This window comes from Anolis carolinensis, chromosome 2 (assembly GCF_035594765.1).
Source record: "Anolis carolinensis isolate JA03-04 chromosome 2, rAnoCar3.1.pri, whole genome shotgun sequence".
NCBI classification, from domain to species: Eukaryota; Metazoa; Chordata; class Lepidosauria; order Squamata; family Dactyloidae; genus Anolis; species Anolis carolinensis.
In genome coordinates this window covers 209,088,580-209,232,758 of record NC_085842.1, presented here as the reverse complement: position 1 = coordinate 209,232,758, position 144,179 = coordinate 209,088,580, and the positions used below count along the sequence as shown (strand labels likewise).

General features: G+C 41.5%; 2 protein-coding genes across 4 annotated transcripts; one reads left to right on the top strand and one right to left on the bottom strand.

The window, feature by feature from the left end:
- The first annotated feature begins 51,643 nt into the window (after window positions 1-51,643).
- Window positions 51,644-94,987, top strand: smug1 (single-strand-selective monofunctional uracil-DNA glycosylase 1). 3 transcript variants are annotated; one of them, XM_062971632.1, is made up of 4 exons: window positions 51,644-51,704; window positions 54,559-54,734; window positions 88,920-89,182; window positions 91,837-94,987. In XM_062971632.1, the coding sequence occupies exons 3-4, from the start codon at window positions 88,934-88,936 to the stop codon at window positions 92,362-92,364; spliced, it is 777 nt and encodes a 258-aa protein (XP_062827702.1). In that variant the 5' UTR covers window positions 51,644-51,704; window positions 54,559-54,734; window positions 88,920-88,933; the 3' UTR covers window positions 92,365-94,987. The 3 variants fall into 3 exon arrangements, with proteins under 3 accessions (XP_062827702.1, XP_008101834.1, XP_062827701.1); XM_008103627.2 differs by lacking the exon at window positions 54,559-54,734 and having other exon boundaries at window positions 51,673-51,704; XM_062971631.1 differs by lacking the exons at window positions 51,644-51,704; window positions 54,559-54,734 and adding an exon at window positions 78,334-78,612.
- Window positions 94,988-126,753: 31,766 nt separating this feature from the next.
- LOC134296514 (uncharacterized) lies at window positions 126,754-132,028 on the bottom strand. The gene is made up of 2 exons (XM_062971630.1): window positions 130,262-132,028; window positions 126,754-127,033 (listed from the first exon to the last, which is right to left on the bottom strand). Exons 1-2 carry the CDS (start codon window positions 131,807-131,809, stop codon window positions 126,992-126,994), a joined length of 1,590 nt encoding a protein of 529 aa, XP_062827700.1. The 5' UTR covers window positions 131,810-132,028; the 3' UTR covers window positions 126,754-126,991.
- Between the last annotated feature and the right edge of the window lie 12,151 nt (window positions 132,029-144,179).

The following is a 144,179-nucleotide window of genomic DNA, read 5'->3' as shown; positions in this document are numbered from 1 at the left end:
TGGCAGTAAATCCCATTTACCATATATACTCATGTATAAGTCGATCTCATATGTAATTCAAGAGTAGGTGTTTTAGACTTCAACTCCAGCTTGTCCAATGGCTAGGAATTCTGTGAGCTGAAGTCCAAAACACCTGGAGGACCACAAGCTTGACACCACTGTTCTAGGGGGTTTCCTGGTCCTCTGGAAAAGGCATTTGAGGATTTATAGGTACAGTAGAGTCTCACTTATCCAAGCTTCACTTATCCAAGGTTCTGTATTATCCAAGGCAGTCTGCCTTTTAGTAGTCATTGCTTTTGTAGTAAATGTTGTAATGTTTTGGTGCTAAATTTGTAAATACAGTAATTACTACATAACATTACTGTGTATTGAACTGCTTTTTCTGTCAGTTTCTTGTAAAACATGATGTTTTGGTGCTTAATTTGTAAAATCATAATGTAATTTTATGTTTAATAGGCTTTTTTCTGAATCCCTCCTTATTATCCTTATTATTATTATTCGCTTATCCAAGGTTCTGCCGGCCCGTTTATCTTGGATAAGTGAGAATCTACTGTACAATGTGAATTGGAGGTTACCACCTCTTTGTGCGGTGTTCTGCTAATGTGTGATACAGATGGAAAGAATATTTTAAAAGAATGATGAGGCTTTCTGGCCCTTCAACAGCCATGGTTGTGTGGCCGAAAAATACAAGCAGACTTCAGGCTCACAGGCAGGGATAGAGTATGTATGCATGTTTGTTTGTTTATCAGGGACCCCAGATCCCCTGATCAGAACCATTCGAAGCAAAAGACATACACTTAGGATCAAAGATTTGTGATCTCTGGGATTTGTTCTGAGGGGGGAAATGTAATGGAGCATGCAGGCCTTCCATATAAAACCTTACCCCTATGTCTCCCAAGCTTTCTTCATTTCAGCAATACAATGACCAAAGATGGAACAGTCATTGCGTGCCATTTTGTTGCTGCCATTTGTAAACAACTTGGAGCCAGAAATCCTTGTTAATCCTCTGTAAATCAACACCAGTAGTTCCAGATCTCCCTTCTACCCTCCTTGGAGTATCAAATCCTTTTCTGCTATCAGGTGGTTGCACTATAATGGTAAGCAAGTTGTTGTTTTGGGAAGGCTTGCTGTCATTTCTGCTACCTTTGAGGAATCCTCACTAAGCCTCTAAAATATCACAATGGTCCCCCAAGACTAGTCCTCATAAATGCTCTTTTTCCCATTCATACACCATTTGCCATAGAGGTGACTACTGAAACCACTGTGCTGAGATAAGAGGCATGTAGATCACAAGACTGCTGTTTTGCAACTCCCATTTTCCCTCACCATTGCCTACACTGGTTGGGACTAATGGGAACTGGAGTTCAGCAACATTTGAAGGGGGTGCCCGCGGTGGCGCAGTGGATTAAACCACTGAGCTGCTGAACTTGCTGACCGAAAGGTTGGCGGTTCGAATCCGGGGAGCAGAGTGAGCTCCTGCTGTTAGCCCCAGCTTCTGCCAACCTAGCAATTCGAAAACATGCAAATGTGAGTAAATCAATAGGTACTGCTTCTGCGGTAAGGTAACGGCGCTCCATGCAGTCATGTAACGCTGTCATACTTGGAGGTGTCTACGGACAATGCCGGCTCTTCGGCTTAGAAATTGAGATGAGCACCAATCCCTAGAGTCCGATATGATTGGGCTTAACGTCAGGGGAAACCTTTACATTTACCTTTACCTAAAGTTTGAAGAGCCACATTTTTCCATTCCTGACCTATTACTTCACAACAAGCCTTTCTTTGTGCTGGTTTGGGCAGGGTTGTTCATGTGAGAGCGTGAGTGAATCTATACTGCAGAATGAATGCAGTTCAACACCACTTTAATTACCATGGCTCACTGCTACTGCAGCATGAGAATTCTTGTTTTACAACAGTGATTCTCAACCTGTGGGTCCCCAATCCTAACAGCTGGTAAACTTGCTGGGATTTCTGGTAGTTGTAAACCAAAACACCTGGGGACCTACAGGTTGAGAACCACTGTTTTACAAGGTCTTCAGCTTTTTCTGCTAAAGAGTGCAAACTATAACTCCCATGATTCCGTAGCATTCAGCCACAGCAGTTAAAGCGATGTTCAAATGGTATTACTTCTACATGGTAGATGTACCCCTAGCCTCCAAACATTAGGAAGGACTCTTCACTAGACATACAACATCACCTCCAATAACATTAGCTATCAGGGTAATTCTGTTACAACAGCCCACCTTAGCTTTACATATTCTGAACGAACAACAAATTGAAATTAATGTCATTAAGTGAGATAGTGAGGCAAACACAGCACTGGAAAAGAGATCTGAAGTTGGGATACCAACAGCTCTATGAGGCCTTGAATCTCCATGCTCTGCATTTTTAATTCTGCCTATATACATATACACAAACATACAAACATGTTCCAAAAAATTTGGACACCTCTTAACAGCTAAATGTAGCTATCGTGATTACTTGAAGGCCAAGACCAACACATTTACATGGAAGAATAAATGTTATAATAATGATTTAATCAGAGCTACAAATTCCATTTTAAATTACAATTATATTTCAGATACTGAAATGGTCATCCTGCTCGCAATGCACTGCTTGCGCTGTTAAAGTGGACTTGCAAACCTTACTTAACGTTTGTGTGTCATTTTGAGATACTTTTCTCCTATTGGAATCTTTAATCCTGTTAAGGGTTTATATCATTTTTTAGGAGGGAGAAATCCCAGGCCGCTTCTACACTGCCATATAAAATCCAGATTGTCTGCTTTGAACTGGATTATATGGCAATGTAGACTCATATAATCCAATTCAAAGCAAATAATATGGATTTCCTGATTTGATACTCTGGATTATATGGCAGTGTAGAAGGGCCCCCAAACTAATTATTCTGTTAAGGATGCATACATATTGGCAGACAACTTGAATGCATGTGAGAGTGTTTGTGTATTTATATTACTGCATTTCTTTGATTCTAAAACCCCATCTACATTGCCATTTTATTCAGTTTCTGAATTCAGATGATCCGCTTTGAACTGGATTATATGGCAGTGTAGACTCATATAATCTGGTTCAAAGCAGATAATCTGGATTCAGAAACTGGATTATATAGCAGTGTGGACTCATATAATCCAGTTTGAAGTGGATAATCTGGATTCAGAAACTGGGTTATATGGCAGTGTAGATTCAGCCTAAGATCTCATCTATACTGTCATAAAATCCAAATTATCTGCTTTGAACAGGATTATATGGCAGTGCAGACTGAGCCCCCTGCAACACTGCCATATAATCCAGATTTCCAAAGCAGACAATACAGATTATTTGCTTTGAATTGGATTAAATGAGTCTACACTGTCATATAATCCAGTTCAAAGCAGATGATCTGGATTGTATATGGCAGTGCAGAAGGGGCCTTGGAATTGCAGGTGTTTATATACTATTGCTTGTTCTTCTGTTGGTGGTATTGAAATTAGTGCGCATCTTACAACCAAGGGCCCTTCCACACAGCCCTATAACCCAGAATATCAAGGCAGAAAATCCCACAATATCTGCTTTGAACTGAGTCCACACTGCCATACATCCCAGTTCAAAGCAGAAAATGTGGGATTTTATTCAGCTGTGTGGAGAGGGCCCAAGAGTATTTTAAAATAAAAATATAGTATTTATAGTACATAACTATTGTATGGGCCCCTGGTGGCACAGTGTGTTAAAGGGCTGAGCTGCTGAACTTGCAGACCAAAAGGTCCCAGGTTCAAATCCTGGGAGCGGAATGAGTGCCCGCTGTTAGCCCCAGCTCCTGCCAACCTAGTAGTTCGAAATCATGCCAATGTGAGTAGATCAATAGGTACTGCGGCACTCCATGCAGTCATGTTGGCCACATGACCTTGGAGGTGTCTACGGACAATGCCAGCTCTTCGGCTTAGAAATTGAGATGAGCACCAATCCCTAGAGTCCGATATGACTGCACTTAACATCAGGGGAAACCTTTACCTTTACCTATTGCAGGGGTCCTCAAACTTTTGAAGCAGAGGGCTTCAAAAGAGGGCAATCCTTCAGATTGTTGAGGGGCCGAATTATCATTTGGAAAAAAAATGAACAAATTCCTATGCACACTGCACATGTCTTATTTTTTGTAGTGCAAAACAGCAACAACAACAATGAATGAACAATACAATATTTTAAAATGAAAACAATTTTAGCCAACATAAACCTATCAGGATTTCAATGGAAAATGTGGGTCTGCTTCTGGCCAATGAGATAGTCAAGTTAATTAGGATTGTTGTTGTTGTGTGCCTTCAAGTCATTTCAGACTTTGGGCGAGCCTAAGTCCAAAATTATTTATTCATTTGCTACATTTATTTACTACATTTATAGTCCACCCCGAAGGGGACTCAGAGCAGATGTGTGTACATACAATATATTATATTATTAGCATAGCACAATATTAGCATTATATATTACTATATTGAACTATACCACTATACTGTAATATTATATGTAATATATAACATACTAGCTTGGAGACCCGGCGATGCCCGGGTCATTTGAGAAAGGCATTGTTTGCCTGTGTTCCAAGTGTAGCCTATATCCAATGTCAGCTGGGTTCAGTGGGTGCGGGTGAGCTCCAACTCCCATATGCAAGTCCCATCGTCCAGTGTCCATCCCCCTCCAAACAGAGCCAGTATGTAGAATAGGTCATGAGGGCTCCATGTAGCATGTTTGGTCTTGATCAGTCATTTGTGTGGGTCGCGGTGCTCTCAGGAAGTGAGTGAAGGTATTGGAAGTCCCATCGTCCATGGTCCATCATCCTCCAAACTGCACCTGGGTGTAGAGTGAGTCATGGGTGTTCTCTGTTTGAAGTTTGGTCTTGATGAGACATTGATGGGGGTGACAGTGGTCTCAGGAAGTGAATGAATATACTGCAAGTCCCATCATCCAAGGTCCAAGCTCTTTCAAATCTCACCAAGATGTAGAGTGGGCCATGGTGGCTCTATGTGCCAAGTTTGGTCTTGATCAGTCATTGGTGGGGGTCACAGTAGTCCCCAGGAAGTGACTGAAGATATTGTAAGTCCCCTCATCCATGGTCCCTCTTCCCCCAAACTGCACCAGGATGTAAAGTGGGCTACCCTGCACCTGCGTGTCAAGTTTGATACAGTTTTGTCATTCATGGGCATCACAGTGGTTTGTGGGAGGTGAATTGGATGAATGTACTGCAAATCCCATAATCCTTGGTCCACCCTCCGTCAAACTGCTGCAGCATGTGAAGTGTGTCATTTGGGATATGTGTGCCTGGTTTGGTTCAGTTGTGTGATTTGTGGCAGTTGCTGTGGTCTCAAAAAGTGAGGGAAGGTACTGCAAATTCCATCATCCTTGGTCCATCCTGCCCCAATATACATCAGGACGTAAAGGGGTCAACAGGAGTTCTGTGTGCCAAGTTTGGTCCATTTCTATCATTGGTGGGCATTGCAGTAGTCTGTGGGAGTTAAAGTGTTTGAAAGTACTGCAAATCCCATCATCTGTGGTCCATCCTCCCCCAAATGGCAGCAGGTCATAAAGTGCATCGTGGGGATGAAGTGTGCCAAGTTTGGTGCAGATCCGTCATTCCTGTTGGTCTCAGTGGCCTGGGATAGTGGCGGCCAATCAAATCGCGAGCACATATTCCGCCAGGCCAATCAAAACGCTGATACATACTCCGATTTCACTTTTATTATATATATAGATAATTAATATTATTATTAGTATTATATTGTGTAACATAATATTAGTATCAATACTATATGTATATACAATATATTATATTATTAAATCTGATATAAAAATATTATATTATAAAACTGAGGGCGGGGGCCAGGTAAATGACCTTGGAGGGCCGCATCCGGCCCCCGGGCCTTAGTTTGGGGACCCCTGACCTATTGTATAGTATACAGAAGGCTTACTGCAATCAAAGTATAAAAACAAAAGCATTCTGTATGTTTACACACATACATGTGCAATTAAAAATAATGTAAAGATTAGAACTCAGATTTAAGTATCTTCTCCAACCACTGAGATATATACAGTCATGGCAAAGGGACTATCCTTTTCTGTGTTTTCCTGAAATCTTGCCCTCTTTTCTCAAACCTGGTGGCAACACAGACCCCTCTCAATTCTTGTAGGAAAGGTTCCCCATCATCTTTCAACTTCTGTGAGCAAAGTAAGGCAGAATTGGGCTTGACATGACGGACATGCGCGGCTGCGCTTTTCCTTTCCTGATGGAGGGCCAAGAGAAGCTCTAATGGGAGCTGCTTAAATTTTACAGTCCCATAAACCATAATGGAAAGACACTAAACGCCCGTTTATGGCCGGACGGGAGGCTTCCTTGGGCTGGATTCCCTCTCGCTGACGAGCCGGGGAAATCCCTCCAGTCGGCCCAAGTGTGGAGGGCGAAACCTTAGGATCATCTCGATTATTTTTACAGCCCTGATCAGAGCTGGGTTTCTCCTCGGAGTCTTAAACCGCAGCGCATCCGTTTGGCCGTCAACATCTGGACGCCATCGGAGAGGCTTCCCGGGTTTTGGTTTTGCATGATCCAATAAAATGCAGGTCGCGTTTTCCCGCGATGGCCAGCAGGGGGCAGCAAAAGCCTGGCGTGAAAGGCATCAAAGGCACCCATTGCAAAGCCAGGACTGGGGGGGTCTACCTGGCCTGGGTGTGTGTGTGTGTATTTCTCACTGCGCATGCGCTGTGCTTGACTGCATTTGAGTTAAAAACCCATAGGCTAGGCTTTTATTAATATAGCAGGTGGACTTTTCTCCCTCCTCTTTTCTTATTGTACAGGTGGAAATAATACTGCATTGGATGTGTGTACAGCACTCATCTACTGAACACAAGCAGTCCAGTTTAACACAAGGGAAGGGACAAATTAAGCCCTGAACCATGCTTATTTACAAATGTAGAAAGGAAGATGGAGGGTTTGAGCTACTGTTGCGTGTGCTGGGAGCAATCCTGTGAAAAAAATGAATTAACAATATTCTTGGTTGCTGTGAGTTTTCCAGGCTGTATGGCCATGTTCCAGAAGCATTCTCTCCTGATGTTTTGCCCACATCTATGGCAGGCATCTTCAGAGGAGAGGTTGTGAGATTTGTTGGAATCTATCTGCAGGAGTCTACCATATACAGTCTCACTTATCCAATGTAAATGGGCCGGCTAAACATTGGATAAGCGAATATGTTGGATAATAAGGAGAAATTAAGGAAAAGCCTATTAAACATCAAATTAGGTTATGATTTCACAAATTAAGCACCAAAACATCATGTTATACAACAAATTTGACAGAAAAGTAGTTCAATACGCAGTAATGCTATGTAGTAATTACTGTATTTACGAATTTAGCACCAAAATATCACGATGTATTGAAAACATTGACTACAAAAATGTGCTGGATAATCCAGAACGTTGGATAAGCGAGTGTTGGATAAGTGAGACTCTACTGTACCATGCTGTCATTGAAGGCTGTCAGGGCTGGGATCACTGTGTTGCTATGCATTTTCTGGGCAGTATGTCCATGTTCCACAAGCATTCTCTCCTGACATTTTGCCCACACCTATGGCAGGCATCCTCAGAAGTTGTGAGGTATATTGGAAACTAGGCAAGTGGGGTTTATATATCTGCGGCACATCCAACATGGGAGAAAGAACTCTTGTCTGATTCAAATGCAAATGTTGCAATTGCCCACCTTGATTAGCATTGAATGGATTTGCAGCTTCAAAGCTTGACAGCTTTCTGCCTGGGGGAATCCTTTCTTGGGAGGTGTTAGCTGGCCCTGGCTGTTTCTTGTCTGGATTTCCCCTGTTTTCTGATTATTGTTCTTTATTTACTGTCCTGATTTTAGAGTTTTTTTTAAAAAAAAATACTGGTAATCAGATTTTGTTCATTTTCATGGTTTCCTCCTTTCTGTTGAAGTTGTCCACATGCTTGTGGATTTCCATGGTTTCTCTGTGTAGTCTGACATGGTGTTTGTGAGAGTGGTCCAGCATTTCTGTGTTCTCAAATAATATACTGTGTCCAGGTTGGTTCCTCAAATGCTCTGCTATGGCTGACCTCTGTGGTTGAATTAGTCTGCAGTGCCTTTCACGTTCCTTGATTCGTGTTTGGGCAATGCTGAGTTTGGGGTCCCTATATAGACTTGTCCACAGCTGCATGGTATATGGTAGTGTTGAGGCTAGGCCTCAACAGTAGACTCCTGCAAATATATAATATATAAACCCCACTTGCCTAGTTTCCAAAAAATCTCACAACCTCTCCTCTGAGGATGCCTGCCATAGATGTGGGCAAAACATCAGGAGAGAATGCTTCTGGAATATGGCCATACAGCCTGGAAAACTCACAGCAACCCAGAATATTGTTAATTTGAAACTAGTCTTTTCCAAAACAGCTCATTGTTCAAGGCAAGGCAGAGACTTTGGTAGGGCTGGAGATTTACTACCAAAAATGACGAGACGAGAAACAGGGCTTTCTCAGTGGTGGTTCCTTGGCTGTGGAACTCCCTCCCTAATGACATCCGGCATGCTCCATCCCTTTTGAGCTTTAGAAAGAAAGTGAAGACCTGGCTATGCAAGCAAGTGTTCAAAGAATAAGTTTCGTTGGCTTCAACTCGGTCTGGACTAAGGTTTATGTACAAGGTTTTGTGGATGAATGGCTCAAGTATTTTGTATTATTTTAAATCTGTTTTTAATTGCTTATGTTTTATTCTTTTGTATTGTTGTATATTGACATCGAATTCTGCCAGTTTTGTAAGCCGCCCTGAGTCCCTTCGGGTGAGAAGGGCGGGATAGAAATGATGGAAATAAATAAAAATGCCAACCGTAGCATTGGGCTATGATCTTGGAGACCCTTGAGTAAGTCACTCTCTCAGGCCCCATCTACACTGTTATATAATTCATATTATCAAAGCAGTTAATCCACATTATCTGCTTTGAACTGGATTATATGAGTCAACACTGCCGTATAATCCAGTTCAAAGCAGTTTGTATATGGCAGTGTAGAAGGGGCCTCAGATTCAGAGGGAGGCAATGACAAAAATAAACAAATCTCATCAAGAAAACTCAGTGATCAGTTCACATTAGTGCTACTGTTGGTTGTAAATGACTTCAAAGTACACAGTCACAAACAAATACCAACCACTATAGGCTATATTTCAGAGGAAGGTACTAGCAAAACTACCTCTGAGAATTCCTTGCCTAAGAAAATCCTATGAAATACATGGAGTCGCTACAAGTAGGCAGGTGACTTGAAGGCACGTGCACCACCTGGTACCTTCCTGGGCCGAACTGAAACATTTTGACCTTTCAGACCCATTTGATGTAAAGCAGCTGACTGGACTGTAGTGTGATCTTACTTCCAAACTGGGAGATGGACACTATTTTCCACCATCCTTAAGGAAGAGCAGCAGGCTTGTTTCAGGATGCAACAGGACAGGCTGTGGGGTGCATCTACAGTTCTCTCCTCCAGCAGTAGACAACGATGGTGATAGGGAGTCAAGGAGAGTGTCTTAGGTCCCATCTGCACTGCCATATAATCAGACTCGGCCCTAGGTATTTTTCGAGTGTAGGCGAACAGAATTTTGGCGCCCCTCCCCAAACCAATCATTGACAAATAAAAGTGTTGGATAAGCTAAAATGTTTGATAATAAGGAGGCATTAAGGAAAAGCCTATTAAACGTCAAATTACATTAAGATTTTACAAATTAAGCACTAAAACATCATGTTTTACAACAAATCAACAGAAAAAGCAGTTCAATACCTTGCGGAGGCAGGCCGCAGGAGACAGGAGTTGCCTCGATGGTGCCCCCAACAAGATGGCGCCACAGGCAACTGCCTAGTTGTCCTGGTGGTTGAACCGTCTCTGCATATAATCCAGTATCTCATCCCAGATTATCTGCTTTGAATTGGATTACATGAGTCTACACTGCCATATAATCCAGTTCAAAGTAGGTAATCTGGGATCAGAAACTGGATTATATGGTGGTGTAGATCCAGCCTCAGGGTGTGCCCCTGCTGCTCCAAAGCATCTGACACTTGAGATAGTTGCTTCACTTTGCCTAATGGTCGGGTTGGCCCTGAATCAGCAACATTTGGCTTATCATAACAGAAATAATTTTTGGGTGAGAAATCCTCAGTGGACTTGCCCCAAGAATTATCCTCTGTCAGTTTTGTTGGTTATTCATGAGATATTTCCTGGCTATGCCAAAATCTGTCAGAAAGCCATTAAAGATTAATCATCTGCAAGGCATTCCTTCAAAGGGATGGGAAAGGTATAAGTATGTGTATATGCATCTTTTAAGCACTATCTATTTATGCATGCGTGTGGTATTGCTAACAGCTTGTGTTTGGGAAGAAATAATGACATGAAACTAGGTTGCTATGAGTTTTCCGAGCTATATGGCCATGTTCCAGAAGCATTCTCTCCTGACGTTTTGCCCACACCTATGGCAGGCATCCTCAGAGGTTGTGAGCAGGCCTGTAGCAAGGGGGGCGGTTTTAGGGGTTCAAACCCCCCTCCCCAAATTTTTCAGGTTAAAAAAAAACTGGTTTACTCATGAATTTTAACTGGTTAACCAAATCCCCATGCTAGGTCTATGACACGTAAAACATTACGAGTCAAAACACTACGGTTCAACCCCCCCCCCCCCCCCGAAATTTTCAAAACCCCTCCCGGTTTTTTTTTTCTGGCTATGGCCCTGGCAACTTGTGAGGTCTGAGGATGCCTGCCTAGAATGTGGGCAAAACATCAGGAGATAATGCTTCTGGAACATGGCCATATAGCCTGCTAAACTCACAGCAACCCATGAAAGCCTTCGACAACACAATGACATGAAACTTTTCATTTGCCATTCACACTCAGTTAAACCAATTTTGTATGTGAATGAATGTGTGCATGTATGTGATCATATTGGATCCCTGTGGTTTTCATATTTCCCCCCTCTCGGGTCAATATTTCTTGGAATGACTTCCCTGTAAAATTTATTCTTTGCAGCTCACCTTTAAACAGTTTTCATCTTTTACAGAACTTGGAGCATCCAATCCAAGGACAGAAATGTGGCCCCGTGATGATGATGATCAATGGCTCCATTCACCTCTTTCATGAGAAACCCCAAGGCACTGAAACAAGCAATTTTCCTTGTAGAGTCAAGGGGAGAAAGGATACCTCCGGTCACCAGGGGGGCTCAATGAATGGGACTGCAGGCATGGGTGTGTGACTCTGAGAGCTCTCTCTGCTGGGACATGCCAAAAGAGGGGATCGCTCTGGGCTACAGCCTTGTTCTCTGGCTCTGATGAATGACAAGCCACTTGCTGTTGAAGGAGTAGCAACACCTGGTAGCAGACACTGCTGATGCCTGGGAGGAACAGCTAGGCTCTTGGTTTGACTGCTGGTGTTTTGACCAGAGAAAGAATGCTATGTAGGGCAGGCTCCTTCTCACACTGCCTGCTGAACGCCCTCCCAGCTCTTTGGCTCCAGGTGACTCTGTGAACAGCACTGCCCTGGCACATGGAAAATCAACTTTTCAAAGTTCAGTTTTCCAAGGGTGCTTGCGTTTGCTGCAGGAGGCCAGGAAGAGAGAGGACCAGACTAGAGGTTGGAGAGGGTTGTCACAAGAGGGTGGCCTGCTCATTGTTCTTAGGAAACACATATTCAAAGTATTATGCACAGTAAAAATTATATTACAGTTTAAGTATCCTTTACTTGGTATCAGAAGTGTTTTGGATATTTAATTTATTCGGATTTTGGAATACTTGTATCTGTTTGCATGTACATGAAATAGTTTCAAAATGGGACCCACATGAAACTATTTTTGTTTCTTATACAGGCCATCATGGAGCCCCTGATGGCACCGCGGGTTAAACCGCTGAGCTGCTGAACTTGCTGACCGAAAGGTTGGCAGTTCGAATCTGGGGAGCGGGGTGAGCTCCTGCTGTTAGCCCCAGCTTCTACCAACCTAGCAGTTCAAAAACGTGCAAATGTGAGTAGAGAAAATGAAGTTTCTGGAGCATAACAACTACAGTACTTTCAAAGTAAGTACTGCACAGTTAAACAGGAAATAACATTTTCAAACCAGAAACAGTTTTTTCCCCCAAAATTTGTTACATTATGTAATTGTTAGCAAAAGATGTTGCATTAATGAGCAGTGAAATCTGGACACGGGTTACTTAAATTAGAACTGGTGGCAAGTGTTGCTTGCTAAAAGACAGACAGACAGACAGGTGTCAAATGCTTTAATAGGGGCTAGAAATCAACTCTTTGAATCAATCAGCTGAGGAACTGGAAAGGTCTCTTTCTTGCCTTGGGAGGTACCAAAAATGTATTGTTTCTTATGGGAATTTCATGCTGCTCTAAAGACGAACGCTGTGCTCTGAGGGCCTTTCCATACAGCTGAATAAAACCCCACATTTTCTGCTTTGAACTGGAATATATGACTGTGTGAACTCAGATATCCCAATTCAAAGCAGATATTGTGGGATTTTCTGCCTTAATATTCTGAGTGCTTGCTTGTTTTGTTGTGGCTTCCCATTTGTGCAAATGTGTGGTTTCCCAGAAGTTGCTGGATTATAACATCCCATGCCAGTGGAGCCTATGGAGAGAAATGATGGGCGTTTTTGGCAAATCGACTTCCTAGAATTTCATTGTTTTGCTTTGCTTTAAAAGCACTCCATGTTAAGTACAGCAACTTATCAACCTAAAACAGGACATCAGTCGAATCATTGCAGTAAAATTATCCAACTATTGCATGTGTGTGTGTGCGTGTGCGTGTGTATGTTGTAGTCGAGGCATAACCCAATGCACACTTACTTGAGGGCAAACTCCACTGAATGTACATCTGAGTACACATGTTTAGGATTTGGGTGTGATTCAGGCTGCTTTCCCCAACAGCTGGCCAGTAACCCAACAACTTGGATCAAAACTCTAGAGAATGAAAAAGATTTTAAAAGGCTGAAATGTTTATACGGATTTTAAGCCTGGCAGTCTTCTGGACATGTCTTCAAACCGCATAGCTCAGAAAAGTTGCTTCTGGAGCGCTGCAAATCCCAGAATCCCACAGTCTGTGCTAGGAAGTGTTTTTCAGAAATGTAAAGTTTCAAAAGCCCCAATTAATGCTAGGAGGGATAGAACTTTGTATAACCTAAGGCAATTGTCTAAGTGCATAGCCAGAGACTTTCCAGGACATAAATGGACTCACCATAGGTGTGATGGCCTTCTGGCTGCCAAATTCCTCTTTCACTGATTTCTTGCTGGTTAGGATACACATATGCATCCAGTGCGTCCCTCTTCCTGCCTCCTACTTCAGTTACTAATTGATTTTGCTTTCAGGCACTTTGCATGGTTCTTCCACACAACATCTTAGAATCCTAGAGTTGGAAGAGACCTCAAGGGACAACAGGTCCAACCTTCTGCTATGCAAGAACACACACTCAAAGCACCCCCAATAGATGGCCCCCCAGCGTCTGTTTAAAAACCTCCAGAAAATGAGATTTCACACACTCCAAGGCAGCATAGTATTCAGAATGGCTCTTAACTTCAAGACATTCTTCCTAATATTTAGGAAAGGAGATTTCACCTGAACATTAGGAAGAACTTCCTGTGAGAGCTGTTCAGCAGTGGAACTCTGCCCCGGAGTGTGGTGGAGGATCTTTCTTTGGAAGCTTTTAAGCAGAGGCTGGGTGACGATCTGTCAGGGGTATTTTGAATGTTATTTTCCTGCTTCTTGGCAGGGGGTTGGACTGGATGGCCTTCAAGGTCTCTTCCAACTCTAGGACTCTATGATTCTAGGTGGACTCTTGTTTCCTGGAATTTAATTTTATTTGCCTCTGGGTACACTTTAACAACTTCTCCTAAAATATGTGTGCAGGCATAGCTGTGTGGTGTACAGGGCATCAGTCAAACCATTGCAGTAAAATTAGTGGTGCAGAAAAAAATCAGTGCTGCAGAAAAGTGGGATAGGTGGTCAGTGTAAGTGCTGTGAAAATCCATTTTCTCATGAAATTAAGAACAGACTTCCTTTAAACTCAGTATGCGAAGGAATGGAGCCCCTGGTGGCACAGTGGATTAAACCGCTGAGCTGCTGAACTTGCTGACCAAAAGGTCGGTGGTTTGAATCTGGGGAGTGGGGTGAGCTACCACTGTTAGCCCCAGCTTCTGCCAACCTAGCAGTTCGAAACATGCAAATATGAGTAGTTCAATAGGTACCACTCCGGCGGGAAGGTAACGGCGCTCCATGCAGTCATGCCGGCCACATAACCTTGGAGGTGTCTATGGACAACTCTGGCTCTTCGGGTTAGAAATGGTTATAAACACCACCCCCCAGAGCCGGACACGACTAGACTTAATATCAGGGGAAAACCTTTACCTTTACCTATGCGAAGGAATGTTCCCACCAATAGTAAATATGCCTCTACTGTCCACATTCACAAGACTGATTTCTATACTCATTCTATGGCATTTAGCTTTATAACTAGCATCTGTAATCTTGCTGGGAGTAAATTCTGATATCCCTGCTAGGAAGAGGTACCGGTAATAGGTTTTCATGCAGTACTTTTTTAGTTGTGGCTCCTCAGCACTATAACTTGTTTCCTAACTTTGTTTAGGTCTCCCTGATTGATAAAATCAGGGCTGCCCCAGAATTCTTTGCTCCTTGATGAAAAGAACAATTGTCTCTTCTCATCTTGCCAACATTTCACATACTTAATATTGGACCTGTATTTTGGCTAAACTGACTTTTTCTTAGCACTGAAAAATGGACAGCAAAGGGGGACAACATGTTTGCTTGCCTTGTAAGGACCAAGACAGACCATGTAGGCTACATGGCTCAATCTTATCTCACAGCCAAGTCATTCTTGTCTCACTTTGCTTAATGGAAGAGATATTGTATAGTCAGCCCTCCATATCCACAATTTCTGTATTCACAGATTCCATCATCCACAGCTTGAAATATTCACTAAAGAAATCTCAAAAGGCATACAATGGCTTTGTCATTTTATATAAGGGACACCGTTATATTACACCATTTTCTATAATGGAACTTCAGCATCCATGGATCTTGGAACCAAACTCCAGCTGATACCATTGGTCCACTGTATATCCACCTACTATTAAACATATAAAATACTTTCTCCATCCTTGAGTGTCTTGAAAAATCCATCCCATTCTAGTACATGTACAAAACCTGTTTTAAAACTCTCAGAAACAATACTAGAAGATCCAACTTTTAGATAGTATTGAAACATGATGGAGGCAGAACAGGATGGGAATGTGAGCTACTGTTGAGGGGTTATATAAAGCAACAGAAAGAAATACAGAGGCCAGAAATGCATGGGTAAAGTCTGTATAATGTGCTTAACCCTGTCTCCACCAACTTCCCCATGTAACTGCTTTTCTGATTATTTTTCTCATGGTGAAATTTAAGATGAGAGGCAAACCCTAAAGGGAGAAAAAAAAAAACTAAACTAGGAGAGATGATGATGATGGTGGTGGTGGTGATGATGATGATATAGTCATGATGATGATGATGATGATGATGATACTTTTATTTATTACCCACCTCTTTTCAAGGCTCGGCAGGACACAATACATAATTATAAGTAATATAAAATACATATATTAAAATATATTTTTATGAAATACATATATTTAAACACAGAGAATTGCCTTCTCTTTTTTCTGCATTATCATTGGGATTAGCAATTAGGTTTAGTCTTAAATTTTCCCCAGCTTCTGTCTTTAATGGCTTTGATGGCAATCAGTGTTCTAGCACAAAAGACTCCACTGGTGCATCTCATTAGGCCTTCCATGCCTTTTAAAAAATCCCATGCAGTTACAAAGAGAGTGTAATTTCTACGATATGCCATTCCAGCCTTTTCCACTGGATGGCAGCTTGGACCATCCACTAAAACAGCACTGGCAGACAGGTGTTGAAGGCGGGCCAAGGTGGGTGATCAGATCTTCCAGATGATAAAAGAATCCCTTCTGTTTTCTGGTGGCCACCAAGAAATGCCTCAGGGATGAGATGGGTAAAATATTTCCCATTCACCTTGGAAGAATTATGTTCATAATTCACCAATATGTCCTGCAGAAAGGTAGATGCCTGGCTTATAAATCAAGGAAAGTTATGGATGACTATGCTGTCTGTTGTTTTGTATGCCTTTTCTGGCTTTCAAAGCAGAAGCCTAATTTCTTCATGAAGAGAAGCAAAGACTTGACTGTTTAACATATTCTGGAGTCATGACCGGAAAACAAAGTATATGATCCAAACATTGGCAATAATTTTGTGTGTGTACATGGCTTCAAGTTGCTTGTCAACTTATGGCAACCCTGTGCATTTCATAGGATTTTCTTGGGCAAGAAGAAAATGTGCAGCACCTGGGATTCATTTGCGGTCTTCCATCGAAGTCTTCCATCTCATTTAAACAGAGGCAGGAAACTGGTGAGAGTCTTGTTTTTACAGTAGAGTGCAATCAGGACTTACCTTGATCTGTTTTGTGTCCCGGCTTTCGTCAGGGGCCCTAATCCGTTTTCATCTGAGCCTCCCGAAATCGGTAGGTCAGACATTTCCTTTTTGTTTTCTGGGCCAAAAGATCCGTTTTCTTTCGGCCCATTATTGGGAGGGGTTGGGATGACTTCACCTGTGGGCCCAAAGCGCCTGGGCCTATGGCTGCAGGCTTTGGGCCTATGCGCCCGGGCCGCAGGTGCAGGCTTTGGGCTTTGGGCCCATGGGTGCAGGCTTTGGGCCTATGCGCCCGGGCTGCAGGTGGAGGCTTTGGGCTTTGGGCCCATGGGTGCAGGCTTTGGGCCTATGCGCCCAGGCCGCGGTTGCAGGCTTTGGGCTTTGGGCCTACGGGTACAGGTTTTGGGCCTACACACCCAGGCCGCGGGTGCAGTCTTTGGGCCTATGCGCCCGGGCCTCGCAGGGTATGCTAAAGATTCTGCAGCCGAGTACCGGGTAAGGAGCGCTTCATAACGTTACCATGTATTGAACTGCTTTTTCTGTCGATTTGTTGTAAAACATGATGTTTTGTCGCTTAATTTATAAAATCACTAGCTGTGCCTGGCCACGCGTTGCTGTGGCATTGTCTGGTGTTGTTGGTGAGAAATTGTTGAGGTAGTGGTGGTATTGAATGTCTATTGTATGGTTGTCTTTATATTTAGTATGCATTTGGTTGTTTGTGTACTGTGAAAGTGGTGAGGGTAGAGGGGGTCTATGTCCTTGTGTAGTATTGTATAATATTTATACGTTGTCCATGTGTTGTGAATGCTTGGATTGTGTCCTGCTACATAGTAGAAAGGGTTGGGCTGGATGGCCCTTAGAGGTCTCTCCAAACTCTTGGATTCTATGCTTCTATTACTATTATTATTATTATCATCATCATCTTCATCATCATCATCATTATTATGTAGAGGGTGGATGGCCATCTGTCAGGAGTGCTTGGATTGTGTCCTCCTGCATGGTAGAAGGAAGTTGATCTGGATGATCCTTAGGGGTCACTCCAAACCTTAGGATTGTACGATGATGTTGTTATTATTTTTATTATTATTATTATTATTATTAGTAGTAGTAGTAGTAGTAGTAGTATTATTATTGAGAGGCTGGGTGGCCATCTATTGGGAGTGCTTGGCTTGTGTCCTGTATGGCAGAATTGGGTTGGGCTGGATGGCCTTTAGGGGTGTCTCCTAACTGTCTGATGCTATGATTCGATGTGTATTATTATTGTGCAGATATTGGATGGCCATCTGTCAGGAGTGGTTGGATTGTGTCCTCCTGCATGATATAAGGAAGTTGAACTGGATGATCCTTAGGGGTATCTGCTAATCTTAAGATTGTATGATATTCTTCTTCTTCTTCTTCTTCTTCTTCTTCTTCTTCTTCTTCTTCTTCTTCTTCTTCTTCTTCTTCTTCTTCTTCTTCTTCTTCTTCTTCTTCTTCTTCTTGACACAACGACGTTGTATGACACAGCAAACAAGATAGACATGCTGGATTTCGTTTCACAAAACCACAAGTCGAACACTTCCCAAGTGTCTAGGACTGTGTGATGTATTTTCAGATGATGCGTGCAGATCCCAGCAGGGTGGCCTTTTGCAGTTGGCAGATCGTAATTTTGTCAATGTCTATTGTTTCCAAATGCCGGCTGAGATCTTTTGGCACGGCACCCAGTGTGCCCATCACCACCAGGACCACCTGCACTGGTTTCTGCCAGAGTCTTTGAAGTTCAATCTTGAGGTCCTGATAGCGGCTGAGTTTTTCCTGTTGTTTTTCGTCAATGCGACTGTCACCTGGGATGGCAACATCAATTATCCAAACCTTGTTCTTTTCCACAACTGTGATGTCTGGTGTGTTGTGTTCCAGAACTTTGTCAGTCTGGATTCGGAAGTCCCACAGTATCTTTGCATGTTTATTTTCCACGATCTTTGCTGGTTTGTGATCCCACCTGTTCTTTACTGCTGGGAGGTGGTACTTGAGGCATAAGTTCCAATGGATCATTTGGGCCACACAGTTGTGCCTCTGTTTGTAGTCTGTCTGTGCAATTTTCTTACAGCAGCTGAGGATATGATCAATGGTTTCGTCAGCTTCCGTGCAGAGTCTGCATTTTGGGTCATCAGCTGATTTTTCGATCTTGGCCTTAATTGCATTTGTTCTGATGGCTTGTTCCTGGGCTGCAAGGATCAGGCCTTCTGTCTCCTTCTTCAGGGTCCCATTCGTGAGCCAGAGCCAGGTCTTCTTCTTCTTATTATTATTATTATTATTGAGAGGCTGGGTGGCCATCTGTTGGGCATGCTTGGATTGTGTCCTCCATGGCAGAATTCGGTTGGACTGGATTACCACAGTAATTATTTCATATTACAGTGGAATCTCACTTATCCAACATTTGCTTATTCAGTGTTCTGGATTATCCAACGCAGTCTGCCTTTTAGTAGTCAATGTTTTTGTAGTCAATGTTTTAAATTTATTGTGATATTTTGATGCTAAATTTGTAAATACAGTAATTACTACATAGCATTACTGCGTATTGAACTACTTTTTCTGTCAAATTTGTTGTATAACATGATGTTTGGTGCTTAATTTGTATAATCATTACCTAATTTGATGTTTAATAGGCTTTTTCTGAATCCCTTCTTATTATCCAACATATTCACTTATCCAACGTTCTGCCGGCCTGTTTATGTTGGATAAGTGAGACTCTACTGTATATTTATAATCTTATATTATCTGCTAAAATGCACACTGAAGTGGATTATATGGCAGTGTGGAGTCAAGATAATCCAGTTCAAAGCAGATAATATAAGATTATAAATGGGTTATATAGCTGTGTGGAAGGGCCTTGAGTCTACACTGCCATATAATCCAGTGCAAATTAGATAATCTGTGGAGGAGGCCCAACTGTGCCTGTCCCTTGGGCTGAGTGGGTTGCTAGGAGATCAAGTGGGCGGAACTTAGCCTTGTAACTGGCAGCAATTGGATAAAAACAATTATTCTTCTCTCTCTAATTAGGACTTTATTTTTCTTTTCTTTTTGTTGTATCAACCTAGAGCCGTGGATGATGGGTTGTGTTGTCAAATTTCGAGGTTGTGGGGCCTGTAGTTTTGTTGTTTTGTCCGCTGTCTTGATGCCATCACTCTTCATTTGATGTTTAATAGGCTTTTCCTTAATCCCTCCTTATTATCCAACATTTTCGCTTATCCAACATTCTGCTGGCCCGTTTATGATGGATAAGCGAGACTACTGTAATTAGAAATTGATGCAACACTTTGTTGTGCCCTTTATCTATGTAGCTTTCTGCTATAGCTCAACTTCAGGGGATTTGGATGGAAGATACATTGAAGGAAATTCTTATACTTCCCAACTCTTTTCAGTCTTACTAGCATAGACAGTCATGAGTAAGTGTGTAGTCTCTCTATGTGTGAGAAAGAGAGAGAGAGAGATAGAGAGAGAGAGAGAGAACTGCCCTGTTCTCCTTTTCCCCGCTTTCCCTTCCCATGGAATCTAGTGGAAAAGAAAACTATATCCTCTCCAAAGGCTAATCTCCTTTCTAGGGGCTTATTTGCCCCTCGCTGTCAGTTCCTGACACTACCACCCTGGGGCCAGCTCTGCTCTCCTTTTACAAGTGCTGTCACTAGGGTTGATATCACTTGGTGCAATAACTCATGGTGTCACCTTCATGGATCTCCTCCCATATCAGACCGCAATATTGTAGCTAAAATGCCAGAAAATTAGACAAAATCAGTGACTATAAAAACCAGCAGCTGAATGCTTGTAGCGTTACAGATGAAAGCATGTGATTCAAACATCATTGTAAATGGATAATAATGACAGCTCTGACCATATGCATTAGAAGATTCAAAAACATATTAGCATTGAGTTTTAGCTTTATAAGTACAGGCAGTCCCCAAGTTACAAACAAGTAAGTCGGAACAGGTACATTTTTTAAATGTAACTCCAGACAATCAGTGTCTGTCTGTCTGTCTGTCTGTCTGTCTGTCTCTCTCTCTCTCTCTTAGCTATGAATAGCACAGGGGTTAATACCCATGTGGTGATTGTTTTGCTCTCTGTGTCTTTTTTCTAAAGATTTCACCTCATTTTCTGTCCCTGTGAGAATTGGATTTTGAAAAAATTAGTTTGTTGTGAAAACAAGGACTGGTGAGAAAGCTTTAGCAGAGACCCCTTTCCTCCATTATAGCTCAAACAGGAGTGAATTTTCCTCCAGAGGGGTAGATTATCTCACTCCCTGTTCTCTCACCCTAGTTCTTAACAATGAATTGTATGTAAGTTGAATATTTGTAACCCAGGGACTCCCTGTATATTGATACTGTAATGTAAACTTGATTTATGAAAAATGTTTTTGTGATTATATCTATATTTTTTTATTAAAAATAACATTTATCTTGAAACATTGCACATAAATTTTATAGAAGGCAATTTTGGTGTCACTCCCTCCAATGAATATACCCAGAACTTTGTGGATCTTAATTCTTAGAATCCTGGGCTTCTCTTAAAATGCCCTGTCCAATTCATTTCATTTTTGGTAGTTCTTTCTTCCATTCTTCTCTTTGTAACATTTTAAATATTTATTTGTATTCTGCCCTATCTCCCTGAGAAGACTCAGGGTGGATTCCAGCATACACAACACAAAGGCAAACATTTAATGCCTAGAAACAATGAAATACAGATGAAGATAAAGGCTTCCCCTTCTGGCTCTGAGGAGTGGTGCTCATCTCTGGCTCTGGGGTGGTGCTCATCTTCATTTCTAAACCAAAGAGCCTGCGTTGTCCATAGACACCTCCTAGGTTACGTGGCCGGCATGGCTTCATGAAGTACTTTTTACCTTTTCACAAAGGCGGTACCAATAATCTACTCACATTTGCAAGTTTTCAAACTGTTAGGTTGGCAGAAGCTGGAGCTAGCAATGGGAGCTCACCCTGTCACACGGATTCAAACCATCAATCTTCCAGTCAGCAAGTTCAGCAACTCAGCGGTTTAACCCGCTGTGGCACCAATATATCCAGAGACTATTGGCAAAGGAAGAATGGGAACAAACTAACTTTATATTACAACCTCCTCAATCAAAAAGGCAAACATTGGTACACATATTAATTCTTTATCAACAGCACTCTTCTTAAACCTGAGCCCCTCCTGATACTTGGATCCAGCCAGTATGCACAATGGTCAGCAGTTATAATCCACCAATATGCAGAAGAACCCAGATTGTGATAAAATGAAAAACAAAAAAACAAAAAACTAAACCAATAATTACCTTGACAAATATTTGTATTTGTCACAGTTGAAGTCGGCAATAAAGCAGCAACCTGAAAAGTTGTTTGGAATTAAATAACTAATGTTATTTTAGTCTGGATTGAGAAGAGGAAGACGAATAGAGTTATGTAAATAGCCTGGAAAATCACTTTTTACTGAAAACTGCTTTGGGTCCTGAAAATGAGTGGCTTGCTAAGGTTGTTTACTACATTAGATGTTGGGAATCTTAATCCCGCACATCTGGATAATCTCAATAAAGGAAGGCTAACCTCTGATGGCTTGTAACACCTGCTCAAACCCATTTACAACATAACACCCCACCACCATGAATAAACTTCTGTTGCCCCTCTACTTCATACCAAGCAGACTGCCCTAAACCTTCTACCACTGAGGAAAATTCGAAAATAAGGTAATACGTTTTATGTTTCTCCAGGAGTAGGAAGAATTGAGGAGATGGCCTCTGGTAGCTTTAGTTTCCTTGTGATCATGGAGATTTATGGTAGTTTTCTCATGAGTGGCTAAGGCAGAATTTTGGTATGTTGAGAAAAGTGTAAACATCAGAGTGTAAGCAAATGCCTGGGCGGATGAACTTGTCCTTATAATTGCAGCAATTCTTCCCAAAGCCACATGGCACACCCTTGGAATCCTCCAACCATCTGCAAAACAGGCAGACATCTGTCTTTTTCATGGCTGCCTAGACACTGTCATGCTACGGTTGCTCTCCCACCCAAGCAGACAGAATGCGGGTGGTAGTTAGCAGCCACCAGCCATCGATGCTGCCTCCATTAAGCTCCATCCAACCATCAGGGCCAATTCAAGAATCATCCGGATCTCTTTATCACCCCCAAAGTCTACATTTATCTCTTCACCTGGTGCAAACAGAGAAGGGGTGTCAGTAAGTAAAGGAAGGTTTCTATCATGGCGTAATCCATTTGGCATGATTTTTTGGGGACTTGGAAAGACCAATTGTCTTCTGCGAGCTCTCTTGTTGGACTTGGGGCCATGCCGGATTCCTAATTAACAAGCCCGACACCTGCCTGTGATGGCTGCTTCCCCTCCAGCCCAGACGTGGTGTTTTATGACGTTCTCAGCCCGCTTTATGGGTTTTCTGCCTTGCCGTGGTGAGCAAAGGCAGTAAAACACAGGAAGGAACCAGCCTTTGGGGAGGGAGGTTGCCTTACGTGGACTCCCATAACTAAACAAGCACGCAAAGCACAGAAGCACGCAGGCTGCAAGATTAGGGGTGAGAGCAATGGTATGCTTGGCCATAAGGTTGACATGCCAGTTGTTCAGGAGGTGGGAGGGGAAGGAGGAAAAGGAGAACTAGGCCTGTGCGGTGTCTGAGTCTGCCCAGCCTGGTTGCTGAAAGATGTAGGTGGGCAGGAAAGGTTGCCAGGCATCCTGGATTTTAAGAGGCAGTCCTGTATTTTAATAAAATGTCCTGTGTCCCATTACATTCTTCCCTGGGACGTCAATTGTCCCATATTTCTGTTATGCCACAGAAATATATCCAGTATTTGGCGGAAGTGAGTCCAGGCCCAGCTAGCTTCTCCCCCTTCCTCATCCTTCCCAGAATGGAAAACGCATGTCCCAAATGGGGCAAAACGATATCCTTTATTTTCACCTTCAACACCTGGTAACTCTGTGGATGGGGACCCAGGAGATTGCTTTTGCAAGTTCATTTGGGCTGACAAAGTAATAATCCAAGCAGGAGTGAGAAGTAGAGGGGAGAACTCCATGCAGACCTCAACAAATGGTTTAGTTTCCAGAGAAAGTCATTAGGAATGGAGCAATCCCAACTCGATTGTGGGCAGGTGTATAATGCTGGGCCAGTACCACTAATCCCACACTCTACTCCTGAGCCATTCACATTGAATGTAGCAATCTCAAACAATTTACAATGTCTGGATAACAGTCATGTTCTTCCAAGTATTACCTTGGTAGTTACCTCCCTTGTATACATGACTTGGGTTGGGGGAGGTTGATAGATGGAACTTTCCCACCCACCCCCACAAAATATATTATGAAGATTAGATTTTTAAAAATCCAAAATGCATCTCCAAGTTTTGTTGTAGGTTTTGTGCTCACTGAAAAACTTTAGAGATCTAGATTTTTTTTTAAAAAGCATTCATTGTTTTCTACAGAAACCTGGTTTGCACAGACATGATGCTTATGCTTTTCTTCTAAAATTATAAGGTTGGAAGAAGGCCATCCAGTCCAAACTCATTCTGCCACAGAAAAAACGCAATCAAAGCACCCAAACAGATGGACGTCCAATTTGTTTAAAATCTCCAAAGGAGGAAACCCTGCCATACCCTCAGAGATGATAGTCCACTGCAAACAGCTCTTACCGTCAGGAAGTTCTTCCCACTGTTTAGGTAGAATCCCCTTCCCTGCAATTTGAATCCATTGCTCCATGTCCTAGTCTCCAGAGCAGTAGATAACAAGGTTGCATCCTCTTCAATGGGACATTCTTTCAGAAATTTCAACATGACTATCATGTCCTCTCTCAGCCTTCCTTTCTCCAAGTTAAACAGCTCTCTCAGTCCTTCCTGTAGGACTTAGCTTACAAACCTTTGGTCATTTTGGACATAGAATCTTGGTATTTAAGATGTTTCTTAAATACCAAGATTCTATGAGACATATATCTCACCTTCCATAGTGTCATGTGTTCCACCCTAGTTTTCAGCAGCACATAAGTAATGTCCCCCTTGTTGTTGTTGTTGCTTTTTTATTGAATGGTGGTCTCTTATCCATTTTGTAAGTGTACAGACTGAACTAGACAGAGTGGCTCCATATCACTCAGATTTTGCTGAAAAAACAAAAACAGAAACCCTAAAGCCATATATGTGGGAAAAGAGGGATGGGGGATATGCAACAGCCTGCTCTTTTGGCAACTTCCAGCTGCTGTTCATCTCCTGGACACATTATTACTTGCAGTGGCATCAGGGATCAGGGCAGGGAATGTGGGTCTGTCATGTGGGATTGATGTGTTGTTGAAGAGAAAATACCGGTTTCTCTAGGGAGGCAGAGGGAGAACATCTCTTGCTTCTGGAGCCTTGGTGTGGAAGAAGGCAAAATGATTGGGCTCAGTTTGTATTTTAAGAACTCGTCCCATCAGTATGTGAGCCGCAGTGTGGTTGTCCTTTGGAATATTTGTACTTGTCAAAGTTTTGTGAGTTTGTCTTCCAACAATATGTATGAAATGGTATATACAGTAGAGTCTCTCTTATCCAACCTTTGCTTATCCAATGTTCTGTATTATCCAACACAGTCTGCCTCCTGCCCGGATCCACAGCTGTTTCTCTAGGTAGCAACACAAAGTAGTCTAACACACCCAACAACAACACAAGTGCAGCCACGCTCCCAAACAAGTGGCAGACTTGTTGTAAAACATGGTGTTTTTGTGCTTAATTTGTAAAATCATAATGTAATGTGATGTTTAACAGGCTTTTCCATAATCCCTCCTTATTATCTAACATTTCGCTTATCCAACATTCTGCTGGCCCATTTATGTTGGATAAGTGAGACTCTACTGTATGTGAGAAACATGTGCATATATTCCCAGAGAAAGCAAACTAACAGAGCATCATGTAAGAAGAAAGAGCCCATCAAATTAAGCAAAATTAGGTTAAACTGTATATGTTAGGAGCAAGATACACAAAGATTGTTATAAGTTTGCTTGTACAGTAATGATGTGGCAATGGCAGAGAACAAAAAAAGAACAGCAAAACTGAGTTTATGAAAGAAAATGAAACTGATATCTCTACTGAATTTTTCTCAGGGTAGTGAGGAGCAGAATCCATAGTGCTACCCTACCATTATAGCAACCCAGATTAACCTGGAGTAAATTGGGATTTCCCAGTTTAGTCCAGATTAATAAAACACCTCAAGAGGTCTGGACTTTACGGAAAGGTCCTGAACTGTTGAGGTACTGGGTCTGTGGGGATTGACTCCTGGGACCACATTCCATGATCGTAGGGGTCAGTCCCCATTGCCATCCTGGTTCTTTGGGCTGCCCCACTCTTCCCTCCCACCTCCCTGTTTGCCCCCTAAACTTACTGGAGGGTCCTGGCTCAGGTCTTTCAAATAAAGCTTTTGATGCATCAGGAGGTGTGGAGGCTTTGCTTTCTTTTCTCCAAATATGTGGACTTCAGTTCCCAGAAGCATCAGTCAGCCTGGCCAATGGCAAGAAACTCTGAATTGTGGTCAAAAACATGTAAAGGGCAAAAGGTCCTTTGCCCCTGATTGAAAGCTTTATTTTCCAAACTTTTGATACCTGGAGTGCAGCCTATTAATTTAATGTCCGAAGCACATTTTGCTTGACCTTCAACAACTAGGTGAGGAATCAATAGTTACCCCCTGAGGGCATTTTGTAATAGCTACATACGGTATTGTGTTTTATTATGACTTCTCCTCCAGAGCATTCTTCAATCTCTCTTTTTAACATGTAGGTTGTGGAGGCACTGGTTTAACAATTTTAAAAAGAAAGCTTGACAATTTTTAAAAAAAGCAAAATGGGGAAAGGGCCATAGCTCAATGTTAGAGCATATAGGTTCTGTGCAGGATATCCCATGTCTAAGAGATTTTTTTTTATCTCCCTAACAGAATAGGATGAGCTCATGTTGTGAACTCATGACCATAAGGCAGGGGTAGCAACTCTGGAGGCTATGGGAAGAAAGAAAAATGGGAATGCATTATTTCAGAAATCCATTCGTGACCAGAAAGGGATAAAGCAAAAAGATTTTATGTGTTGTTGAAGGCTTTCATGACTGGAATCACTGGGTTGCTGTGAGTTTTCCAGGTTGTATGGCCATGTTCCAGAAACATTCTCTTCTGACATTTCACCCGCATCTATGGCAGGTATCCTCAGAGGTTGTGAGGTCTGTTGGAAACTAAGCAAGTGGGGTTTATATATCTTTGGAATAATGTCCAGGGTGGGAGAAAGAACTCTTGTCTGTTGAAAGAAAGTGTGAATGTTGCAATTGGCCACCTTGGCAATGGTTAGCACTGAATAGCCTTGCAACTTGTCTCCCACTCTGGGCATTCCATAGATATATAAACCCCACTTGCCTAGTTTCCAACAGACCTCACAATCTTTGAGGATGCCTGCCATAGATGTGGGCAAAATGTCAGGAGAGGATGCTTTTGGAATAGGCCATACAGCCTGGAAAACTCACAGCAACCCAAAAAGAATCTATACTTGGTTACAGAAGATCCTACTGATTGCTTTCATGCATAGCAGGTATGCTGGTAGACAAAGCTCCGTGTGTGAGTACTCTGAAAACAAGAAGGAAATATGCTTGAGAGTAGCAATCTACAAAGTCAAGAGGGAAACAGATACCCAAACCTATCTGGCTCTCTGTCTGCCTATTACTCCACAGAGATTACTTGTCATGTGTGTTGATGGACTTTACTGCAAATGCTAGGATTTGGCAGAAGAGGTTGATAAAGACCTCTGCCCAAGACAGAATCCCTGCTAGTCAATGCAGAGTAGACAATGCTGGGCACGAGCAAGGTCAGTGGATTGGGCTGGAGGAAGGCAATGGGGGGACAGAATACTATATTTCATTTTACAACAAATTAAGGGAGTGAGGTGAGAAGTTTTCAGTTCATCTTAGCCACAAGTTTATAAAGTTTTGTTAACAAAAAAAACCTTTTCATGTCCACAGCATACATAATTCCAGTATCTCCATCATGTCCACTCTTTCCTTTTTCCTTAAGCTGAAAAGTCCTGAACGCAGCAACTTTTCATCTTAGCAAAATTGTTCTGGCCCCTTGGCCATTTTGCTTGCTGTTTCCTGCATCCTATGAGGATCTGTGTCATACAGTGTTAACATTTTGAGATGTTTTCCTTTGAAGATGAGAAGTAACCTTCTTCTCATCTTCAAAGAAACCTTAGAACAATGTGGCAAGGAGAGTGGGCACCTGAGGGGGCCAGGCAGGGGGTAGGATTGAAAGAAGGGAACTCGACTCTAAAGAGAGGAAATAAAACCGAGGTTCCCCTACAAACCCTCTGAAATGCTTTCCCAGCAAAACTGGTTATAATACTTTTATTCCTCTGAAATCGCCATCTCCCACGCTCCCCTGGCCCACAGCTGCAGTTGACAAAGGATCTGTCTTCACTTCCCTTCCTAAATTGTGCATGGCTGCTGTTAAGCAGGTGTCAAATTCCACCCCAGAGACAACATCACCGCAGGAATGATGCTCTTTACTGGCCTGCAGTGATTTAAGGACTCCTTACCCTGATCCACAATCCATCTAAAGTGCTTGGATTTTATTCCAGTTTACACCTCTGTGGACCTACAATTTATTAAGCTATGTGTATATGTAACTGTGCAGCAGAAGCTGGGAAAGATGTGGCTCAACATACGTTGCTGAGCTGCAGCCTCCCCATTGACCATGCTGGCTACGGATTATGGGATTCTTAGTCCGAAAAAATCTTCAGGTCCACATGTGAGAGAATTACTGGTCTGCCAGGACATTGCCCAGGGGATGTCCAAATGTTTGATGTTTTTACCATCCTTATGGGAATCTCATGAGCTGACATCAATTGTAGTCAATGATAGCCATGTATAAATATGTGAAGGGAAGTCATAGGGAGGAGGGAGCAAGCTTGTTTTCTGCTGTTCTGGAGACTAGGACATGGAACAATGGCTTCAAACTATGGAAAAGGAGATTCCACCTGAACACTAGAAAGAACTTCCTCACTATGAGAGCTGTTCAGCAGTGGAACTCTCTGCCCCGAACTGTGGTGGAGGCTTCTTCTTTGGAGGCTTTTAAGCAGAGGCTGGATGGCCATCTGTCAGGGGTGCTTTGAATGTGATTTTCCTGCTTCTTGGCAGGGGGTTGGACTGGATGGCCCGTGAGGTCTCTTCCAACTCTACTATTCTATGATTTTTGACAACTTAGCTCTGATAGCTCTGAAATTTGTGATGTCAAGATACAAAGCAACTTCTCCAGAGTTGCTCTCATTTGCTGCGAACGGATCATAGACAACATCCAGACTTTGGGAAATGAGAAGAGGGTATCTCCTGGGCATGCAGGCAAGGGGAAATTATAAAATAAATTTCTAAGGTTGGAGTGAACTTTGTCTAATGAGTTAGAATTCTGCAAGAGAAACACCTCCATCCTATTTTCTTTTCGATCCAGTGTCTGATTCCAGGTGATCTCAGGTATTACTTACCCCTAATCCATAAGAATCACAGTACTTTTTGCCTTTTATTGCTTTTAAATTCTAAAACATTCTCAGAGGCATTCCCAGGAGGAGCACAAGATTTCTGACCCTGCCATACACTCTAATTGCTGTCTGGAAACTGCAACTCCTGTGTAATGGAAATGATACTATAGTTTCTGGCATTTAACTATAGTTTCAGGCATTTTCTAAGAGTTTAGACGCTGCAGATACTCTTGGAGCTGTTTCTCTCCAACTAAAAATTCCAGAATGATTTTCATACTAGCTCATGGATTGTGGGTGTTGTAGTAAAAATAAATGCTCTGGTGATCACACTGTTTCATCCTACACAATTATAGCACTATGGTTTCATTTTAAGTGGCATGGAAATATCCTATGAAATCCTGGTGCTTGAAATTTAGGAAGAGGCATTTAAAATAGCCAGCCAGATTACTTAGATGTCTCACTAAAATACAGATGGGTTCTATAGGATTCCAGTGGATTCACAGTGCTATGATTATATAGTGCGCAAAACACTTCAGTATGAGTAATAAAGAATTTAATAACTTTTACTGATTAGATTTTCCTGTACAGTTAGGAAGAGCAAACCACTTACTTGGGGTTGTAGCTGCTATAGGACCAACTTCCTTTCTGTTACAGGCGATAGGATGAGAAAGTCCAAGCCTCCTACTCAAAACACTATAATAGTTGGCCCATAAAATCCAGATCTTGTGGGCAGATCACCACCAGTTGGCTTGGTCTGGGAAAGAACTCACTCCTACTTGGATGTGTCCCAATATTGCAAAGACACCCCGACATTTATAGTGCAGAGAAAAAGCAAGAGATGAATGTCCTGTCATCACAAAGTGCCCACATATATTTGTGATAAAATGGCAGAAACAGATGGGAGGGAGTTTACCTTACCAAAAACAAAGCGGACAGTTGGGGTGGGCAGTTAATATAGATTTTTTTCTTTAGTTTGAACAAAAAGGAACTGTAGGAAGAAATGTCATGATTGAGGCTAGATCTCTACCCGGCTATACAAAGCTGTTTGAATCGTATTATATTGTTACTGTAGACTGCATTACATGGGTTTACACTGACCATATGTATTATATGGTCAGTGTAAATCCAGTCTGAGAAAGAGGGGATTATTTCAACCACAGATTTTTTTTACAGTTTTTATTGTTTACACGTCATTGTTTCATAGCTATGCCTCACTCTGGAATATACTAAATGCTTATTAATGCTGTTCACATTCTTGCAAAAATGATTCTTGTTGTTTCAGCTGGTCTATAAAGAACATGCAGAAACCCCATAATGAATCCAGTGACCATTTAAGTCGAGTGCCACAATATTTAGAACAATTTTCCCCTCCCGATCTTGGAAATAATTCATTAAAATTAATGCAACACCCTAATTCAATATAATCTTCAAATTTAAAATGTGTTATTTATGTTTAAAAGGCACCGGGCCTGTCTGATCTTAGAAGCTGAGCAGCATATTTTTTTTTCCTATTTGGATAGGAGATCACTATCGGAGGCCAGATATTGTAGGCTAGATTTCAGAGGAAGAAAATGGCAGTACTATCTCTGAATATGCCTTGCCTACAAAAATCCTTTGGACTTTATGCAGTTGCCACAAATCAACATAAAAGCAAATGCACACACACACGACTTATATTTGTCATTTTGAAAAACTAGATTTAAAATATCAGTTTAACCAGTTAATAGATAAATTAGCTAATACATTCATTTTCTTAGCAATTTAAAATCAACAGATGAAATTTCCTTAACAATGTCATATTAATATAGCAGTACTATTACTGCTATTCCAAGGTCTGAGTTTGCTAGAATTTGCCCTTTTTGCTCCTTTTGGGAAGCAATATGTTGCATTTTTAGGTAGCAAAACAGCTCATTGGCATCAATCATATGTGTTTCCAAATGAGTTTTTTTACTGCACAGGCTTAATGGTACTATGGTCCTTTTCAGACAGGCCCTATGTCCCAGGATCTGATCCCAGGTTTTCTGTTTATCCCCGATTACCTGGCAGTGCAGACTCATATAATCCTGTTTAAAGCAGAAAACCTAGTATCAGCTCCGGGGATATAGGGCCTGTTTGGAAGGGTCCTAAATTGTGGAAGTTGCTGTTTCATTTAGCAACTCCTCTGCAGTATCCTATTGTTTCTTCTATAATACTAGATGTGCCTGTGTTTGTGTTTGTGTGTGATCCCCCCGCCCCCCGAGTGAATCTGTTAAGGACAGAGGACATAATAGGGGACTGCAGAGCCAATATGTAATATGTTTTGTCTCTGAGAATAATCTACAGAGACAAAACTCACCTCGTTGGGACTTGCATGGGGAAAAAAAGGAGTACTTTGGGAAGATGGCTCATTTCTTGGGCTTTTTAGCATGGAAAATGCCACTTATCACCACATGATGGCGCATTCATAGGAAATATGGCTGCCTGAAATTGTTAAATTAAAGGCCAATTTAAGCTGTCAGTAGTCCCTGGCATGTCTCCCCTGCCGCCTCAGATTTAACATTTAGTAATGAGGGTTTGAAAGTCCCAGTGCCAAATTGCTCCCCATCTGAAAATGTACGGAAGTCTTTCTTCTTTCTCACCACTGAATCTGTGTGAATGGGTGTGTGTATATATATGTGTGTTTGTGATTGTGTGTGAATGTGTGGGCGGTGGAGGCCTCTGCTTTCAAACTAGCATTCCTTTCATGTGAAAACTGGGATGAGAAAGCAATACCATATGCATTCTGAATTGCTGTTTCAATACTCTTGTGGCTGCGTGGTCAGATAAAACAGAAAGCCTAATATGTGCCCTTTGCATTTACCTCTTCACTCTTCCCATCCCTACACACGATTCTCTGTATCCTATCCTTCTTCAAATGTGGACATGGACAATAATTCTATTGTCATCTTTTCTCAAGTACACAAAAGCATATTTTCTATCCTGCTCCAGTTTCATACTATATTCCTTTACCTGGGCCCCTTCTACACTGCCATATAATCCAGAGTATCAAAGCAGATAATCCACATTATCTTCTTTGAACCGGAATATGAGTCTACATTGCCATATAATCAAATTCAAAGCAGTTGACCTGGACTTTATATGACAGTCTAGAAGGGGCCTTAGGCTCAGAGCCGGCCCTAGGTATTTTTCAAGTAAGCAAACAGAATTTTTGGGCCCCCCTAACCAATCACTGAAAAATAAAAGCATTGGATAAGCGAAAATGTTTGATAATAAGGAGAGATTAAGGAAAGCCCATTAAACATCAAATTACATTAAGATTTTACAAATTAAGTACTAAAGCATCACGTTTTACAACAAATCAACAGAAAAAGCAGTTCAATACTTGAAAAAGGCAGGCCGCAGGAGACAGGAGTTGCCTCGATGGCGCCCCCAACAAGATGGTGCCACAGGCAACTGCCTAGTTGGCCTGGTGGTTGAACCGCCTCTGCTTAGGCTCACCATAAGTTTGCATTTGGGTCACTTTCAAATCATTTGGAAATGACTTGAAAGTAAACAGCAACAACAGCAAGGGAGTTGCTTGAGAAGTATATAGAGACTGCTTGAAAAGGTAGTTGCTTGAAAAATATATGTTACTTGAAAAGGGTATGGAGACTTTATCCATATCCCTAAAGGAAATGTTGGAGACTCTGTCCATAACTTTTAAGGCCCATGAATGAATTGTAATTCTCTTTATCCCTGAGCAGGATTGCATGAGCTCTTATATGTATCTTTTTAGATGGGAAATTTTGTAGTATTTAGCAGACTTCTCCTATGCCAAAGAAGCATGGTTAGTAACTGAATTCAAACTGAATGAAGCATAAGGCCAGAGATCTGTGGTTGCCGGCTGTTGTTCAGCCTCAAAGCACTCTGCATAGATTTAATAAGATGTTACTCTTTATTTATACATAGGTACTCTTTCCAACCCTGACTCTAATCTTGGGAAGTAGACCAGAAGAACTGGGGGTTCTAAGTTTCTTTTGAAACCAGGAAGTCTGTCTTTCTATCACTGCTGTCTTCTCATGTTAAACATAAGCACAATTACATGATTGCTGTGTTTTGAAATAATGTAATAGTTATTTTTACTAGAGGCTATATAAGGATATTTGCAGTGTGAATTGTTCTGTGCTGGAACACAAAATATGTTCAAAAAGGATATTAGGGCACTGCACTGCAGCCGATGCAAGTTGATTCTGTGGCCCGCAGCATGGACTTGTTCATATTCAGAGTGTATTGATCCCATGATATGCCTAAGTGAGCCATGTTAGTCTGTGGCAGCAAATGCAATTAGGACTTCTCCATTACTTTAAAGACAAACACACTTGCTATTTCGTAATCTTTTCTGGTTAGAAAACCTGCCCAGATTATTCCTGTCTTTGTCCATTGAGTTCATTTCTTCCTGATTTTTCTGCTGCTGCTTCAACTATCTTTCTTGAATTTCACATCACTTAGGGCCTCAGCAGGTCTTAATTTGGTGCTGGTTGTAACAGTAATACCATTAACAGTTCTTGGATGAAACAAACAAATAAATAAGGATATACTTGGAATTGGGGACCTCATTGTCTGGGCTGAAGGGCAGATTTAGTTGCTTTTAAAAAGTATTTCCAGAGTACAGCAAGTTAGAAGTGGGCAGTGGCTTCCATGGCTAAGGTGCAATGAATCTGCTCTGTTGCTCCCTCTAAATCCAGACTGAAAGGAGTTGTTCAAGGTGCTGAATTTCAACCTCAGGGATAAGTCTAACACCTTGGAGAGCTCCTTTAGCATTCTTACAAAAAAGCAGTTTGAATTTACCACACCCCTGACATTAAAGGCATCAGCTGTCACTGAATGGCTATTTGAAATAAAAGGGCAGCTAGTGATCTCCGTGTCTGGGGTGTGGTGAATCTGCTCTAAATTTTGGTCTGAATTTTATAGGAGCTATCCAAGGTGTTGGGCTTATTTAGTTAATAATTACGTGAAAACCGATTTATTGCTGGAATTCTATCCTCAGTTACATAGTAAGAAGTCCAACTCACTTCTGAAGTAAATATGTATAGAATGTAGGTTAAGCTAATACCTGCTATTACGTTCACCTTTGTTGGATATCCAAAATAAAATGGGTTGTACAGGACCAAAATAAAATTTGATGGATCATATCTTCCCAAGTTTTAAAATGTGCAGAGAATGCATTGTATCTCACATTGCCTTCACAGATTTGGTTGGTGGGAATGCAAGAGAAAACCTTCTTTGTGGCTGCTCACACTTTGCAAAGGTACAATGGTTCCTCTTCGTTTTCCTTTTGGAGACAGGTTGAGATTTTCCTTGCCTTGCAAATCTTTGAAAACTGGTTTAAACAGGAAAGATCTTTTGTGCTGTTGTCCCATATTCGATCTGGTTCAAAATAAGATTTTAATTGGTTTTAATTCTATTGTTACTTAATATTATATGATCTTAATTTTATATGGCTTTAACTATATGCGTACTATTATGCTCACTGTCTTTTTGTGATCCACCTTGAGTCCCAGCAGAATATAAATAAAATGATGGATGGATGCCTGGAAAACCAGGGACTTTTTAGATATGTTTTTCTTCAACTGGAGGAGCTCTCAGATAAGTCACAGAACATCTATTGTGAGCAGGTATCTTTTGAATATTGAAAACAGTATGCTGCACACAATATTTTCACTATCAGTTTTATTAAAATGTCCTGGAAATCACAGCAATGTATGACTTAAAGGAAACATAACAATTAGCTAAACATTTTTATTAGTACAACCATATACAGGCAGTCCCCAAATTACAAACAATATAAGTTCTGTAAATTTGTTCTTAAGGTGAATTTTTTTGTAAGTCAGAACAGGTACATTTATAAACTGTATCTCCAGCCAAAAATATGCATATTTTAGCTTTTAATAGCATAGAGAAGGATTAACACCCTCATGGTGTTTGTTCTGCTGTCTGTGCTCCTGTTCAGTTGACACAATGACTGGGAATAAAGACTCAGTTGAGACACCTTTTCCCCATGATGGTTCTTCCAGGAGTGAGTCATTTGTAAGTTGGATGTCTATAATTCAGGGACTGCCTGTAATCTCAGAAAACGTTGTTTTGATGGTGATGCAGAAGCATCTCCTTACTCCTACTAGTTCCTTCCCAGGACTAAAACGATTCCCTTCAGAACTGAACCTTAGCACATTCTGCTTAGCATTGAAGCCTTCTGAGATTGACTAAAAAAAGGCAATATACCACACACTTGGTGCTATCTTTCTATCAGTTTTCTCCAATCCCATCCTCTCCCACAACATTCTCTTACTTCTTGTTCCCAAATCCAATAAAGTATTAAAAAAGAAAGACGGCAGACTCACTTCTTTCCTCCACCAGTGAGATGGGCAAATTATGGCTCTTTAAATGTTGTTCCATTACAACTCTCAATAGCCATAGCCAATATAGGTGAGAGTCGCTGGAAATAGAAGTCCAACTACATGTGCAAAGCCAGACTTTCTGAGGTTTGTATGTGCAATTGTGAGTGCAGTCACCTGTATACACACTTCTTTGGAAGGAAATCACCTGCTAAAATCAATGGGTCATGCATCCAAACACAAACCTGTTTACAATGAGGGTGTTCCCCCCCCCCCCATTGTTCTCCCCAGAATCAGCATGAGAAGATCTGCAACTTCAGAGGCTCTGCTCCATTTTTATATAAATTACAAAAGTTTTCACACCATAAAGCGTTCTCGTGGCCTTTTGGAATTTCACTTGCCTTATAGGATTTGATAAAATTAAAATCAACAGAGCAAAGATCTCCTCAGCCAGCTCTTTTTTGAACTCCTGGGTGCAATTTATCCCAGCCTGCTGATTTTAAAATGTTTATTCCTGGTAGATGCTGTTTAACATCCTCCCTAGGTGCCGTTTGCAACGGAAGATGGTTCATCATCATTATAGGATATGGATGTATCACTCTGCTTCTTCCCAAATACAGAACAGAAATATTTATTGAACACTTCTGCCTTCTCTGTGCCATTAATAACAATTTTTTCCCCATCACCATCTAGTAATGCCTTTGCATCATTGTTAGGGTTTCATTTGTTTTTGATAAAACTTTTTAAAGATCCCTTCTTATTGTCCTTAGCTCTGTCAGCTGCGAATCTTTCTCCAATTGTTGCTGCTTTTCTTATTAACTTTTGTACATTTCTTAATTGATAATTTATTTCAATTCCTTGCTCCTTCATTTCTCCATCTGCTACATTGCTTTTTAACTTCCTTTCCGAGGTTTAATATCCAGATGAAATAGTCCGGCTTTTTCTGTAGGGGGAAAATCATTTTGATTACACAGGGCTGATTGCAGTAACAGCCTACCTACCTCTTCACCCCACCATGTGGATTTTTTTTTTCATTTGGTTATAAAGTTCCCCATGAATCTCCTTCAACAAAGAGGGGAAAGCGCAGTGATATTGGTATTTAGTAAAAGCAAGGTATCATCATTCATGCCCACCCCTTTATATATTGTTGTATCTTTCTTTATGTCTGTGAAGACTCGACGTGGCAGAGAATGGAATCCCTTCAGATCTCACCGCTGCCACCAATTATGTGAAGACTCGATGTGATGACAGGGATGGAACCTTTTTGGATCCCACCACTGCCACCAAAATGCGAAGGGTTCACCTTCTACCTCTATGTATTTCACTTTTCTATGTTGTCGCTGCCACCACCTTTGAAAGATGCTTTGCTCAAATAATAAGCAACATTTGAAGAAACAGTAACTTGTTTATTTATAGTACAAAGCTTGATGGTTGCAAGAATGTTATAACTTAAGTTGAACGATGTTACTTCTGTACAGTAAGTGTTGCAAGACTTTTCAATCGTTTCACTGAGCTTAGTATGGTATTAGCTTTATAAGACTTGTTTCTTTCAGTTAGGAATACTGTCCTTCTTGAACTTAATTGATCTGTACCCGATCAAACTTGGACTGGGGAGTTTAACTGGTTAACCCTAGTCCTTCTATGACTTAGGGATGTAACCTCAGCTCTTTAGTTATTCCTACTAAAGGCTCAGCAACTTTAATTTTAGCCCTTCTCCGCTAAAACTCTCTAGCTGCTCAACTTCCTCCCACAATCTCTTTATTTCGATCACACTCCTTTCCCACTGAATAGAACCAACTGCTCTGCTCAACCGACAACCTCCAACTGCCGAATTCCAACTGCTAAATTTTGAATTCTAAGGCTTCCACCAGCAAGGTGAAGCCACGCCCCTTTTCCTGGCCATGCCTTAGAGGCTCCCAGGTTCTGTATAAGAATAGCTGAAATATATAACTTTAAACAGTCAACCTAAACATAACAATCATGAATAAAACACAATGATCATGACATATTTACATACCTTCCAACCCGGAAAGATTATTTTTGCTTTTTCTAGACCCAGAATAAGCAAAAATAATAGAGAGTAACACAAAATACATATCTATACATAAACATAACGTCATACCTTAAACTCTAAATACAAACCTGTAAGTCTTCTGATCAAGGTGCTCTGGATAGAGCATCAGCTACTACATTACATTTGCCCTTTATATGTTTAATATCAAATGTAAAGTCCTGTAGTGATAAACTCCATCTCAATAATTTGTTATTGGTCCCTTTTACATTATCCAACCATCTTAGGGGTGCGTGATCAGTTTGTAACGTAAACTTCCTTCCCCACAAGTATGGTTTCAGTTTCTTTATGGACCAAATTATCGAGTAACATTCCTTCTCGATTGTGGACATGCTATGCTCGTAGAGTCCTCCCTGAGTTCTAAAGGCCGTTTTGGACTGGTCTTCAGGTGCCATAGGCACTTGCCAGAACCCCTTAGTCAAATCAATACTACTTATAAATTTGGCTTTTCCAATTCTTTCTAATAAATCATCCAAATGGGGCATCGGATACATGTCGTTTTGGGTGATTTTATTTAGCCGCCGGTAATCTATGCAAAACCTTACGGTTTTGTCTGGCTTCTTTACTAACACTATGGTTACTTTATCCAAGTTTCTATGTATCTCCCTATTACCTTCCCAAAATGAAAAAGGACCTGTATCTTCCTCTGATACTATACAGTAAACATTTGCTGACCTATTTACATACGGCTTAATCATATTTACATGCACCCGTTTCTCAATCCCCAATCGTTCATCTAGGATGTCACAGTTCACATGGTTCTGCTTCCTGACGATCCTCCACGGTCCAGTCCAGTCTATCTGTAGTTTGTTGTTCTTGTTGGGTGTTAAAAACAGGACCTCATCTCCGACGTTGAAGTCTCGGGGTCTCGACGTTGAGTCGTACCGGGTCTTTTGTTGCTCCTGGGCCGCCATAAGATGTTCCTGGGCGATGTCCCTGGCCATCTTTAATGTTGACTGAAGATCTTTGATGTAGTTGTCGACAGGAACAGGATCTGGTGTAGGGCTTGCTTCCCAGTGCTCTCTGATCAAATCAAGGGGTCCACAAGCCTTCCTTCCGAATAACAATTCAAAAGGCGAGTAACCAGTGCTGTCTTGTGGGACTGATCGATATGCGAACAACAGCTGCTGCAACTTGGTGTCCCAGTCGTGGGGTCTCTGCTGGCTATAGGCCTTGATATGTTGATACATGCCAGGCCAGAAAAAGTTCTTGCTGATCCTTTGGGTGGTTTTTCTAACCCCCAAATGCCCTCCTTGTGGATTGTCATGGGCCACATCTAACAGTTGTTTCCTGTAGTTTACAGGTACCACTATTTGGGTACGTGTTTCTGGCTTATTCAAAGTCTTATGGCTTGTACTTTTCCTGTATAAAACTCCCTCCTTAAGTACGAACTTAGGAGTTTTACTTTCTTCTGTTCCTGTGGCGCTCTGAGCTTGCAAGAACAAAGGTTGTAATGTTTCATCTGCTAGCTGCTCTCGCAGTATCTCTTGTTTTCCCTCTATTCCGTTGACCAACTCAATGATGCTCGAACTAGACTCAGGAAGTTGCTCTGAGCTAGCTTGGATGGTTAAACACTTGGCCTTTGGAGTGTGGACCTCCATGTTGCTTTCATGTTTATCAGCTTCTTTCTGCCAATTCTTAACTTTTCCATTTAAATCATTCCCAATCAAACATTTGTATGGGATATCCGCGCAGACCGCGAAGTCCCATAATCCTTCCCAGCCTTTGTACTTGATGGGTAAGGATACTACAGGGGTTGGTATCGACGGACCTATTCCCTTTAAATTTATCTCTGAAGAGGGATGTTGGTATCTCTGTGGGACCACTTCAGGACGTATAATACAGACATCCGACCCGGTGTCTCTCCATCCCTGCGTGTGTATCTCATCTATGACAATAGATTCTAAATAGTCTTCAGAGATTTCTCTTGAAAGGATAAATAAACATTGTTTTTCTTTTGGCCTCGCATCAGGGCTTCTAGACTTAACTTCAGGTTCCACTTCTTGTTCTATTGGAGCTCTATTTACAAAGAAAGTAGACCTGTCTTTCTTGATTAAGTTACATTGATATCTAAGATGCCCTGGTGTCATGGAACCCAGTTACAGGGCTTTGGTAATTCAGCCCTGTAACTGGGAGTCATAACATAAACAATCCCAGGAGCACCTGGCAGAAGAAGATAGAATATGCCTGGGAACTTGGGGCCGAAAGTATAAACAATTATAATTGGTCTAGTGTGTGAAAATGGTAGTAATGTGATATTGGGGGTGGGACTTGATGATGATATTTACGTGTGGTGTTACGTAGCATCAAAAGTTATAAAATTAGTTGTATGTAAACATTGGGTCATTCCTGACTTTTCCAAAGTCATGTGTTCTTCAATAAAGATTGGATTTGAGAGCAACCATCTCTGATCTGCGTTCAGACTGATCCTTTGAAGTGAGCAGGACACCCTGGCCTTCCACAATGGTAACATTTCATCTTTTCCTCAGGCCTGGCTTGGCCTGCAACTGCCTCACGCTTCCTATAGGCGGTGTTTTCTCCTGAACCTCCCCTTTGCATCTGTGTGCGTGCGCGAGGGTAAAACGTCGGCTTTAGAGGTTTTTTCTCTTTTGGTTCTTCCTCCTTCCTAAAGCCTTCTTTCAAGGTAATTAGCTGGTCAATCATAACTGCAGCTTCGTTGGCTGTCTTTGGGTTTCGGTCTTGAATTAGCCATCTGTATTCTGAGGGAACTAGGTGAAAGAGCTGCTCCAGCTTCAATAGTTCCTTAAGTTGCAGAAAGGAATCTACTTCAGAAGTCCTCACCCAGCTGTCAAAGTATTGAGCTTGCTTTGAAGCAACTTGCGCAAAACTTTGGTGTCTGTCCCTCTTTAAAGTTCTGAACTTTAATCTGTAAAATTCAGGCGTCAACTGAAACTTTTGTTGTACCTGTAGTTTAAACATCTTATAATCTCTGTGAGTGTCTTCAGCCATGTCACTATATATCTCCAGAAGCTTTCCACTAATTTGTGGCCTCAGATATAACATCCATTTGTCTTCACTCACTTCAAAATCTTTACAGCACCTTTCAAAGGATATAAGGAACTTTTCTATATCATCTTCCTTGTTATATCTGGGAAACCTTTTTAAAATTACGTCAGGTGCTTCAGCTCTCAAATCCCCTTCTTGGGTATCAGCATGAGGTTGAGAGTGTGTCAATCTTTGCTTCTCCAAATCTATTTCCATTCTCTTCAACTCTAATTCTCTCTCTCTTTGCTTATCCTCCAATTCAGCCTGCCTGGCTCTCTCCTCAGCTTGTCTCTCTTTCTCTTTTTGCTTATCCTCCCATTCTCTCTGCCTGGCTCTCTCCTCAATCTCTAGTTTCTTCATCTCTAATTGATACTTGAGAGACATTTCAGACAAGGTTACTTGTTCTGAATCTGAGGAGGAAAGCTCTCCTGCCTCCTCTGCCAACTTTTTCTGTTTCCTGGTGGCCATTTCCAGACAAGTTTTACCTCAGCCCTTTTACCTAAAGCTGATCTCCGGCACCAAACTGACTTTTGCCACACGAATTTCAGGCACTGAATCAGTTTTTGTTACACGTATCTCAGGCACTGAATCAGTCTTTGTTACACGTATCCCACCGCTTGGCACCAATTAATGTGAAGACTCGACGTGGCAGAGAATGGAATCCCTTCAGATCTCACCGCTGCCACCAATTATGTGAAGACTCGATGTGATGACAGGGATGGAACCTTTTTGGATCCCACCGCTGCCACCAAAATGCGAAGGGTTCACCTTCTACCTCTATGTATTTCACTTTTCTATGTTGTCGCTGCCACCACCTTTGAAAGATGCTTTGCTCAAATAATAAGCAACATTTGAAGAAACAGTAACTTGTTTATTTATAGTACAAAGCTTGATGGTTGCAAGAATGTTATAACTTAAGTTGAACGATGTTACTTCTGTACAGTAAGTGTTGCAAGACTTTTCAATCGTTTCACTGAGCTTAGTATGGTATTAGCTTTATAAGACTTGTTTCTTTCAGTTAGGAATACTGTCCTTCTTGAACTTAATTGATCTGTACCCGATCAAACTTGGACTGGGGAGTTTAACTGGTTAACCCTAGTCCTTCTATGACTTAGGGATGTAACCTCAGCTCTTTAGTTATTCCTACTAAAGGCTCAGCAACTTTAATTTTAGCCCTTCTCCGCTAAACTCTCTAGCTGCTCAACTTCCTCCCACAATCTCTTTATTTCGATCACACTCCTTTCCCACTGAATAGAACCAACTGCTCTGCTCAACCGACAACCTCCAACTGCCGAATTCCAACTGCTAAATTTTGAATTCTAAGGCTTCCACCAGCAAGGTGAAGCCACGCCCCTTTTCCTGGCCATGCCTTAGAGGCTCCCAGCTTCTGTATAAGAATAGCTGAAATATATAACTTTAAACAGTCAACCTAAACATAACAATCATGAATAAAACACAATGATCATGACATCTTTACAATGTCCATTTCACTCATCTACTCTTTCATGTATTACATCTACCAATTAATTATTGTATTTCCCCAATTAATTAATATGGAAAGCTTCTTCTGTTCCATATTCCATACTTTCCCATTAAGACTGTCTAATTTATCCATAAGCACTGAAGAGGGGAAAATCAGCCCTCATCATCATTTCAAAATTGCTATGAAAGATGTAGGACACCTGGTATGTGTCTGCCAGTGCCATCAGGTCACCTGTCCTCTCCTGATATTTTGCACTGTTCATCCCCACTGTCCTTAGGTAACATGGCTGTTGTTACCTACCCACTCCTCTATATGAAATACTGGCCTTTTAAGGCTCAATTTCTATATTGTCAAGGATTGGCAACATAGGAGCTTCCACCATTGTATATATCATTGTGGATAGAAATTTCACCCTCTTGCATATGTATGTATATAAATGAAATATCCATTCATTTAGGCTAGAGGGGGCAAGTGAACCCACCATGAACATCTTTCACCAGCTGTGATAGCGCAATGGGTTAAACCCCTGTGCCGGCTGAATTGCTGACCTGAAGGTTGGGTTGCTAACCTGAAGGTTGCCAGTTTGAATCCACGAGATGGGATGAGCTCTTGTCTGTCATCTCTACCTTGTGGGGACATGAGAGAAGTCTCTCAGTAACACATCCAGGTATCCCCTGGGCAACTTCTCTGTAGACAGCCAATTCTTCCCCACCAGAAGCGACTTGCAGTATGCTCTCAAGTCACTTCTGACATGATAAAGAAAAAAACAACATCCTGCACCAAGGGTTTAGCCTTTGGAAATCAAGTGTTCTGTCCATGTGCAAGCAACCCTTGGTATTTACTGGGATTTTATTCCAGGACCTTTTGTGGATACCAAAATCCATGAATGCTCAAGCCCCATGATATACAGAGAAGTAATGTCTCTTATATAAAATGGCAGCAGCAATCATTTCTTGGTTTTTAATAATGTTTTCAAGCCGTGGAGAATTGAATCCATAGATGCGGAATCTTGTGGATAAGAAGGGCCGACTGCACTTGTTTCCAGGCGTATTACTCTGAACATTTGGAATGAATATTACGCCAGGAAGTGTAAAACATCCGCATGTCTGGCTCTGATAGTTCTGTGAAAACTATGATGATAGCTTTTTAGGAATTGTAGCAGCACATAATGGAAGGTGTTCTTAGCTGTAAAATAGCTTCACAGTTTTATTTTTAAGGTTCTGTTAAACCATTCTACACGACCAGCGTTGACTTTGTTACTGGTGATAAAGTGATGAACCCCATGTTGCGTTAACAGCCTGGCTCAGAAGCTTGCCCATAAACACAGTCTGCCGCTTGCCAGGTGTTCTGCTTTGACTGAAATTTCTTTTAAAGGCCATCACAATTTCTCTAGCTGTCGAGTTTTTTTTTAAAGAACCCAAGCTTATTTAGCTAGCAGGTTTATCATAGTTATTGTACTCATGCCTCTAGATTATTTATTTTACATAGATATTCTGCATTTCCTCCAAGGCATAAATAGCTCTGCCTGCTCCTTCTCACTTGATCCTCACATCAAGCCTATGAGGTAGGTCAAGCTGAACTGGGCAGGGGGAAAATGAGTGTAAGCAGCTTGTCCACGGTTACTCAATGAGCTTCAAGGCTCTCTGAAAATAGCTGCCTAGGTGTTTGGTTTTTTAAAAAAGAGTTGTAAATGGTCCAATTTAATTAAATTTAATTATGAATGTAAATTGAATGACCTAGCCTGTGTTTTGAGCATCCATTATTTTGCCATTTTTTTATGGTGATTGGAATTATCCTTCATAACTACTTGGAAGTAAGCAAGACTTTGTTGCTTCTGTTGTTGTGTTTTTCTGACTTATGGTGCCCCTTTACCAGGATTTCCTGGTGCTGAGAGTGTGTGACTTGGCTCAGGTCACCCAGTGGGTTTCCATGGCAAAGGGGGAAATTGAAACCTGGTCATCAGAGTTGTAGCCCAATGGTCAAACCACTACACCAGTAGTTCCTAAACTTATTTGGACTACTGCCCCCTTTCCAGAAAAAATATTACTCAGCGCCCCCTGGAAATTAATTTTTTAAAATTTTAATAGCAATTAAACGGAAAGATATATGTATTAATGTTTCTATCGTTTTTGTAAAATATAGTAAAGAAAGATGTAAATTAGAAACATTGAAGTTTGAAATTATGAAACTATTTTTTGAAATCAGAATAGAAAGGTGATACAAAAAAAGTTAAAACATTCAAATGCACCTTTGGCCACCACCGCCCCCTTGGATTGCTGCAGTGCCCACCAGGGGGTGGTAGCGCCCACTTTGGGAATCACTGCACTACACTATAGTCACCTGGAATCTATATCCTCATTGTGAAAAAGACTCTACAGATCCAGAATAGGTCTCCACAGTCACTTACGGACCCATTGCCATACTCTTGGAAGACAATCATACTCAGCTACGAGTGAAAGCCTTTGATGATGCACCACACCTGTCCCCAAAGGGCAGCACTAATCGTTCCAGGAGTAATAGCATGTGAAAAAATGAAGTAGATGGTAAAACAAGCGTACACCAATTGGAAGTGAGGGTCTTCCCTATTCTAGAAATGTTAATCCATTGTTGCCCTCATACCTTTTCCCAAACCAGGGACAGGAATCTCTGAATGGAAGGTTACAGCAACAGAAAACCAGGAGAGTGTAGGAGAAGCGCAAGTGGAAGAAAGGGAAAGAGAAGAAGGGAGGACATGGCCACAAACCCAGCAAGAAAAAAAGGGGAAAAAAGGCAACCTTAAGATCTGTTGAGGAGGGGTTGCTCTTTTGCATATGGGCCCTGCTTCCAACAAGACCGTGGAAATATGCAGTTTAGGACTTTAGCTCCCAGAACCCTCCATCAAGCATGAACACTGGTTGAAAATTATACAAATTATAGTCAAAGAGGTAACAACTTTGCTGGTCCAACTATTCTCTCCCCCAGTCTGGGAAGGGGCTTCAACTCAAAATTGCTCAAACATGACCCTTGCTTAGCCAGCACAAAGGCTGGAGACTGTAAAGGCAGAGATATCTGGAACAGCAGTCTACATGTCAAACCCACCTCCCTTCAACTCTTCAATGCATTCTTAGGACATCAGATACTGTTTGATGTTGGAAATTAAGCAGGGTCAGTCCTGGTTAGTCTTTGGAAGGAAGACCATCACTTCTGAAGTACTCCTTGCCTAAGAAAGTTTTGTAAGATTCATGAGATCACGATGAGTCAACAAACTTGAAGACAAACATACACACTGGACATCATGTTCCATATATCTCACGGGGCTGCTGACAACTCCTGTTCTCACCAAATTTCAGATCCATGCCTATCTATATTTATTTATTATTTATTACATCATTTCTACTCCGCCCTTCTCACCCCTCAGGGGACTCAGGGCGGCTTACAACATGAACATATATATCAAAACAATTTATATCATGTTTAAAAATCCATTTAAATTAAAAACTTACATTAAAATTGAGAGCTTACATTAAATAACCTACATAGTTATACATATAAATATACATTCAGGCGTGTTTCAAGTCCAAGTGGGGCAATCAGTGAGTCGTATAATTATCGTATCTCATTTCTACTGCTACTCTTGTTCAAAGGCCTAACCACTTTTTTGTTCTTTTTCGGAAAGACAAGAGGGAGGGAGCCTGTCTAATTTCATTTGGGAGGGTGTTCCATAGACGGGGGGCCACCACTGAAAAGGCCCTGTCCCTCGTCCCCGCCAGCCGCACCTGTGAGGCTGGCAAGACCGAGAGCAGGGCCTCCCCGGAAGATCTTGGATTCCACGATGGGTCATAGCAGGAGACACGTTCGGACAGGTAAGCTGGGCCAGAACCGTTTAGCGCTTTATAGGCTAAAGCCAGCACTTTGAATTGTGCTCGGTAGCTGATCGGCAGCCAGTGGAGCTGACGTAGCAGAGGAGTGGTATGCTCCGTGTACGTTGCTCCAGTTAACAGCCTGGCTGCCTCCCGTTGGACTAGTTGGAGCTTCCGAACAGTCTTCAAAGGCAGCCCCACGTAGAGTGCATTGCAGTAATCTAATTGGGATGTAACAAGAGCGTGGACCGCCGTGGCCAAGTCAGGCTTCCCAAGGTACGGGTGCAGCTGGCGCACAAGTTTTAACTGTGCGAAGGCTCTCCTAGCCACCACTGAGACCTGGGGTTCCAGGCTCAACAATGAGTCTAGGATCACCCCCAGACTGCGCACCTGCGCCTTCAGGGGGAGTGTGACCCCATCCAGCGCAGGCTGTAATCCAATACCCTGTTCGGCCTTCCGACTGATCACGAAGACCTCTGTCTTGTCTGGATTCAATTTCAATTTGTCCGGCCCTCATCCAGTCTGACACAGCGGTTCAGGACCTGGACAGCCTCCTTAGTGACAGGTGGAAAAGAGTGACAGAGCTGGACATCATCTGCATACAGATGACACCGCACTCCTAAACTCCCAGCGGCTTCATGTAGATGTTAAACAACAAGGGGGACAATACCGACTCCTGCGGGACCCCACAAGTCAATGGTTGTGGGGCCGAGCATGTGTCCCCCAATGACACCATCTGGGACCGACCCTCCAGGAATGAGTGGAGCCACTGCAAAACAGTACCTCCAAGACCCATCCCCGCGAGGCATCCCAGAAGGATACCATGGTCAACGGTATCGAAGGCCACTGTGAGGTCCAGCAGAACCAGCAGGGACACACTCCCCCTATCCAGCTCCCGACGAAGATCATCCACTAAGGCGACCAAGACTGTCTCGGTACCATGCCCCGGCCTGAAGCCAGACTGCGCCGGATCTAGAAAAGCTATATGAATAGCTTCATCAAATTTCAGACCCATGCATATTTATATGAATAGCTTCTTCAAAGTGCAGACTGGTGGGCAGAGCAGGGAGAGAATCTAATCCTTCCTCCAGCTTTTTAAAGGCTGTTTCACCTACAGGCATTACTTCTGGCCACGAAGCCCCACCAGGTAGAAAATGCATTAGAAGAAACTGAGGTGCTGAATCAGCTCATCCAGATCTCCCTGCTCACCATCTTGAACTGAGAATGACTTGTAAACTGGATCTCAAAACACACCCTTCGAGTCTCTTTTTCAGCCTTGAAAGGCACAACAAACCCAAGGGATAAAACCAAACCCTCAAAACCAGCTTGAGAATTTTTGCAGCGGGACTTTAATGTTCCACTTAATTTGAGTTTTACCCACCCCCCAGCACACATTTTTTATTCCTTAGTTGTATTCAATTCTAAAACCTTGACAATAAGAGCCATGCTAGAAACTAAATTAACACTGGAGGGGTAGAGAGCCAGTGTGGATGTAGAAATTTGAGCATTGGACCATGACTCTGGGTTTGAATTCCAACTCAGACATGGAAACACAATGGTTGACCTTGCCCAAGGCATACATTTTCTACGTTCTATATTGAAAACCTTAGAAACCAGGGGCATATTAGAAATTGAAATAATATAGCAGAATTATACAATTTAAGTGAGCCAGTGTGGCAGTTTGAGTGACGGATCACAACTGAAGAACAGGGCTGGAATGCACTCAGTCACCAAAACCTACTGGGTCATACTCACTCAGCCTCAGGCTGGATCTACACTGCCATATAACCCAATTCCTGAATTCAGATTATCTGTTTTGAACTAGATTATATTGAAGATGCCTCTGGCTGAAATATAATTTTTAATAATGTGAGTCTAGGGCTAGATCTACACTGCCCTATATCCCAAGATCTGATCCCAGATTATCTTCTTTGAAACGGATTACATGAGTCTACATTATCATATAATCTGGGAAGTTAAATACACTGAAAGCCAAAACCAAGGTCACAACAACATGTTATGGAACTCCAATGTGCTGATGATAATGTAGTCTGTGCGGATTCAGAAGATCTACAAGCCACTCTAAACACCTTTGCAGAAGCATATGAGAACCTTGGCCTCTCATTAAACATTGAGAAAATCAAAGTGCTCTTCCAGCAGTCACCAGCCAATCCCTCTGCAATGCCAGAAATACAGCTTAATGGTGTAACATTAGAAAATTTTGACCATTTCCGCTACCTTGGCAGCCACCTCTCCACAAAAGTTAACATTGACGCTGAAATACAGCACCGCCTGATGTCTGCGAGTGCAGCATTCTTCTGAATGAAGCAGACAGTGTTTGAGGATTGGGACATCTGTAGAGATACCAAGGTGCTTGGTTATAAAGCTATTGTCCTCCTAGTCCTGTTATAAGCCTGTGAAACGGGGACTGTCTACAGACGTCACACTCAACTCCTGGAACAATTTCATCAGTATTGCCTCCGACAAATTCTGCAAATCTCTTGGGAAGAAAGGCAGACAAATGTCAGCGTGCTGGAAGAAGCAAAGACCACTAGCATTGAAGTGATGCTCCTACGCCGTCAACTCTGCTGGACTGGCCATGTTGTCTGAATGCCTGATCTCCGTCTCTCAAAGCAGTTACTATACTCCCAACTCAAGAACGAAAAATGGAATGTTGATGGGCAGGAAAAGAGATTTAAAGATGGGCTTAAAGCTAACCTCAAAAACTGTGGCATAGACACTGAGAACTGTGAAGCCCTGGCCCTTGAGTAATCTAGCTGGAGGTCTGCTGGAACCAGCAGTGCTGTGGAATTTGCACAAATGGAGGGCGAAAGGGAAAAGGTGTGCCAAGTTGACCCTGACCGGGACCACCTTCCACCTAGAAACCAATGTCCTCACTGTGGAAGAACATGTGGGTCACGAATAGGGCTCCACAGTCACCTACAGACCACCACCAGGACTACATCTGGAAGGCCATCGTACTCTCAACGAGGGATCGCCTAAGTAAGCAAGCATAATCTGGGATAAGCAGATCATCTGTGATCAGATTCTGGGATATAGGGTAGTACAGAAGGGGCATACATGGCTACATAATCCAAATCAGATAATCTGGATTCAGACACTGGATTATAGGGCTGTGTGGATGGGGCCTCTGAGGAAGGCAAAGGCAAAACTTCTTTGAACCAATCCTGCTGATAAAACCCAAGACCCCTCCACACAGCCATAACACCCAGAATATCAAGACAGACAATCCAAAATATCTGCTTTGAGCTGGGTTATCTGAGTCCACACTGCCATATAACCCAGTTCAATGTGGATTTTATACAGCTGTGTGGAAGGGGCCACAGTGATGGGTTTGCCATAGGTTGGAAATAAGGCCTGCAATAGGAGTGGTACAGTGGATTACTGTGAGTATTCCAGGCTGTATGGCCATGTTCCAGAAGCATTATTTCCTTACGTTTCACCTGCATCTATGGCAGGCATTCTCGAAGGTTGTGAGGTATGTTCGAAACTAGACAAGTGGGGTTGAGATATCTGTGGAATGTCTGGGTGGGAGAAAGAACCCTTTGTCTATTTGAGGCAGGTATGAATGTTGCAATTGGCAACCTTGATTAGCATTGAATAGCCTTTCAGCTTCAAGGTCTGCCTACTTACTGCCTGGGTGAATCCTTTGTTGGGAGATGTTAGCTGGCCCTGATGGATTCATGTCTGGAATTCCTCTGTTTTTTGTGTGTTCTTTATTTACTGTACTGATTTTAGAATTTTAAAACACCGGTGGCCTGATTTTGTTGATTTTCATGGTTTCCTCCTTTCTGTTGAAATTGTCCACATGCTTGTGGATTTCAGTGGCTTCTCTGTGTAGTCCACCATGGCAGTTGTTAGTGTGGTCCAGCATTTCTGTGTTCTCAAATAATAGTCTGTGTCCAGGTGGGTTCAACGAGTGCTCTGCTATGGCTGACTTTTCTGGTTGAGTTAGTCTGCAGAGCCTTTCATGTTTCTTGATTTGTGTTTGGACAAATCCACAGCTGCATGGTATACGGTACACTCCTGCAGAGGTCTGCCCCGTGCCCAACAGTCTGAGGGACCCTGAACTGGCCCTCTGCTTAAAAAGTTCAAGGAGCCCTGATTTAGGTGAACATTGGCCCTTGTACAATCCTGATTCCTGCAAATGTAAATAGTGGTATGGACAAAATATTGGATCCAAATGGAAATCATTCTTAGAGCAGGCTGATAGAAATGGAAGAATCACCAGGCCCTACCACCTTCTTAAAATCTCTTTGATTTCACTGCCTGTGGTGGTCCCTATGTAGACTTGTCCTCAGCTGCATGGTGTACAGTAGACTCCTGCATAGGTTTTTTTTTTTTTTTTTTGTCAAGAGCGACTTGAGAAACGGCAAGTCACTTCTGGAGTGAGAGAATTGGCCGTCTGCAAGGACGTTGCCCAGGGGATGCCTGGATGTTTTGATGTTTTTACCATCCTTGTGGGAGGCGTTGCCCAGGGGATGCCTGGATGTTTTGATGTTTTTACCATCATTGTGGGAGGCTTCTCTTGTGTCCCCGCATGGAGCTGGAGCTGATAGAGGGAGCTCATCTGCGCTCTCCCCGGGTGGGATTCGAACCCGGCAGCTTGCAGATCAGCAGCCCAGCCTTCAAGTCACAAGGCTTTAACCCACTTCTCCACCGGGGGCTCCTCCTGCAGAGGTGAGAGGAGCTCTCTTGTCCTTTGCTGAACTTAACATTTGTTGGATTTTCTTGGTAGGTCTGTAGATAGTTTGTAGGTCGTGTTTCTTCATCAGCTTGCCTATGCGGTGAGTGGTTCTCTTGATGCATGGAAAGAACACTTTTCCTTTGAGTGGATCTTTGTTTTTACTCTCATGGCTTGTTCTTGGCCTTCCAGCTCTTCTGATGTCTGTGGTGCAATATCTATCGGCCTGTAGAGCCCAGTTTAGGTGGTTTAGTTCCCCTTGGAGGAGGTGAATGTCTGCTTTGAACTGGGTTATCTGAGTCCAGGCTGCCATATAACCCAGTTCAATGTGGATTTCATACATCTGTGTGGAAGGGGATTCAGTGATGGGTGTGCCATAGGATAGAAACAAGGCCTGCAATGGGAGTGGTAGTGTGTGCATTCAATCCTTCTCCCCAGGTGGACAGGGGAGGAAAGGTGTGGCACTCCCTCCCAATCTGCTCCAGGGCCTTGCACTGCCCCTTTTCCTTCCTCACAGACCTTCTTCTTCTTCCTTCCTCCTTCGGTGAGGAAGAGCCTTTCCCCTTGATTCCCTCCGCCCCTGCCTCTCCCTAACCTAACCCTCCCCTTGGCCCTTCGCTCTTCTTCATCTTCTTCTTCCCCGTCTCCTTTTGTCTCTCTCCAGGACAGACACCACGCCGCCTGCCAGAACAGCAACGCTCTTCCCTCTCCCTCCCTTTCTCCTTCCCTCCCTCCCTCCTCCGCCTGATGTATGAGCCGCGGAGGGAAATGTCAGGGAAGATGCTAAATTGGACACGAGCGAGCGGCTGCGCGAGAGAGAGGGAGGGAGGGCGGGAGTTGGGAGCAGAAAGGGAGGGGCTCCTTTCCTTCTCTGAAAAGGGGGGGGGCACACAAAAGCACCCTTCCATATTTGAGGCGAGAGGGAGAAACCAGCAAAGCCGCGCGACGGAGGCGAGGCAGCGTTGAGGGGAGAGAGAGAGAAATTGGAGCGAGGCGCTCCCTGCCTCTCCCTCCCTCCCTTCCCGCCGCTGATGGATGGCGCTTTCATAACTTCCTCTGTATTAAAGCGCGGGTTCACCGCGAGGGCAGGCCCATCCATCACGGCGCTGAATGGGCCTTTGATTTGCTGAGAGCACCAGGCGCGCGGCGCGGGCTGTCTGCTCTGCCGGCGCGGCTAATATCATCTCGCGCGGCAGCCGGGGAGGGAGGAGGAGGGAGGGAGAGGGGGTGACGTCACAGGGAGGGAAGGCGCCAAAGGAAAAGAGCGACGCAGCGCGCGCCCACAGGTAGAGGCCAACGGTTGCTTATGGTTCAACGGTCGAAGTGCGCGCGCGCCTGCATTCCAGAGGGAGGGGGGAGTGGGGGGAATTCCCCACGCAAAACATGGGTCCTCCTGGTCTCATTGGGAAGAGAAGGCAAAAGGGGGCTAGGCCTAGGACCGTGGTTCTCAACCTGGGGTCCCCAGATGTTTTTGGCCTTCAACTCCCAGAAATCCTAACAGCTGGTAAACTGGATGGGATTTCTGGGAATTGTAGGCCAAAAACATCTGGGGACCCCAGATTGAGAACCACTGTGCTAGGAGGAGCTGAAAGGTGGCCCCAGAGGGCACCCTCTCCTCTCGCACTACATGCCGGTAGGAGAATTTCACGTGAAAGGCGGTTGTTTGCCTTTGGAACTTTCCAGCTTTCAAAACAGATTTTGAAGCTGCAAGGCCATTCAATGCTAATCAAGCTGGCCAATTGCACCACTCAACAGTTGCCTCAATGAGCCCCCCGTGGCGCAATGGGTTAAACCCTTGTGCCGGCAGGAGTGCTGAGGGACAGTCGGGTTTGAATCTGGGGAGAGCGAGTGAGCTCCCTTTGTCAGCTCCAGCTCTCCATGTGGAGCAAACACGGCTGGTGGGGACGAGGGAGAGGGCCTTCTCAGTGGTGGCCCCTCGGCTCTGGAATTCTCTCCCTAGGGAGATTAGATTAGCACCTACCCTGGCCACATTCTGCAAAAATGTGAAGACTTGGATGTTCCAACTTGCATTTGAACTGTAGTTCCGTTTTCATCACCAGCCAGTCTTAACTATTTACTGCCCTAACCCTCAGCACTTTAACCTATTCCTGAATCTCACTGCCTTGTGTTTTTGCACATGCCCGCCTTCCCTGTAATTTCTTAATAGCCCCACCCTTTGATGCTCGCTATGTATTTTATGGGTGTTATTATACTATTATTGTTTTACTTATATATGCTGTTGTATTGTTTTATCTATTGATCGGGCTTGGTCCCCATGTGAACCGCTCCGAGTCCCCTTGGGGAGATTGAAGTGGGTTATAAAAAAGTTTTATTATTATTATTATGAGAGAAGCCTCCCATAAGGAAGGTAAAACATCAAACATCTGGGTGTCCCCTGGGCAACATACTTACAGACGGCCAATTTTCTCACACCAGAAGCAACTTGCAGTTTCTCAAGTCGCTCCTGACACGAAAAAGAACTTTCCTCAAGTAGACAAGAGTTCCTTCTCCCACCCTGGACCTTCCATAGATATATAAATTCCACTTGCATAGTTTTCCAACAGATCTCAACATGCCTGTCATAGATGTGGATGAAATGTCAGGAGAGAATGCTTCTTTAACATGGCCATACAACCCGGAAAACTCAGCAATCCAGTGATTCCGGACAACACATTGCCTTAGAGTCATTTCTAACTTATGGCGAACCTACCACAGGGTTCTCAGGGTCTGAGGGCCCTTCCACACAGCTATATAACCTAGAATATCAAGGCAGATAATCCACAGTGTCTGCTTTGAACTGGGTTATCTGAGTCCACACTGTCATATAACCCAGTTCAAAGCAGACAATGTGAAAGGGGCCTGAGAGTGTGTGACAGTACATTAGCTGCTATGGCTCAATGCTATGGAACCATGGGAGGTATAGTTTTACAAAAATATGGAACCATGGGAGGTGTAATTTTACAAATAAAATTAAAAGATGGGTTTTAAGCCATCCTTAAAAACTGGAATAGACACTGAGAACTAAGAAGCCTTGGCACTTGAGTGCGCTAACAGGAGGTCTGCTGTGACCAACAGTGCTGTGGAATTCGAAGAGGCGGGAATGGAGGGTGAAAGGGACAAATGTGCCAATAGGAAGGGGCGTGAAGCCAACCCTTGTTGGGATCACCTTCCATCTGGAAACCAATATCTTCACTGTGAAAGAGCATGAAGATCAGGAATAGGCCTCTACGACCACCTACAGATCTACCACCAAGACCTTACACCAAGACAATCATACTCGGATTGCTGATGATGAGTTTTACATGGCCTTGAGCCTAAGAATGCTGGAGCTTCACCAAACTCCCAGAATTTCATAGCAGTTAAAGCGGTGTCAAACTACATTAATTCAACAGGAGGTGTACACCAAGGTTGCCGTTTGCCTTTTCATTACAAATAGGTGTCATTTATACCAAAGAGGTGGCCTTCACTTATATTTTCCAACTTCATATTCACACAGGGGAAAGAGCGAGTTCTGTATGAGTGAGTTACATTTCCAGCACACAACTGCACAATGCTTCATGATGGCAGCTGGGGTGGGTTTAGAAGGGTGGGAATGACTTGGAGAATGGGAATCATATTGACAATATCTTAAAAATAAAGCCAGCCCAAAGGTTTAAGTGTTGGCCTATGATCTTGAAGGCCAGGATTCAGATTCTTCTCAGCCATTGAACTTCCTTGTCTGACCATGGCCAAGTCACAACCTCTAAGCCTCAGAGGAAGGCAAAGGCAAACTTCTAATTAAATCTCGCATAGGGTCGCTTAAATCAGAAACAACTTGAAAGTAGACAACAACTTCAGAGTACATCCCATTCTCACATTTGTACTGCTTAAGATATAAAAATAATTCAGGTTATTTTGGAACGGCTTTAGAGAATGCAACAACTCAATCTTTCATCATCATCATTATTATTATTATTATTATTATTATTATTATTATTATTATTATTATTATTATTCAGTTTTAGCTTATGGTATTATCTTTCTGCAAAATGCACAAACCACATATTTCCAGTGAAACACTTTTATGTACATTATCATTTGTTACATGCCTTCCAATCAATACTAATTTAAGGTGACTGTTTTGTTGTATTTTCTTGACAGTTTTCTTTCAGAAGAAGTTTACCATTGCTTTCCTCTTAGGCTGAGAGAGTATGACTTGCCCAAAGTCACCCAATCAGTTTCCATGGCCAAGCAGAGATTTGAAGTCTGACCTCTCAGTATCCTAATTCATCACATTGCCCCTGTCTTGAATTTGCACCTGTGGAATGGATTCAAAAGTGAGTTTGGTGGTACCAATATTACATTGATTTTGTGTCATACCTGCCTCATGCTTGCCTGATAACCATCAAGGGCAATGTGCTCTTAAGTTTCTAGCACTTGTGAAGGTTTGTGAGGTGGTGGTGGTGGTGGGAAGAACAGTGAAAAAATGCTTTCTTTTAACAAGGAATAATGCCACTTAACATTGTAATGTTATTTTTTGCCATAACATTGGTCAGATGCTTTCAGTGTTAGACCATTATGCTGGTCAAGTAAATATATGCATCTGCCCAACCATCATAGGATATGTGTGCGTGAAATGTTTTCTGAGTGTTAACTGTATGTGTCCTTGCAATCAGAAATATATATGGAGGGAAATAAAAGGACTGGGGGAAAACAGAGGGAGTTGCCCTTCCTCATGAATTCATGTGCCTGCATACAGATTCTCCTTAGAAACAGAGAGAATGAGGCAGGGAGAGACAGGAACACTTGTCCATGTGTGCTCTAAATAGGCAGGTCTCTTGCTGCATACAAACATCCCCTGCCTGCACAAACAGTTCACATCATGTATGCAGTTATCCTGCTGAATTTGTGTACTTTCTAAAAGGCTAGCCATAACTGTTACAACATGAAGGAATATAGCAAGTTCAAGGGCAGTCTTAAGATAAAGTAATGAATTATAAAGTGAAATTTTGCTCTTTTGAAATTGGGGTTTTCTGGAATGCAGATTCCCTCCCCTCTCCTTTCAATTTCCCCGTTTTACAGTGTGGATTTGGGTCCTCTTGTGGGCCATGAATTATGATTCCATTGAATTCCATGCTTATAATGACATGGAGCTGAGAAGAAGTAACTGACTTGAATGCTGAGAGAGAGAGAGTGTGTGTGTGTGTCTAAGTCTTGAATGTGTGTGGCACTGTCGGCAAACTAAGAACAGCCTTTCAGATTTCAGTGTGGTTTTCTTTTAAGGAAGTGGGTATGCCTTTCACCAAGATTCAGTAAAAGTTTCAAAGACTGGTTATTGGATATAGCTAATCTTAGACTGCAAATGGCCATTTATTTCAGTAAATGAATAAATGTGTCCGTAAAGCTATAACAGCAATGCGGCACAATTACCCTAGCACCAATTTTTGTTTTTACACAAAAAAAATGTATGCTTCTATCATGGGCATCTAGTTGATAGCTCTCCTTTGCAATGTTTCTAATAATGTGCCTCAGTATACAATTGCAGTGGGTACGTGACTAGAAGGGTGATACCTCTCTTACATCCTGCTTGTAGGTTTTCCAAGAGGAATCGGTTCCTCACTGCAGAACTATAGGTTAAATAGACTTTTGAACATATCTAGCTAGTCTCTTCCTTTGTTCTTAAGCAGTGGCTTCTCAGCATGTCAAACTGATGAGACAGCCAAAAGTTTAGAATTCAATCCTAAACATGACAAGGGAGCTATAGACCCCACTGAATTCAATGGGACTTGCTTCTTGATTGCATAGGGAGCTGATCCCTTAGATATTGTCCAGATACAACAACCTTCAAACACAATAATCCCAGACCCTGAAGTGTTTGATTATGGTCTTGTGATCTCATGATGCTGGTGAACCGATACAGCTAATAGAAGGATCTTACAAGAGCTGTGAACTGGGAGGAACATGTGAAGAGGAAGAAGGGGTAGCCTGAACTATCCTAGAAAGACACATTTTAGGAATGGGGGGAAAAGCAGGAGGCAGTGGTGGATGTGGGGGGTCGACTCTTTTGAAGCTGATGGGAAAACAATGAGCCATAACAGTTTTATGATGGCTCTACACAGCCAATTCCATACCTCAACAAAGGGGTTGGTGCTCCATTGTCAGAGTGTGGTAATGTCACAGTGCCTCTTAGATTTAAGAAATTGGACCGCATTGGCGAATGTGGCCAATAAGGCCTCATGAAGCACGTAGAACGACATTGCATAATGATTCCCAATGTCAAGCTGTCATTGAGAGTCAAAGGCTGTCTGCAGTTCAGACCACTAATAATTTGGGGGGAATCTTTTTATTCAGGGACATTAAATCTGAGCTGAACTAGTCAAGCAGATTTGGAGAAAAGGAAAGTGACACTGAGAATGGGAGAGCTGGTTCAGCCCTATAACACAACACAATGTATATGCTCACTCATATCAAAACCAAAGCTCACTAGGAGGTAGCTATATGTTAGACACCAGTGCACATAACAGACCCCTGATGCTGATTTTTTTTCTTTTCAAAATTCAAGAAGGAATTCAGAGGTTACTTTTTGATGTCAGCTCTCTGCTTTAAAATCCCCACTTTTCATGCAGCTATTCTTTAAAACAACTAGGTAGGAATAGAGACAAGTGTGACTGACTAAAAAGTAAGGTCAATGTGCTTGGTAGAGCTTTTTTTTATAAATAAGTATATATATATATATATATATATATATATATATATATATATATATATATATATTTACTATGCACATTCCACCCATATCCAGTGGTGTTGGGCACACATATTTCTACTGCTCAGGATTCCTTGAGAGGTGGTTAGATTACAACCCCCATCACCAACAGATGCTCTGAGAGCAGAGCCAAGAAGGAGCCAGGAAGACAGTTCCACCTTGTCTGCTGTGCCATCAGTTGGAGGCCCCTCGCCCATCATCAACTGATGGTCTGAGGCCAGAGTGAAGAGGGGGAGCCAGGAAGACAGTTCCACCTTGTCTCCTGTGACATCAGCTGGGCCCTTCTCTCTCTCTTTTTTTAAAATTTTTATTGAAGCTTTTAAGTTACAAAGGTCACCCTAAAGGGAAGTTGGGGAAGGTTTAGTCAAGGTGGGGGGATCTAAACTACGACAAAGGGAAAAATGGGGGGTGGGGGGTGGGTAAGGGGTGTGGGAAGTGGGGGAAGGTAAATTCCCTAAATCTAATCATGTGGGGAGGAGGGAGCGTAGGGGAAGGGAAAGAATACACTAGTGATTGGGGTATAAGGGGGGGGGGGGATGGTTGACTTCCTTTCTTCATTCTTCCAGTTTTCTGGTTTCTCTTATGCGTAGTTTTCCTTTAGGTAGTCCTCTAGATCTTTCCAGTCCGTTTTTTTCGTTCTGGTACCTTTATTTTCTTTAACTAGAAATGTTAATCTATCCATGTCTTTTATCTCAATGATTTTGTCTAACCACAAGTCTTTTGTAGGTGGAGTTTCTGATTTCCAATGTTTGGCAATTATGATTCTCGCTGCCGTTATAAAATAAGTGAAAAGTTTGTCTTTATTTACATCCAATTTTTCTTTTGAATCTACGAGGCCTAATAAGAAGGTTTCTGGTTTCAACTCAAGGTTTATTTTTAAAATTTTGTTGCATTCTTTTTGTATTGCTTTCCAGTAACTAGTTAACTTTTTACAATTCCACCACATATGAAAGTAGGAACCAACTTGATCCCTACATCTCCAACAGTGGTTGTTAACATTTTTCCACATTAGTCCTATTTTTTTGGGTGTCAAGTACCATCTGTAGATTACTTTTAACCAGTTTTCTTTGAGTTCTGTTGCATAAGTGTATTTCATTTTCCTCATCCAAATTTCATCCCATTCGTTTAATTTTATTGGTCTACCTATATTTTGTGCCCATTTTGTCATTGAATTGGTGATCTCGGCATCAGCCGTTTCCCATTCTAACAATTTTTTATATATGACTGATACTACTTTATTCTTTCTTTGAATCAAAATGTCCCAGAAGCCATTTTCCATTGTAAAGCCTGTCTTTATGTCATTTTTAAAGGTTTCTTTAATTTGCATGTATTGGAACCAAGAGACATTTTTAAAGGTTTTTTGTATTTCATTCAAGTCCTTAATTTGAGGTGATTTTTGAATTAGACTTTCTTTCTTTAAAATATCCTTGTAGGTCGGCCATTCTATCCACCCCAGAAGCCTTCTCTGGTTGGCTTCTAAGGGGGATAGCCACAATGGTGTTTTTGTATATAGGTAATTCTTATATTTTTCCCAAACTTTTATCAGGGAAGACCTGATAAAGTGGTTTCGGAAATTCTTTTCCACACTCACTTTATTGTACCACAAATAACCGTGCCACCCTCTACGTAGATCATGGCCTTCCAAGGTTAAGATTTTTATTTTTTGGAGATTTGTCCAGTCTTTTAACCAGTCCATGGCACAGGCCTCATGGTACATTCTTAGATCCGGGAGTCCCACTCCTCCTTTATTTTTGGGGGTGATCATAGTACTATGTTTGATCCTGGGTTTTTTATTATTCCAGATGAATCTAGATATGTCCCGTTGCCATTCTTTAAATAAATTATTATTCCTTATTATAGGTATATTTTGAAAAAGATAAAGAATCTTTGGCAAGATAGTCATCTTGATTGTGGCTACTCTTCCTAGTAAAGACAGGTTTAAATTTTTCCATGCGTCTAAATCTTTTCTTATTTCCTTCCATTTTGTGATGTAGTTTAGTTCTAGTAATTGGTTATTTTTGGCTGAAATCCAAATTCCTAGATATTTTATTTTCGAAGGAGTATCTAATCCTGATTCTTCTCTTAATTCATCCTTACTGCTTTTTGACATGTTTTTTGTTAAGATCTTTGTCTTATTTTTATTAATTTTAAGTCCCGCTAATTTTCCAAATTTTGTCCAACCAGTTCTGAATATTATGTTTAGGGTTTTCTATAATGCAAATTATATCGTCTGCAAAAGCCCGGACCTTGTATTCTCGGACATGCTATGCTAATTTATATATATATATATATATATATATATATATATATATATATATACACACACACACACACACTTATAATATAATATTATATACAATTATATAATATTATAATATATTGTAATATACAATTATATAATATTATAATATATTGTATATACATATAATATTGATAATAATGTATTAATGTAATACAGTATACTAATAGTACAATATAGTAATATTAATTATATATATATTACATGTAATATTACTAATATTACAGTATAGTGGTATAGTACAATATAATAATATGCAATGCTAATATTGTGCTATGCTAATAATATAATATATTGTATGTACATATAACTTGTAAGCTGCTCTGAGTCCCTTTCAGGATGAGAAGAGCAGGATATAAATGCAGTAAATAAATAAATAAACTCCCAACATTCATGTGCATTAGTTATGCTGGAAAAGATGATTGCAGTTGCAATCCAAATACATCTGTAGGCTGGAGGATTTCTTGCCTTATTTGTCTTCAGCCAATGAAGGAAGAGGGAAGAATGAATGCTCCATGAATGCTCATACCTCCTTGTCTGTTGGCATGAGAAGGGGCTGGAGATGGTGAAAGCAGCTCATGACTATAGATATCTGATATCTGGCTGGTACTTTCACATTTATTTCATAGGGGAAGAAAGTCTTCATTGCTCCTCTTGTGTGGGGCAATGTTATTTTGCTTATATCTTTGGATAATGAGTTTGTCATTTGTCACATCATTAGAAAATTACTTTTAAAAGAATCCTCCCAGCCAGCATAGGTTTTGAATGGTCTCGTAATATGTTGTACCTTTGTTGAATAGCTTGTAACTGAGAAAAATGTACAGGATTGCAAAAACAAAATGTGGATCGGGTATGCTTTTCTTTTATAAATGCTGTTTACAATGCCATTCATTATGGTTTCAAAATTAATCCTATGGATTTTTAATTTTTATTCTCTCTGTGAACATTTCTTTTTAATGTTTATTATAAAGGCCATTTGGACAAACAGCTTTATGAAGAATTGTTATGTGAAAGCCTCAACATCTGCTGTATTGGCTTGGCCCCACTATATTGGTCAATCCAGCAGCTGTCTGTGGCCTTATTTATGAATAAAAATATTGCATGTAACAAACTCTATATTAAACAGTTTGTTTAATTAGCATTTACAATTGCATATAGTGCAACTGTCGTACTTCTCTGTATGAAATATTATTTTTTCAATTTTGTGTGTGTGGCTTATTTTGAATATTGTCTTTGGCTATGTAAGATTCTCCTGTGTAACACAGTGCAGCAGTTTGGGGAGTATTTGTGTGTGTTTTAAATAACCCAAAGATACCTGTTTTAATTGACTTTGTATAGTGAAAAAGTAAAGACTTAGCAGCATTCCTTTAAAAGCTTTTATATTATAACCTTCATGGTAACTTATTCATCAGGGTGCCTCTTGTAACATTAACTATAACAAACTACCTTTATAAATAAACTTGAGAGCTCTAGGATGGATAACAACAACTAGCATATTAATTTATTCTTCTGCTCTCTGGTTTGCAGTGAATGAGCGGGACAAAGCAAAATGTCCAGGCAGTGCCCTTCTTCACAAAAGTGCAGTCTAAAAAGTTACTGTCAGAAATAATTAGTTGCAAGCATATTCCCAAGATCCTCAAAGTAGTTGGTTGCTTGCTGTTACAGTAGCAATTTCTTAAAGGTTATTCTTTATGTTCCCCAATTCTAAAAATGGTCTAAACCATATACTCTTTTCATTGTATTTAAGAAGGCACCTGAGTCTTTCAAACAGCTGGTCTGGTACAACAGTAAAACACCCTCTCTTTCTGACTACCTTGTTGTTTCCTCCGCATCCACGAGAGAGCACAAGGCACAGCTTGAATATTCTCCTCTAGCATTTAACTAGCCTACATTCTTGTAGCTAAACAACTGACAAAAAAGTCATGTTATACTATTAAGAAGTGAAATAATCATAATTTAACTTATATCTTTGTTATTGGGGAAGAGGGACTAACTACAAGTAATTAGTTACTTCCAGGCTATACATAAAAGTCCAAGGAAACATACCAGACTGACAGAGACCATTATACCATATTTAGTAGGACTTTCAAATATTCAAAGTGCTTTTGCATAACAACAACAACAACAACAACAGCAACAACACCATCAACAATTGGGTAATCATACTGTAAGACAAGTAGCGTTAGCCTTCTTGTAGACTATGACAGTATCTCAGGACTGGGTAATATTTAGTTGAAAATTTTATGTATTTATTATGTGTCATATATTTTGAATTTGATATCGTTTTATGTTGAATGGCATTGAATTGTTGCCGACTGTTAGCTGCTCTGAGTCTCTCAATGAGGGAGAGAGGGTGGGATATAAAACGAAGTAAACAACATCTCATAAGGATCTTGTAGTTTAGGAGAATCAAACCAAGACTCCCTCCTGATTCACAGCTTAAGTTTCTAGCCCTGCCAAATCTGAGGACCAGGATTCAAATCTCTGATCAACCATAGAAGCCCATTGGGTCACCTTGAGCTAGTCACACTTCTTGGAGGAAAGCAACAGCAAGCCTCCTATGAAGAAATCTTGTACATTTAAAAAAAAAAAAACCTGTTATTGGTTCATCTTAGGGTTGCCATAAGTCAGAAATGACTTCCAGGCACAAAGTGATAATAAACACATCACATAAAGGAGAGAGAAAGAGAGAGAGAGAGAGAATGAGAGAGAGAGAGAATGAGAATGTGAATGTAAGGGGAAGAATTGTTTTTTTTTTTTTTTAAAAAACCACCTAGGATATCCATACCTACTTTTGACTTAGCTCCATAAGTACGTTTCAGTTTTACCCACTACAAACATGCTGCCCTGAAAAAAAGTCATCTTAGTTGTTTTAAATACTTGACATACTATACTATGCTTGTATAATCATGTTCCTCACCCCAGATTCCCCAATGTCATGCCCTCCAACATTTCACAGTTGAAAACTGAGACACAGGGCAAAGCCACATTCAAGTAAGTTCAAGATGCTAAAGACAAGGGAAGGGCATGATTCAGTCCCTTTCCATTAGTTGCTTTTATATTTTGAATTCAATTTACAGCAATTGAAGGAAGCTGAGGACAAAGGGGGAAAGTGGAAGGAGCAGAGAGAGCAACTGAAAAGGTTAGGTAAAGTAACATGGTTAACTGGGACTGCCTCTGCTGATTTGGGACATTTGGAAAGTATGCAGCCTGAATTTTCAGTTTCAGGAGGCTATCCAGCACTTAGGATTCTTAAACTCTCAATTCATTAATTCTTCCACATCTTTGGTAGTGATAAATTACCAGTTAGAATTGTATGTAGTGGCGGCAATCAGATCTCATAATAGTTTGAACAAAAAACAGAGCAAAGTTATGTGAACGCAAAAAAGAAAGCAATGAGGATTTCAACATACTGTCAAAAGGCTAAAAGTCAAGTTGCATGTACTAGGAACCATTTACTGCACCAGTCCTTGCTATGGATCTTGAAGGAAAGATTTTACAACATTTTTGAATAGCATTTGGCAACTAACCATACACTTAAAATGTATCCTGAGTTAATTATTCATGTTGAAGGTGTAATCTTCCTGGGGCAGACATATCCCATATTTTGGAATTGTGCTCTTAGAGGATATTGGAATGTTATTATAAAGGAACTTGAAAATGTAACAAGATATATGTAGCCAGAGTGATCTTGTTTTGTTCTGTTGAAAATATAGTCCTATTAAAAAATACTGAAATGATGGTCCACTTACTGAGAGCTCATTTAGCCATAGTTCAAAGCCAGGCGGCGGGGTGGGAGTGGGAAATTAATCCTCCTCTTCTGAACAAGTGGCCCTTGTGCGTTTGGGATATAGTTTACATGGCCAAATTAATTAATATTATTACTGCAAGAGAAGGGAGATCACGGAACAATCATTTCATTGAAAGACGATGTTTATGTTTCCATGTCATGTACTGAAATAATAAAGTACAAGCTACTAAGCCATATACAGTAGCAGAAATGTTATAAAGAGACACGATGTTAAGTATAGAGTAGTTAGAGAATATATGATTTTATGTTGACAAGAGGAAATTGAGAAACGTGTTGGATATAATTCTTGATACAAGTAACCTGTGTTCACTTAATTTTTTCAACGTCTTTGTAGTTTTTAAAAAGATGATATGAGTACCTCTGTTAGAAATACTTGCATAATAAAATAAATGAACACCACAAATCGTATTTAACAGAGGGCATGGGGATCAAAGTAGACTTCCTTAAAAAACAGACTCTTCCAAATACAAGACTTCATTGCACTCCCCAGAATCCTGTTGGCATTTTCATCCCAATTAAGTATCATGTGGCAAGACTTATGGGCCAGAATCCATGGTACCTTTATGTATGCTTTATGTAGCAAAGGCAGTAAGAGCTCCTTTTCACAAATTGTAAAAAAAAACATAATGACACCAGCAAGAGTAGAGACATGGCTTATTTCTTAAAAATAAATGCATTTTTACTAATGCATTTTCCCATCAACTAAAATACACGTGTGTGCTTTTGCCCTGAAATTTTTTAAAAAGGTAGAAAGTCCCCCATTACAGTTCATCACACCACTCTCTAAAAAAGATCTTAGGTACTTGAGCTGGACATTCTTACTTATGAGATTATGAAGAGTTGCTCCCAGCTAGTATAGATTAAGGGTGAGGAAATTGCAGCTCATATGCTGCATTCAGTCTACAAATCCCATATGTGTAGCCTCCAAACTCTCCTGACAGTTCTCCAAAGCCTCAAACTCCCCAATTAAAAACCTTTTTAAAAGATACTCTTCCAAATACAGTTCTTAATTTAATTCTTCAGAATGCTGCTAGCGTTTTTAGCCGTAAAACAAGTCTTATTTGCATTCCCTAAAATGCTGCTGACATTTTCAGGAGAATTTTCATGTAAAAGCCACCTTGAATGTATGAAAAAAGCTTATGATCTAGCTTTCCCACCCACCTTAGAACCCCCAACCCCTTAAATATCTTTATTTAGCCAAAACCTGGATGAAAAGTTCAACTGGAAGTCGTGTAATGTGCTGATGATGTTCCAGTTCAGACAAGAGTTGTGGTGATTATGGGATGAAAACTGGCACTTGTCCCCATGCATTTGGCCTCCTAGTGCAGTTGGAATGGAGTGTAGGGTGCAAAGATCCAAGGTTTTACACAGCAGGATTAAGGGACAGCAGCATTCCTGTATTTCAAGATCTGGTCCCAATTCTGTGGTCCTTATTCATAAGAGGAGAAATTTCAGGGTGAGAGAGTTGCTTTAAAAAGTATGCATGTGTACTTTCCTTATTTTTTTAGACTTATTTTTTTATTTGAAAGGCTTACTCTACACAGCTGTGGTTGATGCCTAAAACATTATCATTATAATGTCACATTTATAACATCAGCAGGGCTCTGTGTCCAGTGACATCATTGAGGTCATCTTGGGACCTGAGAAAATGCTGTCCCGACAACCCTACCTCCAGACATAGCAGAGTGGGGCTGACTGATCAAATTTTGAAATGAATATATGCTGCCAGTTATACCACCCCATTCTGTGAAATGGCTGAGTCCAGAAGATAAAATTACCAAACTACATCACTAGAATATCCAGTGACCTAAATGGAGGACACACTAAGCGTAATGATAAATTAGGAAATACCATATGTCAGGCGCCTCCATACATAGTGATGATTTTCATAAAGACTGCAGTGCACACATGGAAGTATAATATACTCCCAAACTCTCCTGATTTGATAGTGACAGCTCCAGCTAATTCCTTGCCAGCCTACTTTTTTGTTCCCATTTATCTCTCCTTTTACTATCCCTATTTGTCTGCAGTGTACTTTAATGACTGTAAATTGAGTTTAAAGTTGCCCTTCCCAGTAAACCCAGCAAAAGCAAATTGCTGAATCCTCTTATAGCTTATGTGTCCTTTTTCATTAATAACTTTTGCCTGCTTGATCAAACTCTGGTGTTGTTTAGTCACATATGTCCCAGTTTTCATCTGAGAAATGTTGAACAGTGTGTCTTAACTATTCACTTCCCAAAAGCAGTCCTGAAAAATTTCAATCCACCCAACTTGCTGTTAGCTAGGATGGAGGGTGCTTCTGTCCACTAGCTAGTCTACCACCGTAGGTGAATTGTGAGTGCTGACTCATTACCAGTGTTGAAATAAGATTCAACAGTTAGTCTGGTCAGTGTTTGTACATTGACTGTAAGGAGCTTTATGGCCCTTCTTTCCTTCAAGCAACACAAAGCCTGGCTATGTCACCAGTGCTGAGATTCAGCAGCTAGTCTGATTGGCTTTAATAGGTGGAATGGATGAAGGAGACATCTTTTCGTTTTCTCCAGACAAGAATGTTGACTTGGTGCAACCTTGGCACTGGAGATTGCACCTATTCTTTTAATGGATGTGTTGACGAGAGAATTTCTGAAAATATACTGGTCACATAACCAGGTAACAAGAAACACTGGCAGAAATTCCCTTTTCTATTAAACTGTTAGAGGTCCTGGAGCCACCTCCATTTTCACTCTGGCAACCCAAGCTGGCACCTTATTGAGAGGGCCACCACCATAGGGAAACCTTGAACAGAAGAAAGATAGTTTAGTCTGAAGAGAACAAGAAGTGACAATAAGAATGAAAGCAATGTGGCAGTATTTTTAAGATTAACTGGAATTTATTTTCACACTAGCCTAGGTACCTGTTGATGCCTAGGTTAGGTCTTTTGCAATATTTATAAGAAACAGTTATTGTTTGATTTGTCCCATTAGAAAATACATAAGGATGTGGGTGAACTACAACTTGTAAGATTGTAGGTCAATTCCCCCCAAACCCCACCAGAATTTAAAACTGGTCATGGGTGTGTGCGTGTCTGTGTATCAAGTTTGGTCCAGATCTCTTGTTGGTGGGGGTCACTGGGCTCTCTGGAAGAGGGTGCCATCTTGCAAATACAGTAGAGTCTCACTTATCCAACATAAACGGGCCAGCAGAATGTTGGATAAGCGAATATGTTGGATAATAAGGAGGGATTAAGGAAAAACCTATTAAACATCAAATTAGGTTATGATTTTACAAATTAAGCACCAAAACATCATGTTATACAACAAATTTGACAGGAAAAGTAGTTCAATATGCAGTAATGCTATGTAGTAATTACTGTATTTACGAATTTAGCACCAAAATATTACGATGTATTGAAAACATTGACTACAAAAATGCGTTGGATAATCCAGAACATTGGATAAGCAAATGTTGGATAAGTGAGACTCTACTGTATACACATAGAGATACGCATACATATTTTCACTTTTATATAGCTAGACAGATATAGAGTATAGGCTTTTGAAGTGCTGACTGGTATGGAATTGAAAATAGAAAATAGAAAGCAATTAGCTTTAAAGGTGTTGCCACATTTATTCTTTTTTTCTTTTAATTCCCCTTCCTTTGTTTATGCTGAAAGAGACTAACATGGCTATTTCTTTGAAAACTATGAGAATGAAATGTTAGCAAGGAGCATTCACATACTGGCTGCAATCGAATTGCTGGCCTGATTCAGCAGTGTTAAGTTGGAGCCAAATAGAAACAGCAGAACAGTAATGATGTGAATAAAACATGCAGGTGAGAAAGCACGGAGTCTTCTTACTTGGGCCTCTCATTCTGCTGAGCACGGATGTATTGGGGATGGGGTGGCCCAGAAGTGACTTCAACATTCAAAATGTCCCCACAAGGAGGAGATTCATGGCAGCAGGGGTTTCCATAATTCAACACAGATAGGATTCAGCTGGTAAGAAACAGATGCTGAGTTCATTCCGGTTAGAAATAAGGTTGTAAATGTTAGCACTGAGGCCAATTAACCAGCACAGCAACCCATCTAATGCGAGGTTAGAGGCTTGGTTTGGGGCAGTGGGACATTCAACTGTGCACAACCTAATGAAATGAGTGGTAGCTTTACAAGGGCACAAATACACAGAGATGCATGCACACATAAACACATACACAAAAATTGCAGAGTTAAGGATAGCAGTCCTTTGGATTGTCTCCACCCAAAAGAAGGTCTGAGAAATGAAGCAACACAAGAAATTACTTCTACTGCTGCCATTGTTGTTACCACTAGAACAATGCCATTGTTGTTACCACTACCAATACAATCCGCACAAAGATGGTAGGGTAACCCCCCCCCCCCCATGTAAAGAAAAAGGGCAGTCCAGGGAAATGGCAGGAGAAGCAAAGGCAGACTTGAGAGCATAAATTCAGCTTCAGGACTGCATTTATCTAATCCCTTTTGTGTATCTTTCTAAGAAAGTAAAAATGGAATCTACCTTCTGAAAAGGAATCCCTTGAATGTATTGGCATTTAGAAAGTCTAAAATATTAGTGTGTCTGTGAGACAGCTTCTGGCAACGGAGAGATGCTTTCAATGGTTTTGCTTTCTAGTTCTTGGAATGGCCTTGATCTAAACATCATCTCAGAGCCAAAATAGATGAGAGCCATCCTTTGGCAAGTCAGCACCACTATTCTCACCTTCCTGTATTGTCTGTGTAATCCAGCTGCATTGCTTTGCCTCATGGTAGGGCTGATTATGATAGTCAAGATTATCTTTGACTGCTAGATTTTGTAGCAAATCTGATATTTAAATTTGTTTTAAATCTTTTAAAATAATCTTTTTAATTTTTTTAAAATAATCATTTTGTAAATTCAAAATGAATGAATGAATGAATAAACCAGAAGGCCATAAGAAAAGTGAATATGTTTTTTTAAGATGAGATTAGAAATTAGTTTAGCCCCTTCCTTGGTCACATTCCAGAAAGACCTGAAAACCTGGTTATTTCAATGTGCTTTTGACTAATTTGGCACAATTTGATTGAGTCCTTTTACCTCCACCTATACCCAGCCACTGCACTTTATTACTGGCCCATCTTATTAGTGACCTTGCAATTTATTGCACATGTATAATTTCCAATTTTTGAACACGCCCATTGCACTTGGCTATTGATTGTTGGTTATTGGTTGTTGTTGAGTTTATGCTTTTATGATTTTTATATGTATTTATGTATTCATTGTAATTGAATGTATCCTATGTTGTATTTTATTATTGCATTGCTGGGCTTGGTCCCCATGTAAGCTGCCCCGAGTCCCTTCGGGGAGATGGGGTGGGATATAAGAATAAAGTTGTTGTTGTTGTTGTTGTTGTTGTTGTTGTTGTTGTTGTTATTATTATTATTTTAAAGGCACAGACCACCGCAAACCTTTGTGTGAACTCTGATGATTAACTGAAGAGAGGAAAAACCAAAATGGATTGAAGAGGGAACAAGATCATCGCTAAGATAACTTTAAAATATTTAAAACACAAATACAAAATCTTTAGGGGCCAAGATATTAAACATTTTACCATCAACTCTAAAAAGACAGTGTTTGCTCAGTAGCTACTGAACACTGAAGGTCATTTGGAAAAGAAACTTGGAAAACTTGGGGCAGGGCTTGGGAGGAATGGAATGGAGTATTATGAATATCTAGCTGAGACCCCTGACCAAGAACACAGAAGATGATTTAAAAAACCGAAACATTCCTGGTACTCTAGAGAATTGATGTGATGCTATCCTCTTTTCTACCTTCAAAGACCTCTCCTTGAATGTAACTTACTTTATTAATGATGCCTATACTTTAATGAAATCCAAGTGCTTGTCTCAGTGTTTGTGCAAACTATGCTTCTTAATTTTTATGCCTTTTCTATTCCATCCTTCCTTTTGCTGTTTGTTACCTTGACGTCCCTAGTCCTCTCTGTGAACTCTGTCCAGTGAGCAATTTTACACTGCCATCTTCAATGTATTATTCTTTAGGCTGGAGCTACACTGCCACATAATGCAGTTTAAATCTGCATTATATTGTCTCTGGAGACTCATATAATTCAAATTCAAACTGCATACTTGGCAGCATAGATCCATCCTCCGAGTACTTTTTTAGCAGTAACAATTACCTTGTAATTCACAAACTGTTTGAGGCAGTTAAAGAAGAAGGTTTTTAAGATCAAGTCAGGGGGTGCTGTGGTTTTTAGCTTTTAATATGTTTTTATGGATTGTAACTGATTTTTTAAAAAATATATCATTATATTCAATTCTGTTTTAGTGTTTGTAGATTTTAAATTGTGTTGAAATGTTTTAATGTAAGCTGCTTTGAGTCTCCTTGTGGAGAGAAAAAGCAGGTAATAATAATAATAATAATAATAATAATAATAATAATAATAATAATAATATAAAAAACAAAACATTGCATGGAATGTTCCTTGACAAAATTGAAGGAAAAGCTGATAAGGAGAAGACCTGGCTATGGCTCACAATGGGACACTGAAGAAGGAGACAGAAGGCCTGATCCTTGCAACCCAGGAGCAAGCCATCAGAACAAATGCAATTAAGGCCAAGACTGAAAAATCAGCTGATGACCCAAAATGCAGACTGCAAGGAAGCTGACGAAACCATTGATCATATCCTCAGCTGCTGTAAGAAAATTGCACAGACAGACTACAAACAGAGGCACAACTATGTGGCCCAAATGATTCATTGGAACTTATGCCTCAAGTACCACCTCCCAGCAGTAAAGAACTGGTGGGATCACAAACCTGCAAAAGTATTGGAAAATGAGCACGCAAAGATACTGTGGGACTTCCGAATCCAGACTGACAAAGTTCTGGAACACAACACACCAGATATCACAGTTGTGGAAAAGAAAAAGGTTTGGATCATTGATGTCGCCATCCCAGGTGACAGTTGCATTGACGAAAAACAACAGGAAAAACTCAGCCGCTATCAGGACCTCAAGATTGAACTTCAAAGACTCTGACAGAAACCAGTACAGGTGGTCCCGGTGGTGATGAGCACACGGGGTGCCGTGCCAAAAGATCTCAGCTGGCATTTGGAAACAATAGACATTGACAAAATTACGATCTGCCAACTGCAAAAGGCCACCCGACTGGGATCTGCACGCATCATCCGAAAATACATCACACAGTCCTAGACACTTGGGAAGTGTTCGACTTGTGATTTTGTGTTACGAAATCCAGCATATCTATCTTGTTTGCTGTGTTATAATAAAATAATAATAATAATAATAAAACAACGCTTGGGAAGTGTTCAACTTGTGATTTTGTGATACGAAATACAGCATATATATCTCGTTTGCTGTGTTATACTCTGTCTTTGTGTCGGTAATAATAATAATAATTATTATTATTATTATTTTATTATGACACAGCAAACAAGATAGACATGCTGGATTTCGTATCACAAAATCACAAGTCGAACACTTCCCAAGTGTCTAGGACTGTGTGATGTATTTTCGGATTATGCGTGCAGATCCCGTTATTATTATTATTATTATTATTATTATTATTATTATTATTATTATTATTATTATTCTAAAGGCCTAGCAAGGCCATCCCATCTCACTAATGCATTTTAAAAAGAAAACGTTAAAAAATCATGGTGGGGGAAATGTTCTGTTCTACCTAACACACGTTTTTAACCTCTTCTATCTACACTGCTTCATGCACTGGATACATAGCTGTGAATGCAATATGCATATACCCATGCATCAAACCTGTATCTGCCATCTCTTGCACATTTGCAGAGAGCCAGGCCGCAGGAATCTGTGGCTGGGTTGCATTATGCTGCGTAGATACTCCAAGTCCTTTGTCTCTTTCCTTCTTTGGGCCAATAGATGGCGCCCTCTACACAAGACAGCCTTTTGAAGCCAGGGAAGGTGGGGGAAGTGACTGTCAGCACAGCAGCTGGAGGAAAAAACCTTAACCCTTCCTGTCTTTCAGCTACTGGGAAAATCTATGCTGGGAACTCCATGACTTTTTAGGGCTGGGAGAATGGATTCCAGTTAGAAGTACTGGGTGCAAATGTGAGGTAGCCCATATAGCTTGATATCTATTGAGTGATTGCAGTTATAAATAAATAAATACATTTATCACAATCATCATCATCATTATAGCCTACTTATCTTTCATGGAGATGAATGTAGGTTGTATATGTTTCCTGGTCCCTCTGTTATCCTCAAAACGATTGGCAGACAGTGGTTCCCATGTTAGTGAGGCAGTGCATCCACTCTGTATTTTACTCTGAGCTTTAAGGGATTTATCCAAGGTGCTGAATTCTATCTCCCCCAAATAGTTCAGCAGCTTGGGGTGTATCAGCACAGTAGAATTAATATAGTTTGACACTATTTTAATTGTTATGGCTCAATTCTAAGGAATCCGGAGAGTTGTACTGTAGTTAGCACTTTTTGGCAGCTGAACTATTTGGGGGAGATAGAATTCAGCACCTTGGATAAACCCTTTAAAGCTCAGAGTAAAACACAGAGTGGATGCAACCTCACTAATATGGGAACCATTTCTTTTAAAACTACAGTTGCCACGATCACATAGCACTGAGCCATGGCAGTTAAAGTGATGTCAAACTGCATTGATTCTTTAGTGTAGTTTCAAAATTGGATAGTTCCCAGTGTGGATTCACTGACCTGTTTGCCTGGGAGTCTCCAATTGCTAATGCTGACCCAATATGTTTGGTGGAGAGAAAGTCACTGCCAACTTTTATGGCCCCTATATTTTAGTTCCATCCTCTTAACAATGACACCGCACTAATAATTGTGTAGAAAAGGCAATTGTCTTGGTGCAACTTTTCTTCCCCCTACATGCCTGCATCACAGGGATGAAGCAAATTGAACCAATGCTTCTTCAAATAAGAAATTTACTCCTCCATTGAATGCTTCAAATTTCCATCACTGCAGGAGTGTGAGATATAAAAAAATATTCACCCCTAGAACTCTTTCCCAGTTACCATTCTCTTGGTAACTGCTTTTTCTTGTATTTCTAAATGCTGAAGTGATATTTTAAGCAACTGCTTAAAGTTGTGTTGTTGTTGTATGTCTTCATGTTGTTTCTGACATATGGTGATCCCAAGGTGAACTGATCATTGAGTTATCTTGGCCACATTTCCATGGCTGAGTGGGCATTTGCACATTGGTCCCCAGAGTTGAAGCCAATACTCAAACTATGGCCCCTTCCACACAGCTCAAATTGAATTGGATTATATGGCAGTGTGGACTCAGATAATCCAGTTCAAAGCAGATATTGTGGATCATCTTCCTTGATATTCTGGGTTATATGGCTTTACTGCTTCTGTACACTCAGAGAGACATCCATACCTTCAATATTTCAGAGATAAAAACTGGGACTTCTGTGGCCAAGCGACATTTGAAAGTGGTCAGGATGACTAACATTATCAATGGGGAAGAACACATGAGTAAGGAGAGACCTGGTTTGCTTTTGCCTTAGCTGACTGGGAAGGGCAAGATCCTATCCATTCCTCTCATTTCTCTTGTTCTGAGTTAAATGAGTCAAACTACTTTTGCACTTTGAACTTGGTTTACAGCAGTTGAAATCAGCTGAGAACTGAGACATTTTAAAAAGTATGGTGGGTCTATGTATTGCACAAGGGGTCTGTTTCATGATTCTTCACAGAATACAGTGGTAATGCAATTTGGAATCCTATTTTTCTTTCATGAAATGAAATGAATAAATAAATAAATAATATAGCAAAGCATTTGTTTCCCTATGTATCTTTCTTCTCTCCGGCAGAAGCATATATTAGAATCACGCTGGAGGACCTAGAAAATGCATAGAGACTGACACAATTCTATGATCAACTTCCAGCATAATCACTGGCAAAAGTTTTCTATAGAATTGCACTGGAGGCCTAGAGAGAAGATTTCTCTAGGCATCATTAGATCATCCAGAGCCATTATATGACATTCTCTTCAGACATAACTGAAACCACATTCAATTAGCTCATGTAATAGATAGGCCTACTGTAGCTGAAAAAAGGGGATGGCAGAGAATTAATTGACAATCCCCTGCCAAATTGGGATAGTTGAGGGACATGCACTTTGACAAACCATTTAAGTCCTCTTTGGCTTGGAGCCCAGGTGGCGAAGTGTGTTAAAGCACTGAGCTGCTGAACTTGCAGACCGAAAGGTCACAGGTTCAATCCTGGGAGCGGCGTGAGCAGCCGCTGTTAGCTTCAGCTTCTGCCAACCTAGTAGTTTGAAAACATGCCAATGTGAGTAGATCAATAGGTACCGCTCCGGCGGGAAGGTAACGGTGCTCCATGCAGTCATGCTGGCCACATGACCTTGGAGGTGTCTACGGACAACGCCAGCTCTTTGGCTTAGAAATGGAGATGAGCACCAACCCCCAGAGTCAGACATGACTGGACCTAATGTCAGGGGAAACCTTTATTTTTACCTTTTGGCTTGGAACTCAAGGCAAGTCCTTGAAATGTTCACTGTGTGTGCTTCTCTGCTCCTCCACATTCATTGTATGGAAAAGGCAAAAGGACAGCAAAGCCAAGTCCTTGAATAAAGAGTAGAGAAAATTGATTTGGTGCTTGCTTTGGATGGAGACCACAGGATATTGGTGGGCAAGGCTCCATCCCTGTGCTGCCTCATTCAGTTCATTAGGAATCTGGGATGGAGAATCTGACTTCCGACTAGCCCACCACTAAGATTACCTATTGATACTCCTGCTATTTGGTGTTGAACTAGCTCTTCAAAACTCTCTCCAGCCATATGCTAGTTCAGTGTGCCTTTTTTAACAGCCCTGCAGGGTAGGTCAGTATTACATTGTTTCCCCATTTTGCAAACGCAGGAAGAGGGTAGCATAAATCCTCAAGGCAACACTATGTATCATTCAGGGACCCTGTCCTTTCCCTATATCTGTGCAGAGCTGGACTGGCGTCAGCTGCTCTCGGGATACTGTATTGATTTTTGGAAGCAGTTCATTTATAACCATTGGGTAGTTGAACTTTCACCTTGTCGTTTCCTCCTGACATTTCTGGGAATTGCTAGAGAGAGAGCTTTGGGGCTTATTTTAAAGGAGTTTACAGGAGGAAAGTGATAACAGACAAGGCACGCGGGTGGTTTAACACACACTTGACTTCCTGCAGAGCACTTGGTGAGGGCAGCCTGCTCCAGAAGAAAGTGGCATCAGCCCTGGGTAACTTCTTTGAGTGGGTGAAGCTGGACTAGGAGGCAATTTAGTTTTAGTGTCTTTGGCCAGATTACAAAGAGATCTTGCAACATCTCTTAGACTGAGAGAAAAAAGTTAGTAACAAAAGCATTCCTAAACCTAGTCTTTTATAATCTGATATAGTAGAAAAGAAACCTTGCTCTGGAGAGCTGAAGGTTCTACATCTCTGTTCTGGAAAATATAGCCAAACCACTGTCCCAAACTAGGATGCACACAGGGCCACAACTTCATCATCCCCAGCCACCTATGTCCAGTGGAGCCAGTTGGGGATTGCTATGGCTGAATACACATTGCAAGCTAAAAGGTAAAGGGTACATTTCCATTAGCTCTGTTCAGATTCCACACTAACTTTTAACATAAAGAGCTACCTTGCACCCAGTGCAGCCTACAGAGCATCTGTTCCTCAATCCCTGAGCTGCCTTTCAGCTAAACAGCTGCTCTTTTGCTCTCCAGGCCTGCCTATCATTTACCTTTGGACAAGCACCAGCCATGAGGAGCTGCTTTTGAGAGGCCAGGAGGGTATCTGCACCTTCAAAATATTTGTATGTGAAAGTGAGCCTTTCTTCTGATCCTGCTAAATGCCTACTTACAGCTAGCAGAACCCCCACACACGAGGGGCTGTGTCTGGGGAAGAGGGAGGGGAGACTGAGTCTGTTATGACAGCCCCGATAAGGCACGAGTGTTGACAGAAGCAATAATGAGATCCATTCACTTCTGCTCACTATCAGGTAGCAGCAGGGATGATTCTGGAATGCAAGGGCCAGGAAAACTGTGCTGATCCACACGCTCCCAGTTTCTGGATTTTCTCCATTACCCTTCATTTATCAGTGAAAGTTTGAATTTTTCACATGGGAATAACTTGAGTCTTAAAATTATGCACCCCCTCTGCCTTTCCTAATAATTCCCTATTTTGTTAGTTTTGATAATCTGTAACCCATAATACAAACTGACCACAGAATATCTGCAGCCTTTTGGAAGCCTTATATTAATATGTTTTATTTATGTTTTACACTTAGACCCTTCATTTCCTCCAGTGAACGAATGAGTAGTGTGCGTCTTTTTCCTCTTCCCCTATTTATTCTCACAACAACTTAGTGGAGTGAGTTATTTTAAGAGGCAGAGAGTGTGAGACTAATCCACACTTGTACAGTGTGTTTTGTAATGTGTGTGCAAATAGTTGAATCTGGGTCTTGGCATTTTAACTTAAACATCAAGGTTTTTAACTTACACACTGCACCATCAATATGATGATTTGCTTTATTCTTGCTGATGTGAGGGCCAGGTAAATGGCCTTGGAGAGCCGCATCTGTCTCACAGACCTTAGTTTGGGGAACCCTGACCTAAATGGAAGGCACATGCCCTCTCATTCAACTAGGTTACCTGGCACTCTAGGTTTTTTTTAAAGAGAGAGAGAGATTGAGAAACAAAGCAATAACATTTTTGAGCTGTAGATATAATACTTTATAATTCAGGGATTTCCTGAAACTTGGACATTGTTTTAAGGTTCCTTCAGGATAAAAAGACTTGAGAAAGACAAAAGAGGAAACAGACTAGTCTAATCTAGTGGTTCTCAACCTGTGGGTCCCCAGATGTTTTGGCCTTAAACTCCCTGAAATCCTAACAGCTGGTGAACTGGCTGAGATTTCTGGGAGTTGTAGGCCAAAACAACTGGGGACCCATAGGATGAGAACCACTGGAATCCAAAGGGCATTGTCTGGCTACGATTTCCCATATTTACTTGATTATAACATTCACCTTTTTTGACTAAATTACCTTCCCAAAATCAGGGTGTGCTTTAGATTTGCATATGATAAATAGTGTCTTGGGTTTCAGGGTTTTGAAAATTGAGGTGCGCATTAGATTCAATGGTGCATTAGACTTGAGTTAATATGGGCATATTAATTACACTGGTTTGATAGTGTCATTTCCTATTTAATTGTGTGGTACAGTAGAGTCTCACTTATCCAACACTCGCTTATCCAACATTCTGGATTATCCACGCATTTTTGTAGTCAATGTTTTCAATACATTGTGATATTTTGGTTTTAAATCCGTAAATGCAGTAATTATTACGTAGCATTACTGCCTATTGAACTACTTTTTCCATCAAATTTGTTGTATAACATGATGTTTTGGTGCTTAATTTGTAAAATCATAACCTAATTTGATGTTTAATAGGCTTTTCCTTAATCCCTCTTTATTATCCAACATATTCACAGCACACAGCACCAGGTATTCCATAGTCCCATCCAAGTACTAAACAGGGCTGGGCCCAGCTTAGATTCCAAGAACAGACTGGATCTGGTGTCTTTAGGGCAGTAGTTCTCAACCTTCCTAATTTATTTATTTATCATGTCAGAAGCGAACCAAGGGTACAAGTTGTAATGTATCTGAAAATACAAAGTTTTAAAACAACAATAACAGCAACGTGGCATTATACTAAATGTCCTTTGACCAGTTGCTGGCCACTTGGAGTGCCTCTGGTGTTGCTGTCAGAATGTCCTCCATTGTGAATATAGCAGGGCTCAGACTGCACTGTAGTAGGTGGTCTGTGGTTTGCTCTTCTCCACACTTGCATGATGTGAACTCCACTTTGTAGCCCCATTTTTTAAGGTTGACTCTGCATCTCGTGGTGCCAGAGCGCAGCCTGTTTAGCGCCTTCCAAATCGCCCAGTCTTCTGTCTGCCCAGGAGGGAGTCTCTCATCTAGTGTCAGCCACTGATTGAGGTTCCGGGTTATAGCCTGCCACTTTTGGACTCTCATTTGCTGAGGTGTTCCTGCAAGTATCTCTGTAGATCTTAGAAAACCTTCCTAATGCCACGACTCCTTAATACTGTTCCTCATGTTGTGGTGACCCCCAACTATAAAAATATTTTTGTTGCTACTTCATAACTGTACTTTTGCTACTGTTATGAATCGTAATGTAAATATCTGATATGCAGGATGCATTTTCATTCACTGGTCCAAATTTGGCACAAATACCCGACATGCTGAAATTTGAATACTGGTGGGGTTGGGATTGATTTTTGTCATTTAGAAGTTGTAGTTGCTGGGATTTATAGTTCACCTACAATCAAAGAGCATTCTGAATTCCACCAACGATGGAATTGAACCACACTTGGCACACAGAACTCCCACAACCAAAAGAAAATACTGGAAGGGTTTGTTGGCCATCGACCTTGAGTTTTGGAGTTGTAGTTCACCTACATCCAGCCTTCTCTGCCAAAGGGGTTCCTAAGACCATTAGAAATATGTGTTTTCTGATGGTCTTTGGCAACTCTTCTGACACCCCCAGGTTGAGAAATGCTACTTTAAGGTATCCAGGCCTCACAAGCTGTGAATTAAGAAGTAGATCAACCCGAGATAAATAGAGGAGAAATGCAGTTCCAAAAGCATGTTGGAAAGACTGGCTTCCACTTAGCTGCAAGTTTTTCTCCAAGGGAAAAATAATCAATGATATAAGAAAGGAGTCTGAAAGCAAAGGAGGGAAAAAAGTTTTCCTAACATAATTTGGAGTGTATTTACCCTGCAGAATGAATGCAGTTTGATCCTATTTGAACTGCCATGGCTCAATGCTCTGCATCCTGGGGGCTGCAATTTCACAAGGTCTCCAGCCTTCTCTGCCTCCCCATGGCAGTTCAATAGGGTCAAACTGCATACATTCTACAGTGTCGATACACTTGGGAGGAACGAGCCCTTTGCCCATGCTCAGAGGAACTCTACTCTTTGTTTGCAAAGCCCCGCCCAGTCCAACCCGATCTCGCCCCGCCTTCATCTGCAGGAAGGAGAGCCACGCGAATCCGCCCAAACACATTTCGAGCCTCGTATCCCTTTAAGAAGACTCGGTGTGATCCTAATAGAAGCTCCTTAATAGAGCCCTTTTGGCAGGGAAACCCAAAGCATTACACTCTCAAGTTCTTCCCAGGGGGAAACTGGGAATAGCAGGGAAAGAAACCCTTCGGAGGAATGTGTAGGGTTAAAAAATACTAAAACACCAAACTACAGTTCCCAGAAACCCATGCACAGGAAATGATGGAAGAATATGGTGTGAATCCGGGTTTGCTGGTAAGTGTGGGTTGGAAGCGGAGGGCTTACGGGGTATTAGGTGTCCTGGAAAGAGGTCTCCCCTATCTTTTAAAAGGGAAGCTCTCTGACAAGGAAATCAACTCTCTCTTTTGATTCACTTTTCCCCCCTTTGCAGCTAGCGCTAGAGGTGGAACGAAGCCACGGGCGCATCTACACTGCAGAATTAATGCAGTTTGGCATCACTTTAAGTGCCGTGGCTAAGTGGTATGACAGTCTGGGATTTGTAGGTTGGTGAGGACACCAGCAGTGTGTTGTCGAACGCTTTCATGGCCGGAATCACTGGGTTGCTGTGAGTTCAGGCAAGTGGGGTTTATATATCTGTGGAATGTCCCGGGTGGGAGAAAGAACTCTTGTCTGTTGGAAGCAAGTGGGAATGTTGCAATTGGTCCCCTTGATTGGCAGTGAATAGCTTTGCAGCTTCAAAGCCTGGCTGCTTCCTGCCTGGAGGCATCCTTTGTCGGGAGGTGTTAGCTGGCCCTGGCAGCATGATTAGCCTTAAATAGCCCTGCAGCTTCAAAGCCTGGCTGCTTTGAAGCTGCAGAGGAATCCATTATTGGGAGGCGTTAGGATACCCCCAGGCAGGAAGCAGCCAGACTCTGAAACTGCAAAGCTATTCAATGCTAATCAGGGTGTCCAATTGAAACATTCCCCCTTGCCTCCAACAGACAAGAGTTCTTTCTTCCACCCTGGATATTCCACAGATATATAAACCTCACATGCCTAGTTTCGAACAGGCCTCACAACCTCTGAGGATGCCTGCTAGATGTGGGTGAAACATCAGGAGAGAATGCTTCTGGAACATGGCCATACAGTCTGGAAATCTCACAGCAACCCAGACACCAGCAGTCTTCTGCAAAGAAGGCTAAGGGCCTTATAAAACTAGAACTTCCATGATTCCATGGTATTGAACATTTAAAGTGGTGTCACACTGCATTAACTCTATAGTGTAGAGTAGACACATTCTTGGAATCCACTGGAGAGGAAAATCCCATGGTACTGAGCATTTAAAGTGGGTTCAAACTGCATTAACTCTATAGTGTAGTTGCACCTTTGGCTGGGGCATTTCACCAACAGGGAACAAGGTATACCAGTTGAATATTTTGTTCTAGACAACTATTATAAGGTTGTCTTGATCTGACATTACACATAGTCACCCTCTAAAGCAGACATAGGCAAATTTCAGCTCGCCAGGTGTTTTGGATTTCAACTCCCACAATTCCTAACAGCCGATTGGCTGTTAGGAATTGTGGGAGTTGAAGTCCAAAACATCTGGTGGGGCTGAAGTTTGTCCATGCCTGCTCTAAAGCCACTTGACCTATACAGTCCACGCATTCTGTCAAAAAAAAAAAAAAGTTCCAACTGGAAAACAAATTATTTTGTTTTTCAAATGCTTGTCAGAAAAGGGAATCATAGGGCCCATCCAGACAGGTCCTATATTCCAGGTTTTCTGCTCTGACCTGGATTATATGAGTCCCCACTGCCAGATAATCTGGGATAAACAGAAAACTAGGGATCAGATCCTGGGATATAGGAAGGGATATTTGGAAGGGCTCTAAATACTTTAAGAAGAAAACTTTGTATCCCAGGCGTTGATTATGGAAATAGGAAATTTGTTTGGTTGATCTTGTTTTTCTAAGAAAAGAAATATTGCTCTGTTTGAACATTTTTGCATATTTGTGCCACTCATTTGCATAGGCAAAGACATAATGTCACGAAGTCCTGCCCCCTAGCAAATCTCACTTGGCCTCTGTTACAGCTCTAGTGATTCCACCAAATTGTGTACATTTTAATGTTTGTTTTTGCAGCCAGGAGTATTAGGCTCCTACACTGCCAAATAATCCAAATCATCAAAGCAGATAATCCACATTGTCTGTTTTGAACTGTATTACATGAGTCTACACTGCCATATAATCCAGTTCAAAGCAGATAATCTGGATTTTATATGGCAGTGTAGAAGGGGCCTTGAATCCTTTTTTTTATATAAAGAAAGGTTATGATTCTTAACAGACTATTTTGTCCAATAGGTTAGTAGCAGCTGCTGTATTAATGCCAGTAAATAAAATAAATAAGCTTATGTATGTGGAATGGGGCAAGCTTGATTTCTGTTACCCTGGAATCTAGGGCACAAAGCAATGGATTCAAATTGCAGGAAAAGAAATTCCACCTAAACATTAGGAAGGACTTCTTTACGAAACAAGCTGTTTGGCAGTGGGATATGCTGTTCTCTGGGAGCGTGGCTGGATGGCTATCTGTCAGGGTACTTTGATTGTGTATTTCTGCATGGCAGAAAGTGGTTGAACTGTATGGCCCTTGGGGTCTCTTCCTACTCGATTGCCTCCGCCACCAATATCAGAGATAATTCCCTATTCTCTGCACAAATCTGGAAGTTCTGTTTCAATAATGGTCCATTTTCAGACTCCAAAAATATATCCACAACTAGCCAAGAAACGAAGTACGGAAAGGCCAGTGTAGTTGGGCTTCTAGATAGATATATATTACCTATTGGCTGCCCATGAGCACAGAAGTGACCACTGATGGCATACCACTGGAGATTTATCAGTCCTGGCTTCATCACCAGCTCTCTGACATACACTCCCACATTTATCAGCTGATGGCAGTTGTTTTAAATCATATGAGAGCATTTCAGCAAAAAGCAAGTGTGGACACGCCAGTCCTAGGACAAACCTTACAAAGGAATTTTGGAACACCTTACTTTTTATATTTCTTTCCCCTGTGAACTACTGGAAAAAACATGTTCTTCTGTTTACAGAGATTTCCCAGCCTTTTCATAATTTTTGGACATGTTACCCAACTTCAGTTGATGTGCCTTCCCTTTTTGCTGCCACTTTTTTTGCTTTTAAATGGCCATCACACCCTGTTCAGCCTGTGCAGAAGTCACTTGCCCAGCTTGCTTACTCAGATGGCGCAATGTGACTAGATGTGGGGGCAGTAGGACAAAGTTGATGATAATCTTGCAGTATGAAATCCTAATTTTGCATTACTTGGTTCTTCCTCGCATGGTTTTGGATGAACAGGAAAAAGAAAAGGGGAAAGCAGAGCTTTATCACAATCCACTTGCAATTTTTTTCTACCCATGTCTGTTTCAGAGGCCAGTATGGAAGGCAGAATAACAGATCCATCAGTCACTTAAAAAGACATGCACCAATGCCCCATTTTTATTTACATTGAGATCTTTTAAAGTGCCTAATATTTGTATTAGGACACCAGTAGAGGGAGAGATTTTTCATAGTGCTTTGTGACTTGTGTGAAATTGTACACGGATATGTGTGCATTTTTGGTTTTTTCTTAAATCTAAATCTCTAATATTACAGTTCTTTAATTTCGGTGGGTGATCTAGCTAGGATAATGTTTTAGCCAATAGCAAAGGGACAAAATTGGTGTCCCACCAGCCCTATCAATGTTTGTATTTCACATAAGCACACCAGTAGAGGGAGAGATTCTTCATAGTGCTTTGTGACATGTGTGAAATTGTACATGGATATTTGTACATTTTTGGTTTTTTTCCTTAAATCTAAATCTCTAATATTACATTTTTTTGAATTTCGGTGGGTGATCTAGCTAGGATAATGTTTAGGCCAATTGCGAAGGGACAAAATTGGCAGAACTGCTTCAAGCTATTCTAGTACTAACTAGAATCTGTAAACAAATAGAGAAAACAAAAGAATATTCTACAGATTGTATTTCTTACCTGCCTCTACTTGAGGCGGGACACAATGCAGTTAAAAACACATGGTTATATTATGTGAAATACATATATTAAAACGTATTTCTATGAAATATATATATTAAAATACACAGGACAGTTGAACATTAAGAAGATAAAAATAATGACCACAGATGATTTAAGGTAAAGGCAAAGGTATCCCCTGATGCTTAGTTCAGCCGTGTCCAACTCTGGTGGTTGGTGCTCATCTCCATTTCTATGCCGAATAGCTGACATTGTCCATATTCACCTCCAAGGTCATGTGGCCGGCATAACTGTATGGAGCTTTGTTACCTTCCCGCCGGAGTGGTACCTATTAATCTGCTCACATTTGAATGTTTTCGAACTGCTATGTTGGCAGAAACTGGAGCTAACAGCGGGCGGTCTGCTCCCCAGATTTGAATCTGCGACCTTTCGGTCTGCAAGTTCAGCAGCTCAGTGCTTTAACACACTGCGCCACTGCAATGAAAATCAAACAAAGGCATTGAATATTCAAGATTTCCCATATCTTGGCTTTTAATAAGAATGGAGACGTTAGTCAGGAAATCTGAAGAAAACTAGAACTTGAAAGGACAGCCATGGAAGGAATTAGACAAGATCCTGAAGTTTCAAGATGTATCATTGCAAGCTAAAGTTCAGATTGTCCATGCCATTGTATTTCCCATTTCTATACGTGGTCGTGAAATTTGGCCAGTTAAGAGAGCTGATAGGAAGAAAAATAATTTCATCTGAAACGTGGTGCTGAAGGAGAATTCTATGGGTACTGTGGAGTGCAAAAAAGACAAATAAATGGGTCTTAAAGCAAGTCAAGCCTAGAAGCTAAGATGGCTAAGCTGAGACTTTAACCATATTATGAGAAGACCTGACAGAAGAAAAAGACAATAATGCTTGGCAAGGTAGAAGTCAGGAGGAGAAGATTAATACATTTCAGATGGATAGATTCGGTTGAAGTCAGCTTGATGGCAGTTAACAACTAGACTAGATGTAACTGAATGGCACTCTGATGCTGGGTGTGGATTACAACTGCTACTTTCTTTATTGATAAAACAGCCTGTGCTTGTAACAATGGCATTGCTCTACAGAAATTTGTCAGGTGCAACTTCACATGCCCCAGTCCTTTGGAAATTTTAAATCCTGTTAGATCCAATGGCATTTGAAGGACAGCCTCTGTATCATAGTGACTTCAAATTCTCCATTTGAATAAATGACCAAAGCGCTTCTTCATAATTTAGAGGAAATGCCTTTCCTCGATGCCCATCTTGCGGATTGAGTATTGCTCTGAGATGAGTAGAGAAGGATGGAGGAGGCTTGGCTGTGGAAACTCAAGGCCAGGACACGTTTGCTCACCTGCTGAGGAAATGTAACTCCCTGAATGATGCTTTGTGGGGAAATACCTTCCTTCCCCCCTTCCTTTCTCCCCAGCCGCTTGTTAAATGCTCAGGCATGCTGGGATTCCTCTGCCAATGAATGGGATGTTGTTAATTTGTGCTCTGAGAGCATGGAGTTCCCAGGCTGTTAATGTCCAGGGCTTCATAGATTTACACCCTCTGCAGTTGGCAAGGCCATTAAATCTCCCAAGCAGCCATGGCCTTTTATGAGATGAAGTTCCTTCAGAAGGTTTTGAAATAGACCCGTAGAGTGGGAGGCCCCATTTGTCACACACTGTCCTCTGGGGAAAAGGTGGCTTGAGTGAGCCTGGACTTTCCCCTTTCATTCAATTTTCCCCCCAGATCATTTTGGAACCACTCCCCGATAAACATTTTCTATGTGCTTTTTTTCCTCAGTCTGAAAAATGTATTTATGGTATTCATTTGTTGTTCTTTAACTTCAAATTATATTCAACTTACGGTGAGTGTGACTTACTATCACCGAGTAAGTGTCCATGGTTGAATGGGAATATGAATGCTGGTCTCCAAAATTGTAGTTCAATGTTCAAACCACTGCACCTCACTGGTTCTCAGAAGCACTCTAAGACCTGTCTGGCTTGGGGCATTATAGCAACACTTTGGAGCCATAGAAGATGGTTGATGTGACTTCCATTACTGCAGCTGGAAGGGAAAGCTTAACCTCCCTTGTGCCTTTCACTCAGATAAATTGCACTAGAAATTCCACAACCTTACAGGGCTTAGAGAATGAAATCCAGTTCAGAATTCTCATGATGTAAGTGAAATGTCCTTATTGACATTTATATCCCACATTTCCTTCAGTGAGCTGAGTGTAGTTTACCTTCAGTTTTCTCCCTCATGAAGATTGAATGGACCTTGAGGTAAAAATATTATTCTCAAGATCCCTTAAACACATCCCATTTTATCTTCAGAAAAACCCTGTAAGGTGGGTCAAGATGAAAAAGGATGACTGGCCCAAGGTTGTGTATGAGTTTCATGGCTCAGGAGTGACTTGAACTTGGATCCCCAAGTTGCAGCCCAATATTTTAGTCTTGTATCTGTATGAGGAAGTATGAAGGCTATCAGAGCATTTTCAGAATAGTGAGCGTTCAGTCATTAAGTGTTTTGTGCTCTCATGATTGCTCTAGGAGTTGTAATAATGCAGTAATCACTACCAGAAATGCTGGTGTGTGCTGATGGCAACACAAGTGAAACATAGAAGGTGCTCAGTAGCATGGCTCAGAATTGTCTCTGTATTGTAAGAGATGATGATATTGGTTCAGGAATGGTTCTTGGCACGTCATGGAGCTGACAACGGGAAAACCATGTTGAGGACTTGAAGAGACTGAAGTAGGACTTCTGTGCTTTACTGCATCTCCATGGGAGCCGTTTTCATGTATCCTTTCTCTGTACTGCTTCATTAAAAGATAGGGGACAAGTTGCTCTTCAGATAGTTGGGGCTTCATTTTGCGGCAGTTTCAGTCTTATCTGCCAACTGTTTTCAGAATATAGTGTAGGAAGATTATTATTCAGTTGCCTATTACACTGACTGAACATTTTTTCAGAGTTCTTTTTTGTTCCTTGTGCTTTTGTCATGCTTTTCAGTGTCTATATTAATTCATTGGAAAAGCTAATCCAAAGAGTTGGTGTTGCGGGTCATTGCATGCAACTTAGTTATAGCACTATGATTCCAATTGATAACCATGGCAATGCCAGGTATTTGCAGAGTAGAGAGGGGCTTTTAGATTTCTCAACCAGAGACCTATATTGCCTCACCTAGGATTTTATAAGAAGTTACCATGAGGGTTAAAGTGAAACCAAATGTCTAATGAGTGTGGAAGAAGCCTAAGCTTCATTCAGTGGCAGCTGGTGAATCCTATGTCAGAGCGGTGGTGAATCTGCTGCAGATTTTAGTCCAGTTCTGACAAGTGCTATACAAAGTGATGAATGTGAGCTGGTAAAGAAGTCCAGCACCTTGGATAGCACTTTTACATTTTACAATAAACCTATACTGGATTCACCACTCATCACTGACCCTGGAACCACAAACAGTGACTGGCTTTGAAGCTTAGCATTCTCTCTTTTTCAACTGCAGCCAAGGATACTGTGGAGATCCTGAACAGTTGTTGTGGGACAGCGTTGCACTGAATATGGACTAGAGCTTAGGCTGAGTCCAGATAACATAGAAATTCTGTTGTTCAGTCAACTTGCTGGTCCTAGCTTAGTTTTGATGGGATTGCACTCCCTCTGAAGGATGAGGTCCACAGCCTGAGGAGACTCAAAAACTGCAGAAATTCCTCTTTTGGATTACAGTATTGAGAATTATTCAGCCAGCCAATGGAGCCTAAGTATTCGTAGGAGAGGTGTAGACCAGACAATATTTTGTTCAAATTCTTGGGAATACTGCTGGACCTGACATTGCTTTTGGGTTGTTAGGGGTCTGCAGGGCTGCTAAGAACATGTTAGGGCACCAGTGAAAAAACTGGAATGCTCGACTTACCTTGTTTTATGAAAGTCCTTAAATATTCATGGTGGAAAGGAGAATGTGCAGTCTGAGGGACAAAGTTGTTGGCAAAGAACTGGCTGGTGGAAATAGACTGCTGCTGCTGCTGCTATTGTTGCTATTCCAGGGAACTGAGATCACTGTGGGTTGATCCATTCTGGTTCTTTGCCTCCAGCTGCTACCACCATCATTGTGCCTTTTGATTCCCCTCACTCTTGTTCCGCTCCCTTCACTTGTTACCTTCCTCCTACTTGCTGGATTATCCCTTTGCTCATCCATGGCCTCTTTTTCCTGACTTGTACCTCAGTCTTGTTCTCTGCTGCAGTAAGGACAGATGGGCTGAAATCCTTGTACTGTGTAATTTATTGGCCCAATTTGCTTCAACAATAAGTCACTTCTTGTAGTTGTGATTTTTGTGCTTATTTTACATAATAATTGGTCCTGTTGTGCTTTTTTGTACATAATATTTATGCTTGTTGGTCTGCTGGCTTTTAAGAGTCTTTTATCCTATCTTTTAAAAGCAGTCATTTCTATGGTTTTAAAAACTGAGTTTCCTGAAGACATCAGAACCCATTTGATCTTGGAAACTAGGCAGGGTCAACCTTGGTTAGTACTTGGATGGGATCTCCAAAGAATATCAGCCATTTCAGGCTATGTTTAAGAAGAAGCTTTTGAAAATACATCTTCCAAAACCAACCAATTAGCTTGCTGACCCAGCCTGGCCAACTCCTCTACAAGCCCATACCGCCTTGTTACATCATTGTAGAACAGATTCTTGGGTTTAATGTATAATCCAGTGTTGTGGGCAATTACTAAGTAATTATGGGTGAGTTGCTGTCCTTTGGCTGTATGTCAAATTGGGTGCCTGCCAGGTTCAATTTTGGAATGATTTGGGAGAGAAGGAGATAGCATAATTGAGGGGTCAAATTATTCCCCCCCCCCAATATTCCTAAATCTATAGACACTCCAAACAGTCACTTTCCAATATGCCTTTTGTGAGCTAATAATCTCTTCACCGAGTGTGGCTCTCAAGTTTTATTCTTTTCTCCTCTCTGAGATTGCAAGTGAGCACACGTGTGGAGGTGGTTGTCTTTCTTTAATCACAGCACAGAGCATTTATAGGTTATTTACAGTAATGTTTTGTATCTTGAGTGAATGCTTTACTAATTATGGTAATAAAAATGGCAATAAAAGGAACATTCCCTGTGGAGGAATATATTTGGAGGCCATGCCTGGTTCACTTGTAAGCTGAGCTATGATAGAAATCTCTCATCCGTTCAGTGGTGTAAGGAATAAGGTAGTTACGAAATGGGCTGCCATGGATCAGAGCGTTGACATATATAGGGCTCCTCACCTGTTTGGGAGGGGTGTGGTGGTGGGAAGGCACTCTTGCTGAAAGAATAGAGGAAGACAGAGGTTTAGTCCATTCACTATGGATTTTGGGGTGCATGTCATAGGGACTTAACTTAGCATTTGGGGAAAGAGTCACTTTTTGCATTTCTCTCTGTCATGAAAAATTTAAACTGCTAGCATCAAACTGAAAATCCCTTGGCAATTTATTTGGTAGCCTTACCACATTTCAGTTGTCAGGACACATTGAAATTTATGTGCGTGTGGTAGCCGCTCTGCATTGTGCATTGACATTCCATAGCAAAGTTTGTAATTTCTCTTTTTTATGGGGGGGATGTTTTCAATTTTTTAAACAAGAGCCGCTAAAATTGCCAGTCATTTTTGCAAGGCACTGCTGTATTTCATACTTTCTGTTTTGTTACACTGGGAAATAACAGAATATGTCCGGTTAACAGTAACATGCCAGACTCAAAATATAGCTTGCAGAAATAAAATCAATGTGTTTCTTTATTGATTTCAGCTGAGCCTTTCAGTGAGTTCCGCTTCTTGCAGAGGCTCACTTTGTGAAATGTTTGTTGCAGTGAAGTGTCATGATACAATTCTTGCAGTGTACTTGTTTGCTTCTCAGGAAAAGATTCAGCCAGGTAAAAAGAATGAGGACAGAGTTTGTTATAAAATGTATGCATATGTTTGAACTGCTTCTCATGACAGCCCCAGTACTGTGATCTTTGCTTAAGGTGGTGCTGTGGCCTCTTGGGGCTTTTTAGGTTGACCTTCAGTAGACATTCATTCTCTCTGGTCCCTGTCTGAACTGGGAGGAGTCATGAAGTCCAGTTGATGTTTGGAAGAGGCTTGTTCAACTGAGAAGGTAGATCCCAACCATTGCATTGAAACATGGGTGAAGGGGATTATTCTGAAGAAGAGGCACTCTATCATGTTCTCATGTGCTTTAGCTTAGCTCTTGAGGTGAAGAAGCCTGGAAGCCTCCCAGCCATGCTCTCAAAGACAGAGGAGCAGAAGCTTGACATTGAGGTGATAAGAAGGAAGGTTTCCTGGATATTTTGTCAAAGGACCCCCGATAGGTACACAGTATTTTGTCTTATGTAGAATTTTTGTGCTGGGGACTGTATCAATGGCTATCATCCATCAAGTCAAAATTGAGGTCTTTGTACAGCTAGAAGAAGTTCCTAAAGATTCCAGAATCTCTAGGCAATACCCACTGCCCATGCTGGCTGGGGGATTCTGGAAGATATATCCACAAAGGAAAACTTAAATGCTCTTGTTCTCTGAGATAATCTGTTTTGTTGCTGTTCTTACTTGCCAGGTGGAAGAGCTCTGATGAACTCCTCAGAGGCCATGAACTTCTTGGAGGGGGGCAGCTTGGCTGAAGAGTTTCTGCGCATTGAACGAGAGCAAATGGTCCGCCTGGGGGACCTCACCTTCCCAGAGTCAGTTCGATATGTTTACAAGCCTCTGGATTATGCCTGGGAGCCACACCAAGATTATGTGCATCGATACTGCCGGTCTCCTAAGGAGGTGCTCTTTCTTGGCATGAACCCTGGACCTTTTGGTATGGCACAGACTGGGGTAAGTAGCCATAGGCTAAGGTATGGAGAGTAAGTTAAACTTTGTAGGTCTAGAATGTAATCTACAGTAAAGCTTTATCTCACAGACTTTTCTTTTGACAAGCTAAGTAGGGGGCACGGTGGTGCAGCGGGTTAAATTGCTAAGCCGCAGAACTTGCTGATCGGAAGGTCGGTGGTTCGAATCTGCAGAGCTCCTGTAGTTAGCCCCAGCTTCTGCCAACCTAACAGTTCGAAAACATGCAAATGTGAGTAGATCGCTAGGTACCGCTCCGGTGGGAAGGTAACGCCGCTCCATGCAGTCATGCCAGTCACATGATCTTGGAGATGTCTATGGACAATGCCGACTCTTCAGCTTAGAAATGGAGATGAGCACCAATTCCCAGAGTCAGACTCGACTAGACTTAATGTCAAGAGGAAACTTTTACCTTTACTAAGTAACTTTTGGGAGAATATTGGGATGTTGGAGTGGAATGCTGCTCCATCATCTGCTTCTTTGTTCCTAGAGCATCAGAAAACAAAATTTCCCCCGCATCTGTCTGTTACAGCATTGTATATTTTAAATTAGAGAACGAGTGCATTTTACTCATCAAAGATTGGGGAAACACTTCTATTTTACAAAGATTGGGAAAAACACTGCTAGTGAACTTGTGGCCCTCCAGATGTTGTTGAGCTACAGCTCCTGTCACCCATAACCATTGACCAAGCTGGCTGGGATAAATGAGAGCTGGAATCTAACAGCACTTGGAGAGCCACATGGCCACCAGCTGTGCTATATGCTATATTATATGTCCACTGATAATAACACACTTTTGTTGTTATGAGGTTTAAAAATGTACTTAGCCTATCAGCTACATTTTGCAAAAATATATAAAGGACAGCCATTCTTTTAATTTGTTTCTGATGTGACCTGCTCAAAAAGTCATTCTGGCAACATGATTATGATAGTTTAAAAAAACATCCAAGGAAGAGCAAAGTTGTTTGGCTAATTTTTATTATATGTGAACTTTATAATCCTAATTTATGAGCTCTTCTGGACAGGAGGATGCATCTAGTTATCTGTCTGGCTTCCTGCATGTGGCATGTACCATGTGGGCGGAAATGGTGCTCCTTGTCTGCTCCTATTGTAGCCGACTCAACACTTTGAGAGATAGCTCAGCTTCTCCTTTGATGCTGTGCCAAGAAAGGAAAGGATTAGGGAACTGATAGTGCAGCAAAGTGCTTGCTGAAATATTGTGAAGAGGAAAGTTAAACTTGTGTGGGTGTGTAAAATGACTGCTTTTGCTCTAGATGCCAAAGGTACTTAGCCCTTCAATGGATGTATTACTGAAGGACCCTGGACAATCTTCATTTACTTAAACTGCAGTGACTTTAGGAATTAGGTATCAGTGAGCAAGAAAGTAACAGCTCCTGTTTCCTACTGTTTGCCTGCACTTCAGACAAGCTGGTTTAATAGCCATTTCTTCTTCCAAGGGGATTCCTAAAAATTATAATTCTGTGAGGGGATCATAGGAGTCTAACAAAATTCTCAGTATTCCTCATGTGCATTAAGTTCAAAACAATTGGTCTTGTCGATTTTGATTTCTTATTTTCTGTGCTGCCTTTCTCCCAAAATGGAACCCAAGCTACTCACAGATAACATCCATTAAAAGTACAATTAAAATCAAAACAAGATAAAACAAATAAACAACAAAACAACAGCTCAAAAGTATCAGATTTTGTCTGATTTTGGAAACTAAGTAAGGTCAGCCCTGGTTAATAGTTGTATGGGAGACCGCCAATAAATACCAGGCACTGTGGGCCTTCAAAGGAAGGAACTGGTATAGCTACCTCCAATTATTTCTTGTAAAAAAATACCTTGTGAAATTCATGGGATTGCCATAAATCAATAGGAAATTTGATGGCACATAAACTCACACAGTGGTAGTTTCTCCTTCAGATTGCTGCCTAGAAATTTATTCACATTCTCCCAAAATTATCCATTTGAATGTGTGTTTGAGAACATTTATCTTTCTTTTTTGCAATTGGTTTCCTGCAATTAAGGTTTCTTCCTATATTTTTTTCACGAATGTATGCATTTTTGTATATGCTTTATAAAGCAGGAAACATGCTGTTTCATGTACATTTTGGCTAGCTAGTTTTATAGGCAGCTTTTAAAAGCATATAATATAGTTCTCTTCTGAGATTTTTTTTCCATGTCAGGAGCGACTTGAGAAACTGCAAGTCGCTTCTGGTGTGAGAGAATTGGCCGCCTGCATGGATGTTGCCCAGAGGATGCCTGGATGTTTGATGTTTTATGATCCTTGTGGGAGGCTTCTCTCATGTTCCCTCTTCTTAAAAGATGTTGAGAGATGGGTGCACTCATGGGAGCTGGCACTTTTAGTGGAGAATTGACTTCAGAAGTCTCTCCTTTCTTGGTACAGTCATGATACATTCTGCACTCTTTAGCTGGATGGATGTGGTTGATTTGTCTCCTTCCTTCCCACTTGATTCTGATTTCCTTGTGAGGTTCTTCACAAAATGGCTTATATTCACTTCAGATAGTGATAATGACTAGAAATACCTCTCTTTTTCCTCACTGGTCTCCATAATAAAACTATTTCCCTATCTGACTGTGGTTTCTAAGTCATGATTATTGGTTTCCCCAACCCCTTTCAGGTGCCATTTGGAGCAGTGCAGCCTGTCCGAGACTGGCTCCAGGTACGTGGAGAGGTTTCTAGGCCGGCATGTGAGCACCCCAAGAGACCCATCCGGGGCCTGGAGTGCCCCCAGACCGAGGTTAGTGGAGCCCGCTTTTGGGGTTTCTTCCGCTCCCTGTGTGCCAGTCCTGATGTCTTCTTCCGCCGCTGTTTTGTTCACAACCACTGCCCATTGCTTTTCGTCAGCGAGAGTGGGCGCAACCTGACTCCGGCAGACCTGCCAGCAGCCCAGCGGGAACAGCTCTTGCAGGTCTGCGATGATGCGCTGTGCAAAACGGTGAAGCTATTGGGCATTGTGATGGTCATTGGTGTGGGACGGTTTGCGGAACAGCGGGCCCGCAAGGCCCTGGCGGCCTCTGGTATCACCGTGCGGGTTGAGGGAGTGATGCACCCATCACCTCGCAATCCACAGGCTAATAAGGGCTGGGATGCTATCATGAGAGCAAAACTGGAGGAGCTTGGTGTGATGCCTCTCATCACAGGCTGATCTGCTGATGGGACCAAGACGCAGTAAAGAATCCTGTGCTATTTCTTCCTCGTCCTTTGGGTGTCATGGCTTCTGGATATGCCAGTAACAGAGAAGCTGCTAGCCTTGGGTTAAGACATTACAAGCAGAGCTGGACAAAGTTATGATCTTTAGGCTATGAGGGCCTGAAGGATTCCAGGGTCAACAGACCAAAGAAGGAACTTTTTGAAGCTCTGCATACAGACGATTCTACTATGGACACTATACCCGTCTTCTGCATACACTACTCTTGTTTGCAGTCCTAGACTGACTTATAATTCACTTTTTAAGATTCTTCTGGAGCCCAGTGGTGAGACATTTTCTGGACTTGGTCTCTGTCTATTTTCATGTGTTTTGGTGCTAAAACTTCTTCAAGGTGATGCATAACAGCTCATGCACTTGCTCTTTTCAATTGAATTATTTTGTCTATTGTTGAATTCTTCATGGTCAATGCATAGTCATGTTGAATTGTGAATGTTTCAACAATATGTTGGCTAACATATGTGGACTTGGTCTCTGTCTATTTTCATGTGTTTTGGTGCTAAAACTTCTTCAAGGTGATGCATAAGAGCTCATGCAGTTGCTCTTTTCAATTGAATTATTTTGTCTATTGTTGAATTCCTCATGGTCAATGCATAGTCATGTTGAATTGTGAATGTTTCAACAATATGTTGGCTAACGTATTTGGGGAGGGGGGCTTTTCAATGTGTGAAGCAGCCTATATAGTCAAACCTTTGATTCTTTTGGCCCAGTATTGTCTGCTCTAACTGCCAATAGCTCTCTAAGGCCCATCCAAGGGCACATCTACACCGACTTGTTATCCTGAAAGCAGAGTGTAATCACTTCCATAGCAACTGCATGTTGCTATTGCTGCAGTTCCAGCTGTCTGTAACTAGGAATGACCAACCTGTTTGAAGATGGCTATAAGATAATCTGAAGCAACACTGTTGGTTCATGTCATTGTTTCTTCATCTAGGAACTGGGCTTCCCCTAAAATCCAGTGGTTCTCATTTTGATCATGTACATGTGTTGGACTTCAGCTCCTAGAGCCCTAACAAGCATTTCTAATGGTAGACAATGTTGGGAATTGAAGTTCTATATATCACCATCTGGAGAGCCAAAGGTTGAGATCCCCTGTCACAACTGATTGAGAAGTGGAGCATTAGACCAAAACTGAATTGAGGATTCCTGTCTATATCCAAGGGGAAAAGCTGGTATCAGTGCACTGTTCTACTAACAGTATTTGAACAATGATGGACTAAATGCTGGATCTCATTATAATGACCACTTTGTTCCTTAACAGGGCCACTGAACCAACTTGTGCAAGTTGGGAACATTGAGAGTATGGATCACATTAATCTATATTCCAGACTTTGACATGTTCAGAAAAAGTTCTGTCCGCCTATCTAATCTCCATTTACCACACAACCTCAGACTTTTAAGTGGCAGCTGGGAGCTTGTGATACTCCAGATGTTTTGGATTTCAACTCCCAGAAAGTCAATGTAGGGGATTTATTTTTAACACTGGTTATGTTGGCTGGAGCTTTATTATTGGTGGTTTAAAGACATTGCCTGATGCCATTATTTTATTTGTTCCTCACAACATAGACGGGAGTGACTTTGTGTGACAAGAGAGCTGCTCTCAAGTAGAATGGAGAAGAATGGATTAGTTGACCAAATCAGTGGTCTTATCTGGAATAAAACAGCTTAATCTATTGAAAGATGTAGCTCGCTAGCTACTGTTCAAATGTAGTTCAGCTGATGTTACTATGATCTGTTTTTTTTAATGGGGCATTCATTTTGGCTCCCTCACATCACTGTGCCTACTTTAATTATGAAAAACAAGTGTGAGACTTGAAAAGTTGGGGCCTTTTCTAACAGCATTTGTAAAATTTGTCACAATTGAAACTGAAACTGAGGTTGGGGGATTTCTTTATGGGAATAAAGATCCGGCCAGCCTGCAGTTTAATGACAGAATACTATCATGAGATCAGCATTCTGATTTGCAAAAATGGGGCAATTTCCTTACTTTTCTTCAGGATTATGTGTCTAGTGTGTCCTTGTGATGCAGAATATTAGTGTTCTGTGATAAGAAAATTATCCCCTTCCCCCACCATGATGGCAAAAAGAAAAAGATGAAATATAACTGTTGTGAACAATGGGTATTCTAGATTGGGTTATTAAATTGTATGCTATTACACACTCAAGAAAAGTAAAACTGTGCCTATTCTTTCATGTTCTCAAAAATGTGTTAATAAATAATTTTTATTATTTTGTTAAAATTTCATGTGCAAAAAGAAAGTATGTTATGTAAACATTTTTGTGTACAAAAGTATTCTTCTTTGCAGAAGACAATGTTTATGTGCAAATGAAAATTCTGCAAAAAAAACCATCTGAGAAATGTACAAAAACCTTTATGAAGTGTCAAGATGTGTAAAGGTCCTCTTTCTTGTCAAGGACTGACATCCGTTGTTGATAACACTATGTAACACATTTTTTTGTTCCTGTGTTATAAATGTCGTTTCCTAATTGGTTCTATCATAAAAACATGGAAAAAGTTTATTAAACTGCAAAGCTTTGTTTTTGCAGGACATCCTGCAGCATATTTTGCTATAGTTTTTCAATGAATATCTCGAGCCTCAACCAAATCAACATAGTTTGTGGCAGCCCCAAAAATGAAGTTTCTGGAGTATAATGACTATTTTCAAAGTAAGTACCGCACAGTTAAATAGGAAATAACACTTTCAAAACAGGAACAGATATTTTTTCAAATGTTAGTGTAACATTTTATTTAGATAGCATTGTATTTTTGAGGTATCTTTTGATCCAGGTTCCAAAAAAGAAAAGTTGTAGTCTGAGAGGCGTAGCCACCTTAATATCATGAAACAACCAACGGGATTAAGGATGGAATTGATGTTACTATGGCTATGAGAAGTGTCCTGACAAGGAGCGGAGTTGAATTTCCAGAACTTGTGATACATGAAAAGAATATCAACATTTCTAGGAGTTAAGGCATAAAAGAATAATCACTTAGTTGCATATTTCTGTATATGTGGAGCAAGGCCTTTTTCCATTCTAAACAAACTAAGATTATTCTCGCATTGATCCATCTATGTGAGAATTGATATAGTGGAGCAGTTTGGGAATAATCTTGAATCCCAAAGTGTCAGAAGCAATATATAAGTTAAAATGCATACACCATTGCAGGGGGGAAGCACCAAAATAATGTGGATCCTATGCCTCTGTCTTTCAGCCAATGCTATTGTAGCACTATGATTCCGCTTGAATTGTCCTGGCTGCCTCCTATAGAATTAAGGGATTTGAAATTTGGTCAGAGGTACCACAGAAGAAACTCCCTGCCTGCCTGCCGATTTTAAAACCTCTTTCTGAATCACAGAATTCAATAGGGTAGAGCTGCAACTTTAATAATAATAACTTTATTTTTGTACCCCGCCTCCATCTCCCCGCAGGGACTCTCGACTGCTAACATGGGGCCAAGCCCAAATTCCACATTAAACAAGATAAAATACAATTTACAATAAAAACAAAGACCATAGCATTGCAACTGTATAATGTGAAAGAGACCCTGATGTGGTGGAAAAGGGGATAGGTGCTGGAATCCAATGTAGATTCGCTAAAAGCACATCTTCTTTCTTGGCTCTATGAAAATGGACACGTTTGATCAGTTATTATTATTATTATTATTATTATTATTATTATTATTATTATCTGTGGAGGACCACCACACCGAGGAAAGGAGCCCCCAGTGGCGCAGTGGGTTAAACCCTTGCACCAGCCGTTCTGCTGACTGAAAGGTTGGTGGTTCAAATCCGGGGAGCAGGGTGATCTCCCATCTGTCAGCTCCAGCTTATCATGCGGGGACACGAGAGAAGCCTCCCACAGGATGGCAAAATATCAAAACATCTAAGCATCCCCTGGGCAATGTCCTTGCAGACAGCCGATTGTCTCACACCAGAAGCAACTTGCAGTTTCTCAAGTTGCTCCTGACACACACAAAAGCCCCACACTGAGGACAGAAAGTGCTACTAAGCTTTCAACCTAATGAAGCTGGGGGTAGTGTCAAAGCAGTGGCCAGTTGGAAGTGGATGCTATAGACCAGTGATTCTCAACCTGTGGGTCCCCAGGTGTTTTGGCCTCCAACTCCCAGAAATCATAACACCTGGTAAACTGGCTGGGATTTCTGGGAGTTGTAGGCCAAAACACCTAGGGACCCACACATTGAGAACTGCTGCTGTAGACACTACATTTTGGAGCTAGGTTTTTAAAACAGTGGTTCCCAACCTTTGGGCCTCCAGGTGTTTTGGACTTCAACTCCCAGAAATCCCAGACAGCTTATCAGCTGTTAGGAACTGTGGTAGCTGAAGTCCCAAACACCTGGAGGCCCAAAGGTTGGGAACCACTGTTTTCAAAGGAAGCTGAGGGTCTTGGCACAATGGGCCTATTTGACTACATAGCGGTTCCCAAACTGTGTTCTCTGGAATACTAGGGTTCCACAAAAACAACATAGAAGTTCAATGAAATGGAATGAGAAATGGATTTTAAAATAAAATCCCACAAAGCCAACATCCAGAAGGTTCTTTGTCTTATAAATGAGAGCATATCACTACTCCCTTTGTTCAGTTCAGGGCAATCTGACATTTGTGGTTATATTTAAACCATTTTCTCTTTATGTCCAAACTTACTATGTAAAACAAAACAGGCAACAGGAATAAATGAAAGAAGGAAGAATTTTGTGGGTTCACAATGCTTAGTAAAAATCACAAAAAGAGTTAGCATTCTTGTGGGGAGGAGGGGGGGAGTCTTCTGAATGGAAAAGTTTGGGAACTGCTGGGCTAGCAGGTCCCAAAACCAATTCAAATTTCATCTTGCTGTTGCTTAAGGACTATTGTCCCATATGCCAAACTCATGGATCAGTAACGCCATGTATGAAATTAATTCTTAATTTATTGGCAAAATGCTTCATTTTTTTCTTTGAAGGAAGTTGCTTTCAACTTTTCTCTCTCCCTTCCCCTTAATGTAATACACAGTCAGGAATCGAGGCTTGAAAGATTTGTAACTTGCCTCCTCGATGCTCCTGTATCTTGTTGGTAGGGGGAGGTGTCAGGGATGCCCGCCTGGTTCCTTTCCGCCTTTGAAATCTTTTGCCTCAAGACATGCGCCAGATATAATGTGCCCTTTCCCAATTTAGGGGTATAAACACCTCTCTGCCTTAATCCTCTATCTTGAAAGGTACTGTCACTGATAACCCAGTGCTGAGAGCTGCGGTGCTTGTATTCCTGCCCTACTAAGTGCTGTCAAGCAGGTGATGGATGGCACAGAGTGGACTGGACAAAGGCAATCTCCACTCCCTTGTAACTCAATCCACAGCTCCGAGCGCAGCTGTTGCTGTAACCGCTTATCGGCCTGCTCCACATTGAGATGCCCAGAGAGACCAAATCGCAATGAGCCTTTGTGCTTGTAGGAAAAACCCTCCCTCACTGCCCATTCTTGCAAATGACCATTGCAGAGTTTCTCAACACGCTCCTAACACACACAAAAAAAAACACAAAAAAAAAACCCATAGTGGAGTGCATACTGTTATTAGGATCATTCCATGCCAAGTGGTCTAAACCTTCCCACCATTATGTCTCCAATGTTATTCAAATTTTAGCTGTAGCGCCAGTCAAATGTTAAACTAAGTTTCCCAAAATTTGCAATAATTGCTGATCTAGATCCCCTTTTCTGAAGGATAGTCAGTCTGTGTGCGCACAACATTTAACAAAATGCCATTTTTGGGATCTAATAAAATTATAACGAAATGTATAAGAATGGCTAGTAAATTGAAATCCTATACAGTTTTTTCTTCTAATCCCAATGAAATTAATTTTAACATTATGGGTGCAAAATCCAGTCAAACAAGCTGACTCAAAATGTGTTGCGGCCATTTTGACCAATATTCAGATTGCAACAATTTCCATGCAAAGGAAGATGCGGACTTTTGACCAAGCATTATGCTTGTGCTGGACATAATACTGCCAAATTTGCAACTACTCAGCATCTATAACCGCCCATCAGGATCTCTTCAAATTTGGCACTTTTGGCAAAAATGGTAAAATCTACCAAAGTTCAAAGACCATTATTTAAAAAGAGTCTACCTGAATATGCTTGTCAATAGTATCATCTGAAAGAGAAAATTTTGCTCTACAAAACTGGTATGGTTTTGTTTTGCAGTGCAACCATTAAGTATCCATTTACTTAGGTCAAAGTATGTTATATATCACATTGAAACCAGCATCTGATAGTCATCACCATAGGGGCCACATCCGATAGCCATGCAGTAACTAGCAGGACCATGAAGATACATAAAGCATAATGCATAAATGCACAAAATATAATATATTTTGACCTGAGTAAATGGATGCTTAATGGTTGCATTGCAAAACATACATAGCCGCCAACGTTTTGTAGACAGCCCCCAACAATCTCCTACTTATAGAAATCCTGAAACTTGTCTGTATTATGCTGCTCCTCTGTGTCCCAGATGAGATCTCTCCTCAGAATGTGAGGCCATTACATCATCCTTCCTACTCCCTGCACCCCCACCTGCCCCACATAGTTTTTGATCTCCTGTAGACATTAACCTGAAATTTGAGAGTTCACTCTGGAATGAACAGATGGGGCTGAGGGCTAGAGGGGAAACCACAAGATTATGAGTGGTGGGTGGGGTGGGAGGAAATCAAAGGGCTCTGCTACGTCTAGTGAGAGCCTGTATCAAAAGATCAGTTGTATCGGATTGTCTCTCTTCCCCAACATCTGGGGAGACTCACTTTGTGTTCCACATGAAAAAAACAAAAGCAGAGTTCTTGGCATTGAGGTGATGAAGACATCATATTTTCTGAGAAATTAATTTGTAATACAATGATCTGAGCTGATGCAGTGGATGAACCTTTCCTTTGATGGCTAAGATACTGCTAATAGCATGTATTTTAAAAAGGGTTATTTTGAGTGTGGTTTGGGGGCAGTAAAGGTAAAATAGAGTGAACGTCTGTGCTGTTAGCTGCATGTGTACCATTGGAACTTCTACCAAACCTCCAGAAGCCTTCTTATTATGTGCCATTTATACAAATTATAGTGACCCTATGAATGAGAAATCTCCAAGTCACTTTGTTCTCATCAGCCCTGCTCAGGACTTGCAGACTTTGGCTTCCTTGATCAAGTCTATCCACCTTTAATATGATCTTCCTTTTTTTCTCCTGGTTTAACTTTCCTTTTCCAATGAGTCTCATCATTATATGGTATCACCAATGTTTGAATAACAACCCTTTACATAGCTTTGAGATATTTAAATAAATACACTTGGACTGTTCAAAAGTTGCAATTGTGGCACCTCTCCGTCTTTTCTTTACCAATTCAAACAAACCTTGCGGCTTTAACCTTTGCTCACATGTTTTGAAGGAGTTGGGTTTGGTTGGTTTTGTGGAGAGAAGTCTGAGAAATGACATGATTGCACTGAAATGCCTCTCTCATAGAGAGGAAGGTGCACACTTGTTCTGTGTTGGTCCAGAAGGTAGGAGCAAGTCTAATGGTTTTAAGTTACAGAGGGATAGATTTCAATTGGAAATTAAAAGGAGCTTCTGGGCAGTACAAGAAACTTAGCACTACCTGGATGTTGAATGTTTTCAGCTACTGCAAGAACTCTGGGTTCAGAAGCTCAGCGTGTCTGTCTATTTCAGAAGGCCAAAGCAGACACAGACAGGTAGAAGGCAAAAGCAGAGGTTTTATTCACAATGGTCAGAGAGGATGTCAGCGGAGAGAGCACTCCAAAGTACTGACATACCACAATTGTGAACGCAGAGCATTTTTATTTCATTTGACAACTATTCAAAAAACCTATGTTTGCTCTTGATTGGTTGAAAAACCTTCCGGCTAGAATCCACATCCTGAGTGTCTGAGGACTTCATTGGATGTCATTGCTGATTGGCTCTTTGTGGTGGCAAGAATTTCAATTATCTGTCATTGAAGCATTTGAAGTGTCAGTCAATTTAATGGTCCACTTCTGAGAAGAGCATGATTCCAAAGGAATGTGGTGTGATATCAGATAATGAATCCATGATGAGCTTAATGGTCTGGCTCCAGTGAACACAATAGGGTTAGTCCAATGTACACAGTGGATACTTGGGGATGACAAACTACTCAATAGGTGAAGTTGGCTTGAAGCATGGGTGCCAAATCTTTTTCTGATCTTATCCATGGGAGCAGGAAACAAACCCGGGGAGTTCTGATGTACATTCATTGAGTAATTCCCCCTCATCTCCCAGTACATTGTGAGGGCATTATGGAAATTAAAGGAAGGGGTCTTGGGTGCGACCAGACAACATACCAAAGTTTTTAGGTGAGGCACAAGCATATGCTCACTGGGTCTGACACAGCAGTGGCTTCGCTTTCATACTTTGATACATTTCATTTATTTGTCTTTTTAGTAGTTTTCCCGAAAACTTCCACTTTTAAAGAACAAAATAAAATAAGCAAACAGTTCATATGTTCATTACGTATTGTTTCAGGGGGTTCCCAAATCTGATGCAGCCAATATTTTCCTGGTGGCCCAAGAAGTGATACTTCTAGTCATTTAAAATGGTGGTTGTGAACTGCCCTTTGGTCCTCTGAAAGAGTTGAAGATTGGGCAGTGTATTCCTCCAGGCACAGAAGTGTGCTACCCCTGTTTTAGTACAAAGATGCTTTGTTTTAGGAGTAGGCATCACAGGACCCTTTAGATCAGTGGTTCTTAACCTGTGGGTCCCCAGATGTTTTGGCCTTCAACTTCCTGAAATCCTAACAGCTGGTAAACTGGCTGGGATTTCTGGCAGTTATAGGCCAAAACACCTGGGGACTTACAGGTTGAGAACCAATGCTCTAGATGCAATTGAACTTCATCTTCCATCAGGCGTAGCCTGCACTGCCAATGAGAGGAAATGGTAGGAGTTGCAATTCAGCAACATCTTGAGGGCTACGTAACTCCCACTTTAGTTTTTGAACAGATTTTGATCTTTCGTTGCACAAAAAATGCTGCTAACCTCAACCATTTCTGGTATTCCTTCCCCCTTTTGATTGTTATATTACATCTCTTTTTCTTTATTTCTTTCCCTTTCTGGATGTTGTCTAGTCTTTCATTTTCTTATTCTTTTGGAAATTAAGAGAAGAAAGGAAGCGGCTTTGTAGCAATTTGCTGATAAAAGAGATGTGCTTTGAATATGTGGATGGCTAACTTCAAGCAACACCGTGTCATTCCTTGCCTGTTTAATTCCAAGCCTACCAGTATTCAGAAAGTGCTTTAAACCATTACTTTTTATGCAGGCTTTCGGAGGTGTGTAGTTGTAAATGGTAATTGTTACAGATAGTTTAGTTGGCTTTACTGGTTTAAGGTTTTATTGATTTATACTGTTCGGATTTTATTTAAGAGTTTGTTTTAACTGTTGAGTTTTTTTATTATGGATATTGTAAGTTGCTCAGAACTGAATGGAATTAATAATCATAACAAGGAGTCTTGTGGCACATTAAAACCGGATGCCTATATTATTATTATTAGTTGTCAAGGTGCCACAACATTCTCTGCTATTGCTATTGCAATCGACCGAACATAACTACTCTTCTGTAGCAGCAGCATTGACAACTGAGCAGAAATAGGGAAATTTTGTGTGAATGCTTTGAAGCCCATTTAATGATTATTCACTGCTCTGCAAACAGTGATTAGGACTTCACTCATTCAGCGTGCAGGAAGCTTTGCCTCTACCCTGAGCTGACTTTGTGATATTGAGAACCATACATGGTAGTAGTTAGAAACTTGATAAAGGACTTGAGAGATTCAGGTTCTAGTACTACCTGAGCTGTGAAATTCACTGAGTGAATTTAGGACTGTTATACTCAGGCCCCTTCTACACTATCCTTATATCCCAGGATCTTGATCCCAGGTTATCTGCTTTGAACTGGATTATATGAGTCTTCACTGCCATATAATCTGGGATAAGCAGAGATCAGATTCTGGGATATAGAGCAATGTAGAAGGGGCCTCTGTCAGCCTGATTTACATCATAGGGATTGCTATAGAAGTAAAGTGGGGAGAGTAAGAGCTAGGTGTATCACTGTGAGGTCACTAGAGGCAACTTGGGTCTGAATGAGAACACTGAGGCCACATTTACACTGCCATGTAATGCAGTTTCAGAATGCAGTTTAAATGCATTGAACTGGAGTATATTAGTACACTGCCATATAATGCAGTTCAATGCAGTTAAACTGCATTCTAAAACTGCATTATATGGCAATGTAGTTGGTCCTGAATAGAATTTTTTTTTTTAAAAAAAAGATAAACACTAGGGAAATTTATTAGTGAACTGTTAAGGCTCACCAAACCCACCCATCATCTTGCATATAATGAATCTCCAAAAGTTACAATTGTTTTAAACTCTTGAGTGAGCTAATTATTTCCATTGTACACATGAGTGTGATAATTGCTTTAATAAGACCAACCGAAGAGTTTTTGATGGGTCTTAGAGTTGTACTTTGGCTTTCCAGAAAGAGAACCAACACTTACCGTTCTGGGATGAAGAAAAACAGAACTGCTGTTCCTTTTTCTTACAGTTTGGTGGCTTCTATTTCCCAAATTTAACAAGAACTATAAAAAGGAAAAACTCAAGTTTTGTCAGAAAAGGGGGGATTCATTGTAATGGTCTTTTCTGAGGGTTTATAAGCATGCAGTGAAACAACATTTAGTAGCTTTTATACAGTGCAGAATTTATAATTTATATTTTATCCAAACCCTCCTCCAGGTAAAGATGGCAAGTATAATTCCTTGTTTTATTTTGACCACAACCTTGTCTAAATTCAACTGCTAGTTCCAACCACCATAGACTTATTTAATCAATAGAGGCTTGGTAAGTCAACTCTTGCATATGTTCTATTGATTCAATGCATTTAACCTAGTTGGAGACTAGTGGTGGAATAATTTCAATTTGTAACCATTCATTTGCCTTAGTCTTCTGTATTTTAGGATGTTGTCTCAGAAAGCTGTTAGAATATCAAGTACAAAGTTCTTCATTCTAGGGACATCAGATGGAATGGCTATCACCATTGGGTCAGGACACAAATGTGCCAACCTGTCCAACATTGGGTACATTATGTTGGACTAATGCAATTTGGATCTGATGCACAAAAAAGCCTTTTTGAGATAACATATATGAAGTCCTTTATGGTCAATTCAAATAGCCATACATCTTGTATAGCTATACTTTCTTTCTCCATCTCCTTATTCTTTTGGATATACCACAGCTGAATACTTTCTGGGATATAACTAATCTTTTTTCATCTGAGCTTGTAAACTTTGATTACAGAACTGAACAGAGTGGAGTCAACCCATGATTTCAAATTCTGGTTTATTGTAAGTCTGGTGGCCCATAATTTCAGTGAAATACAATAGTCATTTCATAACGTGTTTAATTACGAGACATTATGAAGTGGAGAGGGGAAGGGTAGCAGGAGTACAATGTCCAGACACAAGATTTGGTTTGATTTAATAATTTCAGATAGCTATATTCACACCAATCTTACATAAGCATTCTTCCAAGTACAGAGGCCAAGAGTGGACAAAGTCTGCTTTTGTACTACAACTCTCATCAAGCCTTTACTATTGGCTATGCTGGCCAAGGATGAGGGGAGCTGCAATCCAGCAACATATGGAGGGCACATCACACAGGTTTGAAAACCTCAGGCTTAGCACTGTGTATCTGAAAGGAAGCATGGTTTCTTCCTCAACAAAAGGTTGCCTTCCTGTTGGAAAACACATAGGTCAGTGGTTCTCAACCTGTAGGTCCCCAGGTGTTTTAGCCCACAACTCCCAGGAATCCCAGCCAGTTTACCAGCTGTTAGGACTTCTGGGAGTTGAAGGCCAAAACATCTGGGGACTCCAGGTTGAGAACCACTGACATAGGTGCTTACAAATAAGGCTTACACTGAAGTGATTATGGTTTATTTGTATCTTTTATCAATAGTGCATTGGCATCCTATGCTTATGTATCACTGGGATGTGTGTGGTGTGCGTGTGTGAAGGTTCTTGTTATTTTTGTGACTGCTGAGGTAACGCTCAAGTTTGCTATTACTTTTCTCTTGTGTTACCACGGCTGCAAATTGATAATTGAAGGAATGGGTTTCCCATTAGTATATAGGATGCAACCCCATTTTTCATTTTAAGTCCACCTAGTGATGGTAGACAATGATTCATTGCTTGGAAGAGACAGATAAGTACACACTGGAAGAGGGTTGCTGGCAAATAATCCTTTTTAATCAGTTTTATGAAAGTGTGTGTGCGCACACACACACACACACAATTAATTAGGGTGACAATTTGATTGCTTCCTCTTTTGCAATTATTATTATTGTTTATTTTAAAAAATACTTCCTAGATATGTGTTTGTGTACTTATAAAGTTCTCAACCTTTAAAATGTGATGAGAAATCAGCTGATTTAAATGTATGTGTGAATGCACCTTAAGTGAAATATTCCGACCTGGGATTTTGCAATAATAGTTATTCCACTGGGGTAGAAGAAACTCCATAGTTTTACAGTGTTAACCACCAGGTGGTTTGTGGCTTATTTATTCTTTTAATTGCAGGGGAGACATTGGCAGTGAAAGATTTTCCACTTAGCTGCACCGTGAAAATTGCATATCCATTCTTTGAAAACAGCTTGTAGAGCCTCATTAGCTGGCAGTGGTCCCCACAGGCTCTGACTGGGGCAAACATCTCCTGCTCCAGGATGCTACTAGACTTACGGGGTGAATTTGCTAAACCAACTGGGAGTTTGTGCCCATAAATAACATTTTAAATAGGTTGTTTTACCACAGCATAATTACCACTGATCTCCTTGTTACACTCAACTAGAGGTGGGTCACACTCAGACCATGTGTGGCTCTCCAAATTTGCTGTTGCAGAACCCCTCTACACTCACATTTCTCTTTAAAATAAAGTATGTGTGCACTTTATTTTCAAGCCATGGCACTCAGATGCCTCCTGGAAGTGCATTTTGGCTTAAAAACAAGGCATATGTCCTCCTTACCATTATCTTTAAAGATAATAATGTGCATTTAGGGGAGGCAGCGTTGTTGCTCCTGCCATGTCACTGAAACGTGGTGGTATGGTGAAAGCAGGCACAGTCCCTGGTGATTTTGGCCACCTGATTCCTTGAAGTCTTTCTATCTCACAAGGCTTAATTTCTGGTGCTGAAATGTCTATGGCAGTGGTTTTTCAATGTGTGGGTCCTCAGGTGTTTTGGCCTACAACTTCCAGAAATCTCAGCCAGTTTACTAGCTGTTAGGATTTCTGGGAGCTGAAGGCCAAAACAACTGAGGACTCACAGATTGAGAACCACTGGTCTATGGCATTCTCCAGCACAAAGGATTCCCAAGTTTGGGCTCTTAACTGGTAGACTATGCAACTCTTTATCATCCCAACCAGCATTCGCATTGGGGAAAATGATGATGGAGACTGTATTCTTCACAAGATCTGGAAGTCCAAGTTTGGAAACCACTTTCCTATAAGCAAGTGTTGCAATGAAATGATCATTGTGTGTGGTTTTAGGCAGAAGTAAGTCCGCTTTCAAAGTAAATGCTGAAAAAATGGGTTTTAAGTTATGAAACATTTTTTTCAATGAGACTAAATGAACTGAAACATTCAGATGATTTTCTGTCATGTGAGACGAAGTTATTCTGACACTGAAACATAATGAGTGATTTAAGCCGATCAAGAAAACAATTATAAATGTTTGAGAAACACAAATAAAAAATGTTAAATGTATTTACATTCAGTATAATGTTTCCAATTATTGGTTAAAAGGGGAAAAAACAAGAATATAATCGTCATTACATTTTGTTTCTTCCAGGTTTGCCTGTTAGACTATAGGTCTGAAATACCAAGAGTTCAACAAGAAAACTTGCAAGAATTTTGCAAGGTTTCATAGATAAAACCCAGGCACATATAGTCAACTAACATCAGAATGAGGTTGAATGACGAAGGTTATCAATGAAGAAGAATAGGTAAACTGGGAGAGGCTGCAGCATAATGCTTTCGCATGAGCCCACTAAATTTATTATATACAAACTACTTTTGCACTTGTAATAAGATGAGGAAAGTGAAAGAAGGAGAGAGGAATTAAGACATCATAAAAGCAGGTGAAAAGTGATCTGATGGGATTAATCAGGACAGTACCCGCCAAATTGGGACAATTGGTGGATAGGGATACTTTGGACCTGCAATTTAGGGGGCTGTACAGTATGGACTACAGTATTCACAAAACCCGTACCAGCAGTTGCATTTGTTCATGGTCAAATGTTTAATCTCTAGGCATTTTATGGGTCCTAAGGCATAACCATGGTATTCTTGGACAGGGAGTCCTTCATTTCAATAGAATTGGCTATAATTCATGGTTTCACATATTCACACAAAGTCTGGGGCATATTCTCCATGGACATCCCCCATATTTAGAGCTGTCAGCCAGAGAGCTGTGGTGTTTCACTGAACTGGTAGAAACCTTAGGATTCCATATTTTTATTCTAATGCCATGTTCATGGAGATATCTCTGCTGGATTCTTCCCTACAGTCCCTTCCTAGACCCAAAGCATTTCCTGAGTGTCACTTGAGTTATAGGAGTTCACAGCTTTTTCATGGCTCTAGGGAACAGCAGTGGACAAGGAAAAGAGTAGGGAATTATTTTGAGGCAAGCAGAGTATTAGATACAAACTGCTGTTTACAAACCAGTATTCAAAACTGAAATTGACCAGAAAGAGATCAGGTTTCAAAGTGATCACTCCTGAAGTCACAAGTCTCTGTATGGAGTAGGGCCGTTGGCCAGGTCTGAGGTGTCCTAATTTTGGCAAATGATGTATCCTGCTTGCGTCATGTTCCAAGTGCTGGCAAGCTACTGGAATGGACAGCTTGACATTAGCATGCTTGGAAGGCACACATTCAGTTGGCTTGTTTATGGCCACCAATGCTACAAATCACTTTTTGACTGAAGAGTGTTTCCAGATAGAGGTCTCCCCTCACTAAGAACAGCAGGACTATGTTCAGGTCATTTGTCTTTTTCTGGAATCAGATGGAAGAAGTGGTGGAAAAAGTGAAAGGTTTTTATTACTATTTTATTTATTTATATCCTACCTTTCCCCAGTTTGGGATTCAAGGCAGGCTGACAACAGTTACAGCAATCCTAGTTAAAATTCACAGCATACCAACGTTAAAAAGCAATGAAGCTGTTATAAAATTAAAACCAGGCACATTGTATAAAACTTGTTTCCCTTAAAAAACAGAACTAAATAAAAAAATTCTCAAAGGGGTGTGCTAGAATAACAAGGTCTTTATCTGCCTGCAGAAATATAGTGAAGAAGGAACTAATATAACGTATTTGGGAAGAGATTTTGAGAACTTGGGAGCAATCGCTAGGAAAGCCCTTTCCTTGGGTCCTACCAGATACACCTGTGAAGGTAGAGGTATATGCCTTCCAAGAAGATCTCAAAATATGAGCAGGTTCACATGGGAAAATACAGTATAATCCTTCAACACTCTGTTCCTGGTTTGAAAATGTTATTCCTGTTCAATTGTGTAGTACTTACTTTGAAGGAGTTGTTATACTCCAGAAACTTCACTTTTGTGGCTACCACAAGCTGTGTTGTATTGGTTGAGACTCGATGAGATATTCACTGAAAAACTATAGCAAAATGTGTTGCAGGATGTCCTGTAAATACAAAGTTTTTATTGTTTAATAAACGTTTTCAATGTTTTTATGATACAACCAATTAGGAAATGACATGTCCTCAGAGTGGGTTTTTTTTCATGTCAGGAGTGACTTAGAAACTGCAAGTCGCTTCTGGTGTGAGAGAATTGGCCGTCTGCAAGGATGTTGCCCAGGGCCACCCCAGTTGTTTGATGTTTTACCATCCTCGTGGGGGGCTTCTCTCATGTCCCCACATATAGGGAGCTCACCCGTTCTTCCCAGATTCGAACTGCTGACCTGTTGGTCAACAGTCCTGCTGGCACAAGTGTTTAACCCATTGCGCCACCGGGGGCTCTATAGAACCAATTAGGAAATGACATTTATAACCCAGGAACAAAAAATGTGTTACATAGTGTAGTCTGTACTGGAGCTATATAGACTCCAGCTGCCAATCATGTGAAGTCTCATAAAAGTCATTGTCTGAAGTACAGAGATAGCATGAGAAAACCCATCTGGCATCACTCTTATAGTCAATTCTTATGTCTTCTGTAGGATATATGTCAGGGACTCCAGATTCTTGAACCAGAACTGTCCTGACCTAATACTTTTAGTTGGGTGAAGAACCTTCACTTCCTCTTTGGAGCCTTTTCACACTATCTAATTATAGTGTTATGATTCCACTTCAACCACCATGGTGCCAATTCGAAGCACAGTTGAGAAGGGACATTTAGTGCTCTAGTGACTGAACTACAAAGCCCAGGATTCTATGAGAGGCAGCCATAACAGTTGAAGTGGAATCGTAGCTCTATAACAGTGGTTCTCAACTTGGGGTCCCCAGATGTTTTTGGCCTACAACTCCCAGAAATCTCAGCCAGTTTACCAGCTGTTAGGATTTCTGGGAGCTGAAGGCCAAAACATCTGGGGACCCCAGGTTGAGAACCACTGCTCTATAACTATGTGGAGTGAAAGAGATTGCAAAAAAGAATAAGGGAATAGAATACAGTATGATGCCTGTATTCACAGGTGATGTGACATCACATGGATATGGGAAACAGACCCTATTGAGATGAAGCAAATCCTGCTTCCCAATCACAGAAGCTTGGTAAAGGATATAGGGATCCATCCTTTTGTCTGCCTGCTCTGCCAGCCTGCTACACTCCAGCCTTAGTCGCTAAGCTCACTGTTTCCCATGTGGCCTGGCATGGATTGCAGCAAGCCCGTCTCACAGTCTCCCTAGTCCTCCCTGCACTTTTCCTGAACTTCCCAATCCTAGATGGGGAGAGGGAAGCCTTTCCCCTCCTCTTCTTCCTCCCTTTCCCTGAGGGGTGGATGTTTAAGCCAACTGACAACCTCACCTGCAAAATGTACAAACTAGATAAATGATTGTTCTTAAGCGTTGCCTCCCATCTTTGGAAGATAATTAGAGCTTCCTGCAAAATAGAACAGTGAGGCCCGCTCACCGCAAGCTATGTTCTGTCCAGGGAAATTGCTTTCATGCAGGAGTAATTTTGCTCCAAGCTATGGGAGCCCGACAGTGATTAATTCCCGCACAGCTGGGATGCTCAGGAAGGGCCCATGTTGCTTTCAATGCATGGAGAAGGGTGTAGTACGGGATGACAAGAGGGTTCCCATTAGCACCCATGAGAGCTGCTGGCATGTTCTTATTGGTAATGATGCGAATTGGTTTTCTTCGTATTCCGCACTGAAGTTGACCAATGGAAGAAGTGTTCTGTGTGCGCTGCTTGGGCTTTGGTTTTCATAAGTCTTGCAGAACGGGATAATTAAAACACACACACACACACACACACGCATACCATTTTGCACAAAAGCTTGATGTCATTCGTAGGAATTCTCCCCAGAGCACAGGTAATCTGCATCAGGTAGAATGCTTGAAAGCGATTTACCTGTGAAACACATTTGTTCAAATGTATCCAGGTGTCTCAAAGGGGATATATGAAAGTGCTAGAAAAGGTGCAGGGAAAGGGCAACCAAAGTGATCAAGGTGTAAATAACTCGCCTATGAGGAAAGGTATGACTTCTGAAGCATTTTTTAACTAAATAAAAGATGAAGAAGTGAGCAGGAGGGACATGATGGCGCATGTACAATTATGCACGTGATAGCAGAATGCAGATTCAGAGTGGTTTTTCTTTTTGTTTCATAACACTGGGGTCCCTTTCACACTACACTATGATTCCACTTTAACTGCCATAGCAATATCCTATGAAAACTTGGGATTGGCACTTGTGGGAAATGGGAATCCTCAGCCAGGGAGTTCCTCTGGTTCCTAACCAAACTGCCAATCCAGGATTCCTTGGTGGGCAGGCAGCTATGGCAGCTAAAGTGGGATAAAAGTACTGTATGAATGTACAATACAACCTCTGTATCCATGGGGGTATGTTCTTTGACTTCACAAGGATACATAGAACTGCTGATAATAGCAAACCTTATTGAATGAAGGTCTCTGGCTCAAGAATACCACTGAGGGCCCTTCCAGACAGGCCCTATATCCCAGGATCTGATCCCAGGTTTTCTGTTTATCCCAAACTATCTGACAGTGTGGAGTCATATGATCCATTTTAAAACATAAAACCTGGGAATATTTCCTGGGATATAGGATCTGTCTGGAAGGGCCCAAAGTCATTAAGAAAGACCTAGAAAATACCTATAGAGGACATGGATAAATGACACGGATAAATGCAGATACTAGTCGTATGGATATAAGAGTTTTACTGTACTGAGAAATGGCCCTGAATCAATCATTAGAGCTGGAAGCGGGGGGAGGGGGATATTTAAGATGGATAAAAGGAGGGAGCAATCCTGGCCTTCCTAGAGAAGAAACTCCAAAAACTGGGAGCAGCCACTGAAAAGGCCTTCTGTGAAGGTGGCCGGGTAGAGAGAAAAGCCTCTCTAGAAGATCTTAGCTCTCTGTTTGGCTCATAAATGAACACCTGGCTCTTAACAGAGCCTGAACTCAAGCCATACAGTGCTTTATAGATCATCATCAGGACTTTGAAATGTGCCTGGACTGGCAGGCAATGGAGCTGGTTCAACAAGGGAGTTGTGTCTTCCCTATCGCCAGCCTCAGTTAACAATCTGGCTTCAATGTCTTGGATCAATTGAAGTTCTTAAGCACTTTCAAAGGCAGCCATATGTGAAGTGCATTATAATAATTCAAACAGGATGAAATCCCTATTCCCTTTTGACTGATGGAGCAGAGTATCATCAGCATACTGCTAACATCTGATCCTAAATCTCTGGATGACCTCTCCCTGTGGTTTCGTGTAGATATTAAATAGCACAGAAGACAGGACAGAACCTGAGAGCACTTATCCAGGAAAGAACTGAGACACATAGAATGGTGCCTCCAAGCTGCATCCCAGTGACACACTCCAGTAGGAATACTATGGTCAGTGGCACTGAAAGTTGATGAGAGGTCCAGCAGAACCAACAGGGACATGCCTCCCTGTTCAGTTCCCAGCATACATCATCTACCGGGTAACCAAATCTGTCGCCTTTCCATAACTAGTCCTGAAACCAGGCTGAAATGGGTCTGGATAGTCTGCGTCATGTGTGTGGGAGATTTATCTCCACTCCATCAAAAGGGATGGTTAGGACTTATCATGCTCACTGCCATGGCCATTCTCCATTTCAGATATCATCCAGGACTTTGACAGAATTGCCTGCTAAGGCAGCAGAAAACTCCCAAAGAACCATCAGAAATCCATCCCGATCCATAAGCCTCCAGGGGCAGCAGACCTTCTTAATGGGTATTTCATCCCTATAGAGCAGTGGTTCTCAATCTGTGGGTCCCCAGATGTTTTGGCCTTCAACTCTCAGAAATCCTAACAGCTATATGGAATTTCTGGAAGTTATAGGCCAAAATGCCTGGGGACCCACAGGTTGAGAACCACTGGTTTAGAGGTTCTGAGTCCCAAATTTTTTTCCCTTATGCACACAGCACATATCTTATTTATAGTGCAAAAATAATAATGAAAGAACAATACAATATTTAAAATGAACAATCTAATCCATATAAACTTACCAGTATTTCAATGGGAAGTGTTGGTCTGCTTTTAGCGGATGAGATAGTCAAGTTAATTAGGATGGCTGTTGTGTTGCCTTCAAGTTATTTCAGACTTAGAGCAATCCTAAGTCTAAAGTTTAGGGTGGCTGGGTAAATTACCTTGGAGGGCTGTATTTGACCCACAGTCCTTAGTTTGGGGACTCCTGATTTAGGGCAAGACAGATATGAAGTTCTGAACCACTCCTGAAAGGTGGCGTCTGCATGTATGCATGACAAGCTACGGGGACTCCAATGCCACCATGACTTGTTTGTGAGTTTCCCATTGTGACATCTTGTTGACCACAATGGACTAGAAAATCTCATGGGTCTGATTCAGCAGGCTGGTCTCTCAACCTCATCCTATCTAGTTCCATTTGCCATCAGCAGGATAGGGGTGAGGATGATGATGAATAACAGCAACAAACATGTTTTGCAGCATCACTATACCAATTATTTGAGAGAATGGCTATGAAGCATTTGGAAGCTCTGCAGCAGACTTTTGAATGGTGCTTCACTCACCTGTGGTGAATATCATTACCTTTAGGTGACCAAGGAGTAAATTTATGTAAAAATGGAGCAGGCAGGGTTAGGAAATACGGTTGTTAGCTAGTAGCTTCTGTCTACTGCTCTTAAGCACTATATAAATGCTTATGATTATTTCTTCTTTGTGTGAATGATGCAGGCACAATGCTTATTCATCTAACAGATGAATGAGTGTTTTGTCTACATCATTTGCACAAACATATTGTGGGTCTCTGAGTAAATGCTTCCATCAGGCGGGGGAGAAAGCATCATAAGGGGGGAAGGGAATTAACTCATAAGGCCTTGTGTGTCTCAATAAATTCACTTCCTAGGAGCAAGGAGAAAGGATGGCTGCCTGCCGCCGCCAGCTCTGGGAGAATTTTGATTACCCGAACGCGGCTCCCAGCGTTCCGGCTGGTGCGCTGGCCTGCAGCTACTCGTCAACCCAATTAAATAACATTTAAATGCATAACAATCCCACCAACATCCAACGATGATGGAAATTGTCAGCTCGAAAAGTGGAATCTGCCACCGTCCCTGGTTTTGTGCACTCAGCAATTCTGGCAGCAATTTTGCAGCGAGCAAACGCGTCGCTTTATTGTTGCACTTTTGTTCTTTGGAAAACTTTTGAAGATCATTCTGCCACGCTGCTAATTAATTTGCAAAGCGCTGGCACACCAGACGATCTCAGTCTGTGCATACATTCTCTTTCCTCTCACCCAGTCCACATCCTCCCTCCCTCCATTCTTCCCTCCCTCCCTCTGTTAAATTTGCCAACTCTTTTAACGCCTCTTGTAATTGCAGGCGAGCATCCAGAGGGTACCTAAGTCCTCTTACTGGTTTTGGATCATATGTACCACCTAGCAGTTTCCTTTCATTATGTTCAGATTGGTATGAAAATGACTGATATTGTTTGTCTTTCTATCACAATTTTCTAGGCTGCCTTACTGAGGATTTAAAATGACTGCTTTGTCAAAGCAGAGCTGTGTAAACAATCATGTCTCTTTGCAAGCTGGTTTATTTAATGCTGGGTTGCAATTTTCTGTAGCAATTCCTGGATTTAAGCCCCACCAAATATCACTGCTCTACAGTTTTTAATAAACTTGAGCTTAGATTGCCCTGTCGTATATATTTTTCTGGTATACAAAATAAAACAAATCAAATGAAAGTTTCAATTTATGCAGAACCACTTTTCCATTTATTCATGCAAACAAACACACATATGATCTAACTCATTGGAAAACAAAGGGACTGGCCGTTTTGGTTAAGATGTGGAGTGGGTGTCTGAGCTGTAAGCTCGGGATGTGGGTGTGTGTGCCTTCCCAAGGATGACTTTGTGGACTTTGACACTCTCAGAATGCTTGGACCAATTTTTTTCTAGCCAAAATCAAAACAAAACAAAAAATCTCCAGGCACAAGTGGAATATGCTGCCTTAGAGTATAAAGTCCTTTTTTTCTAAAGGCTTTTAAGCAGTGGTTGTATGGCCATCAGTCAGGAGTGCTTTGATTGTATTTTCCTGCATGGCAGAGGGTTGGGCTTGATGTCCCTTGTGACCTCTTTCAACTCCATGATTTTGTGATTCTATAGCAACGATTTGCTTTTTCAATAAGTTGCATGTCTTTCCCTTACTGTCCCGTACATCAACAATACCAGCTGGAATTCTACATGGGCTACTTTCTATCTAAGTGTAACTAAGGCCCCTTCCACACAGCTGAATAAAACCCCACATTTTCTGCTTTGAACTGTTATATATGGCAGTGTGGACTCAGATAACCCAGTTCAAAGCAGATATTGTGGGATTTTCTGCCTTGATATTCTGGCTTATATGGCTATGTGGAATGATCCTACCACTTCTGCTCACCCAGAAAGACATCCATGCCTTTCAATATTTCAGAGATGAAAACTGGGACCCATGATATTGATGCCTGGGACCCGTGCCTTGTTACTCTGGGTTATATGGCTGTGTGGAAGGGCCCTAAGTAAAATTTCTTGGCCCAGCCCCTAAAAAGCTACATTACTGGTCATCTGTCCATAATCTTGTCACAGATGGATGATACAGCAGAGTCTCACTTATCCAACGTAAACGGGCCGGCAAATGTTGGATAAGCGAATATGTTGGATAATAAAGAGAGATTAAGGAAAAGCCTATGAAACATCAAATTAGGTTATGATTTTACAAATTAAGCACCAAAACATCATGTTAGACAACAAATTTGACAGAAAAAGTAGTTCAATACGCAGTAATGATATGTGGTAATTACTGTATTTACGAATTTAGCACCAAAATATCATGATGTATTGAAAACATTGAATACAAAAATGCATTGGATAATCCAGAATGTTGGATAAGCGAGTTTTGGATAAGTGAGACTCTACTGTATTCTCAACCCATTTCTGCTAGTGAGGGAGGCTGCCAAATGGAAATTTCCCAACTAATTAGAACTTTGGTCCATTTACCGTTATCTGTCCTACAATGATAGCAGCTACTCTCCAGGATATCAGAAAGAAGGACTAAACTTGTCATCTTTTCGATATGTGCAAATCATGTTTGCCATTTAACTATGACTGTTCCTGTAAGTCTGTGATCAAAATGTAAGTTGGGATAGAGACAAAAGGAGAGACTAACTTGTTTGCAGTATGTATTTGGTGTGGTTACTGAAATCATGAACTAAGAATGAATGAAGTACACCTGTACATAATTTTGAGTAAATTTATTTCACTTTCAAGGAGGAACAACCAGCTTCTGAACATCACACACCAAGCAATGAAGATTTTGCATTATTTGTGTTGGGGGCTTGCAGCTGCCCTTTCTTTGTTCTTGTGATTGGGTTTTCATTTTCTGGCTCTGCTTCAGTGGCTTTGAGAGCAGTTTGACACATTCTGGAAATGGATCAGAGTGCTTTCCAGCATAACAGGGCAGGCAGCAGCTCTTGGGATGCTTGGCCAGCTACTGGCATCCAGGGCCCGTCATAAACACCATCCTTGAACTCTGTGTTAAACTTTTTCCATTATAGTTGGCCCTCCACATTTGCAGGTTTAACTTTTGTGGATTTGATTTTTCGCAGATTAGATTAGAATGCTCTCTCTAAGAATTAACAGGTCTCCATTGGAGACTAAGGCCTCTTCTACATTGCTACTTGACCAGGGACCACTTTGACCAGAGACCACTTCACCGGGGACCAGTTTGACCAGGGACTACTCTCCAACATTAGTACTAAAAGGGTTACGAATCTGTTTTTGGTCACCTTTAGATTCAGTTTGGTTATTTGGCATGCTGATTCAGAAAATTGCATTCGATAGACCACATCAGCTCTAGTTTCTAATACAGAACATATGCCATCCAGTAGTCACCACCTGCTTGCCCACAGAAAACCATATTTCAAAGTCTAGAGCTGATGTGGTCTATCCAATGCAAGTTTTTGAATCAGCACCCCAAATAGCCCCAGGAACAGGCCCTGGTGCCAATTTCCCCAGCATGTCTTGTGGACCTTCTTTTACATCTTGCGGCCCACAGGTTGGGAAACACTGTTCTATAGTCATCATCTGGTAGAATCTGACAGTAGAGTCATGCTGGAGGACCTAGAGATTCCTAGGAAGATGTTATCTCAGGCCCCATCCACACAGCTGTATAAAATCCACATTGAATTGGATTATATGGAAGTGTGGACTCAGAAAACCCAGTTCAAAGCAGATATTGCGGATTATCTGCCTTGATAGTCTGGGTTATATGGCTGTGTGGAAGGGCCCTCAGTTTTAAAAATATATTTTTTAATTCATGGGTTTTCGCTTTCATGGAGACCCTGTTTCTCTAACTCCAGGAAACGGGGAAGGCTGACTATACACCATTTAATGTTGGGTGATTGGGCCTTGTTGACATTTTAATTATCTCCAATGAACCAAAGCATCACTACTCTAGGAAAGCTTAAATTTATAGCTAGACTCACCAGGCCCCATCAAAGAGGTGTTTTATTTTGGTCCCCATCCTGCAGCTAGTCTGGAGATAATTGATAAAGAGTGCTTCATCTGTATAAATGTCTGTGTTTCAGAAATAACCCACCATAATATATTTTCCCCATGAAGAACAAGCAAGCCTGCACAGAAGTTAGCACCCATCCTTTCTAACCCACAACATTCTCTGGGACAGGACAATCATCCTTCTAGCTTTGGTCCTTCTTTCCTGCCACAGTTCTGGGTGCCTTTCATCTGCTAACAGCCAGTCCCTGAGCCGAGAAGGGGACCCAAGAGGAGATTGATAAACCCGAGCAAGACATCTGCAAGGATCATTGAGCTAATTAACAACCCGGTAGAAAGAAAAATGCACCTCGTTAGGGAGCAGCGCAGGCTCCCTTGTAAACAGGGCGTGTCGGTTATCAGGGGAGGGGAAGAGAGCGGGGTGGCATCGCCCACAATCGTCCTCTGGAACAAGACGCGGAAGCTCTGTGGCAGCGGGGGTCCTTGATGATGGGCTCAGCCCACTTGGGAATGGATGCCGAGATGAGGCTGACTTTATCATCATTGTCCTTCTTCCTTAATGAGTCTGCGCTGTAGTCTGCCAAGTCTGGCATCTCCTTTCTACCAAGGAACAATTTCCAATGCATTTTGAGGGGCAGATAAGTTTAAATTCAGACTTATACAAATGACCTCTAATGCTGTGCCTTTAACAACAGCTTGATCAGAGACTTAGCAGATGACAATATTTTGTGCAGTGAGCATTGCCTTGAAAGCATGAATTGGTTGTTCTGGCAACTCTAACCATTCCTGCTTAGAGCAATGCCTCAGGCCTTGGGACCTCATCACATTAATGATTGCCAGCCTCCGTGGCAAATTGGCAGGGCAGCAGGGCAATTCCGACACCCTGTACCTTGCCTCTGCCACAGCAATGCTTCCCCATCACACGTGAGGAAGCATCGCCACGTGGCTCCCTCTCCCACCGTACTGGTCCTATTGTTTCCAATGGAAAATAGAAAGCCTCCCATGTTCTGGGCGCAGCACCATAGGATGCTTTCGCCCCAGTTGATTCACAAAGCTCTGCTGGAAGTTAGCATACATCATGTGATGCGCGATATGGGTCTCTGTGAATCAACTGGGGCAAAAGTGTCCTATGATGAAGACCTATGGGATGAAGCTACTAAACCCATTGTATCATGCAAACTCATTGGGTGACCTTGGGTTGATGACTCCTCTCTGCCAAGTCTGCTGCCTTCAGTTCACTGGAGGAAAGGAGTAATATAAATAAACACCATACTCTCCAATTGTTCCAATCTTGCAAGGACAGCCCTAAATAATCCTCTGTCCTCCCACTCTTTTCATCTGATTTGAACAAGCTCTGTTTTCTCTCCCAGTTGCCCTGTTTGTCCTCAATATATTTTGGTTGGTGCAAACTAAACTTAAAGTATAAATTAACTGGGGGAGGGGGGAGAGAAGTAAAATCTTGCCCTTCCCAGTAAATCCAGAAAAAACCAAACTGCTGCAACTTCTGCTAGCTTGTGAATTCTTCCTTATTAATAACTGTGTGATACCACTCTGATGGCCGAAAGTGAGGAAGAGCTGAGGAGCCTTATCACTAAGGTGAAAGAAGAAAGTGCAAAAGCTGGGTTGCAATTAAATGTCAAGAAAACCAAGATCATGGCAACTGCACCTATTGATAACTGGCAAATAGGAGAAAACATGGAGGCAGTGACAGACTTTATATTTCTAGGTGCGAAGATCACTGCAGACGGAGACTGCAGCCAGGAAATCAGAAGACGTTTACTTCTTGGGAGGAGAGCAATGGCCAACCTTGACAAAATAATGAAGAGCAGAGACATCACACTGGCAACGAAGGTCCGCATAGTCAAAGCCATGGTATTCCCCATAATAACCTATGGATGCGAGAGCTGGACCATAAGGAAGGCTGAACGAAGGAAGATAGACGCTTTTGAACTCTGGTGCTGGAGGAAAATCCTGAGAGTGCCTTGGACCGCAAGAAGATCCAACCAGTCCATCCTCCAGGAAATAATGCCCGGCTGATCACTGGAGGGAAGGATATTAGAGGCAAAGCTGAAGTATTTTGGCCACATCATGAGGAGACAGGAAAGCTTGGAAAAGATCACGATGCTGGGGAAAATGGAAGGAAAAAGAAAGAGAGGCCAACCAAGGGCAAGATGGATGGACGATGGTATCCTTGAAGTGACTGGCTTGACCTTGAAGGAACTGGGGGCGGTGATGGCCGACAGGGAGCTCTGGCGTGGACTGGTCCATGAGGTCACGAAGAGTCGGAGACGACTAAACGACTGAGCAGCAGCAATAACTGTGGCATCTTGGCCACATTCCAATGTTGCTTGGACACATGTGTCCCAATTTTCAGTTGTGAATGTAGGAGAATATGAAATTTAACACATAGAAAGTATGACTTACAGGCTTTTGTGGATTTAGCATGGCATAAGTAGATTTAAGTGTAAGTATACTGCCTTCAAGTTGCCTGCTGACTTACCACCTCGTCCAGCATCGATTAGTGGTTTGAGCATTGGACTACAACTCTGAAGACTAGGGTTTGATTCCCTGCTCAGCCATGCAAGCAACTGGTAACCTTGGATGAGTAACACTCTCTCAGCCTCAGAGGAAGGCAAAGACAAACCTCTTCTGAAAAAATCTTGCAAAGATCACGCCGTAGTGGGATCACTTTGGAAAGTTGGAAATGACCTGAAGGCATAGCACAACCACACTTCTTATCAAATATGCATAGAATTGAACTGTAAAAGATCTTTGTAACAAAAACCATCATGGACGGACAAGATGCATGCTATGTTTTCAAAACAAGTGAACAAAGAAACATTTTCTTGTTGAAAGTTTTCATAGCTGGAATCATTGGGCTGCTGTGAGTTTTCCGGGCTGTATGGCCATGTTCCAGAAGCATTCTCTCTTAAGGTTTCGCCCACATCTATGGCAGGCATCCTCAGAGGTTGTGAGGTACAATGGAAACTAAGCAAGGGAGGTTTATATATCTGTGGAAGGTCCAGGGTGGGAGAAAGAACTCTTGTCTGTTGGAGGCAAGTGTAAATGTTGCAATTAAACACCTTGATTAGCATTTAATGGCTGATTCTTGCCTGGGGGATCCTTTGTTGGGAAGTGTTAGCTGCCACTGATTGTTTCATGACTGGAATTCCTCAGAGTGTTGTTCTTTATATACTGTCCTGATTTTAGAGTTTTTTTTTACACCGGTAACCAGATTTTGTTCATTTTCATGGTTTCCTCCTTTCTGTTGAAATTGTCCACATGCTTGACATTTTTTCTGCACCTTGGCCCAGATCTTGTGATCCAACTCATGATTTTAACATCATTTTGTATATTGACCTTTTATGATTGTTTTATCCATGTTGATGTTTTATTGTTGGCTGATTTGTTTATTGTTCTTGTTTTGATTTTGTGCTGTTGCGTCCGGGCATGGCCCCATGTAAGCCGCCCCGAGTCCCTTCGGGGAGATGGGGCGGGGTATAAGAATAAAGTTATTGTTATTGTTGTTATTATTATTATTATTATTATTATTATTATTATTATTATTATTTCAATGGCTTATCAGTGTAGTCTGACATGGTAGTTGTCAGACTGGTCCAGCATGTCTGTGTTCTCAAATAATATGCTGTGTCCAGGTTGGTTCATCAAGTGCTCTGCTATGGCTGACTTCTCTGGTTGAGTTAGTTTGCAGTGCCTTTCTTGTTCCTTGATTCATGTTTGAGCATCGCTGCATTTGGTAGTCCCTATGTAGGCTTGTCCACAGCTCTATGGTATATGGTAGACTCCTACAGAGGTGAGAGGATCCTTCTTGTCCTTTGCTGAACATATTGATTCTACAGTGTAGATGCACTCAAGGATGTACAGCGGTCAGCACCACATTCGGTATGTTTCTTCAAGTGGAAATTTCACTGTTTACAATGGGACTTAATCTCAGGTAAAGGCATAAATAGGAGCGCAGCCTATATGTTTCTGAAGTGCTACTATATTTAGAATATTGTGGAATTAAAGTATATACAGAGCTTGGAAGTCATGCATTAGATGTAAGGACATTACTTTGGGGATTAATGTGATGTAGGGAGGAAGCCATTTCTTTTGAAAGCAATTTCCCCACACAATTAGAAATTATATACTTTTTTATCCTTTCCGTTTTTCCCAAGGGGGGATCCTTTGGTGGCTATTTCAAGGAATTTTATCACTTAACTATTGAGACATTATCTTACTGTTTTAGACATATTTTAAACCAAATAACATTTCCCCAAAACACAATAATCAACCAAAGAAAAAAATAACAATTATCAGCAAAATACTCTTATAACACACAATTTTCCAAATCATGAAATTTTGGGTTTACTGGAGCAAAAAAAGACAGTTTGGGCTATGATAGTTACTGCAGTACAGTAAGTAAATTAAACTCATATAAAAAGTAAGGGGAAGGCATTAAACAATAATATACTGTATTTCTTCAATTCTACAACACATTTTTCTAAATTAGGTGCATCTTAGAATCACAAGTGTATCTTACGTATTTTTGATGGTGGTGGTGGCATTGAAAATTAGGGTACATCTTACAATCTAGGTGTCTCACAATTGAAGAAATATGGTAATAGTCATGAAAATAGAATAATAGTCACATGAGCATCCCCGTTAAACATCAGACAGACTTAAATGTATTTTCCCTTCCCTTATATCAATTTGACAAAAAGTAAGATTCCAGCTTTTCCAGTTGCTTTTCTGTAATCTGACATCTCTAACTCTGGCACAATCTATAGAAGCCAGCAGATCAAAGTTCTCACAAACATCTGCTAGTGTCAGTGGTGTTAACAATGGCATCACTATTGTCTTTTCCTGTGGGCTCAGGCAAAACTGCTGCAGCCTTTCCTAGCTTTCCTTTTCTTCCTCATTCATAACTTTTGCCAACTTGACCACACTCTGATATTGCTGAGCCACTTGTTTCCAAGTTTCCTCTATGTATGTGGTCCTCCCAGAGGCAGTCAGACTTCCATTCCTCTAGGCCAGGGGTCCCCAAGCTAAGGCCCGGGGGCCGGATGCGGCCCTCCAAGGTCATTTACCTGGCCCCCACCCTCAGTTTTATAATATAATATTTTGTATCATTTTTAATAATATAATATATTGTATATAGATATAATATTGATAATATTATAATGTTATACAATATAATACTAATAATAATACCATATAATAATATTAATTATATGTTATATATTACATATAATATTACAGTATAGTGGTATAATTCAATATAGTAATATATAATACTAATATTGTGCTATGCTAATAATATAATATATTGTATGTATATACAGCTGTTCTAAGTCCCCTTTGGGGTGAGAAGGGCGGGATATAAATGTAATAAATAAATGTAGTAAATGAATAAATAAATAATTTTAGACTTAGGCTCGTCCAAAGTCTGAAATGACTTGAAGGCACACAACTACAATCCTAATTCACTTGACTATCTCATTGGCCAGAAGCAGGCCCACACTTCTGATAGGTTTATGTTGGTTACAATTGTTTTCATTTTTAAATATTGTATTGTTCTTTCATTGTTGTTGTTCTTTTGCACTACAAATAAGACATGTGCAGTGTGCATAAGAATTTGTTCGGGTTTTTTTTTTTTCAAATGATAATTTGGTCCCTCCACAGTCTGAAGGATTGTGGATCGGCCCTCTGCTTTAAAAGTTTGAGGACCCCTGCTCTAAGCTATAATCACCATTTCTGATAAGAGGGATGATGAGAGATGTTCAGCTTCATCTTCCTCTTCTTTATACTGGTTGTCACAACAAAAATAATAACTGGGATGGATTTTGACAACAGATACGGCTTTTTGCCTTATATGGGAGTAATGAGGATTATGTTAGACCAGAAGTCACAAATGCCTTAGCTGACACAACTAATGATGTAGAAAATAGGAGTTGTAGTGCAACAACATACACAGTGTTTTATTTAGGCAAGGTGTTTGCCATTATGCCACTATGACAGTAGGATCTGTAAATGAGCCTAAAATGGCCAAAGGAGTCCCAGACATAGCAAACCCCTCTCCTGTTGCCTAAGAACCATTTGGAAGCAATTTGCTTCACATTTATTTTAAGCATTGGGGAACCTTGAGGGCTACAAAAATGGTCCTGGAGGACACCATGAAGCCTTCAGGCTGTTCTTTTTCACCCCAGTCCATGGCTACTGTAGAGTTTTAGAGGATGATGGTATTTATAGTCCAAAAGTTCAAGTGTAGGGCCTGGCTTTTATTGCCTCTTCCTGATATGCCACAACCCTCCATTCCTCAGGTTAGACTAGCTCTCCCTGTTCATGACCGCAGTGATTGGTGAGAATGTAAAGGCAGTAGCTGGCTGGTTAGGACACACTGACGGCTTGTGTCCCCACCATACATGCTTGCAATGTGCGATTTATCAGGGCATGTGGGTGATTTATCCCCTGCTGTTGCCAGTGTCATAAATCCCTTGTGCAAGTAGCTGGCCCTGCATCATAGCAAGTGACAGGCACCATAATGAACTGGCATGCCGGGTATAGTGCTTAGAAGTGAGGTGGGGAAGTGTGCATATGTGTGTGTGTGCATGATTTTCAGGCACTGCCACAGCTCAAGACAGGATGGGTAGAGCAGAGGTGCAACTCTTTCCCACCAAAATCTCCTTTGAGGAGACTTCATAGCTAGAGTTTGCTTGCATCCTTTCCAACATTTGTTGTCTTTCAAGTGGTTTGAACTGCACCTTTTGTGCAGCCATGTAGGCTATGGCTTATGGAATTTGTAGTTCAATTCAGTGTGATGTTGTGGTTTAAATTTTGGATTGGGAAGCTGCGAGACCAGGGTTGAGTCCCCATTCAGTCATGGAAACCTACTGGATGAGTTGTGCATGAATCAACGAGGGGCAGCTAACACCTCATAACAAAAGATTCCCCCAGGCAAGAATGAAGCTTGCAAGGCCATTAATGCTAATCAAGGTGATTAATTACAACATTCACACTGGCCTCCAACAGACAAGAGTTCTTTCACCCACCCTGGACCTTCTACAGATATATAAACCTCCCTTGCTTAGTTTTCCAACATACCTCACAACCTCTGAGGATGTGGGTGAAACATCAGAAGAGAATGCTTCTGGAACATAGTCATACAGCCCGGAAAATGCACAACAACCGAGTGATTCCGGCCATGAAAGCCTTCGACAACCTACTGGATGACTTTGGGTAAGTCACACTAGTCTCAGAGGGAGGCAACAGCAACTCACTCTGAACAAATCTTGACAAGAGAAACTCATAATAGTTCTGCCTTAGTTTGGAAACAACTTGAAGGCACAGTACAACAGAGTTCAAAAACGCAAGAATGCCCTCACTGCCCACAGACCTACATCCTGGATGGTAAAACATTTACTACCCCATTGGGGCCGAATGGTTAAGCCTCAGCTTTAATACCCATGTAAAGAGCAGGATCTTTTCCCCATTAAACGGAAGTAAAGTGATTATACAACTATAACTATAACTTCACACAGTTGGAATTGTATAAAGCAATTGCCCACAGCTGGTTCAAGCTGTCACTGGCTAGTCTTTTCTCCAGACTCAACATCTGAGAAAGTGTATCAAAAGATTATTTTTCACTCTGCTTGTTTCCACTTGTTTCCACACAAACAAGGAATTATTTAAAACCACTAGTTATTTGGAACAAGTTCCTTCTGAGCATTGGAGTATAAGTGCCAGGAAAACCTGCCTGGAAATCATTGTGACCATACTGCATCCTGCCCCTGTCACCCATCCATGTATCCCTCCATTCCTCTCCTTTTTAAAGTTTGTATTGCTTCAGTGAAGCCTGTGCAGTGTGAAGGATTCCCTCACTGGCAGCTGCTAAGTCACTCATGGGAGATGACACCATGTGCCATCTATTACTAGCAGAGATTTCCACCCCAATAACATTGATTCCTTGGTCCTTGGTTGCCATAACTCAGAGCCCCTATTAACTTCTAGCAGTGTTCAGAGGCCTTGCTTTTAGGATCAAACTGCTAGTAGTCTCATGAGCAGGGCTGTTATGTCCTCCTTACTCAGGAAATAAAAAAAATCTCTCCCCACCCCAAATCTAAAGCCCTGTGCTCCTCCAAACAAAAAATCCTGAATTCAATTTCCATTACATATGTAGTACAAATGGTACTAAAATTGACTGTGTGTGCACGCAATATGATGAATGAATGAGGAGGGCAAAACTAGAGATAAAACATAGGAAAATCCTCCAAATGACTTTTTAAAAAGCACATAACTGGTGCAATTAAACCCACAGCTTCCATTGCATGTACAAAACCATGGGCATATTTCATTCCACAAATCCAGTTGTATATCTTCACATAGATATACAATGCCTAAGTGCTGTTAATTAACCTCATGCAAAATCTATACAATGGTAAAACACAAAAAGCCCAATATATTCAAAAACAAATTGGTATATATTTTTGAAAAGAAATAATGCAGTGTGGAGCAGGGGAAAATAATGTTTAAGGGGAAAAGTACACATCTGGGAATTTATTTATTTATTTATTTGAGAATGTCATTTACATACAAGCCAAATCTTTCCCTTATTCATTGCTAGAAATCCTGCTATGCCTGTCTTTGGCATCTTGTAATTGTAGCCACAATGACCATAGGATTTCCAGGCTGATAAGCAATACGGTTGATCCTTGGTATCTCCTGAGGTTTCAGGACCACCCAAGGATAGCAAAGTTCCATAATATGTTGTCGAAGGCTTTTGGGCAAAACATCAGGAGAGAATGCTTCTGGAACAGGGCCATACAGCCGAGAAAACTCACAGCATTCCATAATATAGTTACATAATATAGGATGACATAGTAAAATCGTGTCCCTTATATAAAATGGCAAAATAAAGACTTGCTATTTGGAATTTGGATTTTTCTGGAAGATTTTCAAGCCAGGAATGGCGGCATCGCTAGATGAAAATCCATGGACATGGAGGACCAACTTATATATATATATATATATATATATATATATATACTAGCTGTGCCCGGCCACGCGTTGCTGTGGTGAAGTCTGGTGGTATGGGAAATAAAGTATTGAGGAATTGGTGGTAGTTAAGGTCAAGGATAAAGGTTTTCCCCAGACATTAAGTCCAGTCGTGTCTGACTCTGGAGGTTGGTGCTCATCTCCATTTCTAAGCCGAAGAGCCGGCGTTGTCCATAGACTCCTCCAAGGTCATGTGGGATGACTACATGGAGCGGTGTTGCCTTCCTGCCGGAGCAGTACCTATTGATGCACTCACATTTGCATGTTTTTGAACTTCTGGGTTGGCAGAAGTTGGGGCTAACAGTGGGGGCTCTCTCCACTCCCCCAATTCAAACCTGTGGCCTTTTGGTCCAGAAGTTCAGCAGCTCAGCGCTTTAACACACTGCGCCATCAGGGGATATTATTTCCTAAAGGTTGTGAATATACAATATTTCGGATTGGTTTTTTTTTTTTGTTGGAGGCAAGTATGAATGCTGCAATTAGGAAAAATGATTAGGATGTAATGGCCTTGCAGCTTTAAAGCCTGGCTGTTTCCTCCCTGAGTGAATTTTTTGTTGGGAGGTGTTAGCTGGCCCTGATTGTTTCCTGTCTGGAATTCCCTTGTTTTCAGAGTGGTGTTGTTTGCGATATTTTATGTGCTTCTACTGTCTGTGGCCCTGAGAAAACAGAGGATTTGCCAGACTTTGATGATGGGAATACTTTGTTGGGAGGTGTTAGCTGGCCCTGATTGTTTCCTGTGTGGAATTCCCCTGTTTATTTACTGTCCTGGTTTTAGAGATTATATTGTTCTGCATTATTCTATCCCAGTAATTATTTCATATTAAAGAAGAATCTCACTTATCCAACATTCGCTTATACAATGTTCTGGATTATCCAACGCAGTCTGCCTTTTCATAATCAATGTTTTTGTAGTCAGTGTTTTAAATTCATTGTGATATTTTAGTGGTAAATTTGTAAATACAGTGTCAGCTCACCACAGCCGCTCCTGAATGAACACACAAGACTCTCTGTGATATCACCAGAAACTTTTACTGTAGGAAACATGAACATCAGAAAAGCCAAGAATGGGAGGCTCCGGCCAACCCTCCTTTATATACCCTCCCCCTCATTTGAACAGTCTCTTCCCGCTCAGCAAAACCCCGCGCAAATTCCCCGCCAAGTCCATCAGCCGTTTCTCCTCCGAGTCCTGGGACGCAGGTGTCTTATCAATGTCAGTGACCCTGAAACTCAGAGCCACATCCAGGCTCTAGTAGCAGGGTTCTGACATGGCGTCCTCCTCCCCTTCGTCCTGGAAGGAAAAGATTAAACACAACTATTGTTCTCCGCTGTCCAGAGTTCCTTTATACTTTTTTAACAGGCTGCAATGGAATACCGGGTGTACCTTTCCTAGGTCCTTTGGTAGCCTCAGCTCATAGGTCACTTCGTTTATTCTTTTTGCTACCCTGAATGGCCCTATATAGCGTGGAGCCAATTTCTTGGATGGGAACCCCAATTTCAGGTTTTTTGTGCTCAGCCAAACCAGATCTCCTTCGCCCAATTTGTCCCCCTCTCGGCGCCTACGATCCGCAAAGAGCTTGTACTTCTTTTGTGTTTCCCGCAATGCCTCTACCACGGTTCGCCACCCTTGCTTGATTTTGGCCGGCCATTCCTCGTCGGTCTGGCCCTCCCCTTCCTTCCACTCGGGTAGCCTGGGGAAAGGTGCCACCTCCTGTCCGTATACTATTTCGAATGGGGCACGACCTGTGGCCGAATGTACGGCCCCGTTAAAAGCCATCTCAGCAAACGGAAGAAGGTCCGCCCAATCATCCTGTCTATAATTGGTGTACATCCTTAAGAATTGGCACAGTGTCTGTTGGGTACGTTCGACCCCCCCGTTGGTCGCGGGATGAAAGGCCGAGCTCAGGTTCCTTTCTGCTCCTAACAGCTGTAAGAATTTTCCCCAAAATTTTGCAGTAAATTGGACTCCCCGGTCACTAATTATCTTGTCGGGACACCCATGTAGGCGATATACGTGCTTCACATACAAATCAGCAAGTTTTTCAGCTGAAGGAAGTTTTGGCAGAGCCACAAAGTGTGCCTGTTTTGAGAATAAGTCCAATATTGTCCAAATGTATCTGTGGCCTCTGCTGGGGGGTAGTTCGCCTACAAAATCCATGGCTACGCATTCCCATGGCCTCATGGGCTCTACCACCTTCTGCAATAGCCCCTGGGGCTTCCCCGGTGGTGTTTTCCCCTCTGCGCATAATTCACACTGCGTGACGTACCCCCTGGCGTCTTTCCTCATTCCGGGCCACCAGCATTGTTTGGCCAACAGTTTAATAGTCCTGGTGGGGCCTAGATGACCCGCACCCTTGTTATCATGGTACTTCCTTAACATTTCTCGTCTTAAACATTCAGGAATATACAATTTCTTATTTACAAACACCAAATCCCCACACAATTCTCCTTTTTCTTTGTTTGTTTGTAACCATTTGTCCATTCCATACGCTCGCTTCAACTCTTCCTCCCATATTTCTCCTCCCCCCGTGGAAATGGCAGTACGTTTGTTTTCTTTGGCCGCTTGTGCTCGAGTTAGTACTGCCAGGCCCCATTGCTTATCAAGAAAAATACTCCCTTCAGATTCCTGAATTCCTCCCCCGTGCTGAGGCATCCGAGAGAGAGCGTCAGCGAGTATATTATGTTTCCCCTGGAAGAATCTGAGTCTGAAATCAAAACGGCTGAAATATTGGGCCCATCTAATTTGCTTCGCTGATAGTTTACGAGGGGATCTTAGATACTGTAAATTTCTATGGTCAGTCCACACCTCAAACGGTGTTCCACTTCCTTCCAGGAAGTGTCTCCAGCACTCTAGTGCTTTTAGAATCGCTAAGGCTTCTCTCTCCCAAATCGGCCAGTTTTTTTCTGTATCACTAAACTTTTTTGACAGATAGCCACATGGCTTCAGGTTCCCCCCCTCGTCTTTCTGTAGCAGAACTGCCCCATATGCCCGGTCTGACGCATCGCAATGTAATACAAAGGCTTTAGACATATCAGGGTGCTGTAGGACAGGCTCCTCCGTAAAACGCTTTTTAAGGGCTTCGAAAGCTTCCTGGCATTCTATTGTCCAGGTCAGTTTGGCCCCTGGGGCCTTCACTTTGGCTGTTTCTCCCCTACCTTTAGTCTTTAACAAATCCGTTAATGGCAAAGTGAGGCGCGCAAAGTCCTTGATAAATGTTCTATAGAAGTTTGCGAACCCTAGGAAGGATTGCAGCTGCTTCCGTGTTTTGGGGGCTTCCCACCCCCTCACGTCTTCTACCTTCGCAGGGTCCATCGCCACTCCCTGGGAGGAAATCCTATACCCCAGAAAGTCTATCTGGTCTTTATTGAACTCGCACTTGGCAAGCTTCGCATACAGTTTTGCTTCTCTCAACTTTTGCAGGACTTCCCTGACTAGTTCTACGTGTTGCTCCTTAGTCCGAGATACTAACAATATGTCATCTAAAAAAACAAAGACTCCCTTGTACAACAATGGATGCAACACTTCGTTGATTAATTGCATGAACGCGGCGCCTCCGCCGCACAAACCGAAAGGGAGCACACGATAATTGAATAATCCGAATGCACAGGAGAAGGCCGTCTTCCACCTGTCCTCTGGTTTAATCTGCAATTTATGATATGCTTCAATTAAGTCCAATTTAGTGAATATCTGTCCCTCCGATAACTGGGCGATCAAGTCCTTCACTAAAGGTAGGGGGTATTTATTTCCAGAACTGATTGCATTCAGGCCCCTGTAGTCAATGCAGAGCCTCAGCGTTTGGTCCTTTTTGCGCCTGAACAACACAGGCGCCCCTAGAGGGGAATTTGAAGGCTCTATGAAACCCCTCGCTAGGTTTTTATCAATGTATTTTCTCAGTTCCTCCTTTTCCCTAGCCGACATTGGGTATATTTTTGCCTTAGGAAGCTCTGCTCCTGGGACTAGCTCTATCTTCACTTCAACTCTCCGCTTCGGTGGGAAACTGTCTGCTTCCTTCTCATCAAATACGTCCACAAAATCCCGATACTCTGGGGGTAATTTATCTGCCAGTTCTGCTATCCTGATAGAGTCTTCCTCCCCCCTTTTCCCCTGCTCTCTCTCCACTTCCTGGCTCCCTTCTTCCAACTTCATCCTGAAGATCATGCTCTTATCCTCCCAGTTGATTTGCGGGTTGGCCTGCCCCAGCCATGGCATGCCTAGTATAACATTATAGCTGGCTATTTGTGATATCACAAATGACACCTTTCCTTCCCAACTCCCTATCTTACACTTTACATCTTCGGCACTGTACTTAGCTAATGATCCCGATGCTGTGGATCCGTCCAACTGCGAAAAAGCTATTGGGGATTCTAGGTTCGTTCTTTCGCATCCCAATCCCTCGGCTAATTCAGGGGAGATGATGTTCCTGGAACATCCACAATCCACAAATGCTTTGCAGGTTGCTTGTTTGCTGCCACTTTCCAGCTGAATGGGGACCACTATCATGGCTTTGTCCTGACTTACCAACCCCCCCGAGTGGTGCCTCATCGGTGGTTCTTCCTCGGCGCGTTTCCCTGCCACGGCTCTTGGTTTGGGCGGGCCTCCGCCTTCCCCTTTTCTCTGCCAGCACTCGGCAGCCCTGTGGCCCAAACGGCCGCACACGAAGCAGCCCCTCCTGCTGGTGCTCACGTTCCCTGGCGGCTCCGTTCTCCTCCCGGCTGGGGTTGATCCCTCCTTCCGGCTCCCCTCTTTCATCTGCGGCCGCTGCTGTAGCCCTCCTCGGTGCCTCCTCGCCTGGGCCAGCGATGTCTCGACGCGCCCCGCCAGCTGAATCCATCCGCGCAGTGTGTCAGGCTCATCACGATGCACCGCCCAGGAGAGGATCTCCCGCCTGAGCCCCTCTTTGAAGAGTTCTATCTTTGTCACTGCAGACCATTCCGGCACCTTTTCAGCGAGGCATTGGAACTCCTCCGCATACTCAGATACCGACCTCTGCCCCTGGGAGACGGTCTTCAACTCCTCCCTCGCCCGGATCTGCTCCAGTGGATCTCGGAAACGGGTCTCCAGGGCCCCCATAAAGCGTCGGAGTGACCCCAGACATGGGTCGCGCCGCGCGTGTAGTTGAACGTACCAGCTGGCCGCTCCCCTCTTCAACACTGCACCAATGGCCCGTACCCGGCTGGATTCCGTTCTGAAAGTGTGGGCATTGTCCTCCATATAGCCCCTCACCGTGGTCAGGAAAAAATCCAGTTCAGAGGACTCTCCCCCAAACTCGATCCTTAGTTCCTCTCGTCTCGGTAGGGGTCCCTGTGGTGGCAATCCCCAATCCTCCGCCCGTCGCAAGCCCCCTTGCGGGCCAGTGGGCCCCGCTGCTGCTTCCCTTTGTCCTGTGCCACGCCCGGCATTCGCCAGGGGCACCAGGGTCTCAGTTGGGAGCGTAGCCGGGATTCTCGGAGGCTTTTCCCCTTCGTCGTCACTCTCCTCCACCCGCGTCAGGCTCGTTTGGATCTTGGGCCGGGCACCGGGCTCCTTTCGCATTTCCCTTCCCTTCGGTGCTGGGAGGTCTGCAAAGCCCTGGCTGCTTCCCATGCTCACGTCCCACATTGAGCTAGCCCGGAGTTCCCTTCCTCGCTCCGGCTCCGCCAAAACCGCCAGGCGCTCCATCGCCCTCGACATCACTGCCAGGGTGGTCTCCATCGCCGACATCCTCTCCTCCAGAAACACCATCCTTTGTGGGCCTGGGGAAGGTGAACCTTCCTCTCCTCCGGTGCTGTCTCCCCGCACCACTCCACGCCTCTGGGTTACCCCATTTGGCTGGGCATAAGCGGTGGAGGACGCCAGGGCCGCCAGCTGGTGGAACTCAGCGTCCGGCTCGGGAGTGGCCCTTTCCGACCTTCCTCCTCCTGCGCCCAAGAGCTCTTCATCCTCCACTTGCATGTTACACCTCACCGCTACAGCGGGATGGTGTCCGTATTCTTGGCTTAGTGTCAGCTCACCACAGCCGCTCCTGAATGAACACACAAGACTCTCTGTGATATCACCAGAAACTTTTACTGTAGGAAACATGAACATCAGAAAAGCCAAGAATGGGAGGCTCCGGCCAACCCTCCTTTATATACCCTCCCCCTCATTTGAACAGTCTCTTCCCGCTCAGCAAAACCCCGCGCAAATTCCCCGCCAAGTCCATCAGCCGTTTCTCCTCCGAGTCCTGGGACGCAGGTGTCTTATCAATGTCAGTGACCCTGAAACTCAGAGCCACATCCAGGCTCTAGTAGCAGGGTTCTGACATACAGTACAGTAGAGTCTCACTTATCCAACATAAACGGGCCGGCAGAATGTTGGATAAGCGAATATGTTGGATAATAAGGAGGGATTAAGGATAACCCTATTAAACATCAAAGTAAGTTATGATTTTACAAAGTAAGCACCAAAACATCATGTTAGACAACAAATTTGTCAGAAAAAGTAGTTCAGTACACAGTAATGCTATGTAGTAATTACTGTATTTATGAATTTAGCACCAAAATATCACGATATATTGAAAGCATTGACTACAAAAATGCGTTGGATAATCCAGAACGTTGGATAAGCGAGTGTTGGATAAGTGAGTCTCTACTGTAAATACTACATAGCATTACTGCGCATGGAACTACTTTTTCTGTCAAATTTGTTGTATAATATGATGTTTTGGTGCTTAATTTGTATAACGATTACCTAATTTGATGTTTAATTGGCTTTTCCTGAATCCCTTCTTATTATCCAACATATTCACTTATCCTGCCGGCCTGTTTGCGTTGGATAAGTGAGACTCTACTGTATATTTCTAATCTTATATTATCTGCTCAGAACTGGATTATCTGAGGCCCCTTCTTCACAGCTGTATAAAATGCACACTGAAGTGGATTATATGGTAGTGTGGAGTCAAGATAATCCAGTGCAAAGCAGATAATATAAGATTATAAATGGGTTATATTGCTGTGTTGAAGGGCCTTGAGTCTACACTGCCATATAATCCAGTGCAAATTAGATAATCTGTGGAAGAAGCCTAAGTGAGGCCTAAATCTGCCTGTCCCCTAACTGAAACCTGGCTGTCCCTTGGCTGGTTGCTAGGCAACCAAGTGGGCAGAGATTAGCCCTCTAAACTGGCAGCAATTGGATAAAAAAATTATTGCTCTCCCTCTAATTAGGACTTTCTTTTTCTTTTCTTTTTGTTGTATCAACCTTGAGGCGTGGATGATGGGTTGTGTTGTCAAATTTTGAGGTTGGGGGGCCTGTACTTTTGTTGTTTTGTGAATTGCCGTGATGCCATCACTCTTTTATATATATAGATAGAGAGAGAGAGAGAGAGAGAGAGAGAGAGAGAGAGAGAGAGTGAGTGTTACATTAGTATCTCAGAATGCTTTTAATTCTGGTGCTTACAGAGCCAGATAATGGAAGTGCATAGCGCTGTGGGTATCATTTGTGTTTTTGTGTGTTTGTTTCCTAGCCTGCTAAAAATGCTAATGGGGTTGCAATACAGAAACAGTATAATAATAATAATAATAATAATAATAATAATAATAATAATAATAATAATAATAATGCCACACTGCTGGGAAGTGTTCGACTTGTGATTTTGTGAAACGAAATCCAGCATGTCTATCTTGTTTGCTGTGTCATACAATATATCATAATTTTATTTTTATATCCCGCTTCTATCTCCCCGAAAGGACTCAGGGCGGCTTACCCAATCCAACAAAATTTAAAACCAAACATAGATTAAAACATCTCTCAGTAGAATCAACAACATTAAAACAAGACAATAACATAAAAACAGCATCAACAGCCAATAGTCTGAGCAATAATGGGTACTGAAATATAGTTAATTCTACTTATTTCATTAGGGTGTCACTTTAACTGTTTCAGCTGAGACCAAAAGTGTTCAGACTGTTGTCAATACAAGCAGTTATTTGACATTCAGTGCTGTCAGCTAAGGCTCCTTCTACACAGCTTTATAAAATCCACATTTAATTGGATTTTATGGTAGTATGGACTCAGATAACCCAGTTCAAATCAGATATTGTGGATTATCTACCTTGATATTCTGGGTTATATGGCTGTGTGGAAGGGCCCTTAAACTTTTGTTCAAGACACAGGATCTGAAATGGCTCCTAGAGCACTGATTCCTCCATTGTGGATCCCAACCCCAAATAGGGGTTTCCTTAGTTCAGTGAAAAAGTTGGCAACAGTGAAAGGTTTCAGAAGGTCACCCATTTACACAAACCTGTTTGAAATAACATGCAGTGTTTCCAGTGGATTCTGCAGAAGATGCTGCAGCTGTACTCCACAAAAGGAAAATCAGCCAGTTTAGCCAGCCTTGCAAATGCTAATTTATTAGAATTAATGCTAAGTTATATACCTATTTTATATACCTGGGGTCATGTAAATATTATTTTGTTGGAAAGAGGTTATGAGTGGAAAAGGATAAGAAGCTGTGCCGGCCTGATAGCCATGGAATGCCAGCAGGGCCATATTTGACCATTTCTTCCTCCTCAGGCAAAAACAAACAGCTGCCACCTCTCATACTTGGTGTGTTTCTTTTCAGTAATGATTTCACTACATTCTGACACATGTCCTGGCTTTCATCAGTGAAATGTTGGCGGGTATGAACCTGGTGGGTTTCGGGGCCAGCCTTGACGGTACACATGTGGCCTAGGACTCAGCGGACTCACGGAAGCTGTGGAATATGATACCAAAATGACCATCTATAAATGTTTTTGTGCAGTGTTTCAACAGAAATGTACTTTTAATAAAAAAATATCGCTGTAGTTACAAAAACATTTTGTAAGCCCAGCTTACATGTACTGTATCAATATACTTACAAGGCTAAAACTTTATGCTAATTTCTTTGTTCATGTGGGAGCCTCCGGTAGTGCAGCGGGTTAAACTGTTGAGCTGCTGGATTTGCTGATCGAAAGGTCGGTGGTTCGGATCTGGAGAGTGGGCTGAGCTCCCACGGTTAGCCCCAGGTTCTGCCAATCTAACAGTTCGAAAACATACAAAAGTGAGTAGATCAATGGGTACCGCTCTGGCGGGAAGGTAACGGCATTCCTTGCAGTCATGCCGCCAACATGGCCTTGGAGGTGTCTATGGACAACGGCAACTCTTCGCCTTAGAAATGGAGATGTGCACCATCCCCCAGAGTCGGACACAACTAGACTTAATGTCAGGGGAAAACCTTTACCTTTACTAATGTTCATGTGTTTTGGACAGAGCGATCATTATTACCCACCTACAATTATGCTTTGAATCATGCAATTTTATCTGTATATTCTACATGCATATCCTGTTATTTTCTTTGCTGCTGCTATTTTCTTTTATAGTTACTAATTTTATGAAATTATCCGGTATTTTAGCTACAGTATTATGGTCTAATCTGGTAGGTGGGGAGGTCCATGGGCATGCCACTAATTCTTTACACTGAATGGCACCAATCCTAGTAACACAAGGGCCAAGTCTGTCCAGTCTGCTCTGTTCATCTTATAAACCTATACTTTTCCATCTGGAAATATTAAAATAATTGAAGTTGATATACTTTTTTATTTCAGTTCAGGAGGTCAAGATGGGAGGAAGGAACAAGGACAACAGCCAAAGAAATGTCCTGGTCCATTAGGACAAGTTTCTGAGCCCAATTCAAAGTGCAGGTTGTTAACTACAAACCCTAAACGGTTCAGGTCCAACTTATCTTCCATACTGCATCTCCTTCTATGAAGCGGCACAGGTACTAAGATCTGTATAATTTTTATTGTTCTGTTTTATGTGCTCATGTACCTACTGTATTCTGTGTGTTCCACATTACTGAGTGCTTTTGTGAGTTGCCCCACGTCCCTTCGGTGAGATGTGGCGAGATACAAATAAAAGTTTATTATTATTATTACTAATATTAGTATTAGTATCCACCAGATTTTTTAAAATAATAAACACTATTGTACAGATCAGGTTGAAGCATGGGACAGAGTTATGATATTAAAATAAATATTTTACCATATAGAACTGGACTGTACTTTGATGGATTGAAATTTGAATAATACATTTTAATGTTAGACTTTAATAAAATGATATATTTTTAAAAAAGAACGCCTAAAGGGGGATAATTGATTTAGTAGTGGATTAGAATAATGTTTTATACTTTTCATTGAAATACAAGATATCCTCTTTCCTCAAATGAGTACCTATACTACCTTGATAGACACCCCTCTAAAATAAAGCTATTACATTTTAAAAGGTGCAAAGCAAATGATTCAATGGTTATATGTGATGCATTGTAGGATTATGTATATGTGTGAGTGCACGCACATACACACATAATTTCTGACTACTGCATATGTATTGGACTAAAATGATAAAGTGTTTCTTCTAATTGATAGATTGTTGTTATGTTGTACTTCCAAACATGGATAGCCTTCAGGTGTGTTGGATTATGGTTCCTATAATTCTAAGACATTATGGCTAATGGGTTTTGTAGCCTGACTCAAACAGAGAATGCCAGGTTGGGAAAAGCCACCTTATTCAAAAGTGTATGCTGTGTCTTGCAATAAGAGAAGGTCATCCACCAAGGATACTTTCATCCTACACAACAGGAGTGGTGTGATTCTACTTTAATGGCCTACAAAATTCTACAACTGGAAGCATGTAGAATTCCTCTTATCAAATATAAACCCCATGAATCCATACAATGCAGTTGTTGCAGTTAAAGCAGAATATACAGTAGAGTCTCACTTATCCAAGCTAAACGGGCTGGCAGAAGCTTGGATAAGCGAATATCTTGGATAATAAGGAGGGATTAAGGAAAGGCCTATTAAACATCAAATTAGGTTATGATTTTACAAATTAAGCACCAAAACGTCATGTTATACAACAAATTTGACAGAAAAAGTAGTTCAATACGCAGTAATGTTATATTGTAATTACTGTATTTACGAATTTAGCACCAAAATATCACGATATATTGAAAACATTGACTACAAAAATGGCTTGGATTATCCAGAGGCTTGGATAAGCGAGGCTTGGATAAGTGAGACTCTACTGTAATTGTATCATGTGACAGGTCCCCTGGTTTGTATCCTTTGAGTAGGAGAGATAATAATAATAATAATAATAATAATAATAATAATAATAATAATAATAATTTTATTTGTATCCCGCCTCCATCTCCTCCGAAGGGAACTCGGGGAGGCTCACAGAAATATCAGATACAAAAACAATGACAATATACAATAAATCAACAAACAATAACATGCACCAGTAATAGCATTTACACACTAACCAGAAAATTAAAAAAATTAAAAAAACTTATTAAAACATAGAATTAAAAACAGTGAGTCTGTAATAGTAGATTAGCAAAGTGCACAGTATAAGTTGCAGATTAAAACTTAGATAAAGTGCTACAAGTTCGTTTGAGGTCAATCTGGGAAGAGTGGAGCCCTGAGCCAATATCAAGTAACCAAGAGAAGTGCGACCAATATAAAAGGTCGAGGAATATAATTATGATTATAATGGGGATGGTTAAAACAAGGCCAAGCACCTAGTGCTATGGCACTTCATGAGGGCCAGTGTGGTATAGTGATTTTGACTCTATAGACCAGGGTTTGATTTCCTTCTATGCCATGGAAACTTACTGGGCACACCACACACTCTCAACCACACACACAAGAAAAAACATGATAAGTTTGCCTTAAGGTTGCTTTATATTGAAAAATGACTTGAAGGTAGACAACAATAACATAGCACTTCATCTTGTTTTTGGGAGTACAACTGCTGCTGTTGCGGTGTGATTGCTGGGTTTAATGAGCTGTGGGGTTAATTATAGTCATGTACTTCGAGAATTACTGTGGATTTATTGTAGGGTTCTGTAAAATAAAAACAAAACAAAGCCTCAGAGCTGAGGATGATGGAGAAGAGCAAAGGTAAAAAGAAAGAGAGGCTGGTGCAGGCGCAGCACAGTGCAGCCAACTGAATTGCTGGTTGTCTTGTCCAGTTGCAACTGCTGGAAGAAGCTTGTAGCCAGTACTCCTACTTTGCCCTTGCAGACATTCACGGTCCACCTTGTAAGGTGTATGATTAAACATGTCATGTAAGGGGATTCTAAATAAAGAAGTATGTTTATCCTCCTATTGGGTTTATTCTCTGGTTCTGTAATGTATTATGTTGCTGTTCTAAGCTGATGCGGTCAAAATGCCAACAGAATGCCTGAGTATTCACCTAATCCTGAGTGCACTACAGTGCCTTAAAACACATCTCTAGAATAATAATAATACTTGCTAATCCTGCACATCCTTGTGGTCGTCTTCACAGTGTTGGGAATTGAGTTTTTAGTATGTGTGGTGGCACCCACAATGAGGAATACCTTGGCCCTTTTATATCAGATATTCTCTGTCAATTGTTATTTTTAGAGCAAGACATACTTATTCTTGGAAGCCTTCCCAGTGTAGTTCAGCCTATTATGGAGAACATAGATACTGCATATTTTATTATTGCTTTCTCTTGCATGTTTTATGACTGTTGTACACTGACTGGAAATTTTCAGATGTTCATGGTGTATAAATATTTTAAAATATAAATATAACATAAAGAAGAGGATGCTTATAATGCTTAGCAAACCACCTGTCTGCTTTAATAATATCAACGATTATTACTTTGATCTGATACAATCATGTTCTTTATTCAATAATGGTGATAGAAAAGTAGGAGGGCATCCCTTGGGACGCCACAGAACGAGATGACTCCTTGACATGACCTTGGATCCCATTTGGACTAGAAGCTTCTTGGGTGACTTATCATTACTTCCCACTACTTTCTGGGAGGGGTATTTTAATGGTTTGGGAGTAGGCCAGCTTGGACCCCTGGTTTTCTAGGGATGACCCATGGTTTCCAGACAGCCTTTTGGCCTTAGACCTCCTCAGTCCACCCAAGTTTTCCTGAGATGTGGGAAAATATAACAGTTGCTCCATCCTTGAAGGTCACACAAAGCATGGCCTCTCAACTTCGAAGGTCACTCAGCTAGTCTGCCATCCCATCTGACAGGTCAAGGCTGACCTAAAGTAGAGATGTCTCTGCTTTCACCATCTGGGATGGGAATACTCTCCATGCATAAGACTTAGATAGGGTGCTGAGAAAGCTGGATTTTCAAAGGTTTTCTTCCCTCTGGTCTGGCGATTCCTTCACCAATCTTCAAGGACTTTTTCCTGGCGACTCTCAGGGAAGCTATCTGTACGTCTTAGGTGGACGTTTCAAAGACATATTCATTTTAGCCAGGAACACTATACAATTATGTTGTTGAAGGCTTTCATGGCCGGAATCACAGAGTTGTTTTCCGGGCTGTATGGCCATGTTCCAGAAGTATTCACTCCTGATGTTTCACCCACATCCTCAGAGGTTGTGAGGTATATTGGAAAAACTAAACAAGGAAGGTTTATATATCTGTGGAAGGTCCAGGGTGGGAGAAAGCACTCTTGTCTGTTGGAGGCCAGTGTGACTGTTGTAATTAATCACCTTCATTAGCATTAATGGCCTTGCCAGTTTCATGTATGGGAGAATCCTGCCTGGGGGAATCCTTTGTTTGGAGGTGTTAGCTGCCCCCGATTGATTCATGTCTGGAATTCCTCTGTTTTCAGAGTATTGTTCCGTATTTACTGTTCGGATTTTAGAGGTTTTTAAATACTGGTAGCCAGATTTTGTTCATTTTCATGGTTTCCTCCTTTCTGCTGAAATTTTCCAGATGTTTGTGGATTTCAGTGGCTTCTCTGTGTAGTCTGACATGGTGCTTGTTAGAGTGGTCCAGCATTTTTGTGTTCTCCAATAATATGCTGTGTCCAGGTTGTTTCATCAAGTGCTCTGCTATGGCTAACTTCTCTGGTTGGGTTAGTCTGCAGTGCCATTCATGTTCCTTGACTCGTGTATGGGCACTGCCTTTTTTGGTGGTCCCTATGTAGACTTGTCCATAGCTGTATGCTATACGGTAGACTCCTGCAGAGGTGAGCAGATCTCTCTTGTCCTTTGCTGAATGTAGCATTTGTTGGATTTTCTTAGTGGTCTGTAGATAGTTTGTAGGTTGTGTTTCTTCATCAGCTTGCCTATGCTGTCAGTGGTTCCCTTGATGTATGGTAAGAACACTTTCCCTCTGGGTGCATCTTCGTCTTTACTTTCATGGCTTGTTCTTGGCCTTGCAGCTCATCTGATGTCTGTGGTGGAGTATCCATTGGCCTGTAGAGCCCAGTTTCGGTGGTTTATAGAAATAGATCTTGTAGCACCTTTGCGGCTAAATGTGTGAATAAAGTAGGTAGCATAAGTTTTCGTAGACTGGGTTTGATTCATCAAATACATTATGATGTTTGTTAGCTTGGAATATCTGAGATGAATTGTTTGGATGAGTAAAATGTTGGCTCTGTTGGCTAAGCAAAAAGTAGAGGACCAGATTCTAAGGGTTTATGCTTTGACGGGCCAATACATAGGCTTTGTAGGTCCTGCCAATCACATGGGTTGAAGTTGTCCTTCCCTAATAGACCCTATAAGACATCTTCCGATTAGGGACAGTTTTCTTTTACTAAAATTTATAACCTGGTGCATTGCAAATGTGTCAGACTTCTTGCATACCTACACAATAGCAAAGCTGGATGCAGTCAATTTTAGTAAAGCAAGCAACAATGCTTGATCCCTTCATCCTACTAGCTTTACACACCTGCTTAAATTATGCTGAGTGGTTTTGCCTCTTCCAGGCTATTTTTCCAGTAATACCAGCCATGTGCCCATTTTGCTTGTGGGTGTACATGCTGTGGTGATAGGACTATTGTCACATCCAGTCCCTATTGGCTGGTTCTTCTCATTGGGATATGAATAAATGACATCTAACAAGAATGGAAAGTATATGGGTACTTAATGTGAGCAATGCTTTACATACATGTGACACACATTCTCCTCCTCCATGGATATCCTTCATAAATAACTTGTATACCACATGTGGCTTTGTTCTGAATATCCCCATGCAGTGGAGGAAAAGAGCTGGATCAATGGGATCCTGAGCTCCAGGTACTGCTGAAACAGCAACTTTCTGCACTGCCTTCCCAAGCAAAATAGAAGCCTAGTCCAAAGACGAACAGGTGGGTTGGCTGCTCTCCTTGCTATTAGAATTGCCTCAGAATAAAACAGAGGCTCTGAAATGTTGCAGAAAGCCTCCCTCTCTTGATTAATTGCATTGTCAGTTGAATGCCGAATGGTGGCATTCGGTGGGTGTTGCTTTCAGCTCATTATAAAGCCTAGCCAGCACCATTTAAAGGGCAGGAAGCAAGGGTGGGTGCCTATGTGGGTGTATATGTCAAAGGTGCCAATATAGGTGATATATGTGCCCAGGTAGAAAAGTTCACAAGAGGGCAGGAATTTCTCTCTCCATCTGTCTTGGGCTGTCTGAGTTTGATGATCAGGCTCTGGCTATCCAAAATGGCTTCAAAGATCTGATAAGGAGGTGGGGAATATAATACTACGTGTTGAGTTTGCCATACGTAAAAAGTAAAGGTACTGTATATAGAAAGGGTCAGCACCAAGAATGAGATCGGCAGTCTCAGAACTCAGAAGTTGTTTTCAAAATAACAAGTGTTACTCAGGCAATGAAAAAGTATATTATATTAATATATATTAGCTTCCTTTTTGACACTATTGCCCTCATATGTGAGGGATGCATTCCAGAACTCACTGAGAAAACAGAAAACTGTGAATAAGAGTCAACCCCACTGAAACGAACATCTGCCAGGAGTTGCCGTATGGTAACCTTTGGTGGTGGAAGCCTACCATATATTCATCCAGAGGACCTACTCAATTCCTAGAGATGACATATATTGTCAGATGCACAGCTGGTGCCAGTCCTGCAGGTATGGGGGCAGTACTGTACATTTTATTGTTAACTAAAACACTTTTAAAAATGCCCCAAATGGCAAAAAATATCCCAGATGAGACTAATATAATACTTTGGGTCTTACAGACAAAGAGTAGTCATTATACTAAAAAGTAACATTTTTACGTTTTATTTATTTAGGAAATGTTTTTACGTAAAAAGATAACATGTGGAAGGCTTTCATGGCTGGAATCACTGGATTGCTGTGAGTTTTCTGGGCTGTATGGCCGTGTTCCTGATGCAATCTCCCCTGACGTTTCGCCCACATCTATGGCAGGCATCCTCAGGCATCTGAGGATGCCTGCCATAGATGTGGGCGAAACATCAGGAGATAATGTTTCTGGAACATGGCCATACAGCCCGGAAAACTCACAGCAACCCCTTACAGGTAACTTTTTTTTCTGTTATGTTCAAATTTGGGGAAATCGTATGGCATGTATGGTTGTATTTTTGAATTTACACTCAATGGAATTAACAGAGTTCATATTAAGCTAAAGTTCTTCCCCTTTGACTTCATAACCACTCATAACCAGTAATATTTTTTTCTTGGCTGATATGGCTGTAGTGATGTTTACATTATCCAGTATGCTTTTGGCATGTTCCGGGAGGGATTGGTTACAACTCTTGTCATTCGCAAAACGACTGTGGAAGCTGTAGGTTTGAGGCATGGACTTGTTATGGTTTGAGATTGTAAGCTCCTTTGAATGTATAGATAGTTTGAAAGGTTGGAGAATAATAGAACTCTCACATCCTTTCAGATCTTGGAAGCTAAACACAGTGAGTCTGATAATTACTTGGATGGGAAATCGCCAATGAATACCATGTGCTGTAGGCTATATATCAGAGGAGGGAACTGACAAAGCTGCCTCTGAGTATCCCTTGTTTAAGAAATCGCTATTACGTTCATAGGCATTCACCTCCCTCTACACATTGTCTCATGATCTGTCCAAATTATGATATCCTCAGCTTCAGAATGAATATAATAACTGAAAAGTATATCCTGGTATTGTATAAACCATGTAAGTCTCTCATATGTTCTGCAACTGTGTTGAACTGGAATCTCTCTGTCAATGGTTCTCAGTGTTTCCTGTCTTGCATCCAAACTATCACTCTGCTTAAGAGCCTTGGTCCCACTGTGATAGAAATAAAGAGACAGCTGTTTCTGCGAAGGACATTTCTTTGCTTACAGACATTCTGTTATTATATTTATCTTTCATTTTTAAGGACATAAAATTACACTGGCATTGTTGGGAATACACACAGAGAAAAATAATAATTTCACACTTGAAAACTGTAAGAATACTGCTGAGTATACATTCCTCTGCTATGCTAATTGTAAAATACAAAGATAATGAATGTAAACACCCCAGTAGTATTATTGGCAATATATTTTATTGTCATGATTAAAATAAAATTAATTATTCTGTAGGTGTTATGAAAACCTTGTATCCTATCTAGAGCTGTAGAAGCAGAGTCAGTAGAAATGCATCAAATCCTACTGCGGATTCAAAATAAAAGTCTACAACAATAGATGGTAAATAATATATCATTTTGTACTTATATTTTAAATTGTTTTTTATTATATACCTAGACTGTTGCATTTTTACAGTCACCGGGATTTAGGAAAGCTTTCTTGTTCAGCAATTTTAATTCAACAAATTTGCTTTATGTTTTGTCAATTTCAGTATCTCAATGAATCATATATGGAGATAAAATGTCACATCCTACCATTTTACTAGAGCATCAATATAGCGTAGTAGTTTGAGCACTGGACTGTGGATCTGAGAACAAGGTTCAAATCCCTACTTGGTCATGAAAATCTGGTGCATGATTTTGGGCATTTTACATTCTCTCTGCCTCAGAGGAAGGCAAAGGAAGATCCCCTGTGAGCAAATCTTGCCAGGAAAATTCAGTGATACTTTAGACATAGGATCATCATAAATCAGAAATAATTTGAAGACACACAACAATGCAATCTACATCTGGGAGATGGAGTTGAAGGTTTGGTGTACTCAGTCCTGGTCCTACTTATAACTTTGTCCCATTGTGGTTGTAGATGGACATCTTGTTGAGACACTCAGATTCAGTCTATACTGCCATAATCCAGTTTATGAATAATAATAATAATAATAATAATAATAATAATAATAATAATAATAATAATCTTTATTTATATTCTGCCCTTCTTCCCTAGGGGACTCAGAGTGGATTACTGCATTTACATACATAGGCAAATGTTCAGTGCCTTTACAATCATATACAGTGAGACACACAAACACAAACAAAGGCAAAAGCTTCTCCTTTCATTTCTGGCTTCTGGAGGCAGTGCTCATCTCTGGCTCTGGGGAGGTGCTTTCTTTTTCAAGCTGAGGAGCCTGCATTGTCACCTCCTGGTTGTGTGGCCGGCAAGATTGCTTGGAGTGTTTCTCGCTTTTTCCCACTGAAGCGGTACCTATTTATCTACCCACATTTGCATGTTTTCCAATTGCTAGGTAAACAAGAGCTGGAGCTGACGGACGG

Excerpts from the sequence above, each read along its gene's own strand:
- smug1 (XM_062971632.1), top strand. The coding sequence starts at position 88,934 with ATGAACTCCTCAGAGGCCATGAACTTCTTGGAGGGGGGCAGCTTGGCT. Across the intron at positions 89,183-91,836 it reads TTGGTATGGCACAGACTGGG|GTGCCATTTGGAGCAGTGCA; the intron begins GTAAGTAGCCAT and ends AACCCCTTTCAG.
- LOC134296514 (XM_062971630.1), bottom strand. The coding sequence starts at position 131,809 with ATGTTCATGTTTCCTACAGTAAAAGTTTCTGGTGATATCACAGAGAGT. Across the intron at positions 127,034-130,261 it reads GGCACCACTCGGGGGGGTTG|GACGAAGGGGAGGAGGACGC; the intron begins GTAAGTCAGGAC and ends TTTTCCTTCCAG.